This window comes from Choloepus didactylus, chromosome 2 (assembly GCF_015220235.1).
Source record: "Choloepus didactylus isolate mChoDid1 chromosome 2, mChoDid1.pri, whole genome shotgun sequence".
NCBI lineage: Eukaryota > Metazoa > Chordata > Mammalia > Pilosa > Megalonychidae > Choloepus > Choloepus didactylus.
In genome coordinates, this window is record NC_051308.1 from 234,078,575 (window position 1) to 234,200,470 (window position 121,896).

The 121,896-nt window shown below is 45.2% G+C and overlaps 5 protein-coding genes across 14 annotated transcripts; 2 read left to right on the forward strand and 3 right to left on the reverse strand.

Moving 5' to 3' along the window:
* The first annotated feature begins 18,396 nt into the window (after nucleotides 1-18,396).
* On the forward strand, nucleotides 18,397-26,556 carry AGMAT (agmatinase). The gene is made up of 7 exons (XM_037828456.1): nucleotides 18,397-18,692; nucleotides 19,614-19,816; nucleotides 21,267-21,315; nucleotides 22,327-22,522; nucleotides 23,233-23,412; nucleotides 24,563-24,647; nucleotides 25,364-26,556. The coding sequence occupies exons 1-7, from the start codon at nucleotides 18,397-18,399 to the stop codon at nucleotides 25,435-25,437; spliced, it is 1,083 nt and encodes a 360-aa protein (XP_037684384.1). The 3' UTR covers nucleotides 25,438-26,556.
* Nucleotides 26,203-64,181, reverse strand: DNAJC16 (DnaJ heat shock protein family (Hsp40) member C16). Of its 6 annotated transcripts, none has more exons than XM_037828447.1 (15): nucleotides 64,132-64,181; nucleotides 61,872-62,056; nucleotides 58,576-58,642; nucleotides 57,262-57,601; nucleotides 48,457-48,641; nucleotides 46,643-46,747; nucleotides 45,680-45,838; nucleotides 38,287-38,417; nucleotides 36,492-36,675; nucleotides 32,716-32,898; nucleotides 32,399-32,475; nucleotides 31,347-31,427; nucleotides 31,148-31,246; nucleotides 30,295-30,465; nucleotides 26,203-29,761 (listed from the first exon to the last, which is right to left on the reverse strand). In XM_037828447.1, exons 2-15 carry the CDS (start codon nucleotides 62,036-62,038, stop codon nucleotides 29,362-29,364), a joined length of 2,349 nt encoding a protein of 782 aa, XP_037684375.1. In that variant the 5' UTR covers nucleotides 62,039-62,056; nucleotides 64,132-64,181; the 3' UTR covers nucleotides 26,203-29,361. The 6 variants fall into 6 exon arrangements, with proteins under 6 accessions (XP_037684375.1, XP_037684372.1, XP_037684374.1 ...); XM_037828444.1 differs by lacking the exon at nucleotides 64,132-64,181 and adding an exon at nucleotides 63,907-64,108; XM_037828446.1 differs by lacking the exon at nucleotides 64,132-64,181 and adding an exon at nucleotides 63,907-64,108 and having other exon boundaries at nucleotides 61,872-62,107.
* CASP9 (caspase 9) lies at nucleotides 63,934-92,550 on the forward strand. 5 transcript variants are annotated; one of them, XM_037828451.1, is made up of 10 exons: nucleotides 63,934-63,950; nucleotides 65,862-66,061; nucleotides 69,324-69,714; nucleotides 76,188-76,222; nucleotides 77,085-77,261; nucleotides 77,689-77,778; nucleotides 79,625-79,772; nucleotides 86,037-86,216; nucleotides 86,812-86,921; nucleotides 90,166-90,536. In XM_037828451.1, exons 2-10 carry the CDS (start codon nucleotides 65,930-65,932, stop codon nucleotides 90,349-90,351), a joined length of 1,449 nt encoding a protein of 482 aa, XP_037684379.1. In that variant the 5' UTR covers nucleotides 63,934-63,950; nucleotides 65,862-65,929; the 3' UTR covers nucleotides 90,352-90,536. The 5 variants fall into 5 exon arrangements, with proteins under 5 accessions (XP_037684379.1, XP_037684382.1, XP_037684381.1 ...); XM_037828454.1 differs by lacking the exon at nucleotides 63,934-63,950 and adding an exon at nucleotides 91,877-92,550 and having other exon boundaries at nucleotides 65,825-66,061; nucleotides 90,166-90,280; XM_037828453.1 differs by lacking the exon at nucleotides 63,934-63,950 and having other exon boundaries at nucleotides 65,825-66,061; nucleotides 90,166-90,280; nucleotides 90,397-90,551.
* Nucleotides 92,551-92,954: 404 nt separating this feature from the next.
* Nucleotides 92,955-105,427, reverse strand: LOC119514617 (chymotrypsin-like elastase family member 2A). The gene is made up of 7 exons (XM_037810442.1): nucleotides 105,388-105,427; nucleotides 105,020-105,108; nucleotides 100,564-100,661; nucleotides 99,285-99,413; nucleotides 95,463-95,599; nucleotides 94,274-94,419; nucleotides 92,955-93,332 (listed from the first exon to the last, which is right to left on the reverse strand). Exons 1-7 carry the CDS (start codon nucleotides 105,425-105,427, stop codon nucleotides 92,955-92,957), a joined length of 1,017 nt encoding a protein of 338 aa, XP_037666370.1.
* Nucleotides 105,428-114,780: 9,353 nt separating this feature from the next.
* On the reverse strand, nucleotides 114,781-121,443 carry CTRC (chymotrypsin C). Its single transcript, XM_037810449.1, has 8 exons — nucleotides 121,403-121,443; nucleotides 120,125-120,216; nucleotides 119,921-120,018; nucleotides 118,136-118,261; nucleotides 117,195-117,331; nucleotides 116,212-116,357; nucleotides 115,092-115,288; nucleotides 114,781-114,793 (listed from the first exon to the last, which is right to left on the reverse strand). The coding sequence occupies exons 1-8, from the start codon at nucleotides 121,440-121,442 to the stop codon at nucleotides 114,781-114,783; spliced, it is 849 nt and encodes a 282-aa protein (XP_037666377.1). The 5' UTR covers nucleotide 121,443.
* Nucleotides 121,444-121,896: the final 453 nt, after the last annotated feature.

A 121,896-nucleotide genomic window follows, 5' to 3' on the forward strand; every position in this document is an offset into this window, starting at 1 on the left:
TCTGAGCAGGAGTTTTTTAATCTGTCCTTGACAAATACAGTTCAATACCCACCTTGGTAGTTAATTATTCTTTTCTATTCTTCTCTTAAGAAATTCTTTGGCACCTTTCTTCCTGAAAGACCCTATCACATGGCTAAAAGCAGAACTCTTACTAAGAATGTAAAGAGCCAGCTTTTAAGATAGAAAGTGGATATAAAACGTTCCAAAAGTGGGCACTGTTAATGCCAGAATCATTATAATATTGTGAATTTATTCAAAGTCCTATAGCCTCTCAAAACAACTTGTTCCATTCACTATAATCTGCAACAGAACTATGTTGGGTATAAGCACATTTATTAATTTCTTCAACAAACTGTTATTAACAGCTTATGCATGCTAGATATTGTTCTGGGAACAGGAGATACCAGCAGCAAACAAGACAAAGTGTCTACATGGAGGTTACATTATAGAAGAGGGGGATATACAAAGAATAAATAAATATAAAATGTGTCAGGTGGTAAGTGCCTCAGAGGAAAACAAACAGACAGGGTATAGGTAGAGCCAGGGGTGAGGGATTGGGGCATGGAGTGGTTGCTCCCTTACACAGCGTGGTCAGGGAAGGTGTCTCTGTTAGGTGACATTTGAGCGGAGACCTAAATGAAGTGCAGGAGTAAACCACCTGGGTGTCTGGGGAATGTGTTCGGCGCAGGGAACAAGGGCAAAGACCTAAATGCAGGAGCATGCTTGCCCTCTTGAAGAAACAGCATGAGGAGTAGCTCTGCTGGAGTCAGTGAAGGAGGAAAGTGGTAAGAGCCCAGGGAACCAGATTATATGGCAAGTGTTGGCCGTTACTGACGGAAACAGGAAGCCACTGGAGGACTTTGAGCAGAGGAGTGACATGATGTGACCTGCTGTTAAAAAGTTCTCTTTGGCCCCTCTGTGCACCGGCATGGCCCTGCTGAGCCGGCCTGGCCACCTCCTGGGCCCCAAGAGGCTGCCCTGGGGACGGGGGAGGGAGGGAAGATTGGGTGGGATGGTGGGTGAGCAACAATATGGAAATTCTGCGCTGGTCCCAGCTGCATATGCAAGAGCAGGCAGCCTGACTCCGCCTTCTTCAGGGCCCCTCGGGATAGGCCAGATGCCAGAAGTGGGTGGAGAACTGTAGGAGAGCAGACTTAGAAGACAAAACACCCGATCAACGGAATAAACATTATCAGTTATGTGCCAAACACTTTGAGACCTCTGTGATCTGTAGAACTAGTCCTTAAAGGACAGTTCTTCGAGATAATGCTATACCAGCAATATTTGATCTTTCCAGTCATTTGAACAATCCACATAGCAGACACAGAAAATGAATAAAACAATTGTGTGGAGATGAAATTGGGACACTGAAACAGAAAACAATTTATGAAACTTCTGAACAGGAACAAACACATAAAGAAACAAAAAACAGCAACATCCAGAACCCAAAGACTGAAGAAGGGGGGTGAGGGACAGGATGAAGATAGTTTACCTTTAACCGCTGAAGAGAAGGAAAACAAAGAATCCCTAAAATCTTAATTTGAAATTTTGATTCTTATGGGAAAACAAAACAAACCTCTACATGGACATGAGGCTGGGGAACTCCCCGGAGGTCTCTTTACTCCTGATAACTTTCAAGCACTGCAAGAGGGCCAAATAAATTCTGGTGAAGAGGTTCTGAGAAAGCACTTTGAGACACAAGCAGGTAACACATTGTTCTGTTCCAAAACACAGCAGAAACAGATGCTAGAGATACATGAGAGCTGCATTCGGGAGGAAACTTGCAGGGAAGTGAGAGACTCACACTTCTCTTCCATTATCCCTGATGACACTGGTGGACACAGCGGGGAAAGAGCACCAGCCTGTGTTGGTGAGGTTTGTGGATGAATCTCTTAACCTGCGAGAGGAATCTGTGGGCTGCCTGTCTTATGAAGCTTATGCAGGCATTTTGGCTATGAAATTTCACACTACAATAACTGAGAAGTGGGGACTAAACATGGTACCCTCTGTCATAGGACACCTTAAATTCAATATGTTGGAGGAACAACATGCTGACATGTACAAAAGGGACACCCAATCTTGACACACTCTCAGCTGAGCTTCATTGTTGGAGAATCAAGTAGAAACACAGACGGAGAGATATAGAGCTTATATCCACCATTTATGAAGTCCTCCATCTGCTTGACATCAAGTTTTTTCCTAATGTTTATGCATTGTTCAAGGTCTTATGTATTCTTCCTGTGATAAAGGTTGAGAATGAATGCCATGAAAACGGATGAAAGTGTCTCAAAACATACCTGAGGAACACTTGGGTAGAACAAAGGCCAAGTAATTTGGTTTTGTTTAACATAAATTTTGATATAAAACATGATTTGGATTTAATGTTGGACACATATATCAAACTCTATACAACTAAGTCAGAGCTTCCTACAGGCAATTCAGAAATTACTGAAAATACTAAGAGACTTTTAAAATAGATTTTCTCTTATATTTGGAGGAAAAGCTGTAAGGTGTATGTAGGCTGTTTAATCACCAAATATTTTTGTGTGGAGGTCTCCCATTGAATACATTAGTCATTAATAATCTATCTATTTAATGAGCCCCTGTTTGAATTCTCATGCTTTGAGCACCCATCTATTCTTCCAGAAGATAGCATTGAAAGTGCCATGTTTCATTTTTGTGTGATCTCTGTTGGTGGCACTCTGGAATTATTTTACAAAGTTAAGTTGTTTTAGACATAACAATAATCACTGCAGATCCAATTGTCAGGTTATCGGCTTAGTTATCAGTAATTTGAATAAATTTTGAGGAGATGTTGCAAGGAAGGAATACATTTTGTAAAATGTTACAACGAGGTTCACGACTGACTTTTAACTAGGAGTTAAAATTTGTTGTTAAAAATTTATATTGGAGAGTTTAAGAATTACCAGAGTGAGAGAAACTGAGCTTGCCTAGCAAGGATTCCAGTGTAGATTGTCTTTATTAAATGAACCTAAAGGAACAAGTTACAGTTAAAATTTGAATGCCTTTTTCCACATCTGGTTGTTGCTGTTTACATTCCTTTGTTGAGCCTACACCTTTGCAAGCTTTTTAGCAGGTATGTGAACACTGTTTCACAGTCAAGAGAGAATCAGAGGCCATGGGTACTGAAAACTGATTTGTCTGTTTTCTTCTATTTCCATTACTATTTCTACTGCTTTATCTCAGTTTATAAGCAGAATCTGGAGAGCCTACAAAAATAAGTGTTTTGTGGCTAATTTTGGAATAATACAGGAAATATTGCTATTTTTGGTGAGGAAAGTCAATTTTGTACAGTTTATTTCAATCTAAATAAAATGTGGATTTGGTTTTAAACAACAAAAAAAGTTCACTTTGGATGATTTGAGGATGGCAAGGGTGGACATTTTTGTTGCAATTAGGCTATTGCAACAACCCGGGTGAGATGATGGGGGACCTGAGCAGAACCGTAAGCTGCGGAGTCAGTGAGAAGTGGTCAGATTTTGGAAGTATTTTGAAGGTAGAACCTAAAGGATTTGCTGATGCATTAGATATGGGATGGATGGATATGGAATCAAGGATGATTGCAAGGTATGTGCCAGTACTCCGGAGTAGATATATTCTTTGAACTCTGCTTGTTAGAAGGAAATTAATTAGATCGGAGGGTGTCACCAACAACAGTTTTTATGAAGGTGCATTCAAGTCCTTTTCACATTCGAAGCTTCTTAGCCAGGCATCACAGGTCTGTGGCTGGGTCCCCAAAGGCCTGATCTGCATGTTAGGATCTGGATTTCATGAATTGACTTTCGGATAACTAGGCTCTGCAGCATCGTTCATGAGACGCTGCATTATAAACCAGAACCCGCTTCTCTAAATTCATATGGAAGCTCTACCTTCTCAACAACTGCTTCGACAGGCCGCTCCCCCCACCCCCCAAATCCAAAACTCCCCTCGTCCCAGATGCAGCCTCTCCTCCGGTCAGCGATGAATGAACATCGCCCAGCTCTAATTCCCAATATCCTTCATTTTCACCCCTTATTTGTCATGAAACTTCTTGTCATCCTAACATTTGCCGGTGTTGAGCCGGCGGGTCAGTCCTTTCTCCTTTCCCACAGGGGGCCGATTTCAGTATCTAAGCGTCTTATTCTGAGGAAATGCTTCCGCGCGACGAAACAAGCCTCCCGAGCTCAATTTCGCATCCGTTTTACTCCTTCACTATTGTCGGCGAGAAAGTCACGTTTAGTCTCTCTTTGGTCACTACAGCCAAACCAGGACTTCGTACGAAGCCGATGCGGAAACCCCAGGAAACCGTACCTAACGCCCCTCACTACAACCACCACTACAGAATCTTACGGAAATACGCCTGCGCACCACCACGTGCCGGCAGTGCACTCTCCCAGTGGCCAGAGGCGCCAACTCACGTGACGCGCACCGGCCAATGCTGGGCGTCCGCACAGAAGCTCCCGGTTGCTAGGCGACCCCAGCCCTGGCGGCACCTTGGTTCTCAGATTTCCCCGGCTACGTAACCGGCGCGCTCCAGGCCTGGTGCTTAGACTTCCTCGGCGCCTGCCGCCCTCTCTGTGGCGTGAGTCCCCTGCGGGGGACCCCACGTCCTCATGCCTTTCGAGGCTTGAACCCGGGGGTCCCGGCCTCCCTGGTCGGGCGGGTTTTGGCTTCTCCGGGGCTCACCCGAGGCCGCGCTGGAGAGGCCGGGTCCACCCACGGACTCCCTGCCTCGGTCATCTCAGCTCTAGTTTCGGCAGTGGTGTGGCTGAGGCAGTGGCGGGCAGGAAACGTGGGCCTGGTAATCCCGGGCGTGGCTTCCTGCGGTTTCCTTGTGGTTTTTTTGTCAAGGTTTGGACGTGTTGTTTTGGCCAGAGAAGGGAAATAGGCAATAGGGATTCTGTGTCTGTGTAGCTTGCATGAAACTAGGCTTCTTGAATTGTTGGCGGAAGGATAATCGATTTTAATTAATCATAAGGTATTCCCTGCAGTTAAAAGACTACAATACCTTTTTTTTTTTTTTAAATGTATTTGACATTTTTGAAAAAAACTTGTCTTTTGGACTTCTAACAACAGTGTCAGTCCTTTTTTGCTCTTCAGCATTTTCAATCTAGGAATGGTGTGGTGCATGGGACTTGTATGTAGCGCACTGTTTATTAGAAGATTTGATATTTCATGGCTACCAAATAATAACATATTTGGATTGAGTTTTACTTATTTCATGCTGATCCTCAATCTGAAATAAGGTGGGTAGAGTCACTACCCTTTGTTCTCAGGCATAAGGAAACCTGACCAGAGAAATTCTTGGCCTAAGGTAGTGCTTCTCAAATTGAATGTGCATAGCAACCACTGGGGATCTTGTTAAACTATATATTCTGATTCAATAGTTGGGAGCAGGGCCTGAGTGTGTCTGCATAGCAAACAAGCTTCACCTGTTACTGCTACAGCTGGTCTTAACAGATATTCCGAATAGCAGTAGCCCTGGGTGATAGTGGCACAACTGCCTCCCTTCAATATCTGATTTTTGGCCAAAACAACAATTACTTAGCATTTGTGAACTTAATGGTTTCAAATACAGGGAAAGTCTTAGAATGGAAATGAGCATAGCAGGTAGTCCAAATAGGATTTTTATTCAGGGTTCATTTTGGTTATGATGTTAGTTTTATAATCTGAGATTAGCAGTACTTGAAATATCGGACTTAAAAGTGTCAACCTTTTCATTGTTAGATAGGTTTAACTGAATAGAGAAGGTGACATTCTCCCTGACACTGAAGGACATATTTGTCTCAGACAATTCATAGATCCATAGTTGACTCCTGCTGACTTGCCAAATATCCCCAGTCCTTTGGGTCTTTAAAAATCTTGATCAGATAAGAACATACCTGCAGTTCTGAACAAGAGATGAGGCTGTGAAGAGTAGCCAATATCTGCTCTATTTACAGGAGAGGAAATTTTAAATGATATAAGAAAAATTAGGTATCTAACTTATAACAGTGAGTTATAGATTTGATGGGGTTTCACATATGTAACAAGTTCATGAAAATCATTATATTATCATTAGGAAATATTTGAATGTTCCAGGTAGGCTGTTTGACTCAGGTATGGTCCTGCAGTTTTCTTAAGGTTCCTTGTGTTTGGGGTTCATTGAGCTGCTTGGATCTGTGGGTTTTAATTTTCATTAAATTTGGAAAATTTTCAGCTATTATTTCTTCAAATGCTTTTCTGTCTACCCCTCCCCTTGCCTTCAGGGTCTCTAATTACACATGTATTAGGCTGCTTGAAGTTGTCTCACAGCTCTGTAGTGCTCTGTTTTTGTGTGTGTTTTTAATTATTTTTCTCTCAATTTTTAGATAGCTTCTATTGCTTTATCTTTGAGTTAACTAATCTTTTTTTCTGCAATGTTTAATCAGTCATCAATGCTATCCAATGTACTTTTTATCTTAGACATTATGGTTCTCATCTCCAGAAGTTCACTTATAGTCTTTTTTTATATCTTCCATGTCTCTACCTAACTTTTTGAAACCTACAGAATACAGTTACAACAACTGTTGCAATGTCCTTGCTGCTAATGCTAACATCTGAGTCACTTCTGGGTCAGTTTCAATTGACTGATTTGTTTTCTCATTATGGATCATATTTTTCTGTCTCTTTACTTGCCTGGCACTTTTTGATTGGCTGCCAGATACTGTGAATTTTACTTTGGTGCTGGATATTTTTGTTTTCCCATAAATCTTGAGCTTTTTTCTAGGGAGCAGTTTAGTTACTTGGAAACACTAGTTACTTGGAAACAGATTCCTTTTGGGTCTTGCTTTTATGATTTGTTAAGCAGGATCAGAGTAGTGCTAACTCCAGGGCTAATTGCGCCCATTATTGTGGCAAGACTCTCATGGGTACTCTTTACAACACCCCATAAATTATAAATTTTTCTAGTCTGACTGACAGGAACAGGCAGTATTCCTAGTCTTCTGTGAGCACCAGGCACTCTTCCCTCTAATCCTTTCAAATGGTTCTTTCCCCAGCCTCGGGTAGGTTTCTTATACACCTGTGCTCAATAGTACTCTGCTGAATACCAGAAGGGGACTCTTTACAGGTTTCTAGGTTCCTTCCCTCTCTCTCTCTCTATATATATATACACACACACATATACACATATATGTATATACATATACACATATATATACATATATAGTACTCTGTCCTATGAGCTTTAGCTGCTATGGTCTGCCTAGACTCATCTCTGTCTTCTCAATTCTGGAGTTCCACTGTGCTCTGCCTCAGTTCCCCTTCCCTGCAGTAAACGGGGGCAACCAGAGGATTCACCTTGTTCATTTTCCTTTTCTCAGGGATCACGGTCCTTTGTTGCCCGGTGTGGGAGCCCCAGGCCTTCCCCAAGTGCCTTGAAGACTGCACACAGCAGTTTGCTTGACCTAGGACAGTTCATGTTTGACCTATTTTCCTTGTAAAATCACATCTCCACTGCTAAATGTAATCTATACCTCCTCCCTGAAACTCCCTGAGATACTGTTATCTACAAGATAATCTATAATTATCTATAGATAATCTATAATAATCTATAATTATCTCCCCTCCCTGTTGATTACCATCAATCCCTCCCTATGTTGCAAGACCCCTGCTCCCGCCTTATGCTCTCATACCCATTGGAATGTTGAGCCCTTATAACCAGCTTATTCAGCACCCCCAAAGTGCAGCATATCTTCTTGTTGAGCTCTGAACCCACTGCCATTCAGAGCAGCTCCTGAATCCAGAGAAGCTCCTGAATTCAGGACAATGTGACTCAACTTCCCACCCTGTAGGTAAGCCCCATAATAAAAGCTCATGTCTCAGAACGTGTCTGGTGCTTTCTTCAGTCCTTTGGCTACAAAAGCCCTCTTGGGCTGTGACACCTGGTGTCCAATATCTTGAATATCATTGTTTCATACCTTTTGTTCACCTTTTGGTTGTTTTAGGTGGGAACGTAAATCCAGACCCTGTTACTGTCTTAGCTGGAAGCAAAAATCTAAATATCATACCCATTTGGAACACTTTTACCACCCCCAAGCATTGATTATTGAAACCTTTTTAAATTAGATTGTATACTATTGAACCCATGTCCAATTTCTTCCAGGAGAAGACAGCTATTATCTTGTCTGACAGGCTTAACTAGTGCCTGGCATTTCCTTGGCACTCAGTAAAAGCTGGAGTGGATGAATCAGCTATTTTGAGCAAACAGCTGTTTATCAGCTTATGGTGTTTTCTTCCAACATTTGTTGATAGGCATTTGCAGTTTTCTTCTTGTCTGCCAGCAACAAATGGAAGCCAGGCAGGATGGAAATTTCTGAGGCTGGTTATTCATGATTATGATTATTCACAAAAATTCACCCTTTCAAAAAGCTTATTTACAGGCATGAGAGAACTTTTTGGAGTGATGGAAATGTTCTGAAACTGGGTTATGGTGATGGATGCACAACTCTATAAATTAATCATTAAATTGTACACTTAAAAAACAGAATTTTGAGGTATATAAATCACACATCAATAAAATTGTTTTTTTTTCCTAAACAAAGCTTACGTGAAAGATGAAAAAGGAAGTTGTCTACCAGTATGTATATGATAAACCCAGTTTTGTTTTTTGTTTTTTTTTTCCCAAAAGCCTCCTATGTATTGAAATTTAACCTTGATGGAGTAGGGGCAGATTATGGTAGACTTTCATTTTGTACAATGCACATGCAGTACTATTGAAATCAGAAAAAATAATATAAAGATTTAAAAAGGAATAGTATAATTGTAAAATCAAAATGAGAGAGAATATCAAGGACTGGTGATACCGGGTGAAAACAAGTCAGCTTGACCTATCCATGGAGCAGTGGACAGTATCCTAGATTAGAAGTCAGAAAGCCTGGACTCGAGTTCTCATTCTGTTCTTTGAACTCTGAACTAAGACAAATTATTTAGCTGCTGGCTGTAGTCCCGGAAACCAGGTTGAAGTAAGGAAGTGAATATTTGGAGCCTAGACCGTCAACTTAGTATCAAAAGTGGAACCAAAACAATCTCTAATTCTGGGATCCTGGAAAGGTGTTGCCTTGCAATACCTGTATATAGTGATATCACTGGCTTGGCACTTCAGTTTCCCTGTCAGTAAATAATGCCATTTATTTTATAGGATAACTGGGAGAAGACATGAAATCAAATATATTGTGTTGAATTCAGAAGGAAATTAGGATTTAAAAGCAAGTCAGTAAAACAGAACAAATAATTTGTCATACCATTGCTTTTAACATACTATAGGAAACATATTAAACATGCTTTATTTGTGTGAGATCTGTACTTCAAACATTGATCCTTAACTTCCAAACATGTGCAATGATGTTATTCTGGTTTTAATTGCATGGCATGAGTTGACTCATGGATGGATTTGTCTAAACAGCATTTTCCCATGTGTCCCAGTTCTCTGCGCCACTTTAGAACCTGGATGTTAAGCTACAATAGACTTGAGGTAAGCTATAGTCACTTTATCAGTTATTGAGTATTCAGTCTTAGAACTTGAATAGAACTTGAGTTAAGTTGAATTTGAGTCAGATCTATTTACCCAGAGCATATGGTTTATAATTAATAACCAGCCCTTGCATTTGTCTCATGTCTTTCATTCTGAGGACTAGGCTGATGATGTACTTTCTACATCATCAACAGGAAAAGGAAAAGGGTAGCTATTACATTCTCCACTTTGCAAATGAAGAGCTGCTATTCAGAAGCAGCTGACTTCCTTAGAGAGGCAAAGAGGAAAGCTATCTAAAAGAAATGCATAGGAGCTTGAAAAAAATTTCAACATTTTATTTAAGAAAAAAATTAAATGGTGCAAAGAATATATTTAGATAGCCTGTTATATAATAAAATTGTTGAGGTTTCAGGATGAAATCTGAATGACTAAATTTTTCACTGGATGGTTTGGGAAGAGATAGAAATAGTGTCACCTGTGATGACTGAGAGGCGAGCTCTGTCCATTTTCTGAATTCTACTCTTTTCTTCTTTGTTAAATGATCAAGCCAAAGTTTTCTGTGCCCTTTCCTGGCTTGGCTCTGAAACTGCATAACAATGCTGTTCTTTAAACTTCAGATAAATTCATGCTTTCCCCTCTTTCTCCTGCCCTGGGAGGCCCATTTAGCACCAGAGAAAGTCAGAGAAGGCCAATTACTTAGCAGTCTGGATAAAGTGATGGTATTAATCAGGTTCCAGGTGTCCATTCAAACAGAGAGACAGAGCAGGCAGCCTCCTGTTCAAACAGTACATTTTATACTGTTTTCAAAAACAATAATATTACTGGAAGTAACTCCATGTGAGTGTGTGAACTTTCCCTGAGGCATTGTTGAGTGTGTGACTGTAAAATAAATAGAAGAGTGGGGATTTTGACAAGCTTTAATGAAATTATTCTGAGCACACAGACAAATATCTGATTTTTCTTTAGCCCAGGGGATGAGGAGGGTAAAAATTAGCGTTGTTGATGTAACAGGGTAAGTGGAGCATCACAGAAGCACCCAGCCAGTGTCTCAGGGAGGCTGAGGTGGTGTAGGGTCCCTTCTGAGGCTCCACAAGCACAGACAAGTTCAAGTGTGACACCTTCTGCAAAGCCCTTGCATCTTTCACTAAGTTGAAGGGAATCTGTGAAGACAGCTGAAACGCCACAATATTTTCTTCACACTCTTTGGCTGTCACAGTGTTTTGGCTGAAATAGTAATCACCCCAGAGTTGCAATCCATGGTTTCCAGAATATCTTTTCAACCATTCACTTGGTCACCAAACATTTATTAATTGTTTTTTCACAAGGCTTTGGAGGCTGGCCAAAAGAATGGTATTTAGTAGAACTTATAGTTTCATAGAACAGTGCTTTCCAAACTTTTTCCTGTCATGGCACACATAGAAAACGATACAATTTTTATGTCCCACTGAGGTAGATTTGGTGAAAAAATTACGTTTTCTCCATATTGCATAATTACAATTTGAAAGATAAAATCAAAGTATTAGGAAAGCATTACTGAGTTTATATAAAATTTCCAAATAGAATATTTTCAAAATTTTAGCTTTTGTCAGTGAATGTAACTTTTTAACACTAGGTTTTATGCTTGAAATGGCTATATGCAATAATGACCAGGAACTTTAAAGAGTGATCTCTTTAAGTTTTTGATAGTCATGAACAATTAGAAACTCAAGTAGGTGATAAAAATTTAAAAAGAAATGTTAACATTAAAAAATTTACAGAAGTTGAAATTACATTTCAAGAAATAAATCTTATTTTTCTTTCATGAACATATGTACAGTTGAAATTTCTTATGATAACATTGATGGATTTTGAATCCAATCAAATTCTTTCATATTAAGCATTTAAAATAATGGTGGATCTCTAATTTGAAGACGCATTTCTCCTGGGTTGATGTCCACTTGGTATGTACTGGCAATCACTGTTTACAACCAGCTGGCATCTTTTCTGATTGGTCAATGTCTCTGCCATCTCACATGTGAAATATTTTTAATATCACCCTGCCCATAATGTTACCAGACCAAGGTGGTGGATTCTTTTGCCCGATGTGCTCAAATGACCAATTCTTGAGACACCAGGGTTTCAAAGAGAGAAAGTGTTTTATTGCTAGATGTGAAGCAGAACAGATGGCCTGTGGGTCCAAAATCTGTCTCCCTGAACTGCAATAATTCTGATAGTTTTCCAGTATCAAAAGATGGGAAGGTTTTAGGATAATGAGTACAGTGGCCCCAGATGATATAATTAGAACTGATTCAGTTATTGAGCATGCACAGATTAATTACATGCTTAGTCAGAAAACATAAATGTAAGAAAATGGTGGCCTTAATATGGTGATGGGCGTGATTTTTTGTATTATAATGAGGTATAGGTGACCTGTAGGTTAAAGTCTAAACTACTGCACATGTCATTTTGGCCCATTTTGGTTAGATCCAGCTTCAGTTTTCAAAATAACTTGGGGTGGGTTAGTTCTGGACTGACCCAAGACCCTTCATTAATAAACATTAAGGGCCATCTTTAGTGATCATAAGACTTTAAAGTAGAAAATTGGATAAATGGGTGCAAGTGGAGGTTAATCACAAGATTTTTTACAATCACAAGGGCACAAGATAAAGGCTATACAATCATTATCAGAGATCAAGGCAGCTAGATTACAGTTCAGGTTTCAGATATTTCCCTCTGTCTACTCTAATATGCCAGAAAGTAAAAAACAATATCTATATAATGATTCAGGAATCATAATCAGTCTTCAAATCTATCATCTTGGTTATAGAAGCACTGTTAAAGCACTCACTCTGCAGTTAGCTTGGACACTGCTCAAGTGGTTCATCAGTCAGAAATGGACAGAGATAATGGATACTAGGTGAAGTCAGATTTGGGTCAGCTGCTGGGCTTCTCTGGCCAGAACCCCCTACCTGGTCCCCGTGCCCCTTCCACCCCCAGCCAGCTGCACCTTGGACTGCTGCTCATGCATCTTGGGGCCCTTGCAGTCCAGCTCCTCCAGCAGGGCCCTTAGCCCTTGACCATGATGGGCTGCAGCAAGCTCTGCAGCTGGTCTCTGAGGTGGAAGTCCACGTGGTAAGACACAACGAGATAGCAAATGCCAGTTGTCACTGATCCTGCTGCCTAGTTAGGGGGACCACAGGGCAGGATGACAGGCTCTGCCCTGCTCGGATCATCCTCTGGGGAGGCCCGCGGGCTGATTGTACCCAGAGATGACTGGCCTAGATGACCCCCAAGGGCCATGGGATTTTCTTTCCCCCTGACTTAAACTTATTTTTTATCTTAGAAGTTCTTTAGAGCAGTTATAGGTTTACAGAAAAATCATGCAGAAAGTACAGCATTCCCATATATGCCCTTCTCCCTATTAGGAACATTTTGCATTAGCATGGTCTATTTGCTACACTTGATGAGCCCATACTATTACGATTATATTATTAACTAAATTCCATAGTATACATTAGGGTCCACTCCTTGTGTCATAAAGTTCTACAGGATTTTTAAAAATGTTTATTATGGTAACATATATATGACATAAAATTTACAATTTTAATCACTTTAGATGGTATCAATTACATTCACAATGTACTACTACCGTTGCCACCATCCATTAGTGAAACTTTTCCATCACCCTAAACAGAAACTCTATACCATTAAGCAAAATTGTCCATTCCCCACCCCTCCCCATTCTCACCCCTGGTACCCTGGAATCTACTTTCTGTCTCTATGAATTTGCTTAGTCTAAGTATTTCAAATGAGAGAAATCATACACTATTTGTCCTTTGTGTCTGGCTTACTTCATTCAACATGATGTCTTCAAGGTTCATCCATGTTGTAGCATGTATTAGCTTCTACCTTTTGGCGATTGTGAACAATGCTGCTAAGAGCACTGGTGTACAAATATCTGAGTCTCTGCTTTCAATTCTTTGGATAGCTATCTAGAAATGGAATTTTTGGGTCATATGGTAATTCTACATTTAACCTTCTGAGGAACCATTAAACTGTTTTTCATTGATATTGTATCATTTTACATTCCCATGAACAATATATGAAATTTCCAATTTCTCTGCATCCTCTTCAACACTTATTTTTAACAATACAAAATTCTGGTAGGTGTGAAGGGGTATGTCACTGTAGTTTTGATTTGCATTTCTCTAATGGCTAATGATGTTGAGTATCTTTTCATATGCTTATTGGTGTGGGCCAACTGATTTTTGAGTAGATTTCATCTCAAGAAATCACTTCATTTGCTCCTCCATAAGAAGCAATTACTCATCCTTTCAAGTTTTATTGTGATGTGTACAGCAATTCAGTCCCATCTTCAGGTTCCACTTTTAATTCTAGTCCTCTTGTTATTTCCACCACTTCTGCAGTTTCTTCCTCCACTGAAGTTTTGAACCCCTCAAAGGCATCCATGAGGGACAGAATCAACTTCTTCCACACTCCTCTTACTATTGATATTTTGACTTCCTCCCATGAATCATGAATGTTTTTAATGTCATCTAGAATGGTGATCCATTCCAGAAGGTTTTCAATTGACTTTGCCCAGATCCATCAGAGGAATCCCTATCTATGGCAGCCATAGCCTTATGAAGTGTATTTCTTAAATAATAAGAACTGAAAGTCAAAATGGCTCCTTGATCCATGGGCTGCAGAATGGATGTTGTGTTAGCAGGCATGAAAACAATGTTAATCTTATTGGACATCTCCATCAGAGCTCTTGGGTGACCAGGTGCATTGTCAATGAACAGTGATATTTCGAAAGGAAACTTTTGGGTGGTAGGTCTCAATAGTGGGCTTAAAATATTCAGAAAACCATGTTGAACAGGAATGTGCTGTCATCCAGGCTTTGTTGTTCCATTTATAAAGCATGTGCAGAGTAGATTTAGCATCAGTCTTAAGGGCCCTAGGATTTTCTGAATGGTAAATGAGCACTGGCTTCAACTTGAAGTCACCATCTGCATTAGCCCCTAACAAAAGAGTCAGCCTGTCCTTTGAAGCTGTGAAGCCTGGCGTTGACTCCTCTCTACTTATGAAAGTCCTAGATGACATCTTCCAATAGGAGGCTGTTTCATCTACACTGATAATCTGTTGTTTAGTATAGCCACCTCCATCACTTAACTTAGCAGATCTTCTGGAAACCTTGCTGCAGCTTTGCATCAGTACTTGCTCTTTCACCTTGCACTTTTATGTTATGGAGACAGCTTCTTTCCTTAAACTTCATGAACCAACCTCCTCTTGCTTCAAACTTTCCTTCACCTTTTTCAGCCTTCATAGAACTGAAGAGAGTTAGGGCCTTACTCTGGAATGTTGTGTCTGGTTTAATCTTCTATCCAGACCACTGAAACTTTCTCCATATCAGCAATAAGGCTGTTTCACTTTCTTATCATTTGTGTGCTCACTGGAGTAGAACCTTTAATTTCCTTCAAGAAAATTTCCTTTGCATTCACTACTTTGCTGTTTGGCACAAGAGGCCTAGCTTTTGACCTGTCTCAGCTTTCAACATGCCTTCTTCACTAAGCTTAATCATTTCTAGCTTTTGATTTAAAGTGAGAGACGTGCGACTCTTCCTTTCACTTGAACACTTTGAGGTCAATGTAGGGTTATTGATTGGCCTAATTTCACTATTGTTGTGTCTCAGGGAATAGGGAGGCCAGAGGACAGGGAGAGAAACAGGGGAATAGCCGATTGATGGAGTGGTCAGAACATACAATGTTTATTAAGTTCTGTATCTTATATGAGTATGGTTCATGATGCCCCCAAACAATTACAGTAGTAATCACCAATCACAGTTGGCCATAATGGACATAACAATAATAAAAAGTTTGAAATATTGCAAAAACATAGGGACACAAAGTGAACACATGCTGTTAGAAAAATGGAGCCGATAAACTTGTTTGATGCAGGGTTCCCATAAACCTTCAATTTGTAAAAAAACTCAGTATCTGTGAAGTGCAATAACTGAAGCACAATAAAATGAGGTATACCTGTATGGCCTTGATCATGTTGAAGAAGTTTCCTTCTATTCCTAGTTTTCTGAGTGTTTTAATCAAGAAGTGGAGCTAGAGTTTGTCAAAGGCCTTTTCTGCATCAATTGAGATGATCATGTATTTTTTTTCCTTCATTCTGTTAACATGGTGTATTACATTAATTGATTCTGTTACGTTGAACCATCCGTGCATTCCTGGGGTAAATCTCAGCTGATCATGGTGTATAATCCTTTTAATGTTGGATTCAGTTTGCTAGTATTTCATTGAGGATTTTTATGTCTATATTTATAAGGGATATTGGTCTGTAATTTTCTTTTCTTGTGATCTTTATCTGGCTTTGGTATTGTGGTGATGCTAGCCTTGTAGAATGAGTTCGGAAGTGTTTCCTCTTCAATTTTTTGGAAAAATTTAAGCAGAATTGGTACTAATTCTTCTTTGAATGTTTGATAAAAGTCACCAGTGAAGTCATCTGGACCTGGGCTTTTTTTTTTTTCTTGGGAGGATTTTCATTATGGATTTAATCTCTTTACTTGTCGTCTTTTGGTGTCTACTATTTCTTCTTGATTCAGTTTAGGCAATTTGTCTGCTCTAGGGATTTGTCCATTTCATCTAGGTTATCTCATTTGTTAGTGTACAATTGTCCATAGAGCCTTTGGGATCTTTATATTGTGTCCCATATGTAACCAAATTGCAGCATACCAATGTGCTATGGTTACTAACTGGGAAACTCTGCAGTAGAGGGAGTAAGATATATGATGATATTGTCTATTATTTATCAATGTATGGTTTACAATGCTTTTCACAGTGGATCCCATTTAATCCTCACATGAACAACAGGTAAGGATTATGATCCCATTTTACAGAGAAGGAAACTCACAAAAGGTTGAGTTGCTTAAGTTGACATGTTAAGTCCACACTTCCCTGACTGGGGTTCCTGAGATGCACATGCTGGTGTGCCAGGTGAAACGATGCCAGTTATTGGAGGGAGTTTTTCTTGAAGTTTTTTGGGAAGAACTTAATTGGTAAATAATTTAAATATTTTATATTAAAATAAATACATGTTATGGAATTGAATGAATACTTAGCACAAGTGTGCAAGATCACACAAGAAACTTCAAAGAAACATTGTGCTTAAAGAAGGACTACTGTGCCCCTAGATCTAAGGGGATTGGGAGTGAGTTTGCTCTTTTACCATCCATGATTTACAAGATTTATACTTTTTCTGATTCCACATCCCAGGTAGAAAACTGTCAAATTTTTAAGAGTTATGGAGAGAGTAGTTTCAGCGGGGGCTTCATACGGAGGTGGTATCTAAGCTGAACATTGGACATATGGAGATGAGCAGGGAAAAGATTGCAGAGAGAGAAAGGGGCATGAGCAAGGCAAAGGAGGCAGGAAAGTGGGGCTGTGTAAGGTGAACAATGGCTGGAGGGACAAGTACAGGAAGATGCATTTTGGGAAATAAGGGTAGAAAGGCAGATTGGCTTCAGGGAGCTTCACCTGGGGAAAGTCTATGATGCTATCAGAAGTGTTAAGACCAGTAGAAAGCTAGTGGTTGGAAGGCCCCAAGCAGAGTAGCAGCAGAGGACCCAAGGGGAGGAAGTGGAGGGCTGGCTTGCAGGAAACCATCAGGAAGTGCCAAATGATTGGGCAGGGCGCAGTCTCAAAGAGCGGGAAGAGAAAAAGTCTCTGGCTTAACTGTCAGTCCACCTGCGGTGCTACTGAAACATCCAGGTGGGGAGGTAGAAAATGGGCGCCCAGAGCTAATGGCCAGGTTTTGGCATTGTGAGAACGATCTGCCTACAGGTGAAAACTGTCACCTCGATATTGAAAGAGATTGCCATCAGAGAGGTAGAAGGAGCAGCAGGGGAGCACGTAGTCTAAGAGGCCACCAGGGCTATGTTTCAAAGAGGGGAGCACTCAGCAGTGGAGAATGATGATTAGAGGTCCTTGTCTTCACATGGAGCCTGTCACAGCGTGGACACTCGATAAGCGTTTGTGGACAGAATGAAGGGAAAACCAGAAGGGAGAAAATGATGCATTCAGGACCAGCGATATGAAAGAGTGCTAGACTCTGAGGAGGAGCTGTTCGAGAATAACCAGAGATCGTGGCACGTGTTCCAGGAAAAGGCCAGGAGCAGCTTCACAGCATCTGCCAGCACTGGAAACTCCTTATTGACTGTTAGGAAACTTTGCCAGGTCCAGTGGGGTGAAATGCGTGACCTGTCTATACATATCACACGTCACAATTTAATGAAAACTCGGGCCTTTTCCATCCAATCTCAATTTCTGGAGATTAAAAAAAAATCCTACCACGAAATAGCTCATATAATTTCATTACAATTCATTTTTTTTTCTTTCCCCAGTGTGTCTTTTTTCCGCCTTAGAAATAAAAAAAGCAGGTTAGCTCCCTGGCTCTGCGACCTTCTGCACAGGTAACCTCTAAATCCTAGTTTACAAAGGTTATTTAAATTAAGACTACTCTGCTTCCTGAGAATCCCACCCAGACACATCTTAATACGTAATTTAAAAAAATGCATTTCCAATTTCTTTCACTTACAAAAAGGTCTTTTCCCTTCAAATCATTTGGACTTTGAAAATATTACCCCAAATGGGAGAAGAGGCTGCCGGGCGCCTGGTTTAGGGGTTGCAGGGCAGCCTGGAAAGAAGCAGAGACACCTGGGGGGTGCGGGTGGGAGCGATGGGGAGGCCCCCGCTGGCTCTGTCTCTGTTTGCCTAAGAAGCCAGAGGCTGAAGTCCACACGGGGGTGTGGGGCGAGGGCGGCCGGTCGCTACCCGCCCCCCCGTCCTGGAGCCCCAGGCGCCCCTGTCCTTTGCACACTCGCCTTGCGGGCTCCCGGGTGGAGCCGGGTCGCCGGCATGCTGCGGCTGCTGGTGTCCGGCTGCGGCCCGGGCCTGGGGCGCGGCGTGGGCGTGCGGGGGCTGCTCCCTGCCCGCTCCGGGCCCCGCACGCGTCCTGCCACGGGGATCTGCGCCCCGAGCCGCCAGGCCTCCGACGCGCCCCGGAACCAGCCCCCCAGCTCCGAGTTCGTGGCCCGGCCGGTGGGTGTCTGCTCCATGATGCGGTTGCCTGTGCAGAGCTCTCCCGAGGGGCTGGACGCCGCCTTCGTCGGGGTGCCCCTGGACACTGGGACTTCCAACCGGCCCGGGGCCAGGTAAGGCCGGAGGGCCAGGCTGGGGCACACGTGGCCGGGCAGCCCGTCAGTCACCAGGAGCGGAAGGCGCAGGGACAGGCGCCCCTCCCCACCCAGCGCCCTGGGTAAGCTTGAAAGCTGCCGCCGGCCCTAGCAAGCAACCCTGAGGGCCCCTTCCTCCAGTCACCTCGTGTCATCCTGGTAAAGAAGGAGGTTCTGGGACCCGAGCCTTCCCTACTCCTCCATTTGGGGCCTTGCTGGGCTGGCCGCTGTGGGTACCCCACTCCTCCCGCCCTCAGCTGGCTGCCCCTTCCCCAAACCTCTAGGAATCACCTGACTCAAGAAATGCTCAAATTAAGGCAATTTTCCTAAGAGAAAGCTTGAGGAAGTGAAGTGCATTGTCTCATTCTTTAGCATGAGCTCGTTTTTGATTCAGCTCAGCAACATTACCTCTGACCATAAGGTCTGAATTATAGAAGTCACCATATGTTAAGTGTCTACTTTGCATAGATTACTTTGTTTAATTCTTACACCATCAAAAAGTAAATACCATTACTATTATTTTACATTAGGAAGCCGAGGCTCAGAGAGATTAACGGTCTAAGGCCATTTGGTAAATTGGTGGTGGGTGGATTCCAAAGCCTCCGCCTGTATCTCTTCTGTTATAGCCTAGGTCTATGGTTTGCTACTGGGGGTGATTTTTGTCCCCAGGGGACATTCCTCAGTGTTCAGAGATATTTTGGGTTACCGCTGGGGGTGGGGTGGGCTGTCACTGGTATCTAGGGGGTAGAGGTCACAGATGCCACTAGACACCCTACAGTGCAGGAGCCACTGCCTGCCACAAAGAGTCATCTGGCTCCAATGTTGAGAGGCCACAGGTGACAAACCCTTGCGCCTCTACGCTTCTGTGGAAGGCTTACAGGGCAATTCTTCCTCTCCTAGATTTGGACCCCGTCGGATCAGGGAAGAATCAGTGATGCTGCGGACGGTCAATCCCAGCACAGGGGCTGCCCCCTTCCAGTCCCTCATGGTGGCAGACCTGGGCGACGTGAATGTCAACCTCTACAACCTGCAGGACAGCTGCCGGCTGATTCGAGAGGCCTATGAGAACATCGTAGCAGCTGGCTGTGTTCCTCTGACCTTGGGTGAGGACAGCCTGCGAGGGTGAATGTAGTTCTCCGTGGGCCGGGGCTTGGCTACTGGGGCCTTGAATGCAGCTTCTTCCCCAAGACTGGGAGTAAGGAGACAGCTAGAAAGAGAGAACTTTAATTCATTTATTTTAACCCTTGGGGAGAGGATATAGAAAATTTTGGACTAGCCTAACTGACTGGCCTGCATGAGGGTGAGGCACTAGTCTTGGGTGCCAAGAAACTCAATAACGATGATGAATAAAGCAGGGCCCGTATTACTGATTTTTTCCTTCTGGCTCCAGCTCCAGTCTGGCTTGAATGGCACTGTTGCTAGCCTTGTCTTCATTTAAAATTTTGTTTTGTTCATCTTGGAGGTTTTTGCAATGATTTTGATTTTTTTCAATGTTACATTAAAAAAGTATTTATCCTGATTACTAAGCTTTTTGGCACCCCTTTAATTTTGCCCTTGCCTCTTCCCCCTGATGAGTGATATTCAGGCCTGGAGAAGCCTGCCCATGAGGTACAGCTGCGACTTTCCAACTATTTCAAGGACATTGCTTCTCATGACTTAATTTGAGAGGAGAACCAGAAAGGGGTATTTACCTCCTGGTCAGGGTCCAGAATAATCTACAGGGGGCAGCTTTTCCCATCCTCCCTCACCCTGCCCCACTCCCACCAACTTTCTCCTCTGGTTCACAAATAGTTAAAATGACATAGCCTTTTTCTAAATATCCAGCTTCATTTTTTGCCAAACGAGAGGGTCTAGCCTGCATAGCATGGTGGCAAGGAGTGTGGTTTCTGGAGTTTCCTGGTATGGCTGGAGATCTCAGCTCCACTTCCCGCCTGCCTGTTTCTTACTGTGCTGCTTTATGCTTCCTTTTCCTCATCTGTAAAATGGGTATAATGGCACTTCCCTCATTGTATTGTGTGAAGGGCATATACTGCAAGTGCTTATCAAGAGCCTAGCATTGTGTCTGGTCCAGCTGAAGCTTTGATAAATGCTAGCATAGTGTTGTTATTCATACTTCTCAGTAGTAACAATTTTCTAGGTCTGTGCCATTCAGTAGGATAGCCACTAGCCATATAAGGCTATTAAAATTAAAATTAATTAAAGTTAAAATGGAAAAGGTCATTTCCTCATTTGTCCAAGCCACATTTCAGTAGCCATGTGAGGCTGGCTAGTGGCCACCATGTTGGCCAGAGCAGATAATAGGACAAGTCCATCATCAAGGAAAGTTCTATTGGACAGAGCTGTTTGAGACATTTAATTGATCTAATTTCCTCTTTTAAATAACAGTGAAATCTTAAACATCCGGTGGCCATTTTCCCATCACCGAACAAGATCTTGTTTCAGCTATGGTTATAGTTCTTTAGTCTAATTGGCTAAATTTATGTTTGTACTATGAAATACACAGTCCTTGAATCTTACCACATTCCAGATGTTTGTTTCTTTTTTTCTCTGCAGGTGGAGATCATACAATCACATATCCCATATTGCAAGCAGTGGCAAAAAAGTAAGTCCTAAGTTGGCTTTGTACAAGCAAGGTTTTAAAATTCAGGAGCTAGGGAATGAGTTGTTTGCCACTGGCTCAGGTCATTGGAGGTGAGATGAAATTCCCGACTGAGTTGCATCTGTGGATGAAAATTAATGGCAAGCTCCAGGTGTCCCTGTCAGTCACCAGCTGGAGGCCAAGACCATTTATTATGAACACTTCTGGCCCCTCTCTCTCACCCTAGATCTGCTCTGGGAGGCATGTACAGCATTTCCAACTTGCTTCTGTTTTTGGAAGATGAGCCCCTACTGAGATACACAACCCCAGTTAACTTGAGTTTCTGTTTTGCCACGAGGGCCAGATACAAACACTGAGAAGCACAATGGGAGAGCTTGCTGAGGAAAGGCTCTGTTTTCTCCCGAAAGGGTCCCGTTTCTCAGACAATAAACAGATTGCTTTTTGAGTAAAATCCACGCGGGACTGACTAACTTTGGCCAATGTAGTTTGAGAAAGAGCCAGAAGGACTGAGGGGGTTGGCAGCCCCAGAATTTGCATTAGGGAAGGACATACAGGGAACACTCCGATTGGGGTGGGAGGGTACCGGTCTCTTCATGAAGCTCTTTGTCTAGCACTGATTTGGGTGGCTTGTATCTTTGGGGTGGCTGGCAGGGGTTTGTGGAGATCACGGGGAGACAGCTGTGTTAACACTTCTTGGTGCCACAGTTGGAGAAAGGCCTTGAGCACTCCCGGCTTCAGCTGAGCCCAGCTCTGAGCCGCCACCATTCATTCTCGTCCTCCCTGCCCATCTCCCCATCTCTAAGTGAGGCAAGTTTTGCCTGAAACGTAGTGGGTGGCACCCATGATGCACGGCTATTTTCTGAGTTTGTTGTTTCTCTGAGATGCTAAGTGATTTGGTCTTGAAGACAGAACGAGGGTTGAGGTGGGTAATGGAAGGCAGATCTCCCTCTGTGGCTGGGAATTACCAGCAGGTTTTGGGGAGGCCTGGCCCCTGAGCTGCCCTGTCGTCATCAGGCATGGCCCTGTGGGGCTGCTGCACGTGGACGCTCACACGGACACGGCTGACAAGGCCCTAGGAGAGAAGCTCTGTCACGGGACGCCCTTCCGCCGGTGTGTGGACGAGGGGCTCCTGGACTGTAAGCGGGTGGTGCAGATCGGCATCCGGGGCTCTTCCACAACCTTGGATCCCTACAGATACAACCGGAGCCAGGTGACAGACTGAATGCCACCCTCTCTTGTCCGCAGAGTGCCTTTCTCTCCCCTGCTCACCCATGGCAGCTACAGATTCAGAAGGGGCTCTACTAATGTGGTTCAGAGAGGGACTAAGTGGGCATCAGGAGGGTCACGTGGGACCGAGGGTGGTGAGGATGTGAGTTTAGGAGGTGGAGGAGGCTCTGCCTGCCGGGGTGTGAGACAAGCGTAACAAACCGGCCCCTCGGATGGCACTGGCTTCTCTTGGGAAAAGAGTTGAGGGTGTCACTGTCCAAACCCAAGGCGAGTTGACACTTCTTTAGTTCTTATCTTCATAATCCCTTAGGAAATGGCTCTGGGGTTAAAACATACAAGATCCCGAAAGGAAGGAGCAAGCTCCTTTGCTTTTAGAGCATTCAAAGTCCAGGCTTCCAGACTCAGCCAGCCGGGAGATGCCATTGTGGGCTGCCCTGAGGTTTTTACCCTTGCTTTGGCAAGGCTGCTCTCTGATCCCGGCTCCATGGGCCAGCTTCTTTACCAGTCATCATCCCTGCCTGCCTCACGCTGTGTCCCTGTCTGTGAATTGGGGACAACTGTTCTTGCCTTGTGGGGACTGTGGGTCAGATGTGATGTGCACATGGTTTAGCACGGGGGCTGGCATGTGGGAAATGCCGTCAGTGCTGCCCGCGGAAGCCCTGAGCCCCGGCTGTCTCTTTCCTGCCTCCCCAGGGCTTCCGGGTAGTCCTGGCCGAGGACTGCTGGCTCAAGTCGCTGGTGCCGCTGATGGGGGAGGTGAGGCAGCAGCTGGGAGGCGGGCCCCTTTACATCAGCTTTGATATTGACGCCTTGGACCCTGCCTATGCGCCAGGGACAGGGACACCTGAAATTGCGGGTCTCACCCCCAGTCAGGTAAGGAGTCGCCACCGGGGGGTTTGGGGGGGGGTGAGACATTAACTCGCCACTTTCCTGGACTTGTGGTGAGTCTTCAGGACTCGGAATGGGATTTTATAAGTAGATCGTCTAACCTCTGCTGTTCCCAGGTTTTGAAGACGCACTTATTGAGTGACCTTGTCAAGGTTCCTCATTTCTCATCTGGGACATAGCTCCCCTGGTCTCCCTCCAGACCCTCTGTTCATGGGGATAATATTGTGGTCCCTCCTCTTAAGAACACTATGTTTACTTTTGTAGGGTTAAATTTTAAAAGTGCATGAGATTAACAACCTACCAAGGTAATTCAAGAGTTTTAGAAACATCTAAATAATTAACTCCCGTAAGTTCTGCTGAGTAGAATCCCAGGCAGAACTGGAGTGTGATTATGAATAGAAGGTAAACTCCAGGAGGGCAGGGCCTTGTTCCATTCACTACTGCATCACCGGCGCCTAGAACAGCGCCTGACGTGTGAATGGTAGGTACTGAAAGATATTTGTGGAGGAAATGAATGGAGACCGTTTATAGATATTCAATTATATCCTGTGAGAAAGAAAGCTGGGTCTTAACTACCTCTCTCAAAACCATTCTCAGTGTCTATCAGAGATTTCTGAAACACTATCCTCTTCCCTGTTTTCCATCTTTCTGTGGCTTTTCACCTGCAAGAAGGAAACCCTTTCAGACAGCAGTCTCCTACCGCTCCTCCCAGCCTGAACTCTAGTCTCATCTACCTGCTCCAACTTCTCCCATTTTGGTGCCTTTGACTGTGTCTCCCTCTTTCCCAGGATGCCCTTCTACTAGGCTGGTTGGCCGATTCCCTGAGCTAAATGTTTCCACTTTGCGGGAGCCTTCCCACATCTCTCCAGGCTGAGTTACATGCGGGAGACAATTCTGTGCTTGCTTCTCTCGAAGTCCTTAACACGCGACATTGAAACGATTGGTTTGCTCGTCTGTCTCTGTCATCAAACTATGCACCCCTCGGGGTAGGGACTGTGTGCTGGTCACTTGTGTGTCTGCAAATGTGTGGCTTTTGGTGTCAGGGGATGGGTATGTGTCGGGAGAAGCCTGTGGCTGGCTGCTTTTCACTGTAAATGGTTACCACTGCTAATAACTTGGGCTTGGTCTTGGACAGGCTCTGGAGATCATCCGGGGTTCTCAAGGCCTGAATGTGGTGGGTTGTGACCTGGTGGAAGTTGCACCGTTGTACGATCTTTCTGGTGAGAAAATTGAGACCCAAATGCCGCTGCTACTTTAAATTCTATTAATCTAGTTAATAAGTAGAAATGGATGGATACCTTTGTACAGCCTAAGGAACCTGCTGAGCATGTCCTACAGTGAAGAAAATAAACCTATTACTGCACACCTCACAAACATGAGCTAATTAACTCTAACAAAACCCCTGGGAAGTAGCTAAGTATTATTAGCTTTCCTACCAGTCAGCAGAAGAGAAAGAAACCAGCCTGCAATTTAGTGACCAAGGGGCACAGTTCCATTCTTTGATATTTCCTTGAAAACTGAATTCTCAAAGCATAAATAATAAAGTGGGGAGGTTAGTTGGTTTAGGAGAGATCTTCCTAGCAGATGCCACCCTGGTAACTTTCATTTATAAAAGCTTACAGGGTTAGCCTATTTGCCTCCCAGGGTAGATAATAAATATGATCCACATTATTATTATAGTTCATCCTTTGGGAAAATTGTGGTCTCAGAGTAAACATTAAGAAACTTCTGAATTTTAAAAACCTATTTCCAAACGGATGCCGGATGGAGCCAGAGTCCTAGGGAAAGCAGGCCACGGGGGTGTGCAGCCAGAGAGGAGGACAAAAAGCCAGAATACTGAAAAGGAAGTGCAAAGAAAAGAGCACGGAAGGAGTCTGGAAAGGCTCATTTCAGGAGGTGGCCTGTGCAGTATTCATGGTGTTTTACTTCCTTGCAGGAAACACGGCACTCCTGGCGGCTAACCTGCTGTTTGAAATGCTATGTGCTCTCCCCAGAGTGAAAATTGCCTGAGCCTTGTGCTGGTCAAGATGAAACAACAGGTTGTGTCACTGACAAATTCTCAATAATTTATGAGCAAGCAGAGTACTAAAGAGTTCATGTCAATAAAACTTTCTGCTAAAAGTGCCATTGGTGCCTGTAAAATCAGGGCATCTGGTAGAACTCTAATCCAAACAGCTAACATTTCAAAGGAGTTTGGATTAACTTTAAAAAAAAAAAGTAGCTGGACAGCTTTGAATTTTTTCCTTTGATGAAAGATGGTAGAGGATAAAGGGGAAAGGAATGGAGAACTTAGTTCAGGATTATCTAAACAATGGAGAAATAAAATTAGAAAAACATATGAAACAATACTGTATAAACCCTCCATATTTCTATGGTATCTTCCTTTAAATACAGCTCCTTCTACTGAGGAGCTGAGGGCTCCATGTTGGTTTTAGGACAATTCTGCCCATAAATAAAAAGTTTGAGAGAAAATAACATGCAGATCCTAATAAAGATGCTTCCTCTTCAAAAGCCCTGGTGGGTACACAAAATGTCTTCTGAGCCAGACACATCAGTCAGCCCCCAGGGCCCTAAATGAAACTTCCTCTAACCCACTCTCTCAGTTTTGCATTATCTCCTCATCAAGGGGAGGCACCCTCTGGGACAGCAATTCCCGAAATCTGCAGTTGCAATGCACTGACCTTAAGCATGTGTTGAGTTACATGCAGATTGAATTTTGTTGACATTGTATCCGTGATTAAATCATCATCTTGCCATACAAGAGCTACCCCATAATCATCACACATTAAAATAGTTTATTTCTGTTTCCAGTCTGTAAGATTCTCAAAACAAAATAACATCAGCTTCAGTGCCTGTTCACAATACAAACATAAAAAAGACAAGATTCGCCAAATAAATTATTTGTTCCTGTGAGTATCAAAAGTGCAAAATATTCACCTTCTTTTCAGATCTGTCTCCCAAGTATTATCATCCTCCTTGACAAACTGAACAGATAAGATTCAGCAGCTGCCACACTGTATTTACTGTAAAGACAAGGTCAGGTATTTTGGACTTGAACAACATTTCATCTTTAAAGATGCTTTGCATCAGCTTTTAAAGAGTTTTACTTAAAAAAAAAAAAAAAAAAAAGTTTGAGTCTTTGCTTCCAATCCCTGTTTCCAAACAAAGCTAATCACTTAAAACACATTCAGATCCCATTACTTTTTATGTCAGGAAAACATTTCTACTGATGGCAGTTGCAAATTGATTTGAATGATAATAAATAAAAGGGTACAAGTGTGAATAGGCTAGGAATGGTGAGGAAATCAACCTGTTTATTTGAAAACTGAAAACAAATCTTCATGGTCAATAAATGAGGGCAGCAAGACTTTGTAGCTTAATGGAAGTTGGGACAGTCTTGCTCAGTGAAACATTGCTTAGTTGGAGCTGATGACCTCTATGTTAGCCAGATTGTGCAACCAACACTCGAGCAATAAAAAAAATACCTTTGTAGTGGGAGTGCATTATATAAAGACTTGTTTGGGGCTAGTTGCCATTTTCATTCCCATCTGCTAAACACGATGTATAGTCTGTATCAACCAGAAAAGCCCATCTTTAAAAACATCGGCGCTGTTGGTTTCAAGATATTGTACTTGAAGACTAGGAAGTTAACGTAAACCAAAACTGGGTCTTGTATGAGGATTACACACATCAGAAAGAGAAATGGTGGCGTTGGCTGAGCACGACAATGGCTCACGCATTTGAGAGAAGTAAACAGATTTATGGAAATAACATTCAGGAAGAAAGTCTTCAATGGTCAAGAGTAAAGTTCAATTTAAAATAAAGTTCCCTGAGTCCATGAAGAATGAAAAAATATCCCCTCTTGGGGGACAAATCTACCAGTCCCCAAACAGATCATCTGTAGAAGAATTTTTAGACTGAAACATTTTCCTGGAATGTTCTCCATTCTATCACCACTTTCTTTTGCTGGTACAAATGGAAGGTGCAGATATCTGAAGGTGCTTTTTAACAAATTGGGGGAGTTTTTGGTTTTCAGAAATTAAGGTCAGGAATTCCATTAGTACCAGAAATTTAAAATAAAACCTACCACTGATTACCACAATTAAAAACACACACACAAACATACCACTGAACCAAAACATTACTCATAAGCAAGCTGGCTGCCAAAAGGCCCAGGGAATAATTTTGAGGACAAGTGCCAGATGATGCCAGGTGACTCCCTGACCATCTCTAGGTGGGCTGGCTGATGTGATATGTGGCATTCAGAGGATCATCTGGAAGAATGAAGCCTGGCAGTGATTTAGTTCTTAATAAAGCTAGAGATTCCATGAAAATCATAGGAATTCCTGGGTTCAAATAATATATTACTTACCATTGTAGCTCAATATTTAAATTATTCAGGATGTGAATGGTTTAGTTTAAAGCAATTATGAACAAAGAAATACTAACTTAGGAAATGTCCCATCAGTGATTTTCACCCTCCACTTTACAAAAGGGCAATCTGCTCTGACATTTGATAGACCACTCTTTGAAGTTGTTCAGGATCCCTTGGTGGTCCTGCCCTAAGGATAAAAGGTAAACCCTTTACCTGGCTGGTAAGATACAATCTGAGTCCATTATACACTGGAGCTCAGCAAGCTGGGGTGCAGATGATCAGTCTGACCCTGATACTGGTAAAGCAGTTGTAAGCTAAGAGTGAAAACAATTAAGATGAGACATCAAAATACAGGCCAGAAGCTGAGAGTAAGCCTTTTGCAAAATGGGAGTCTAGAGCAAGCCTTGGCTCACTCATCACAAAAGAGGACTCAACTGAAGATACAGCACTTTTGGGGTAACTGTTCAAAATACAATTGTTGATCAATTTTAAGTTCCTTGACACAAAGATATGTCTGTATTTTACTAAAGGGATACCACTGGAGTGAAGAGGTTCCTGGAGCCTGATTCACTGGCAGGTGGGAATAATCTGTCTTCAGTTTAGCATCTACTGGCTCATAGCAGCTTATCTCTATGTTCAGAGAACGAGATTACAAGTTATGGCTCCTAATATCCATATGCTAAAATTGACAGAGGCAGAAAGGCATCTGGAAACATACACAGAAATGGCTTGAAGTCGTTACAGTACTTCTTGCTGCACAGATCCCTCCCTGGCTACGTTTAGTGCTGGGGAGGCAGCTGATGGAACGCTCACAAAGGAATCCGAAAGCTGCGTCACTTCAGTCACTGCCCAGCCCTTCCCTTTCCTCCCTTTTTGGGAAGAATACCAAACTCACATGCAGAACTCCCACTGCTCTCTATCCTTTTAGAACCACAGTTGTCAAACTACTGTAGGGGGGATACTCCCCAAATATACTTTTAGCCACTTACTACCTGAAAAACCATTACTTATAAAAATGCTTGGAACTAGGGCTTCTTTCAAGATGCAAGGCCTAGGAAGCTGCTGTGGATTGTTCCAGTGTTAGAGCATGCACCAGGGCAGAAGCACAGCAGGGGCAAGGGTGGGGCATGGAGGAAGGGGCCGGGGGGTAAATGACCCCACCTGCACAATGGGCTCATGGGGTGCCGTCCAGGTGCTGCTGCGGGTTGAGCCCTGTGTTTCTCCAACATAAGAGACAGGACAGGGGCCTGTACTCCGAGCACATGATGGGGACAAAGGAAGAGAGAATGAGTAGTCTATTTTAAATAGTGTGGCATTCAAATTAAGGAAAAAAAAAATCAAAAAACAGAGACAGACATTTTGATCCAGGGAATTCAAACTTGCGGTGTTTTTCACTCCTAGGTTAGAACAGGAAAAAGGAAAGGTTCTTCTAGCCATTGTTCTAGAAAAGGAATCTAAAATCTATATTCTGTTCATTGTGATAGTTTGAATCCTGAAAATACCTGTTCACAGGGGCATATTAAAAAGTCTGAAGAGTTCAGCTCTCTTCTGAAATCCTTTCAGTCTAGCTCAGGCCATGATGGGATATAAAACCTCTGCAGGGAGCCTTCCAACAGGCGTTCCATCCATAAGGACAACTTGCTCAGTTTCCCTTTGATGGGCCTGGATCCAAGGCCACAGGAAGATTTCCCTCGAGATTCACCCAGGTGGAGGGAAGAGTCAAGATCACCACACGACCCCATGGCTTCCTCCTCTTCGATTGTTTTTTGGGGCTTGAAGAGGCAAAAGTATTTCTTGTGGCCATTCAGAGCCAGGACGTAACCAGTGTAGTCACGTTCCATGAAATGCTTGTCATACTGGTTTGGGATTGGGGCTGCATCTTGAGCGAATTCTAACAGGTATTCTAGCCACTCTCTGTGTTTATCCAGACTCAGGAAGGAGAAGTGTAGGCAGCTGCTCCTGCAGGAAGAACAAAATGGGGATCAAGGGTATTTCCCAACACATTTAATTGCAGGGAACATAAGCACCCGAGTCAGACTTCAAATAATAGGAAAAGGCTTTGAATTGGATGGGGCCTGGGTACAGAAAAAAGGAATAATTTTTGTGGAAGCCAGAGGGCCAGCTGCAACACTCCACTCATCCATTCCCCTCTCCCTTGCTGGGTGTAACTTATGTCACTCTCAGTGTCTGGCTTCTGGAAAATTCATGGCTAGAGAATAGTCAGTTTTCTGAAAGGGCTCGGGGAGTAAGACAGAGTTCAATCTTTTGTGTTCACAACCAAAAGAACATGGGAAAAAGGTCCCGTCATGATGGCTCAGACTTCTGGGTTGGAAAGCTGACAGCCTATGTCTCACTGCAATGGTAAAGCATCTCACGGTCAAAAAGGAAAGAACATTGTTTTCCTCCAGGCCCCTCCTAAACCTAATGTGCATCCTCTCTCCCTCCCTTTCTCTGTGACACACACACATGCACGCACGCATGCACACGCTTACCCAGTGAATGTGTAGACCTCCAGAGCAAATTTCTGCAGCAGGCTGGTCTTGGTGGCATTGGACAGGATGAGGACCACATTCATGTGGCCTGGCCTCAGGCGCACCAAGTTACTGGTATAGGTCACATCTGTGAGTTCGGTTACCTCCACAAAGCCTTTTTTGGGAATCTTGCTGTGGAGAAATATTGAGGAGTAAAGATGTTATCGGGATAGGGGAATGCCATTACTTTTAAAAGGAACAGGTGGAAGCAAAGGCTATGTTCTAACCAGACTAGATATGCTACTTCGTATTCTTGAGCCCGATATATTGGCAGGATGGGGATGACCCTGACTTTGTAACCGCTGGCCTACAAAGAGCCTGTCTGATCTGCTTCTCAGTTGCTGAAGAAGGAACTTTGGGCAGAAGGAAGAGGCTACTGTTACTCGGTCTGCCTTTTTTACCCTAGGGAGGTCCTGGCTCCTTGCCATTGCGTGTGTGCTCATCCATCATGTTCATCGCCACACTTATGGAGACACATCATTCTCTGCTTCCGGCTCACCTACCACCTCTCTGACAGGCTTCTTTGTTTTCTGCTTTCATTATTAAATCTGAGCTTGAGAAAGAGAAGTTACCCAATAGAAGATAAGTAGGTGCAGTATCTAAATGCCTACAGAGTCTTAGGAAAAACTCATCAGCCAGTGACTTTTCTCTATACCCACATCCAACACATAAGGTGGTGAACCAGAATTTACATATATATATGATAAACTCCAATACTGTTTTACTAGACTACACAGCCTGTGGGTCTGGTGCTGACGGGGAAGTGAGTTTGGTGTTTTGTTAGTTAGAGAAACATCCCCTCTGGCCACACCACCTGTTGTTTTCTTTGCTGAAGCTCGGCTCAGTCTTCCCAGCCTTCTCGTGGACTTCTTCTTTATCTGGAGGGTTTGACTCTCGCTCATCATTTGAGTCACTAAAGTAGACAAAAAAGGTTTATGAAAAAAGAAGGCAAAGAATCATGGGGTACTGGAACTTACTCTTCCAAAATCATGCTGAGAATCATTCTTTCATACCTGAAAGCCTGCACAATGACAGTGCCGAAGAGGATGAAGAGGGCAGAGAAGATCAGGGACAGAAGAGGCATCATCTCCCGCCTGGAACAAGTTAAGAGATTTTGGTCAGCTCTAGAAGGGTTGTTGTGATGGTCAATTAGTGATTTTAGGTTTCTTCTTTCTTGCTCAAAGAAAAAAAAAATCTCAAACTCAAAATTCATGCCAATAAAAATGTTCTAATTTCATACAAATAAGAGTTATTATTATTTTTTGGGGGTGGGTGGAGTACTGGTGGAGGGGAAAGTAGACATTGCTTCTCGGTGTTGTAATTCATAGGTTAGTCTACAAGTTGGACCTTTGTAGCTCAGTGACAATAGGCTGTGCTTAGTAAATTCTGCAGAAGGAAACAAGAAAACAGATAATAAAGGATTTAAGTTGTAAACATGGAAGAACATTTTAGTGTCAAGAGTAGCATAATGACTTAAAAAGGCTGTGAAATTATTTCCTCATTGTACTGTTTTGTTTCTGGCCAGAATAATTATAGATGTGGCCCAGAGGGGTGGGAATAGAGAGACAAAAAAGACCTTCCAAGATTTCCTCTAGGACTGGAGTTCTAAAATCTCATTCATCCACAAACATCCCTTGTAGGACTGGGCCAGGTGCCGAGTCACAGTCATGGTGTGTGAGACGTGGTTCTGTCCTCTGGGAACTCTCACTCTTATGGGGTGCGAGTGGGACATCCCTTCTGAGGAATTCATTTGTACATCAATGCTCGGAATTCTATGTGTGCCAGGCCCTGTGCTGAAGGGGACAGCCTGGGCTCTGGTGCCAGGAAGAGCAGCCAGTGGCGATCCTTCCCCAATCAGTGGGAAAGGACCAGCTGGCAGATATAAAAAAAGTGATGTTACTGAAAGGAAGAAGAAAGGGGAAAAGTTGAAAATGTCTAAACATTCTTCCAACTTGCCTATATCTAGTATATACTGAAGTCAAAGAAGGATGGACTATTTCCAAAAGACAAACAGTGTTAATAGCATTAACCCAGAAAAAGGCAGTCACCCCAGCAATAACCCTACCAGTTGTTGTGAAACACACTATCCCAGCAGTCTGAGACGTATTCAGAAGCAGAGTAGAGCCACCGAAGGAGAAAAACCTACACAGGGAGAAGATGGATGATGGTCAGGACTGAACCCCACAGGGATGACAGTGCTCTTGCTCCCAAGTAAGCCAGACACTTCCCTCTGCCCAGCCCGGTCACTGGGGAGACACAAGCCCCCCCCACCCCCAACACAGGGCTGCTGCTGCATCTCCACTCTTAGCAAAATTCCTGTCACTGCGCTGGGAGTCTGGAGGCCCGCGTGGCTGCCCATTCTTCCTGGGCCACAGTGCTTACGGGCGCGAGTTCATCAGTCAGGTCGGGAAGCACGGCTTCAGAGGACAGAAGAGCCGGATCTTTCCGCAGCTGGTCGAGGTAACCTAACAAGATGAATTTATCACTCTCGCTCCCAGTCCAGGGATCTTCCAGCGTTTTATAAACCACCCTTCCTGCTGTGTTACGCCTTTCTAAGATAGATACCTGCAACAAAAAGAGAGAAAAACCATTTACAAGTCTCAAAAAGATGATAACTTACCCCCCACTCCAGAAGATGGAAAAAAGGGTCTAGTTTAGTCAGCAATAAGCTCAAACACAAATATTGATGAATCTAAAATATCTGCAAAATATTTAAAATTTTCTGACACAGATATTATTTTTATGGTGATTTCCAAAGTCTCTGTTAAAAGTTAAAGCTTGGGGCCCCATCCCAATCAAGATGGTGGAATGAGACACTTCAAGGATCTACCCCCACTCCCCTCACCACAGAAACAACCAGTAAGAACTGGCAGAACATTTTTCTCAAAGCTCCAGAAAACAATGAAAAGGATTGCAGTAATAGAGTGAGCACTGGCTCAAAAAAAAGGCCACTTAGAAGCAGGAGGACCTCGTGGTGCCCGGCTGGCCCCTCCCCGACTCCTCTCAGGCACAGAGCTGGCTGGTGCTCCCAGTGCAGATCCCTGGTCCTGGTTCTGGAGGGAGACTAGCCCCTGTGCACATACCAGAGCATGCATATTTGGCCCAATCTGTCTGGTGATGGCCTGAGGGACCTGCCATTCCAGAACCTGCCCTGAGTGCAGAAGGTGGCTCACCGAGCACCCTTGCAGAACGCTGTGGGAAAGCAGTCAAGTCATGCTGCCTGGGGCGAGGGATTGCTGGCTGTAGGACATATCAGGCTGTAGGACATGCAGTGCAATGCCCCAGACTGTGGGGAATCTGTTTCCTAGGAAGAGGGGACGACATTCAGAACCATGTAAATGGGGGAATTCCCAGGGCCTCACATATATGCCTAAGACAGGACACATGCCCAGAAAGGATCAGGGAGGCCCCTATCCTTATGGCACAGATAAGCCCTGAATAAGAGCACTTGCACAGGTTAATCTGTAAAGATTTGGAAAAGTGTTTTCTTTCTCCTCCTTCTTCTTTTCTTTCTTTCTTTTTTTTTTTTTTTGGTTAGTTCCTGGCAATCAAGGAAAGCTCTGTCATAACACTAGATGGATACAATCTTAAGAAACAGATGCTTCAGAGTCTAAATTGCAGCGACAACATATCATTAAACTATTGAAAAGTCCAGGTTTTAACAAAAGATTACAAAACACAGAAAGAAACAGGATGTGATGGCCCAAGCAAAAGAGGAGACTATAGCATTAGAAACCACCGATGAGGAGGATGAAAGCTGGGACATAACAGACACAGACTTTAAAAAAAATGTTCCTAAGTATGCTCAAAGAACTAAAGAAACATATGGACAAAGATTAAAGGAATCAGGAAAGTGAAAGATGAACACAAAAGGAATATCAATAGAGAAATGGAAATTATGAAAAGGAACCAAACAGCTGAAGACCACAGTAACAAATTTAAAATTTCCTATAGGGGTTCAATAGCAGATTGGAGCTCGCAGAAGAAAAAATCAGCGAACCTGAAGATGAGACAACTGAAATCATCCAGCCTGAGGAGCATAAAGAAGGAAGAATGAAGAAAAGTGAACAGAACCTGGAGAACCTGTGGGACACCATCAAGCAGACCAATATATGCATTGTGAGAATTCCAGAAGGAGAGAAAAGAGAGAAAGTGGCAGAATATTCACAGAAATAATGACTAAAAACTTCCCAAATTTAACAAAAGACATGAATATACACATCAAAGAAACACAACCAACTCCAAACAAGATAAACCCAAATAGACACACACAGCACCATGTTATAATCAATCCATCAAATACTAAAGATAAAGAGGGAATTCTGAAAGCTGCCAAGAGAGAAGCAACAGGTCACAATGGAGCCTCAATTAGTTTAAGTGCCGATTTCTCATTGGAAAGCACGAAGGCAAGAATGCAGTGAGAAGACAAATTAAAGTGCTAAAAGAAAAAAATGCCAACCAAAATTCTATATCCAGCACAACAGACTTTCAAAAATGAGGGAGAGATTAAGACATTCCCATAAAACAAAAGCTGAGGGAGTTTGTCAGCACTAGACTGGCCCTACAAGAGATGCTAAAGAGAGTTCTACAGGTTGAAAGGATGGAACAATAAACAACAGCTTGAAGCTGCATGGAGAACTAAAGATTACCAGTGAGGGTAATGACAGGTAAATATAAATGCCAATACTACTGTGCTTTTAGCTTGTAACTCCACTTTTTACTTCCAATAGGATCTAAAAGGCAAATACATAAAATGTAGTGATAAATCAGGGGTTTTGGACTCCATGTATAAACATGTAATCTGTGACAAGAACTACATAAAGGGGTGGGGACAGGAGTATAGGAACACAGTTTGTGCATACTATTGAAGTTAAGTTCATACTATTGAAGTTGCAATTAAGCTTTGATTTAGGATATCAAATTGAAGCCCCATGGTAACGACCAAGAAAATATTGGAGAATATGTAAGCTCATAGAGACAGAAATGAGTACAGGTTGCCAGGGGCAGGGGGAATGGGGTTAATGCATAATGGGTGTAGGGTTTCTGTTTGGGGAGATGGGAAAATTTTAGTAATGAAGGTGATGAGGGTACTGAATGTGATTAATTCTATGGAATGCTGAGCTTGGGAGTAGTTGAGATGGGAAAGTTTATGTTCTATATATGTTCCCACAATTACAAAAAAAAAGAACAAGCAATAAAGATATAATGACTATTAAATGCAATACATGATCCTGGACAGGATCTAACAATGGAGGAGAAAAGGCCCAAAAGGACATTATTGGGAATATGAAAAAACTGAAATATATACTGTAAGCTTTATGTCAAAATTACATTTCTTGAACTTGATAACTGCACTTATGGTGACTGCATGGGTAAATATCCTTGTTCTGGGAAAATACGTGGCAGTATTAAGTGTTCAAGGAGCATGAGGTATACAACCTACACTCAAGTATTCAAAAAATTGATAATTAGACAGACAGATAGATGGATAGATAGATCAATGTACAGATAGGGGTATGTCCAAGTTGTCTGAATGAAATATGTATTATTTTTGTTAATTGTCCTATAAGTTTGAAAGTATTTCAAAATAAAAAAAATTTTTATAAAAAGATATGACAATAGCAACAAAAAAAGTTAAAGGACTTTCTTCTCAATAGACTTTGTTCCATAACCTCTGACTTATTATTATAATAAAAGAAACCTTTGTTTTTTTGGAGAGATTACCCAGGACTGCCAAAATGATGAAAAAGAGAATTTCATGTTTCTGTAGGGAGTGATGACAAAAGCAGGGAATGGGAGGGAGATCACAGAGTATGAAGTAAAAAGGGCAAAAGTATGTGAGGGGGAAATTGCCAAAGCATTCATGGTGGCCCAAGGAAGATTTTACAAACTAGGATGCTGCAAGAGTGGACCTGACATAGGGAAGAACTGGCAAAAAGGATCAATGTACTTTCCTTTCACCAATGCTTCTTCTTGAAGCCCAAAGCTGAGATCTAGCAAGTGGGATGACTAAGGCGAAAGACTGTTACGGAAGTAGGCTTTTAGGGATTTATGGATTTCTTGGAACCTGTACTCAAAACTTGTGAGGAAGGAGGAACTAGAAGCAAGTGTCACCTGCTTATGAAGAGCCTGGCATCAGGAGAGAATCTGGGACTCACCGCTGATTTTCCTTGAAACGTTTCACCATCTGGTAGCAAGGTGTTGGCAAACTCCTGCTGCCGACTGCTGTAGACATGCACGAATCTCACTGTGTCTTGTGTGTTTGCCAGGGCAAAGGTCAGGAAAGCCTCAAAAGGTTTACTGGACTTGGTGGCCTCAGCAGTCAGTAAAACCACACAGTACCTGTGAGGTAACGAAGAGAAAAGTTTAGAGCCAGTTCCTGAGGCCGTGGCTAAAGAAGAGGAGGTGCTCATCTTACATAAGTGAATACATTTTGCATAATGAAAGTTGTGATAGAAGATTTCCAACTAATGAACTGCTCCTTTCCTAGATTGGTAATGTTTTCCCCAAACCAACCTTCCACATGACATTTAGGAATTTTTTTAAGGCATTGATCACTGTATCCTCAAATCAGAAGGGCCCTCCAGAAGTCATCTGTTCTAGTTCCACCACAGGAAGGGCTGGCTAAGCGTCATTCTGAAGGGATTTCTTTTTAATGGTTCCAGTGGAAAATTCATTCACTCTCCCAAATATTTACTGAGCATTTACTATATGTCAAGCATGATGGCAGGCACTAAAGAGGCAGTATTGAACAAGATGAACATGTTCTTGCCCTCATGGAGCTTATATTTCAATGGGGAAGCCAGACAAGAAATAAATACATTGTAACAGGTAGTGACAAGTGCTATGAAACAAACAAACAAATGACAAAGATGAAGGGTAAGGGGATAGTGGGAGAGCAGGGAAGAGTAGGAGTTGTGCTTCACTGGACATTTTTGTCAGGAACATGTCACCTGAGTAGTTATTTGAGCAGGGATCTGAATGAAATGAGCCTTAAAAGGAAATGGGGCCTGGGACACTGACTTGATCCAATGCACATCTTTAGAAATTTTTAGAAAGATTACTGGCTGATGTGCAGAGAGGTGGCTGGAAAGTTTAAGAGTGGAAGCAGGGAGAGAGGTTAGCGTGGTGGTCACGATGGGAGATGATGGTGGTCTGTGTAGTAAAAGAAGTGAAACATGAGATATTTTTTGAAGGCTGAGTAGACAACAATCTTTACAGTCTAGGATTCTTCTTCTTTATACCTAATTAAAAGCTTTCTTAGACTATAAGGGAATCTGAAAAATCTGGAAATAAAGGGGAAAAATTTATTCAAATAAATATTTTAGTTATCTTTTCAAATATGATAAATATTTCCCTTCCATCTCCAGACACCTTTTACAGATTAAATAGTTCTAAATTTATAGCCATTGATTAATTAATCTGAGGTGTAATAAATATTTTTCCATCCTTTATGAAACTCTTCATATACTTTATGGAATAAGTAAGCCTCAGTCTTCCCATTTAATAGTTAGGGGAATCTAATTATTTTAGCATGTCCTCAGTACCCTCCTTCCCTACCGTTTCATCCTTTTCCTGGCTCATCTCTGTACCCTCTTCAAGTCTTTAAGTGCAACAAAGATGCAGCCTGGGTGGCATGTTCTAGTAAATATTAACTCTCTCATACTCTACCTGTCTCTCCCTGACACCTTACCTCTTCACCTGGTTAGAGGCTACTCATCCCTCAGGTCTTGGCAGGAGTGTTACATCTCAGGGAGAGCCTCTCTCACCCCTATGTCAGGCTGGCACACCCAGCTGCTTGGTTCTCTGGCACCTGGGCCAACACACGCCACTTCGATCTTAGTCAATACTTGTTCTGACTGTGACAGAGTAGGTGTATAATTGCCCGGCAGTAAAATGCAACATGGCCCCTCTAGTACAACGGCAAGTGGAGGCAAAGCCTGGAGTCCTTACTTCCTCTGTCGGTGAGACCGTTTCACAGGGCAGAGTTCATGGAACAGCTTCTGGCTGGTGAGCCTGGCTGCCAGGAGATACTTATTTTGGGTGATGAAGTCATCAATGACTTGCTTCTTCATACCTCGGACCTAGAGAGACACCAAGAAGCACTTGATTTTTATTCAGCTTTCTCATGGCAAATGGGCTTTACAAATGGGCCACAGATCTGTGTGAGCAAATAAACACATGGTGATCTATTCCTATATAGTGCTGAAAGGACAATGGCTCTCAGGTCAAAGGAGAAATCAAGTGCTCTTTCTACTTGAGAACTTTCATATATTGTTTTATGGTAAGAGGTTAAAAAAAGCGATCATTTCGAACTTTTAGGCAAACTTATTTCCATTCAGGATTCACAACAAACCGAACAATTAAAAATAACACCCAAAGTAACAATGTTACTAAGTATAAAAGGCAGACTGCAAAACTGACCATTTTGTTACTATTAACTTTCAGACATTTCAAAGGAATGAAATGATATATAGCAGTTCTCTGAGCACAATGTTATTAATATAGAAATCAACATAAAATATAAACAAGAAAATCCCATTATGTTTGGAAATAAAGAAAAACATTATGAATAATCCATTTATATAAGAAGAAAGCATATCAGATATTAGAAAATATTTTGAACTTGAATGATTAATGAAGGGAATAAATGAGGGAAGTCTAAAATGAATATATTAAAAAATAAATTAATGAACTAAACATTTGAGTCAAGAAATTAATATATATATAATAATTAATATATATGTAATAGAAAAGATTAACAAAGCCCAAATTGATTCTTTGATAGAGCTAGTAAAATCAACAAATCTTGGGTAAACTGGTCATGAAAACAAAAGAGAAGACACAAATAACCATGATGAAGGATGAAAAAGGGGGAAAAAATAAGAAAAAAAGTCATTTAAATATGAAAATTTAGATGAAATTGTAAACTTTCTAGAAAAAATAGTAAAATCTGAAAAAAGAAAACAAATTTTTCTATAATCACTAAAGAGATTGAATCAGTAGTCAAAAATCTTTCCTTAAAAAAAAATAAAAAACCCTAAAATTCAAGGTCCAGATGGTTTTATACATAGTCTCTACCAAACTTTCAAGGAAGATGATCCAATCTTACACAAAGTCTTCCAGAGACAGAAAAAGGAAGACCATTCTCCAATTCATTTCATAATGCCCACGTGGGCATCATGGGAAAGAAAAGTTAAAGGTCAATCTTATTTCTGAACGTAGATGCAAAAATCCTAAACAAAGTGTTAACAAACTAAAGCCAGCAACCCAATGAAAGGATAATGTGAATCATGATCATTTTGGATTTATCTCATGAAGGCAAGTTAGGTGTAACAGTAGAAGCTAAATTAATATAATTTAGTGGATTACAGAAGTTCATAGATTAAAGAAGAAAATTCATAGGATAATCTCAATGCATGTGGAAAAAGCATTTCATAAAAATCAATATCCATTCATGGTTAAAACGCTTAGTCAACAGGAAATAGAAAGCAATTTTCTTAATCCAGTAATGGGCATCTATAAAAAGCAATATGCAAACATCATACTGGGGAAATGCTGAAAGCCTCCCCACTGTGAGATCAAGAACAAGGATGTGCTACCCTCGGCGTTTCTATTCCACATCACACCTGAGGCCCTTGTCAGCAGCAAGGTAAGAAAAAGAAATAAAAGAATAAGGGCTGGGAAAAGAAGCAGCCAAAGTGTCATTAATCTTAGATTCTACGATTGTGTACAGCAAATCTAAAAGAAAATTCAGATTAAAATTATTTAAATCAATAAGAGAGTTTAGCAAAGTTGCTGGATACAAAGTCAATATTTAAAAATCAATTGTATTACTTAATATCAGCAAACAGAAAAGGCAATAAAAGAGATACTCTTCTTAATAGTATAGAAGTTTGAGGTACCTAGAAATAAGCTGAAAAAATATATATGATCTTTATGGAGAAAATTATAAAGTCATATTGAGATGCATTACAGAAAATCCAAACAAATAAAACAGATATATCTATCATATATATATGATGTTCTTAAGCTGGAAGACTCAATTTTGTTAAGATGTCTGTTCTCAAACTGATTTAAAAAACCAACACAAATCCAATAAAATCCCAACAAGTTTTTTGGAATGTTTTGGTTGAACTTTACAGACAATTTAAACTACAGACAAAAAGTGTAAAATACCAAGAACAGCCAAGATGCTTTAAGGGGAAAAACCCCCCAAATCCAAAAATCAAAGCAGGAGGATTTGCTCTACCAGTTATCAAGACTATTTTCAGGTAATTTAAAATTCCTAAATATGAAAGGTAAAATACAAAGCTTTCAGAAGCTCCTTGAGAAGAATATTTTCATTACCTTGGTGTAGGGAAGGATGTTTTAAACCGTAAACAAAAAAGAACCAATCACAGAAAATATTGCTGTAAAAAGGACTATATAAAAATTAAGAACTTACATCACAAGGATACCAAATACAAGAGTATCTTCAAAGAACCTTGGTCAAATAACCCAAAACTGGAAAAACCCAAATGCCCATCAACAACAGCATGGACAGCACACTGCGGAATGCTCATATCATGTAATTTTCAATAACAAGCATGAACAAACGAAAGCTCCACATAGCAACATGGATGAATCTCACAAACATAACGTTGGGAGAAGCCAGAAGCAAGAGATACACACTATATAATTCCATTAGTATAAGATTAAAAACTAGGCAAAACTAATGTATGGTGTTAGAAAACAGGATAGTGTGTACCTTCAGGTAGGAGGGGAAGTGGTTGGGAGGGAGGAAGAGGGGGCTTCCGGGGCACTGATATTATTTCTTGAGCCAAGTGATGCTAACATGGATGTACTCCTTTTGAGATAATTCATTAAGCATTACCCTTCTCATATGTATACTTTTCTACATGTGTTTTATCCTTCAATAAAAAGTTTAAAAACAAGGGGAAGAGGATTAACATAAAGAGTGACTAGACAGGCCAGAAAACAGGTGAAGATATTTGCCACACATATAAACAATAAAAAACTAGGAAAAAAGAAAAAAACAAGTCTAGAACATATAAATAACTCCTATAAATCATTAACAAAAAGGCGGACAATAGAATGAAAAGGCGTAAAAGACTTAATAGACAGGATGTCCCAAAAGAGGCATTCCAAAAGGCCTATACACAATTTCCTTGCAATTAAGGAAAATGCAAAGCAGAATCATGATGAGATAGTATCACATAGTTGTTCAAATTAGAAAAATTAAATCAGACCAGTGTTGGTGAGGATGTGGGACTGTCACACACAAATGGTGGGAATGTAAAATGGTACCACCGCTTTGGAAAACACATTATCTAGTAAAGCTGGAGATCTGCATATCCTAGGACCCAGTAATTTCATACCTAGATAAACCCAAGCACAAGTAAAAACAATGTTCCATGAAAGAGAAAAAAAAGTGGCTAGTTCAACTCAGGGATTAAACAATTGCACAAATGCTTGTTGACATGACAACCTTTGTACTTTGGTGTACAGTGGAAGTGCTTTATGTGCAATTCCCATTTCGCCCCACAGAATGTTAAAAATATCAAGAGGACGGGAACTCAAGGGTCAAAGTTTAATAAAATTAATTTTTACTGCTTCACTAGGGATATTAAGTGAAATTAGTGTTGTTCCTACTTGTTTTCCCTGAGAGGGCCCAGGGGAGAAGAAGACAGTGATTACTGGTATTTTGGTGCTCCTGCCTTGATTCATGCCAAGTCACCAGCTGTTTTATTCACCATTGCTTGTGTGTGTGTGCGCGTGTGTGTGTGCGCACTCCAAATAGTCCTTCCTCCTATATTTTCCATTTCAGCATATTATATACTTGTCAAGGAGTTCTTCTACTTCAAGTTGGGCCCACTCCATCCAAAGACCTACTTCTGCCAGTTCCCAAACTTTCTGGAAACATGCTCTGTCTAGGTCTGGACTTTCTTGTGTCAACTGTAACTGAGTTTGTTCCCACCCACAGCCTGTGTCTTTCAGCAATTTGGAAGATCAATACAGCTTTTCTAATTTCTGATCGAGTTATATCATATTTTTTATATTGTCATATCTATAGACATTTGTACCAATTGTACTTTTTTGGCCACTATACACCAATTGCACATTTCTTCTGTAAATTCTGAAATTCTACTTTATGACTTAGCACCAAATTTGAATGTGTCCAATTGTAAGTTTGCAGACTAAGCTGTGCTAACATCTGTGTTTTATTTTTACAACTAGCAATTTACTAACATTGACCCATTCTTAATTATGTGGTAATTTTCATAATCGTAAATGCTTGTGGATTTAAAGTTGGTTGGAATATGTCTGTCCTAGAAATTTTAAAGCTACGGACCTTTATTCCCATTCATTTATTCAATAACTCTTATTTTTATGATCCTCAGTTTACCCACCTCTAAAATGGTAGCAAAAATTACTAACAGTATACGTAAGGTATTTTCAGAATTTAGGAACTAAAAATTGAAAAGAATTAGGAACACACTAGGTACCATAATAATCTACAATTTAACCTGGAATTTAGTTTCGGACCTATTATATAAATGCTGACCTTTGCTGTTCCACTTGTTGCAGAATTCTGAGTTTTTCTAACAAGTTCAGGTCCCTGTGCCTGAAAAGATGTGGAAATCTCGAGCTTGCGTGCCACTCATCGCTGTTTTGTTATTTTTTTTAAATAAAATTTTCACACACTTAGCATATGCCACTTTTAATCAACCAAAAGAAAAAAAATGTCCCAAATGTACAAGTGAAAAAAATCCAAACTTGACACAGGCTTAACTAATACTAGCTACTTTTACGTACAGCTGTATAAGTTCAAAAAAACTATCCTATGTGTATATACAAAAGTTGTTTATACACAGGTCTGTACATAAGGGTCTACACACTTATTTCCTCAGAAGAACCCTTAGGTGCCACCTCATGGTGAAGACACCGACACTCCATTCACATATCTTACAGAAAAAGAAAGACTGTTTCCAGGGTTGATAATACTGTGCATCCTGCATTCAGACCGTGTAGATACCACTCGATTGGTTAAGAGATCCTTCCAGCATAACGCAGACCATCACCATTGCTTCTGGACTATCAGGGCAAACATCAACACACTAAAAACATGAAAACTGTCTTACTCTTATTATGAAGCTAGTTTCGATCACACAGACCCTCCTTACAGGGTCGCTGCTGCCCTACAGAAACTTGTGCCGGGTCAACTAGGATACCCGAGGATGTTCACAATGACACTCCCTTAAAGTTTGCTCGACCTCTCCTCTTGGATTTCCCATAGGCATCTCTAATTCAACCTGTCCCAAATTGGGAATTTACTACCTTCTTTCAAAATGTGCTCTTCTTTCCCCACACATCCTTCCCTTGTTCCCAGTCTCAGGTATCCTTCCTCTCTGTTCTCATTGCACCTGAACTTACCCTTCTTCTAAGTGCGGCACCTCTCACAGTGGATGGAAATTGCCTCTAAATTCTCTTTCCCCATTTCCACTGTGAGTTGCTTGAGAATGTCAGAGCTGGCTCTGTGTTCTATATAGTAGGCAGGTAGTAAAACACTGAATGAATGAATGAAATAATGAGTTTTATAGAACTCCTTATTCTAGCCTTCCTGTTCATTTTTTTAAAATAACATTAAAAAATGGAAAAATAATAAGTGTTCATTATAGGGATGTTTGAAAAAAAAATTAAAATAATATATAATTTTACTTTCAAGAGATAACTTCTACTAAGGTTTTAATGCATCTATTTTCAGGTTTTTCCTATGCATGTGCATGCCCAGACACATATGTATTTGCATTACAAAAAAGAGAGGGTGTTTGCTTGTTCTTTGACATTATTTTATGAAAACTACCGCCATCATTAAGTATTCTTGAAATGGCCATTTTAAATGGCTATGTAATAATTCCTGTTTGGGATGTACCAATAATTACCCTACTGTTGGACAGTTAATAGTTTTTCCAATTTTTGCTGTTAATAAAGGATACTCAACATCTTTGTATGTACATATTTGTCTGAGGTCCCGGTCCCTTAGGATAGATCCCTAAAAGGTAACCTGATCTCCCTCAGGTCTTTATCAAGAGTCGTCTTAACGAGGCCCTCCCTGGCTATTCGGTCTTAAAACTGCAACTCTTCTCCCCCAGTACTCCTCTTTTCGGCTGTTCTTTTTCTCCTGATCACTTCTCACTACATAATACCCTACAACAGCGAATGTTATGCGGATTTTCTGGCTTTTGCACTAGCATCTACGGCAGGGAATTCTGCTGATTTTGTTCACCACTGTATCCCCAGCACCTGATGGTGTTTAGCACCTAGCAGGTGCTCAGGAGTGCTCCTGCCAAATGAATCTCGGCTATTGCTACATTTTCATCAAATTGCTTTTCTGAAAGTGCTCTTCCCTCAGCAGGGCCAAGAGTGCCTGTTGCTCCACACCCTTGACATTACTGAGTACTTTAATGTTGACAATTTGATGGGTGATAAAAATGTTTAATTTGCATTTTTTGATTACGAGTCAGATTTAATTTTTAAAAATGCTTATTATCATTTGAATCTCATCTCAGAATTTTGTTCATATTCTTTATCCATTTTTTTTTCAGGAAAGTTTTTTTCAAAATACATTTTTAATTGAGGTGAAATTCATATAACATAAAAGAAAGTAACCATTCTAAAGTGTACCATTCAGTGGCATTCAGTATTTACAGTGTTGTGCAACCACCACCTCTCTCTGGTCCTAAACATTTTCATCACCCAAAGGAAACCCCCTATCCATTAAGGAGCCACTCACTTGGGAAGTTTTCATGTTGATCTTCTTGATTAGAAGGAGATCTTTGGAAATTAAAGCTATTGATCTTTTTTATATTTGTTGTTAACTATTTCACCAGTTTAACTTAAAATTTTTTAAATGGTAAATAAAAATTTAAGACTTATAATAATCAGATTATTAAGATTTTCCAGTAAGATTCTTCCCAATGCTTTTAAGCACTTCCCCACCTTAACGTAAGATAAATATTCACCTGGATGGTCTCTGATTTAGTTTATGGTTTCTTTTTATTTTAGCTTCACTTTAAACTCTTTCATTCAATTCTGTAAATTATTCTGGAATAAGAGTGCTGATTTTTCAACAGGAGCCCCTCAGAGGTAAAAGATTATTTTTTAAGCAAAATAGTACCAAGTAAGGTAAAAAACAAGCTCATTTTTAAGTTTTGGGCATCTAAAGGAAGAAATTAAAAACTGATTTCTCTCTCTTCTCACCTGCTCTGTTCAGTTTTGCTGTCCTTGCACACGGAGGCTCGAGATAGAAGGGGACGGGCAGTCACGAGAGGCTCTCACCCACCTGGATAGCGGCAGCCGGCTTGCTTATGTGCTCCCTGAAGATCAGGATGGTGGGGGCATGGACGTTGACGTTGTACTGCCTCGTCATCTCTTCCACCCCTCTCAAACTGGAATATACGTATCCAAATGACAAATAATCTTTGTATGCAAAAGCTGTCAGCTGTTGGGACATAACAGATGGGAAGAAAATTAAATTGACAGCACAGCATCTAAATTACAAATTCAAGTGTGACCTTTTCACATCAATGGGTAGAGATGAGTGCTAGCATGTATAGCCCTACTACATCTTCTATATCCTTATACACTCCCGGGGTGTTTGGTCCCCCATGCATGAAAATGATAGACCTAAGATAAACACAATTAATTCTTTTCATGGATAAAGCAAAATAATTGTCTTACTGAGAACTGTAGTGGATAGGAGGCATGGAATGTTTGTGGAACTACTGTACCCCAATCATGTAAGGTGGCCATGAGCATGCTCCCAGTGAAGCAGGAACACTTTCCTCTCCCATCTCTTATCACAGTGCTAATGAGAAGTGTGCTGGAGGTGTGGGGAAGGGCATCGCCAAGAGGGCAGTTTTGGAGCCAGGCAGGCTTCAACGGGGATTGTACTTCCCCACACTGCAGCGAGACCTTGGGTAAGTCATACAACCACCGTAGGCCTCAGCATCTTGGTCTATAAAATAAGGATAGTACCTGTCTCATCTAGGTTCTTCTGGGGATTAAACGTGTGTGTGAAGTCCTAGCACAGTAACTAGCATCAGGAGGTGCTCAAGGTATAGCAGTTCAAGTGAACTTCTGATCTTCAACCATTTCCCATGGGATAAGCAATTACTTACAAAAAGGACAACAAGTTTTCAAGTTTCAACCCAGAGATTAGATTACTGTTGCCACCAAAACAAACAAACAAAAAATACCAAAAACAAACAAAAAAAAGAGACTATTACCCAAGCATATAAAGTACCTTGTAGAGCAGTGGCACGACTGGCATTTGGTCAAACAGAAGGACATGAGGTTTATTCTCTTGCTGCCAGCCAGAGAGGAATCTGACATAATTCTTATTTGTAACCTTAAATTAAAAACAGGATATTAGTTTCGATATTTAATTCTTAACAATCTAGTTTGGAGATTACTAAACAAAATCAAGTATGTGTAAAAGACTGTTCTGTAAAAAATAAAAGATGCTTATATTAATATTCTTGTCTTCATTTGACTAAAGCTGTTTAAAAGAACAGAGACACTGATTTCATATTTTCATTTGTTCCAACTCTTATATATTGAAATCATAATCATAATCCTTACTGGCTGTATTACAAAAAACAAAACAAAACAAAAAACTTCGAAAGTTGGTTCTTGCCACACTTCTTCATCTATTGACCTGGAGGATGCAACACTTCCCCTTTTCAGACAGCTTAAGTAAAAATATCTAAATATTATGTAATTTCATTTATTGCCATCTGAATTGCTACTTTCGTGTGTCCCTATTTAGGCCCTAAAATAATCCTGCTGAGAGAATAAATTAAACACACAAACCAATTAAATTTCTAACCAGGAATTTTCTACAGTTCTCTTTCCACACTGCATCCTGAATGATCTACATAAAAGCCAAATCTGGGCCTTTCACTTTTCTGCTGAATCCCCTCAGAAGCCCCCATCACCTGCGGGCTGAGGCCCAGGCTCCTCAAGGGACATTGAGGCCTCTGAAGACCTCACGGTGAGAGTCTCATCCTCTCCCGCTCACCATGGACTGTTCCGTGCTGTTTCATGTCTCCAGACCTGTCTCCCTGAAACTCGTTCCTCACTTCTTTTTCCTAACTTAGCAAACTTCAGTTCAGGGATGATTTCTGCCAGGAAGCCCTTCCCAGCTCTCCAGGACGGGTTCTCAGTATATTGGACGGAAGTAATCACTCACTAGATGGGGCTCCTTGAAAAGCATCCTCAACACTTACCATGGAGTCTGGCACAGAACAGATATTTTACAAGCGTTTCAGGGCCTATCAGGACAACCTATGATCTTTTTAAGAACCTATAATGCTCTTGGATAATTTCTTTCAAGTTAACTCTAAAAAATATTTCTTCTGTGGAGAATGATCCTGGCAAGACAGAGTCTACTAATAGTACATGTAGAAATACAATGGAAATTTCTGAATTCTCTCTCCCTGGTATTGTTAAAAGAAGGAATTATTTAGAGCAAAATAGGAGCCCAATCCCAGTTCCTTTGATCCATAACCTAAGATGCTGAAGAAAACATTAAAGATTCTTCTTTAGCTCAACCTTTTGTTCATGAAATTTAGTCAGATTGCTGTGTCGCTATAAGTTTTCAAATATCCAAAAATAATATCTGATTTCATGGCATCTGTTTTTTTCTATAGATGTGATCATTAAATATATAACCAAATGTAATTTGAATTCTTTCATAAGAGAAATATCTTCACATGAACAAATTCATAAATTGCAAAGAAATCCTTTGTCCTACCAAGTGATCTGATTTTTTTGTTTAGAAAACAGTCACTGTAATTTTAGGCTCAGATTCCTACAACAGGGTAGTCAGCAAAGTGGTTATAAACAGGATGAATTCTTTCACTCTCTGTACTTAGTTTTTCAAGTTTCAGCCTCCTACAGGCTTCATTTAAATGATTTAGAGTAATTAATGAATATGTATCCTGACCTGCTCAAAATGAAACTCGGGTCTGAAATGGTCACAGATAAAGCCTGGGGCAATTAAGCAGTCCCAGGCACCTTGTAAACTACCTCTCGGCCAAAGGTCCGATAACTTACTTTCTCCACCAAGTTCCCAGGGAGGAGACTTTCTACAAATTGTCGTAGGTTCTCACGGACAACGGCATTATGGAAGAAGGAGATTTTCCCATTTATAATTCCGAGGATAGAGGGTGTGCTGTGTGCTCCCAGATGATGGGCCAAGCGCCTCTCGTACCCAGCGTGTACCACACCAATTCCTACACCTAAAAAAGCAGGAAGACCACCATGAAGCCTTTTTGTGCCCCGTGTCAGCTGGATGAAGGGCTGATAATTAATTTTTCACAGTGAAACTGAAAAACCCACCTAATAGGAGGGGACATCTTTCCTAATAGACTCCCTAGCATTAGTTCACTGCTGGAATTCTAAGTTGGTTCGGGTTTTCTGCAGAGCCATCTGGCAATAGTTAAGAAGAGCTACAAATCTTTATGTCTTCTAGCCTGTTATTTCTAATTTTGGGAGTAGATCATAAGGAAAAGTTCTAAAAGAAAAGAATGCAATTTGTACACAGTGCTGCTATTCATAAAGGAAAAAAAAAGTGTAAACAACCTAAGGGTCTAAAAACAGGACAGCAGTTGGATTTATTGACAGAAGAATGTCATTTTTCTCTCTCTTCGGAACATGTCTCCCTTTTATTTAAATTACTTTATATCGATATTAGAAAATACAGATGAGCAAAAAGAGAAAGAAATTAAGTTAAAATCACTCAATAACTCAGATTCCCAAATAGACAGTTAATCTGCTTGTACCATTCCCTATACAAATACATGTTTATGGTAAATAAAATGGGATCACCTGGTACTGCTTCTAGCTTTTTTTCACTTAACACTTGAATAACTTTTCATGTTCTTCCCTCAACCAGTATATTTAGAGGGTCAGTCACTTTGCCAAACACTGGAGATACATTAAGTATCAATAGCCAATAAGTACACCTCTTCTTCTGGATGTCTGATACACTTCTCAGACCCAACATTTCCAGAAATGGAGCTCCTGATCTCCTCCCATGCCTTCGCCATTTCAGTTGATGGTGGCTCCATCCTTTCAATTATCTAGGCCCCAAATCTGAAGAGTCACCTCCGTCTTCGCTTGTCTTTCATACCCATATCCAATCTCTCAGCAAGTCCTATTGGTTTTATCTTCAAAATATATCCAGAATTCAACTTTCTCACCATGTTCATCAAACTCCTGAGTCATCATCATCTCTGTTGTCTGAGTTGCTGCAACAGCCTCCTAAATGGTCTCTCCGTTCCTCCTTGTCCCCCTACTTTCTATTCTCAACATAGGGGCCGGACTGTTCCTTCTAAAACACAAAAGCAAATCACGTCACTCCTCTGCACGAACCCTGCGAAGCCTCCTTGTTTCACTTGGAACAAAATCCACCATCCTCACAAAGGCTGACAAGGCCCTTTGTGATATGGTCCCTGGTCCCTTCTCCCTCCTTCTTCTCCTACTCCCCACACTCACCTTGCTCCTGCCCCCAGCCTCCCTCGAACACACCGACACACTCCTGCCTCAGGGCCTTGGCCCAGGCTGTTCCTTCTGCCTGGCGTGTGCAACCCCAAGGTCGGCATAGCTGACTCCTTCACCTCTTTCAAGTCCTTCTCAAGGAGGTCCACCATGTGCCCCCCCCACTCAGAGGCCCTCGATTTGCTCATTTCTTCTTCAACAGCACGCACCTCTTCTAACACACCACACACTTTACTTATTCTAGTAATTGTGTATTGTCTGTCTTCCCCTGCTAAAAGACGGGAAACGCTGTTTAGTTCAGATGTACCCAAGCACCCAGAACAGAGCTTGGCACATGGCAGGAACTCACTGAAACCAGGCCATTAATCTATTTAACTGATTTTTTAATTGTACATTGAAATTGTTATTGGTCTTTACTATAATAAGGAATATTCTGATGTAAATCCTTGTATACAGTCTTTGTGCACTTTCATAATTATTTCCTAATTAATAAATTCCTAAAATGGAATTGCTGAGGTAATGGCAGGGCTTGAAAACTTAAAACTTTAACACTGCAGAACAGGTTAAACAAACTTATCTGCAGGCCACCTGACTGTGACTTTGGAGTGTCTCAAGGGCAGGAAAGGAGGAACCTCAGAGATTGCTTAGTCTACTCTCATTTTACAGGTAAAGAAAGGGATTCAGAAGGTTATATAAGTTGCCTCAGATTGCAGAGCTAATAAAATTGCAGAACAAGAATCCAAACTGATGTCCCAGAGTGAAGACTAGTACCCTATTAGATATCATGCTGCAGATGTTAAAAATAATGATGGAACAATGTCAATAAATGGAAGTGCTTGTAAGAATTACATGAGCAGAAGAAAAAGAATGTGGCAGGTGCACACATCGAGAGGTCTGGTCTCATCTAAAGATGAGAGACATCACCTAGGGAGGTCAGCTGGCCATGCAGCAAAGGCCCAAGGCAGGAGGTAGCTTTTCTGGAGCCCGTTCTGTGTTGGGCTCTCCGTACATTTGCACTTTTCACTCTTACCCCTGCTCTGAATGCTGGGTATGAGGACATGGATGCTCAGACAGGCTGGGGAAACTTAACTTGCTGCCCCAAGGCTAGTGTGCAGTAGAACCAAGATGTGAACCCAGTCCCAACTGACTCCAAAGCCAGGCTCCTTACAGCCTCCAATGACCCCTTCAGCCCTGGGTTCTGAACACCAGAAAGATTAATTTCTTTGAGACTGACTCATCCTAAATGACCTCCCCAGGGACTGCTACATTGACAGGATATTAATTTACTATGTGATCCTGGGACTATGTCTTTCTTACCAGAAACAATTTGACTGCTACGTTGACAGGATGTTCATTTACTATGTGATCCTGGGGAAAACACTTTTCTTACCAGAAACAACTTCCTTACTAGAAACAACTGCGAGGTTCAGGGTACCTTCTACCAGGCTGCGAGACTCGAGGGGGCCTGAATTACTCGTCAGAGAGGTGGCTGGAGGGCCTGGAATCAGGACAAAGGATGTGGGCAATCTCAGGAGCTCACCATTTCTCAGAGAAGCCTTCCCTGTCTGCCCCATTTAAGCCTGCAACCTCTTATTCTGGCCCTCCCTAAGACCCGTTTCTGCTTTATCACTAGTTATCACCATCTGACTGACTGTATATTTTATTTATTTATTCGTTGGTTGGTCTGTTTCCTGTCACTAGAATATAAGCTCCATGAGGGCAGAGATTTGGGGCTATTTTGTTTATTGCTGCATCCCTAACATACAGAACAGTTCTGAGCATTTAGCAGGCATTCAAACTTTATTTTTTTGAACAAATAAATGAATCAAATAAAGTATTCGAAGTCAGAAGTACAGTTTCAAATTCAGATTCGGCATAATCTGGCTAGATGGCAGATGGACATGCCCAGAATCCAAATGAAATTTAGTAGCAAACTTAAAAAAGAAAGGCTTCCTTCAGAAACATCATTTGATTTTTATAGGGAATGATGTTACTTGTAACTTGCATATCTGGGGGAATTAAAAATACTATGGTTTTCTCCTCTTTCTGAGGTTTTAAGAGGGTCCTCCTCCTGTACAATGGTAAATATCTGTGTCATGCCTCTACTTTGGTGCCAAATTATATTTGCTGTCATTTTGCAATTCTAATCACCAATCACATCTTTCAGAAAAATTCTTTTTTTTTTTTTTTCCCTCTGTAGCATAGACACATTCATTTTTTTCTCAACTTCTGAATGTGCCTTAAGAGATAGCACAGAGCCTACTAGAAGAACATGCCACCATGAAATCTGGCTAAAAACAAACCTGTTAATAAACAAAATTAAGAAGATGCAAAATGAACAACTGAAACATAATTAAGACCACAGAGCAAAAGCAGGAAAAAAAAATATGTTTCTACCAACATCTAGGCAGACTCTTCCTAGAGAGCAGGAAATTATTACTTACTTAGCAATTCCTTGAAAGAGGAGTTATTCCTTCCTTTTAACTAAAAAGTCACAGTGAGTCATCACTGCATGATCATCCAAATGGGGTTCCCCTAAACCGGACATGTGACTTCAAGATGCTCTTTGTCAGAGATAATTTTGAGCAACACAAGCCATGTCCCTGACACACTGTCTTTATCTTTGACACCCTAGTAACTCTAGCTGCTCCTCCCAGCAAGCAGTGAATGTGATGTGATGACTGCGTGTATCTTTTATTTCCGTTTCCTGGACCTGGGGACCAGGTTTTACTTATTTCTGAAGCAGTTCAGTGTGGTGTTGAAGAGAGTGAATTCTGGATTTAGACTCTCGGGTCCATACATCTCAACACTGCTGCTTACAAGATTACTTCCTTAACCTTCCCGTGCCTCAGTTTCTGCATCTGTAAAATAGGGATAATGACAGTCTCTTCCTTACTGGGTTGTTTTTGGGGTAAAGATAATCTGAACAGAGAACTCAACACCATGTATGCCAACTGAAATGCTCAATAATAATAATTTATTATTATATACACTCCAATAATATATAATAATTATTATTATATGCACTCCAATGTCTAATACAATACTTGGCACATAAAAATGGATCAAGAAAAAACTTTTAAATGAGAATATGGAACAAATTCTTTGTCATCTCTATTTACCTCTTTGGTACTATATTATTCTGCAATTGAAATGTGTGGTTGGTGCTAATTTTCTGTGCAAATATATTTTCTCTGCAACTAAATGGTAAGCGCATCAAGGTCAGGGACTGTGCTGACGTATTTCTGGGCACTTGTCCACAGCATGGACATCTGTCCACAAATGCTGGATGCTTCTGCATGCTGGTGATGGTAACCAGATCATGCATGACTACAGAGTCCACCTAAATTAGCTGCAACATCCCTCCTCGGGTAGAACTGCTCTATTTGGTTCATGTACTACAATTCAGGTATTTTACGTTATTTGAAGATTATGTCCAAGCTTCCCAAGACCACCCAGCTAATCTTCAAGATTGTTTACTCTTCCTGACAACCCAACAACCCAGAATGGAAACATTTTCAACAGTGACTTTCTCCAGGGGTGGTGCTGCCTCAACTAGCCAGGGCATGGCCACAGGGCCTCTCCCTCATCTCTAGCTCAGTGTCACCAAACTGTAAACAAGTGGAATCCAGTTGTCAGGAACCTTCAACTAATCTGAATGTTCCAAAAGGAACAAAGAGGAAATGGCCTATAAACTAAATTAATCTAATAAATTAAGTCAAAAACCTGTCTTCCAGGGGTGGGCTGTGAATGGGCTAAAATATTCAGTAAATATGAGTTCTATGGATCTAAATCTAGCTTTTTTCTTTCTTGTCACTTTGAGTCCTGACTTACTAGAATGATATAGCACAGCAACCTAAAAGACTGGCACGATCTTCAAACATCAAAGACTGAAGGACTCAGAAAGGCAGTATAGCAGTGTGGTTCAATGCATGGGCCGCAGAGCCAGATGATCTGGCTGCACATCCCAGCTCTGCCAAACACCAACTGGGTGACCTGGGTTGAGGGACCAAAAGTGAGTTAAGTATCTTATCTGGAAAGACAGATGATAATAATAACTACTGCACCTGGTGTGCCAGTTTGAATGTATTATGTCCTTCAAAATGCCATTATCTTTGATGCAATCTTGTGTGGGCAGAAGTATTAGTGTTGATTAGATCGCAATTCTTTGATTGAGTGCCTCCATGGAGATGCAATCCACCCAACTGTAGGTGATAACTCTGATTAGATAATTCCCATGGAGGCGTGGCCCTGCCTATTCAGTGTGGGCCTTGATTAGTTTACTACAGTACTATATAAGCTCAGACAGAAGGAGTGAGCTTGCTACAGCCACGAAGGACACTATGAAGAACGCACAGAGAGCTGAGAGCAACTAAGAGTGATATTTTGGAGGAGCTGCAGCAAAGAGAGGACAAAATGCCCCAAGAGCAACATTTTGGAGAATGCCATTTTGAAATGTAACCTGGGAGCAAGAGGATGCCAGTCACGAGCCTTCTGAGCTAACAGACGTTTTCCGGACACCGATGGCCATTGTCAGTGAAGGTCTCCCCTTACCTTGGACATTTTATGGCCTTAAGACTATAACTTTGTAACCAAATAAATCCCCTTTATAAAAGCCAATCCATTTCTGGTATTTTGCCTAATGGTAGCATTAGCAAACCGGAACACCTGGCTTGTTGTTTACCTATAATAGTGCTTGGAAAATGGTAAACTCTCAATAAATATAAACTATTATTATGTCTCAATCATGATTTTCACATCATTACACTCAGTAGTGTCCAAGCTGTAGTCGTTATTTCAAACCACTTCTCCCCAAATTGAACTCTTCCCTACTGTATTTTCTGCCTATCTAGTAGCTCAAGTCAGAAGGCGTAGTCAACCTTGACCCCCTCTCCTTTCTTCTCCTCATTTCTCACCTTCAAATGGTCTCCAGGACCCAGTCCCTCGAGGCCGCCATAATCCTCCCTAATGTCCGATCCCTGCCCACATCTCTAGTTATTGCCCTGGGTCGGGCCAGTGGCTGCCCTCTTGCCAGGCTGAGATCCTCCCTGTCTCTGTCCTCACCCTCTCCAATCCATCCTTCACATGGCTTTAACTTTCTGAAATGTAGATTTGATTAGCTCACTACTCCACGTAAAAACTTTTCTTGACTTTATTACATATGATAAAGTCCAGATCCCTGGAGCCTGGAGTTAAGGCTCTCTGCAGGCTCTGCCTGCTCCTTCTTGCCGCCCACAGCCACACCAGTCACCCGGAGCTGCGGCTGTTCTGGGGACACTCCTTGTTCCTTCTTTCTCTGCAAACTAATTAATTTAAGAAAGATTTTCAAAGTAGACACTTTAAAAAAAAAGACTTCTACAAACCAGAAAACCCAGTTAAGCAGAAATTCTCTAAGGTTAATTAAGTACTTAGCACATATCAGGCTCTTGACATACATTTTTCTCAGTTAATCTTCATAACGATCCTGTTAGTTTGGTGATATTATCCCCATTTTACAGACGAAGAAAGTTGGGTTAAGTAATTTGTCCAAGCACACAAAGGCAGTAATGACGGCCAAGATTTGAACACTAGTCTACGTGACTCCAAAGCTCATGTTCATCACTATTTCGCTATGCTAACTGACATAATTTATATTTGCCTGGCATGCTTAAAATGTAATTTTGGCCCTGACCTGACTTTAGTGTAAATGTATTGCCATCCTAAACCATGCAATGGTTTAATGTTTATGTGCTGCTACCAGGCCTTAATTTCAGCTCCTAGACTCAAGAGGTTAAACGGTTTTCAGTATACCAACTAGCATGGCATAAAATGCAATTAGGAACTTAACAGGGCTTTGTGACAAAGAAGCTATTCAATCCAGTGGCTTCTACCTGATCTCAACTTCTCATTTTTTCATTTATGTACCAACAGTAAGCATCTACTGACTGCCTACTACACATCAGGCATTCTGGGGAGCTTATTTACTCATCTTCCTCCGAGAGCTTCTTTATTCAAGCTCAGGAAAGCATTTTGGCAAATCTGAGCACCTCCTCATTACTTCTGGAAAACAGATTGACATTTTCTGCCTTAGAATAAATGAACTGATAGTGTTCAGTAGTATGCTCCCTCCACAGAAACCCAGGCCCCCTCAGCCCCTATGGTTGAGTTTGTCCCTTTTTAGTTACTCAAGGATAGGTCTGCTTACGCCTATAAAACACACACACACAACTTCTAGGAGTTATTAAAATAAATAACCACCCTGGATCACTAAAATGTTTCTGGCACTGTGCCAGTTTCAATGTACTGTGTCCCCCAAATGCCATTATCTTTGATGTAATCTTGTGTGGGCAGACCTATCAGTGTTAATTAGATTGTAATTCTTTGAGTGTTTCCATGGAGATGCGCCTCACTCAACTATGGGTGATGACTCTGATTGGATAATTTCCATGGAGGTGCTGGCCCGCCCATAGGGTGGGTCTGAATTAAATTACTGGTGCACTATGTAAGATCAGACAGAAGGAGTGAGCTTGCTACAGCCAAGAGGGACATTTTGAAGAAAGCACAGGAGCTGCAGATGAAAGACGTTTTGAAGATGGCCGTTGAAAGCAGACTCTAGCTCCGGAGAAGCTAAGAGAGGACAAATACCCCAAGAGCAACTAAGAGTGACATTTTTGAGGAACTGCAGCCTAGAGAGGAATGTCCTGGGAGAAAGCCATTTTGAAACCAGAACTTTGGAGCAGACGCCAGCCACGTGCTTTCCCAGCTAATAGAGGTTTTCTGGACGGACACCGTTGGCCATCCTCTGGTGAAGGTACCTGATTGCTGATGTGTTACCTTGGACACTTTATGGACTTAAGACTGTAATTGTGTAACCAAATAAAACCCCTTTTATAAAAGCCAATCCATCTCCGGTGTTTTGCATTCCAGCAGTATTAGCAAACTAGAATAGGCACTAAGTGGCAAATATGGAAGAAGGAAAGGCTCATCTGTGACTGAAAGTGGTAGCCCATGGCCATTACAGAGTGAAATCCTAAACAGCATCAGAATTATCTGCCAACCCACCACTGTTAAAATTGACGTCTAAGGTTCAACAAAGATTGATTTGTTCAACCAAGAATTTTTGATCTTCTCTTATGTTTTAGGCCTCCAACTAGATATTAGGGCACTATAAGGATAAATTTTAAGTTAGTAAAACAAAATGAAAATGGCTTATACATTTCCTCTCTTTGAAAATTTGTCTCTGGAAAACATCAGTCATCATGAACTTGGGAAGAAAAATTGCCTTAACTGCTCCTTCTTCCCAAACTCCCATAAAATTCAAGAGATATAAACATTACCTGCTCTTATATAAACATCTGCCAATGAATAAAATGATCTTACCTAATCCTTCAAGTTCTTGAACAACTTCTTTCCAAACAGGCTCAATATGAATACAACTAAAGCACCAATCCGAGGTGATCTTAATGAGGTAGGGTTTCTTGAAGCTATCTGGAACCACTTCATTCACATAATGGGAAAAGTGCAATAAATACTTTTCATCAATTGAGTCCCGCCGCTCAGAATTAAAAGGGAAATGAAAAAAAGATTCATCAAAATAAAAATTTTCATGGAAATGGCGGAAGCGATACTCTCGCTGCTGGTGCTGCTTCTGGTAGCCCTGGTTCTCTCCAGCATCTCCATAGTGGTCATAATTTGATCTCTTTTCTTCATTGGAAAGAATCTATAACAACAACAAAAAAATCAATAATAAATCTGAAAAAAAAAAAAAAAGGGTTTACCCAAAAGAATTTTCTATAAACAGCCTGGAAGGCATAGGGAGAAAATAAAGGTAAAGATTGTGACATGATTCAATATTCTGAACACATTCATTCAACATACCAAGAAATTCTTCTTTGAATAGAAAAGTCAAGAACAAAATGCTTCAGTCATTTAGATATTCATGTTCACAATGGCATTAAAGATTCTGAGCTATCATAACTCTAAACACATCAGCAAAACAAATACAACTTAACATGTTGATCTTCAAGGCTCAATCACAAGAAAATTAGCTCAGTCATACAGATGAGTTGGAATAACTGAAACCAAGAAAAGAAAAGCTGTGAACGCCAAAAAGTCCCCACAGAATTGAGTTCAGTGCCTTGTATGATAGTTGACTTTTTTTTAATTTAAAAATAACTCTGAAGTCTAAAACTGGAGAATCTGTTTTAGGATGATGTGTCATCCCATGAGCTAAGCACTGTCTGTTGGAGAACATTACTCTACACAGACTCAGAAAGTCACGGACTTATCTCCTCTGTATATTCCAGACCAATCTACTTAAAATGGCATGTTGGAAAACTGTTGAAATCTTGTGTTTCAATGAATTTGTAACATTGTGTTACTTTAAGGAATATAAGAGAACTGGCCTGTGATTCTTTATATGAGTTTCTAGAAAGGCAAAAGAGACAGATATTCAGAGTAATTCTACAATTCCAAGTAAAGTTTTAAAAATTGGCCAGTGTTTTCAAGAACTGAAGTGTTCGGGTACTTGTTTTGTCAGATTGGATGTGGCCAAATATGTCCCTTCTACCATCATCTGGAAACCGGGACAAGGGCATGTGGAAAATGCCCCTGCTGAGAAGCCTTTACAAAACTGATCACATAAGGCATATTTTATAAGAGCTAATGGATGCATCACTGAGTTTGACACAATACCTCATAAGCCTTGCTAATTTGAATGAACTTGTCTTCTGCTCCAGGATCTTTATTTTTGTCAGGATGCCTGAAACAAAAATTGGCAAGCAGTGAGAATGGATTTAATTTTTACACATGGTAAATTAACATTCTTGTACACACAGTTCACTACCTTAGAGGCAAATGGAAGGCCATTTTGTTAGGACAGTTTCTTAAAATAAATGGTAGAAGCCATCAATTGCTTCAGATATCTATGATAAATCAAACTGTGAAACAGGCAATTTCTACCCAAATCATTCCAGCTGAGCACATGTTCAAAGCACCAGTGAATCCTGCAGCATTTCATTAAGGAAAGGTGGGATATATGCATGTCTTTACACCGATTTGAACAATGCTAATGCTAGCTCAAAGCTAAAGCAACTTATCTAGGAAACAGTTTTTAGAATGCACTGTGAATTTGTTTAGTAACAACTACATTCCAAACAGCGGCTTGCTGCTGCCTTTCAAATGAGGACATTTTAGTTTTCAATATTACCCTGGTTATCCCATTCTGCTTATGATTCCTTTTTACCTGTAAATGGATAATGACTTCCAGGTCACATTCTCAAAATAAATGGTATAGTTTATTGCAAGGTTATTTCAAATATTAGACAGAACTAAATCTTTAACATCTGCTATTGAACACAGCTGGCAATTAATTGTATCCATCATGTTGTAATATAGTATTATGTTATCTTGTATTTATATCATTTCCGCTTTTGGGATTTTAGTATGGGAAAATAGCAGCTGATTTTCACTTCCTTCAGCTCTCTAAGACCTAAATCAGTGTTTTGCACCAGTTGATTTTTCCATGTTCACTTTTATTACGAGACTCTGTATTACGGAGCATGTTCTTTATGTAATCACTTCTGCTAACTTTTGGTAAATTTCCTGTAGCATAGGCTGTGGAAAGAGGAATAATCTACTGGGAAGCAAATGACTACTAAAAATAGCACTAAGTACATTGGAGTAAAACAAATCTACACCCTGACCAAGTTATCCTAGCAGGAATATGTCTGAATGAATTATAACACATATTCTGATTTCTCTAAAAATAAAGAAATTTCAAAATGTTGACTGTTGAATTTAAACATCATTCTTCCCTTAACTCTAATACTTGTTATGACTATTAATGGGGGAAAAAAATCTCAGCTAGGTATAATGAAAATAGTATGATGTAAGGAAACAAGATGATTAAAAGCATGTTTCTGGATGTCAAAAAGAAAAAGTGTTCCCAACATTCAAACTTGGGCTAAAGGTTGAGAAAACAAAAATTATGTAATCATACAAAAGAAGATTTAACATGTAGAACCCTGTAGGGGAAGTAGACTGGGAAGTGGCTTTTAGGGAGATGGAACCAAAGAGAGTCTCAGGAGCTGGTTTGAAACCACAGATCCTGAAACAGAGGAAGCCAAGGCTCAAGAACAGGGAGGAACCACAAGACAGTCTTGGCCTATAACGAAGATTTTCCTAATTGCAGGAAGACACAAAGTTGAACCATTTAGAAAATGATAAATTCAGCCCTAGGAAAGTACTGACCAATGCTATTTTCAGTGTATGTGAAATCATTTCATCAACTAAAGTACATATCCTACAAATTTCAAAGGGAAAAAATACTATACTTGGTATCTACTAACTGTTTAATTATCTCTAATGGAATCAAGAGATATGCCTTATGCCTAGAGGTATTTTGTAGATGGAATTAGCATCTACCATCAGTTGTTCTCAAATAAAGGAGATTACTCCCAATAACGTGGGTGGGCCTCATTCAATTAGAGGCCTATCAGGCAGAACTGAGGGTTCCAGAAATTAGAAGGAATTCTGCCTCAAGAATTCATTACTCTCACCAGAATTTCCAGTCTCTGGCCTGCTCTGCAAATTGGGACTTGCTTGCCCACACAACTACAGGAGCCAATTCCTTATAATAAATTCATATATATAAACTGTCAGTTCTGTTTCTCTGAAGAACCCTGACTGCTAAAATTGCCATACCCAAAACAGTAGGAAAAAATAGCACAGCGCAAGTACAAAGGTAAAGTAAAAATGGAGACATTCACTACATGACCTCTATATATTTCTATGGTGGGGAATTATTCCTAGAGAGAATCCAATTAAGGAAGAGAAGCATATGACTCATTTAATTAATAAAATAACACTCTTTTCAGCTCTGGAAGACAGAAAAGTCAAAGCGGTATATTTTAACAGTCCTGTATACTCAAGCTATCATTTCTGCTACTCTTAAAATGTTGCCAAAGGCTGTACCCTGTCCAAAAGAACAATGCTACCTTGTAATTAATTGCAGATTTATAAAAATTTGCTTTAAACATAAAGAGGCAAGAGTTGGAAATGATGTAGATAGCAACATTGGAATTCACAACCCTGAACCTCAATTATCTCATCTGTAAAACAGGAAAAACAATATCTTTTTTTATAGGGTAACTGTAAGGTTTAAATGAGGTAAAAAGCATAGAATGAGCCTAGCATGCAGTAAGAGCTCAGTGTTGGTTCTTTCATTCTCTTACGGTTGTTTCATCCATCCCGTGTCCTTTCTAATCCCTTCCTCTTGCTCTACTCCTCCAGCTACAGAATCCAACACTTCTGTTTCTTTGGCATGGGCAAAGCATTGGTGAAAGCAACTGATGACATTGGTCAAAATAAGTTTTATACTTAACGCTATTCTGCTAATTTATAAACATGTGTCTATCCTCTTGCATATACTCTACCTACAGATAAAGATGATTTTTTTCCATAAGATCATTTTTTAAAGTAATGTACTCAGTTCCTGAATATTCTTTTTCAACTGAGGGTGAAAATCAAGCTCTTGCTCTAAAAATTTTCTTAAAAAGCTTAAAAAGTAATAACTTAAGAGAACAGGATTGGAAGGTGTTTCATTTAGCAATTATACTCATAAAAATTACATCATGATTTACATATATTGGGATGGGTAGCTTATCCATTGATTACAGTGCTTTTTAAATTAAAGCTCCCATCCTACTTAAACATTAGATATGCCAACAGTATCTAAGGCAATTTCTCTAAGTCCAAGAATTCCTAAGAGGGGATTTCATAATAACATAGGTTTAATCTCATCACTCAAAATTACAGAATAATTGAACATTATTTCTCTCACTTAAAATATTTTAGACACACATACACACACACACATATATATAGAACACAGAGACTGAGACAGATAAAAGCTAATCATTATTTAGGTTTCATTCTCCTGCTAAAACTGCTTAGCTTATATTACACTGCTATTTCTTTGTTTCACCTACCATTCCCGGGCGAGCTTCTTATAAGCCTTTTTAATATCTGCCTGATTGGCTGTTCGGCTGACCCCTAGGACTCTGTACGGGTCAAAATCCAACGCAGACAGAATTTGCAGGATCAGAATCAGAACTATCAAGAACTGCCAGGAAATGCTCAACTTTTTCACTTCCATTTCTCTTCCTTTCCAGAGCTGAAATGATTGAAGAGGCAGTTAAGTCTCAGTGGCAGAAACCTGGACAGTCTTGCTTTTTAGGTAAAGGCATAAGATATAGGGATGAAAAACAAAGCAAACATGAGATATTTTGCAGGAAAAGTGTCAAGTTGTTTGATCATATCTTTTAAATCAATCTCGCTATGATTTTTGAGTATCACAAAATAAGAACTACCATAGATGAGAAAGATGACCAATAAGAATAGTACATCTCCAGAATCCTTAGCTTAGAAAAGTTTTAGAAATGACCAAAAATGAATGAGATGAAGAAATAGTAAGTGGATGTGGGAAAATACAACAGGAAAATGATGGTGACTACATCTCGAGTACACTATTTCATTTATTCTGACAATAACAGCTTAAATTTTCTTTAAGACTATTCACTGAGCACATGCTAAGTAAACTTATGAAATCATAAGATTTGCCCCTTGCTAAACTACAAAAGGAGATAGTTGTGGCCTTCCCGGGCATTGAAGAAGTACAAATATTAAAGTGAAACACTTAAAAAAACAAACAAACATAACTCTAAGATTTAGCAAGCCCCAAATCCATTTTTTTCTCACCACACCCATTCAAACAGGAAAACTGGAGAAGCTGCTCTTTAATTTAATCACCAGCAATATGGTCATTATAAATGGAGATCTCAGAAGAGAAATGAAAATCTCAGATGAGAAATAAAAAATGATGAGAAAAAAAGTGTTTTTTTTTTTCTCATATAAAGTGGGACTAATGGCAAAGACTGTAGAGCAGACATAGTCTTAACGTGTTTTATGTTCCATCTCTGGTGAGTGCAGTGATTGAATTCATTGCAGGATTTGGAAATAATCCTGGGTGGTTAACGAAGAAGGTACTGCTGGTATTGCACCAGCATTTACATTCCAGGATTATGATCTTTGTGATACTATACAATGATTTTTCAAAGGCCATATCTATCTTGACTTCTCATAAATTATTAAAGTTTTAAGATTCAAGTCTCTAACGAGACACTCTACTTAAGAGGGTCAAAGCTGTCATACTCGGGGATTTTGACAAGTGGAAGTCTAATGCTGCCTGGGAGTCCTCACAAAATTGGCTAATGTGAAGATGAATCAGTTTACGAGTGCATGCGTGGTGAATAACATCCTAAGACAAACCAGTTTCCTCCTAGTCAAGGCAACTTATCTTGACCTACAGTGTTTCTGGAGCCTTACAGAGGGTTAGAAAACAAAGCGATGTGGCGACTGGGCTCTGGATCAGACTAGGGTTGGAATCCATCCTCCACCACTTCCTGACCTTGAGCAAGCTACTTATAAGCTTCAGTGTCCTTATTCATAAAATAGGGATAAATAGTACTACCTCGAAGGACTGTCATGGGGATTAAATGTACGTAAAGGATTTATTGAGTACCGGGTCAAAGAGTCAAGTGGCACTTAGTCATTATCATTATTTCTACCAAGCAGTACAATCACTTTATCAGTCTCCTCTCCAATTAGAGGGCCCAAGGGGCGTGGGACTATGAAGCTCAGCTTACAATCTCGAGCCTGACTGTACCGGCCTCAGGGCAGGAAACAACCTGCCCAACAGGTAGGCTGCCTGCCCTCGGGAAGCATCCCCTGTACCAGGCAGCAGCTCCCAGAAACACGCTCGGTGCGCTGCCTCGAGCTCCCGCCGGAGGTCGCAACCCTCCAGGAGGCCGCCCCCTCCCCCGCCGCCCCGCGAGAGCGCTGGGCCGGGCCCCGTCGGCTCCGGGTTCCCCCCCTCCAGGAACGAGAAAGAACTGACGGGAGATCCCTGGGCTTGCCGGCCCCGCCGCGTCCGCGGCTCCTCGCGTCACGCAGGGAGGGAGTTACCGGGAAAGGGCACCGGCCTAACTGGTTGAGGCGTCCGTGCACCAGTAAGTCTGCCGGGCTGGGAGCCTCCAATCCAGACCAGAGCTCGCTCGGGCCCGGGGAGGGGAAATAGGAGGGGACGAGCCGGAGGGGAGTCACGTGACCTTTAAAGGCCCAGCGCACAGAAGCCGTAGACAGAAAGGATCGAGGGCTTCGCGTCTACGAATGTGTTTTGACCCTTGCCACCTGCCGTTCGCGTGTGCTCCTGGTGCGGTTGCCATAGGGACGATGTGCGCGCTTCGACAGGAGCTAAAGGTATGGCCGTGACCAGAGAGGCCAAAACGTGCCTCCTAGCGAGGCGAAGTCGCGATGCATGATGGGACGCCAGAAAGACCTCCCCGATCCAGGGAGGCGTTTCCGCTCGAACTGGGAGGTGTCTCTCTTCTAGCAACGGTTGCTAAGGTGGGGAAGCAATCGCTGGTCCCTATTCCCTTTAACTCTATTCATAGAATCCTAGAGCGTCAGAGTTGTGAGGAACCTTGGGAATCCTTTCTATCCAACTCTTCTTTGTACTGATGGGGAGTCTTGAGGTCCAGGAGACGACAGGAACGGGTTGAAGGTCACACAGCCATTCAATGGAGTGCATAGACCTCGATTCCAGGACTCCTAATCCCACTTATCAAACAATGAGCTCCGCTCTAGAATGTGCCAGGCCCTGTGCTAAGCATGGGAAAGGGAAGGGCACAGGTGAATGAGGCAAATTTCTGAGGCATTGAGATCGGTTTCTTGGGGATCTAAAAGAGATTTCATATCCACGTGACCTGGTTTAATTTTTTCCTCCTTTGCCTTTATCACTATCAAACATACCATATCTCCCCTCCCCACCCCCCATTGCAATGCAAGCCCCTAAGAGTAAGGGTGTTTGTCTGTTTTTTCCACTTCTATATTCTTTCATGCCAGCACAGATCTTGGCACATCCAGGCCCTCAACAAATATTTGTTGAATAAACGAACCAATGGGGCTGGCTGAGGTTTGGCTGCTCAAGAGATCACTTTCTAAGATGGGCTCCTGGGTTTGAATCCTAACTGCCTCTGTCACTTACTACCCTGAACTTCACTCCCTAGAGCCTTAGGGTCCACATCTGTAAAATGGGGGAAAAGAAAACTTCTTGGCAGGATTGTAGTGAGGGATAAACAAATGCATGTAAGGAGCCCTCGGCTAACACAGTCGGTGGAACATAGCAAATACTCAGTAAATAGGAGCAGATATTTTTGAAGCTTGCTAATGAGCCATTCAAACTATGGGAGTTCAGAGGACGAGATTTCTGCCAGTTTTTCTTTTTGAAAGGCGCTAGGGTGGGAGGGAGGGAAGAGGGGATGAAGAGTGTGTGTGCAGGAGGCTTTGTTGAATGAAAACACGCGTGTTTGGAACAGTACACACGAGCCAAAGCAGCGAAATCTGGGCACGGGAGTGGGGGCGAAGGGACTTACAGTTTTAGGGGGCACAGGGGAGGGATATAGAAGGAAGCCATACATTGGAGGGTCTCTTATTAGCAGTGTGACCCCCCCTCCGAGTGTCTGTAAAGGCGGGGTCTTTGTGAATTCTAGCGAGGGGCCTGCGGCAGACCAGGAATGAGTGTCACGATCGCGAAGCGGTAGCCGCGCTTGGGAGGCGGGCCGGAGCCGGGAGGTGCCGCGGGGCGGGTGGTGGAGCGGCCGCTCGTCCTGGGGCGGGGCGGTGGCGCGAAGGCGGGACCAGGGCGGGGGTTTGCCGCGGAGGCGGAGCCGACTGGGCCCGGAGGTGGGGCGGGGGCGCTGCCACCCGGCGCCAAGCCGGGAAGGGCGTGGAGGAGGGGTCTGGGGTCCCGGCGGTGGGCGCGGAGGCAGTGGCGGGGTGGGGACAGCACCCGGTGGTCCGAACGGTGGCGCGGGGTCGGGGCGGGGAAAGGGCGTAAATAGAGGGCGGATCCCGTCCAGGGGTGGACGCGGCGACCGAGGCCCGGAAGTGGACAGAGGCGACCCGGGGGCCCGACCGTCTGCCCGCCATGGACGACGCGGACCGGCAGCTCCTGCGGCGGTGCCGGCTGCGGCTGGTCCGCGAGCTGCAGGTGACCGAGCTCTGGGACGCGCTGGTGAACCGCGGGCTCTTCACGCCGGACATGATCGAGGACATGCAGGTGCGCCCCCGCCCCCGCCCAGCGGTGCGCCCCGCTTCCCGTGCTGCCTGCAGACTTCCATGTCACAGGTGGGGACAGCGAGGCCGCGCGGAGGGGGCTGCCGAAGCCACCACATGGCCTACAGGCCGAGCTGGCAGAGGACCCACCGTCCCGCCCGCCCTCTCCTAACATGCCATCCATTATTCATCCTCCTTGTGTGGGAACGTTCCCCGTTTTCCTTCACTTGGAATCGAGCCCCCTGATGTAACTAGCATAACCAATCTCAAACACCTCTTTGAGTGTTTTGCTAAAGCGATTGCACGCCTTGCGCCACCAGTTTACGCTGTTTACCTGCTGCAGCGCTTTGCACTTCTTGCAAGGAAGGAGGCTTGTGTGTTTGTTTTTCCTCCTCTAGGAATGGGGGTTTAGGGCACCCACGTTGGCATCAGACTGCCTGGCAGCGTGTCCTCCAGCAGGTGGGGTAACCTCTTTGAACTTCAGTGGCAGAGGCTGTGAAATGGGGACATCAGTAGTAGTGTCCTGAGGACTAAAGAAGATAAAGAAAATGAGGGAACAGGATGCAAGTATTGGAGAGAAAAACAAAGTCAACATCTGAAGTTTTCTCTAGAAGCGAGTTCATGTCTGTTGTGTCACGTGGCCCTCCCATAGGCCTGGGAGGTAAGGAGGGCCCCGAGGTATTTCCCAGCACCAGACACAGCGGGAGTGAGTGGCTTGCTGGAGGCCCCTGGCCCTCCCCTCCCTGGTCCAGCGCCCTGTGGGTTGCCTTGCAGGCCAAGCCTCTGGTTTCTGAATTATCCAGGAGCTTGGCCTGACCTAGAGAAGAAGTCTTTAGTGGGAGAAGATATTCAGGTGTCACATAGGTAATTATCAATTAATAATAATAAAAACAAAAGAAGTTTTATGAGCACCTGCCGTGTGGCCTGCACTGAGGAGTGACAATGGTCCGAGAACTTGGTCCTTGCCTTCAGGCACGTCCACAGAGGTGGCCCGGGAGGCCCTTTCGGTGGGCACTGCAGAGGGCAGCTCTGTCATCCCGGCTCCGGCTGAGTGTGATCATACCAGAATGCTGATATGGTCTTGCCAGAACTTTCTCCTTTTTAAACAGAAGCTGGAAATCTTGATTTTAATGTCAAAAAATTATTTGGCAACAAATTCAGAACTTTTTAGAACCCCGTGTGGACCACAGGTTGCCATTTCGCCCCACCTGGCCTGGCTGATAAACATGCAGGCTTTGGAGCCAGATGGATCTGGGACCTCATCCTGGCTTTGCTGCCTATTATTAGCAAGTTGCAAAACCTTTCTGCGACTCAGTTTCCATCATCTGTAAAGTAGGGATAATTGTCCTTTAACCCCTTAAGGTTGTTGAGGGACCAGTAGTTGTTGAGGGAAATCTACTTGCAGAGAAGTAGTTTTGTGAGTGAGAATTATCCTCCCAGTGACACTGTAGGTTTGTGCTGTTCCATATAGAAGCCATTATCCTCATGTGGTTATTTAAACATAAACTTGATGTAATTAAAATAAAATAAAATAAAATAAAATAAAATAAAATAAAATTCAGTTCCTTAGTTGTGGTACCCTAAAGCTCAGCAGCCACACGAATGGCTGGCTCATGGCTACTCCATTGGATAGCTCAGATAGAGAACATTTCCATCATGGGAAGTTCTCTTGGACAGTGCTGCTATAGGTTGTTGGAGGACAAGGTGCTGTCTTCTTCCTCTGGATCCTGAGGAACCTGCCCAGTGCTGGGTCTCAAATGACAGGCAACAGACAACCAGCCTCTTCCTCCTGCGCTCACCCTGTTCCCGGTCTCAGCAGCCAGCCCAACCACTCTAATACCTGTGTTCTGGTTTGCTAATGCTGCCGGAATGCAAAACACCAGAGATGGATTGGCTTTTATAAAAGGGGGTTTATTTGGTTACACAGTTATAGTCTTAAGGCCATAAAATGTCCAAAGTAACACATCAGCAATCAGGTACCTTAGCTGGAGGATGGCCAGAGGTATCCAGAAAACCTCTGGTGGCTGGGAAGGCACATGGCTGGCATCTGCTCTGGAGTTCTGGTTCCAAATGGCTTTCTCCCAGGACATTCCTCTCTAGGCTGCAGTTCCTCAAAAATGTCACTCTTAGTTGCTCTTGGGGCATTTGTCCTCTCTTAGCTCTTCTGGAGCAAAAGCCTGCTTTCAATGGCCATCTTCAAACTGTCTCTCACTTGCATCTCCTCTCTTTCTAGCTCCTGTGTGTTCTTCAAAGTGTCCCTTTTGGCTGTAGCAAGCTCACTCCTTCTGTCTGAGCTTGTATAGTGCTGTAGTAAATTAATCAAGGCCTGTGCTGAATGGGTGGGGCCACACCTCTATGGAAACTGTACAATCAGAGTCATCACCCACAGTTGGGTGGGTCACATCTCCATGGAAACACTCAAAGAATTACAATCTAATCAACACTAATACGTCTGCCCACACAAGATTACATCAAAGATAATGGTGTTTTGGGGTACAAACTGGCAGAACCTGCCAACCTCCACCATTCCTCCTTCTCAGTCCACCCAACCAATGCCCAATCCTGCTGGTTTTCCCTGCTTGTTTCACTGATCCGTCCTCTCACTTCTCACCATTCCACTGACACCAGCTTTGCCACCTTTTGTTTGGACTGTGGCTCATTCCCTTCCATTGTCTACTTTGCCCCCAGGATGATTTTTCTAGAAGGCAAACGCCCTTCTTAAAACTCTTCAGTAGCTCCCTACAGCTCTCAGGACAAATTTCTTGGCATGACCATGCAAGGGCCTTGTTCCTCCCCACTACCACTACCCCACCCCCCTTACATTCCTCTGAATTTTCTGTCCATTTCCAAATGGTACCAGGGGCCTCAGCTAAGTTTTCCCCTCCTGGAGTCACCCCTGACCCCCCAAGGCTGAATTGAGTACCCCTGTACCTTCCCAGCTCCATGTGCTTTCCCTCCTGGCCCTTCTGTCATTGCTGTGTAATTGTTGATTTGTCTGTTTGTACCCCTAACTAGGGATTTGCTCCCTGAGGGCCAAGACTGGGCACTACTGTATTTTTGGCACTTAACAGAGTGCTGGGCACAGAGTAGATGCCTCCAAAATATTGGTCAAATTAGCAGATAAAGGCTGGCCAGTGGCACAGATTCAGTGCACCCGTAGGCTCAGATTTTGCCTGTGTGCCTGACTATTGAGACTTATACCAGAGAGGAAATGGGGGACAAGGAGAGTGTCTGGGTACTCAGTGCATGTTTTTCTTTCCAAACAGCGGGCAGGCTCTGGGTCTCGGCGGGATCAGGCCAGGCAGCTGGTCATCGATCTGGAGACCCGAGGGAGTCAGGCCCTTCTTTTGTTCATCTCCTGCCTGGAGGATACAGGCCAGGATGCGCTGGCTTCCCTCCTGAGCACACACAGCCAAGCAGGGCGGCGGGAACCGAAGGCTGTCAGACCCCTGCAGCTCGTGCCTGTGGTGCTGGGACCAGTGGGCCTCAAACTGGAGGAGCCCAGAGCCATGGCATGGGATCCATCAAAGCCAACCGTGGGAAACCTCACTCCAGTGGTGCTGGGGCCTGAGGAGCTGTGGCCATCTAAGCTCAGACCAGAGGACCTCAGACCAGAGGTGCCCGGGCTGGCAGACACTGGGGGATTTGGTGATGCCTGTGAGTATCGGGAGAGTGGTTGGTGAGTGGGTGTGGTGAGCTGCCACTGGGGAATGACTGTTGTTACTGCTGGGTGGGCTGAGATACACAAGTTAATTTTGGTGTTATCTTTCTGAGTACTCAGAGAGGATGGGTGGAATATTCTAGTAAGTCTTTGGGAGATTAATTTTGGCAGCCCTTCCTCTGAGATGCATGTGCAGATGCTTTGGATGTCCTAGGTTTTGATCATTGTTTCAAAATCAGGTTGGTTGTTTGGAATTTTCCTCTGGGTCTGGGTGGGCAGGAGGGAGTCCCCACCCCTCCCCTGGTGTCAGGCGTACATTCTGTTACCTCTATCCCCTACAACAACCCTGCAAGGCAGGTGTCATTAGATCTATCTGTTCTGGTTTGCTAATGCTGTCATTATGCAAAATACCAGAAATGGATCGGCTTTTATAAAGGTGGCTTATTTGGTTACACAGTTACAGTCTTAAGTTCATGAAATGTCCAAGGTAAGGCATCAATATCGGCTACCTTCACTGAAGTACGGCCAATGGCGTCTGGAAAACCTCTGTTAGGTGGGAAGGCACGTGGCTGGCATCTGCTCTGGAGTTCTGGTTTCAAAATGGCTTTCTCCTAGGATGTTCCTCTCTAGGCTGCAGCTCCTCTTCAAAATGTCACTCTCAATTGCTCTGAGGTCCTTCTGTCTTGAACTCCTTTATACAACTCCAGTGATCCAGTTAACACCCACCCTGAGTGGGCAGGGTAACACCTCCATGGAAATTGTCCAGTCAAACTTTTCACTCACAGTTGATTGAGTCACATCTCCATGGAAACACTCGATCAGAGAGTTCCAATCTAATCAACACTAGTACATCTGCCACCACAAGATTGCATCAAAGAACATGGCGTTTTGGGGGACATAATACAGCCAAACCAGCACACCATCCTTGTTGATGAAGAAACTAAAGCACAGGGAGATTAAATAGTTTGCCTAAGTTGAAAAGGCTGGTAAGTGATAGCACTGGGGTTTGACCCCTGGTTCAGGTGATGCCAGAGCCCATTCTCTTTTCTGTCCTTCCATGCTGACTCTCCGGTGCTGCAGTTTATCTTATGGTGTAGCATGCCTGCTTGTCCGAGCTGCTTGTGGATAAATGGATGTTAATGGATAAATGAATGAATGTGGAATTGGGGCTCTGATTATTTGGCTCACAGGGACTGTTGAGATGAAGTGAGATCCCCTATGTGAAAATGCTTTGCATATTCATGAGTGCCCCTAAGTGTGTGGGGGCACTGTTACTACGTAGGCTGGTGTTTACAAGGACAGTCAGGGATGCACATGTCCGTGACACAACGGAGGTAAAAAATGCTGGGGAAGAGCTCACTGGCTAGTCCCATGGGGTCTGCTTCACCAAGGATGTGGGAGCTCAGGTTTAGAGCAGGGAACTCAGGATATCTTAGATTTGTGGTACTCATATTTTCTTTTGAGACTTTTAAGAGACTTTTTCTATGGATATGCAACATATATGTGTGTGTATTTAATAAAAGAACTATACAATGCACCCAGTTTTTGCAACTTGCATTTTTAAAAAAATTGTTGTGGTATGACGTACATGTGGTAAAATGCATCAATCCCCAGAGTATAGTTGGATGATCTTTACCTATGTGTACACACAGGTACTTAACACCCGGATCATCAAGATATAGAATATTCCGGCATGCTTTAAGACTCTCATGTTTCTTCCTGGTTTAGACCCACTCCTCCCCCCACCCCGCTTCTCTGACCTCTATCACCATAGATCCCTGCTTTTCCTTGAATTTCAACATAAATGAAATCCTACGGCATCTACTCTTTTAAGCCTGGCTTCTTTCACTCATCATTTTATCTGTGAGATTCGTTTTAATGTTGTGCTTATTGGTAGTTCATTCTGTTTCATTGCTGGATAGTATTCTCTATTTGGAACAATCCACAGTTTATTTAACCATCCTGCTGATGGACATTTTGATTTTTTCGAGGTAGGGCTTCATCTCCACGGCAGCACGTAGGGATCTAACACTTCCTGTTTCACGGTTGCCTTGCACGTTGCACGTTGCATGTATGTGAATAGTGATAATACCAAGGGTTAATGTTCGTGAGAACTTACCATTTGCCAGGCACTGTTCAAAGTGCTTGCGTGAATGGTCTAATTTATTTTTCCCAGCTCCCGGGTGAGGTAGGTGCTACAGTTCCCCCATTTTACTGTTGAGCAAAGGGAGTCACAGATTGCAAAACTCAAAACGTGGCACTGCAAATGACACACTAGTGAGAAGGCATCCCCCCTCATCTGCTCTGCTGTGGAGCCCCACAGGCTCCTTGCACTGTATTTCATTATCCTGTTAATGGACCTTTGTGTTGTTTCTGCAGTGGCCTTGGTTGTGCATCAATCTCTGACTGCAGGATACGTTTCTAGAAATGAAATTACTGGGTTAAAGGGTAGAAGTTCCTTCTGATAGGTGCTATCAACTCGTACTTCAAAACCAACCATGAGTAGAGGTGCCTCTTTGCCCACACTCTTGTCAACAATGAGTATGAAAAGTTTCTCACCTTTTCCTATGAGATGGGGAAAAAGAAGAATCTGTTTTGGACTGCCCATTAAAGCAGAGAAACCTTGCTTTAATGATGAGGATGTAACGTTGCATTTGTTTGAGGGATAAGGGAAAAAGGCTGCCCTGAAATTGCTGGTGCACTTCACTCTCCTACTGTGAAAGGAGGCTGGTAAAATACAAAGCCCAGCTCTGGTTATCTCTGCCTCTGGGAAGTACAAATTTGAGTCATTTAGGGCAAGGGGTCTGGAATGAAGCTTGCTGATTTTTTCTAAGGTGTTTTATTTCCTGTTTGATGCGAACGTTTATTCCCAGGAGGATCGTAAATCTGAGAGGTAAATAATTGGCAACGATAAGATCACCTTCAATGGGTATATCACTTCACAGTGTGCACAGTGCTTTCTCAGGTCCTAGAACCACCCTGCGTGGTGTTAGGTGGGGCCTGCCCTCGGTAATTATACCCCATCCACAGGTAAGGAAGCTGGGCCCTGAGAGCCACCCAGTCACAAGGGAGGTTCCAGGGCAGGGCTGGGACTCGGGCCCAGGTCCTCCAGCTTTAGAGAGTGACTGTCCCGTCTACCACTGATGCTGCTGAACGACACCCTTTTAGGCCGTGGCCTTAGGCTCCTGGGTCCTGCATAGGAATGTTTCCCAAGAGTTCTGTCATCAAGTAGGTGTGGGAAAAGCTGGAATGAGCTTTAAAGGACTTCTCTGAGCCTTTAATAAGCCAATATGGGAAAGGGTGGTCGTCTAGATCAGTGGTTCTCAACCAGGGGTGATTTTGTCTCCCGGGGGACATTTGACAATGTCTAGAGACATTTTTGGTTGTCACAACTGGGGGTAAATGGGTGCAACTGGCTGGGGAAGCTGATAAACACCCTTCAACCCATAATCAGCCTCTACAACAAAAGAATTATCCAGCTCAAAATGCCAATAGTGCCAAGATGGAGAAACCCTGCTTTGAAGGATGAATGTCAGTGAATAATAATAGCTAAGCTAATTTTCATTGAGTATTTGCATGCTCCAGGCTCTGTTTTAGGTGCCTCACATGCATTAATTAACTGAGACCTCATCACCACCCAATGAAAAGATTGCTCCTGGTATCCCCATGATATCCATGGTGAGAACGGAGGCTTAGAGGCTCTGAGCAACCTGCCCCATGGCACGCAGCTGGGGGAGCTGGGATTTGAACCTGGGCACTCTGGCTCCAAAGTCCTGCCTCCCAAAGAACTCTTTCATTCTTTTTTCGTGTCTGTATACTTGTGCCATTTTATTCATTATTTCACTCAACAAATATTTAGTAAGTACCTGCTGAGTTCTAGGCATTGTGCTGGGTTCTGGGGATACAGCATTGAACAGAGATGCTCCATCCTTGCCTTCCTTTGTGGAGAAGTGGCCACTAAACCGGGCCTGCACAATTAGGTCTAAAGAGTGTGGTTAGTGCTACGAAGATAGTGCTTTGGGGGTACACCACATGGGGCATACACAGAGAGGATGGCTTTGTCTTTGGATTTTCAGGGGGAAAATACCCTTTTCTCCAAAACAGAATTAACTTTCTCGGTTTCAGACATGATGCCTGGGTGAAACCATTTGTCCCAGCCAGGACCTCAGAGCCCCAGTGAGGAAAGGGCTGGGGAAGCTGTAAGTCGCTTTCTCTGTCCATGTCTTACCAGGATTGGAACTTTCTAGAAAGTAGAGTTTGGCTTTCCCACCCCACCTGGCTTCCAGATCTCTTTACTCTGGAACTGGTGGCCGTGCTCACGTCCCATGACTACTGAGATTCGTCAGCTGTACTTCCTTCTCAGTGACTTCTGGACTCTCCGAGGGCATCTACTTTCCTTCCCTTGGGCAGCAGAGAGGATGTGCTTTCCCTGTTTGTGTCGGAGGCTGAGCATACGCCCAGTGACTCTCAGGCTATAAGACTGTTTCTTTTGCACAAACACTTAACTGTGCCTGTGTGTTGTCCCCCAGGAGGCAGTCATTTTGGGAGAAACTGTTCTCATGCATGAGGTACTTGGATGTGCAGTTCCCAGCATGCCATGCCCTATTTCCCTGCTCTTGTCCCTGCTGTGCCTCTGCCTGGGATGCCCTCCCTACCTCTTTCTATGGATCACCTTCCTGCTCCTCCTTCAAGACTCAGGTGAGGTGTCACCAACAGCTCCTCCTCTCGGTCCCTGGCCACCCTGGCCTCTCTTTGGGCCTCAACACCGTGCCATGTTGATTTGCTCCCTCCATGCCCCCCCCAACAGCTGTGAGCCCCTTGGGAACAGACATTTTGCTTTGTGACTCTTTAGTGCTAATTTGGGGAATGAATGAATTCCTCAGCAATGGTTAATGGTTGTATTTTTGGGGTGCAGTGGAATTTTGGAGTTCTCAGAATTAAGTCTGTGGACCAATAGGAGTCTTCTTTCTATTAGTAAAGCCATTTCTAGTTTGTAAAAATGGAAGGCGATGCTTTTCTGCTGTGGCTTTAAATCAGTGAGATAGTAGTTCCCAACAAGTGGTCCAGGCCCGCCCTAAGCAATGGATGGCCCCCTCATTGGAACTCAAGTACAGGCTCCAAGGTGACTTGGAGTTAGTCACTGGGTCCTCTTTGTTTAAAAAAGAAAAAAAAAGTCCAACCACCTCATAGGCTGGTGGCCAGTTGAGTTTTTGCCAACTGAAATGAAAACTTTTGACATCAAAGCAAAAACAACCATCTTTACTCATTTATTCATTCTGCAAATATTTCAGAGGACCTTCTCTTTGCTGGTCCCGTGGGTTCCACATACAGGGGCCGACTGCTCTCCTGGAGCTTTTCTAACTCTTTCTCATCTTGAATTTCATATACTATAAATGGAATCACACTCTATATATTCTTCTGTGTCTGACTTTTTCATCCACACCCTTGCGTATATCAGTAGCTCATTCATTTTAGGTTGTACATGCTTTCTGTTATTCAACAGTGTTATAGTTTGTTTATCCATTGTTCTGGTTTGCTAATGCTGCTGTTATGCAAAATATCAGAAATGGATTGCTTTTATAAAGGGGGTTTATTTGGTTACAAATTTATAGTCTGAAGGCCATGAGGGTGTCCAAGCTAAGGTGTCAACAATGGGTACCTTCACAGAAGAATGGCCACTGGTGTCTGGAACGTCTCTGTTGTCTGGGAAGGCACGTGGCTGGTATCTTCTTCCTTTGCTCCCAGGTTGTGTTTCAAAATGGATTTCTCCCAGGACATTTCTCTTTAGGCATTTGGGAGTATTGTCTTATTTCTCCCAGGCAAACTCTGAAGTAGCAAAATTCTACTTTCAATGGCCATCTTCAAAATGTCTCTCTCAGCTGCTCTGAGCTCCTTCTGTCTGAGCTCTTTCATAAGACTCCAGTGATTAAATCAAGACCCACCCTGAATGGGCTGGGTCCATATCTCCATGGGAATAATCCAGTCAAATGTTTTGCCCCACAGTTGATTGAGTCACATCTCCCTGGAAACAATCAAAGGATTCCAACTCAATCAACACTGATGTCTGCCCCCTCAAGATTGCATCAAAGAACATGGTGTTTGGGGGACATAATACATCCAAACCAGCACATCCATGAACTTGATAGTTGTTTGGGTTGTTTACAGTTTTGGGCATTGCAGATAAGGCTTCATTCTTGGCCACACCTTTATGTGTCCATATGCACTAATTTCTCTTGACTATCTACCTGGGAGTGGAATTGCCAGTCAGAGGATAGGTATATGTTTCACTTCATCAGAAACTTCTAAACAGTTCTCCAAGGTGGCTCTACCGCTTGACTTTCCCACAGCAGTGCCTGAGGGTTCTGAGCTCCTGCTTCTCTCTATTTTTGTGGGGATTTTCCTAACAGAGTCCATCTCTCCGCTGCTGGGCTCTGGCATTCATGTTCTCCTTCTTTTTCTCTCTCTCCAGGTGCTCAGGAGAGGTTGAGGGGCAACTCCGATTTGGTGAGTCTTCGTGTGAGTTGGGGCCAGCTGCTCTGGCTTTGGGCCCTCGTGCTGTCCCTTCCCAGGGCATCCGGCCCACCAGCCCGGCTGTAAAGTCAGGGCCCAGTCCAGCCCCACCCCCCTGGCTCCTGACCTCGGGCACAGCACTTGCCAGAGCAGACCGCCCAGCCCTGCTCTTTCCTTGGCCAGAGTAGGCATCAGAATCGGCCAGGTCACTCCTTCCTTTGTTCACAAATGTTGATTTGGTGACTTTTGTGCGCCAGCCTTGGGCTGTGGACTGGGACGCCTAGTAAATAGACCACACATGCTTCTAGCCTTGTGGAGCTGTCATTCTGGTAGGGGAGAGGCAAGTTAAACAAATGGACAGTGGTAAGCACTGCAAACAAAAAGTGCAGGCAGCCACGTGAGAGAGCCCCCAAGGGGAGACCAATCGGTCCTGCTCTCTGCGGCTGGGCCTGGGTATACTACAGAGCTGACCTCATGATCCTCAGGCACCCCCCTGGTTAAGAACTACTGGACTGAATAATCTCTAAGGTCCTTTTGGGATGAATATTTATGGGCACTGGATTTCTAAGCTAGCAGCTCGCATCCCTGAATATTGAGGCGAGAGCTAAACGTCTCCCCAAAGTGTAGTGATTTGCAAGTTCCACCCATAGCGTTTACACCTGTCTGTTTTGCAGTCTGTTCTCTTCTGCCCTGTAGCACTAGGTGTAGACCCTGCTCCTCCTACAGTGGGAGGGCAGACCCCATTTGTGTCCCGGTTTTCCAGACTGTTCACCATGTGGGTAAAAGCCAGGTGGTTGCCTTCTCTTCAGGGGTGCAGTGCGATCCTGGGTTTATGTTGGTCCCTGTGCTTGGGCAGGCCTACAAGCTGAACTCGGACCCTTGTGGCCACTGCCTCATTATCAACAATGTGAACTTCAGCCGCGAGTCGAGGCTCCGCACCCGCACAGGCTCTAATATCGACTGTGAGAAGTTGCAGCGCCGCTTCCGCCTGCTGCATTTTGTGGTGGAAGTGAGGGTCGACCTGACTGCAAAGGTATGTCACTGGCCAGGTAGAGAGAACAGGGGCTGGGGGTGTGGTGTGCAGCGCTCTGTGAGAGACCCCGAAGGCAAGCTGAGTCCCCAAGCTGAGCCTGTCTGTCTGCAGACGGCCAAGGGTTTCCCAGTCCAAGCTTCAGACTCACGCAGACCTGGGTTTGAGGACTGGCCCTAGTGGCTAGTTGCTGGGTGCCTCAATTTCCCCATCTAGAAAGCAGATAGGACTGCTGTGAGCATTAAATGGACAGTGCCCAGGGCAGCACCTGCTCTCCGCAAACAGTAGCTGTTATGACCATTATGATGGCCGTTACTACAGCAGGTGTTTCCTGGGAGCAGCGAGCAGGGCCCCTTTTATCCCCAGAAGGGCCGGGGCGGGGGGCCTGGTCCATCAGCCCTTCTGGCTTGACTACAGCCTTCTCTTGTAGGAAATGGTCCAGGCTTTGATGGAGCTGGCGCGGCGGGACCATGGCTCTCTGGACTGCTGTGTGGTGGTCATCCTCTCTCACGGCTGTCAGGTAGGAGGCTGCCCCCGCTCGGCTTCAGCTCGTCGGGCAGGTTCAGGGTCAAAGAGCCGAGAGGCTGTGTGGGAACCCTGTCCTGTCTGAAATACCTCGGCTTGGCTGGGAAGAGCCGCGGCGCCCCGTCCGTCTCCTGCTGTTTGTTTGGGAGCCATCTGGTCCACTGAGGAGTTGGATGTGCCTTCCTGGGTGGGGCGGTATTCCTGGGAGAAGCCATCTGGTAGAGGGGAGGAGACGAGTGCTCCCGAAGCGCCTACCCCCGGATTTTGTTGAGAGTTGGGAAGCACACGGAGTTCTCAGCTCCTGCCCTCAGCCAGCTCGTCCTTGTGCCAGGCCCTTTGCAGCTGGGCAGGACTTAGGACACTGAGGTCCACTGTGGACTCGGCCTCTAAGGGTCATTGTAGCCAAGCTCTTGCCCCTTCTTGGGCCTCACTTTCCTCATTTTCAAGTTGAGGAATTAGACGGCACAGAAGTCACAGACTGGGGCCTGTATTCTCCCTGTGTCTGTGTAGTGTTTTCAAAACTGGCAAATTTCTCACCAAAATCAGAATTTCTGGCTTCTCTTGAAAAAGAGAACTAGGCCAACATCCTCACAGAATGAAATTCTGGCCTGCAGCTGAGCTGTGGCAGCTCCTTTGGTCCTTTCTCCCCCAGTGTGGCTCCTGGGCCTCAGCCCTGGGCAGCCATCCTGTCCTCCAGAAGCTTGTGAGAAATGCAGGCTCTCAGGCCCTACCCTGAACCTCCTCCTTCAGAACCTGCACTTCAACAAGATCCTCAGGAGATTAGCGCACACGTTCAAGTTTGAGAACTGACCTAGAGCCGTAGGTCTCAAAGTTTAGCAGCACCAGAGGCACCTGGGGAGCTTGGTAAAGCACAGATTGCTGGTCCCCACTACCAGTTGCTGATTCAGAAGTGCTGGGGTGGGGCCCAAGAATGTGCATTTCATCCAGGTTCTCCAGTGAGGCTGATGCTGGTCCAGGGACCACACTTTGAGAACTGCTCCCCTAGAGGAAGCTGGCTGGACTCTCCAGTTAGGCTCTCTGTCCCCTGCAGCACATGAGTTTGAGTCCCCGTTCCACTTTGCTAATGCTGCTGTTATGCAAAATACTAGAAATGATTGGCTTTTGTAAAGAGGATTTATTTGGTTACAAATTTACAATTATGAGGCCATAAAAATGTCCAAATCAACAAGAGGATACTTTCAATTGAAGAACAGCCGATAGTGTCCGGAACACCTCTGTCAGCTGAGAAGGCATGTGGCTGGCGTCTGCTTGTCCTTTGCTCCTGGGTTGTGTTTCAAAGTGGCTTTCTCCAAAATGTCTCTGGGCTTGTCTCCCTTAGCTTCTTTAGCTCCTGTGCATCTAAGTGTCTGGGTTCCTCTCCTAGCTTCTCCGGAGCAAACTCTGGGCTAGCATCTCCAAATGTCTCCAAGCATCTCTCAGCATCTCTCAGCAGCTCCAACCATCTCCAAGTGTCAGCAAGCATCCGGGCCTGTGTCAGCTCTTAGCTTCTCTCTTAAACACTCCAGTGAACTAATCAAGACCTACCTTGAATGGAAATATTTCAATCAGAGGTTCTACCCTAGTCAACAGACTAATCAGTCTGCCCCCACAGTATTGCATTAAAGAGCATGGCTTTTCTGGGGGACATAATATATCCAAACTGGCACAGTCCCCTCAGAAGATGCTGACTAGGGCCCTTCCAGAACCAACCTGCTCTACTAAGTCAGACCCGGGCTCCCCACTAGGACCTTCTGAATGGTTGGCCTCCACAAAGCCCCAGAAGGCTGTAGGTTTCCTGCCCCACCTTCTTGGTTTTGTAACCGGGGTTCTTGCTCTCCTAGGCCAGCCACCTGCAGTTCCCAGGGGCCGTCTATGGCACAGATGGACGTCCACTTCCCGTTGAGAGAATCGTGAATATCTTCACTGGGACCAGCTGCCCCAGCTTGGGCGGGAAGCCCAAGCTCTTCTTCATCCAGGCCTGTGGTGGGGGTAAGCAGCTCCTTCGCCTCCTTGGAGGCAAAGCTGGTGGGGAAGGAGCTGGCTTCCTCCTCCATCCAGCCCCTCATCGTGTTCATGGGGTCTCTCCGGGCAGAGGGGTCCTAGATACTGTTGTCTGTATGTCTTCACCTTGTCGTGGCTGAAGCAGGCCTCAGCCTTGGCTGCTCTTTGGAGGTCGATGGTCTTCCATTGATGGGGCAGAAGCAGCACAGGCTCGTTGCACGTTGGCAAATTCAACTCTAGAAACTTGGCAAAAACAAACAAACAAAGCAGAGGCGACAGAGAAAAAAGTCTTTTTATTTTCCTTATCATCGCATTCCCTTGACCTCCTGACTCCCCAACCCCCTATCACCTCTACTGCCCCAGAGAAAGAGAGGCCATGGCTGAACTACAATGAGAAACTGAAGAATTTAATTATGGGCATTTGAATTCCCCAGGGCCCAGGTCCTGGTGGTTTGAGGAATTTTTAAGGATTATTTGCAGTTCTGTCATATGCTCTGACTTTAAACCTACTCCCTACTTCATGTTACCTGATTTTCTTATTAAAAAAAGGGGAAGGGGGGCATCGAGAGTTTCCTGGATGGTGGGACATGATGGCAGAAGCAGAGATCACTTGGAATTCTGTCCCTGGGAGTTTTCCTGGCCCTGGACTCTCCAGGAGCCAGGGTGTCTGAATGGTGTATCAGGGCAGTGTTTCTTGCCCCTTGGCCTAATCTGCCAGAGGGGTGGGCAATGTTGTATCCCAGAGCTGCCCAAGGGGAGGGCCGTACACACCCATCAGCCTCTTCCCAGCGGAAGGTCTAAGCCCTCCCCATCGCCCCCCAACAGCCTGGCACATGCAGCATACTTCTACGTGTGTTCTGCTGTCCCATACTATTCCATCTTTGTAGGGGGTGGGGCTGCCTAGGAGAATGAGCTCTAGCCATGGGATTCATCCAGTAACTGTTTATTGAGCACTTGCTTATATACCAGGCTGTGTGCCAGGTGCTGGGCTACGGTGGTGGACAGACCTCTCCTGGAGTTTATAGTTTGGTTGGAGCTGTATTATGTCACTGTCATGACCCATGCGCAAGACTTAGCCATGAGACAGAACACTGGATCCACTTACTTTGCACACAACCTTGGGCAAGAAGTCTCGGTAAATGGGGGCAATAAGAGAACCCACCTGATAAGTGCTGTGATGACTAAAATCTATGCATGAATTAGTGCATGTAAAGCACTTAGCACAGTGCCAGGTTCATCTTAATAACTGAAAACCCAGTCTCACCCCCCTCTACCCCCATCTTCCTGAGGCAAAGGACTGCCACTGTGGGGCACAGCACCTGGGACTGTGAGGAAACACTCTTTCCTAGGGAAAATTTGGGTCTGTGTAAATGGGGGAGTTCCTAGGGCCTCATGAATAGGACAGAACATGTGGAGAAAAGGCTGGGGAGAACTCTATGCTTTTTGCCTTGGGCTGTTCTCTAAACTCATTGTTAGGATGGCTAAGATCTGAAGGAGAGCGCTTGTACAGGCCAATCTGCAAAGACTGGGAGCAGTGTCTCCTTCCTTCCTTCCTTCCCTCCCTCCCTCCCTCCCTTCCTTCCTTTCCTCTTCCTTTTCTTTTCTTTTTCTGTTAGCTCCTGGCATTCAAGGAAATCTGTGTCATAACAATAGCTCGATACAAGCTTAAGTTACAGATGCCTCAGTGTCTAAACTCCAGTAGTAACACATTATTAAAATATCAAAATTTCCTGGTTGCAACAAAAGATTACAAAACATACAAAGAAACATGAAATGATGGCTCATAAAAAGGAGCAGAATCAAGCATTAGAAACCATCAATGAGGAAAAACAGACCTTGGACATATCAGACAGACTTTAAAAAATGGTCCTAAATATGCTTAAAGAGCTTAAGGAAAATGTGGACAAAAGAAATCAGGAACACAATAGATGAAAACAAAGAGAATATCAATACAGAGATAGAAATCATGAAAAGTAGCCAAACAGAGCTAAAGGCACAGGAACAGAAATAAACCCTTTGGACTCCTTGGCGGGGCCTACACGACCCTTGGCAATTTGGGCCCTGCCACTTTGCCTTCCTAGCCAGCATGCTGTGCCTCATCCCAGCACTGCACACCCTTCCCAGGATGTCAAGGCCCTGGCTTGCCCCTCAGCCTTTCTTCATGCCATTCCTCTCCCTTGTACCCCCCGCTAACTCTCAATTCTCCATCCTTCTGGTCACAACTTACTGTCACCTCCTCCAGGAAGTCTTCCCTAAATGCAAGGTTGGGGCTAGCTGAGCCTTGCAGTCGTTGCAGTCCCTGCTTTTCCCCTCCCATAGCACTTTCTCCTTGAACTGAGGTGGCCTCATCACAGTCAGCTCTCTGAGTTGGGGCCGAGCCTGTCTGCCCCACAGCCGGGTCCCCAGCTCAGAGCTTGGCACGGAACTCACAGTGTGCTGGCATGTTATGTGGATTCTAATAATTTGAAATTGAAATCTAACCATAGATAAACATATAAACTATGAGAAAAACTTGAAATAATGTAGACTCCCCTGATCTCAGTCTGACAGACGGAGGCTCTGGGCCTCGTGTTTTACGCCATTGCCACATGGTGGCGCCACTGCAGCTGGAGCACAAACAGACGGAAATGTCCGTATTCTCCGACCACGTCCAGTGGCGCTTCCTCTCCTTTACAAGCATCGGAATTGCTGCCCTGGGTTTTGAAGACTCTTGTGTTGCTCTTTTAAAATTCACTGTTGTTATAATTTAAAACAATTAAAAAAAAACACAACCCTTTAACATGTCATCCACCCCTCCATTAAAAGATCACATGAGCACCAGGGCTGAAAAACGTGCCTCAGTCTGTATCTTTGGTGTAGAGAAATGTCAGCATGATTCCACGCCACAGCCAAAGCTGAGTGGCCACCACGATTAGGGCAAGCTGTCAGTTTGGGGGCACCCATCTTCAGAAAACTGGAGATCGTGCTGAGAAGGCAGAAACCTTCAGTGGCTGCAGGAGTTGTGGATTTTATGCATTGAGGGAACGTATCTTCCTTCTGCTTGATATTTATTCTTATGGGAAAATGAGACTTGCCGTAAGAGAGCTTTGAATTGATGAGACTCTTTAGGAATGAAACTCTGCATCAGATGCACAGGTCAGTAGCCTAAGCCTTTGCATCCTATTGTAGAATGAGGACTGGAACATGAATGGGGACACAGCTAGTGTCCCGTGGGTCCTGGTTCCCCAGGGCTGGCAGAGCAAATTACCACAAATTGGGTGGCCAGAAACAACCGAAATTTGTTGTCTCACAGTTTCAGGAGTCTGGGAGTCTGAAGTAAAGGTGCTGGCAGAGCTGTGCTCCCTCAGAAACCCAGAGGGGAGCACCCTTCCTTGTCTGTTCTAACTTCTAGTGTTTGCTGGCAAAATCCTTGTCATTCCTTGATTTGTAGATGCATCCCTCCTTCCTCCACCACCATCTTTACATGGCCCTCTCTCGTGTCTGCCTGTCCCTTCACAGTCATATTGGATTAGCCCCCTCCCCCCCACATTCCAGTACGGCCTCATTTTAACTAGTTCCATTCACAGTGACCCTGTTTCCAAATAAAGTCACAGTGTAAGACACTGGGAGTTAGGACTTCAACATATCTTTTTTGTGGGGCACAATTCAACCCATAATTCCCCGTCTGACCCACTGTTTCTCTTTGATCCCTCTCTGATCCCGCAACTCCTTCTTTTTTCACAGGCATCTCTGTCCACCCCGGTGTCCTTAGGCCACTCTTGTGGCATCTCCCATTTAGAGTCCTTCCCCCTGCTGCTCCAGGTGGACACTGCGTAACCTCACACTCACATCTCAGGACTCTCTTCCCTGTTCCACTTCAAGTTGTTTCCCAGAACTTAGGGCAGATTCCAGAATTTCTACCAAGAAAACACAGAAGGGGTAAACTGAGACAGCTGTAGAGCAGTAAAGCTTCCACTGATCTAAGAGGGGCCCAATTACAGGTTGGGGGCTTCCACGGGAGGCAACAGAAAAATATGGGGCAGAATCCTGGTCCCCTGCACGTTAGCTGCGAGAAAGCAAACACTACCAACAGTTTCAGAGCTTCCTATGGGTGAGAGGTCAATAGATGTTGGCTACTTTTACTTTTGTGGGTTTCCAGAACTCTCTCTGTTCCCTTGCAGATGGGCCCTGAGCATCCCTGGGTGAACTGTGACTTCCCTCTGTCTGGCTTTTTCCCTCTATAGATCCAGCCACGAAACCTGCCCACCCTCTGTCCGGCCACTTTCCAGAGTGGCCGCTGGTCCCCCACAGTGAGCTCTCCCATGGAGGGACACACCCTGGCAGAGCTCCCTGCAGCGTCACCAGCCTGATGGCCTTGTGGCTGGGCTCTGTGCCCCATGTCCTGCCCTGACCTGTTTTCCAGGCTTGCCTCTGCTTTTGGGGAATCTGGATTTTAAAACCAAGAGACAAAAAAAAATATGACGACTTAGAAAAACTCATCCAGAATCCTGTGAGCCTTCTTGCCTCTTACCTTTGGATTCCAGCCCATGGGCACAGTCTACTTTTCTCATCTAACAATTTTCCTTTGGCACTTTCCCACATCTCTGCAATCTTCATAATCATTAGCTCAAGTGGCTTTATAACCTTGCATCTTAGTGATATGCAATAACTTACTAAACCATTTTTCTAATGCTGGCCATTTAGCAATATTCAATTATTGGCTAACACGACCACAGATGTCTTTTATACATAGAGCTTTTGGCTCCAATTGAATTATTTCTTTAGGGTAAGTTACCAGGAGTGGAATTACTGGGTCAGAAGCTATGAACAACTCCAAGAATGCTCTTGTGACTTCCTGGATTCCATAAAAGGATTTGATACAGCCTAAGAAATACAAATAATATAGTGGGACAAAATGAAGAGGGAGGAAACCTGAGGAAAGAAGAAAATAAAGTTGTTTGGTAGCCAGAAATGCATCCTGTGACTGTGTTTTTGCAGAGGTGGCCGGCCAACTTGGTTTTGAGCTTCCCAGTATCGGTGGCAAAATAAGATCATACATGAGATCCATAATGTCCATAAGACAGAAGTCAGGTGTTTCAGGAGAAATAGACTTTCCTGGTACCACATCCTAAAAGACATTTCTCTCCTCAGTTGTCATTGAGAGGATATACTGTGTGAGATGGTGGACAATTTCCTCAACTATATTCCTACAAAAAAAAAGAGAGAGGCATTTTATATGGCTGTTTTTTATGCAAGTCCCAATGTAAATGGAGGGCACAAGTTTTGTCAGTTTGGGCTTTTAGCTCCTAAGGCAGAAAGATCCCATCTTCTCCTTATCTCATGTCTTCCCTCAGTGCCTGTGTTGGTCTGTGTGTGTGCGCGTATCTAAGTGTGTGTCCACCATTTGTGTCATAAACCATGACTGGAGAGAAGGCTTTGTTTAAACCTGTGTAAAATCCTCGTTATGCCACAATAGGGGAATAGAGCACACTTAGTTGAACCTTCCATGTGTTAATAATGAGATCAAAACAAATACGAAAAAGACTGGAGGGAGATGCATCAAATTCTTTGCCATGGTTGTCTTTGGGGATCGTGAAGGTGGCTGGGCTTTGTTTTGGATCATTCTGTTGAGATTTAATGTGTAGTGGGAAAGGAACTATAAATGAGGGTAGAAAAGGAAGCAACTGCAAAATGACCAGTGTAGATATTATGGATAAACTCTTAAGACCCAAAGTAGTTCACGCTTATTAAACACAAACTAATCAAAGACTTCAGAGGTATTTAAGGGTGAAAAGTAAAAGTCCTCTGTCCACCACCACCCCCTGTCCTGGTCCTTAGAGGTAGCCACTGTAACAGTGGTTTCCTTCCAGACTTCTCTTTCTTTCTTTCCTCCCCATTGCCTTCTTCTCTCCCTCCCATCCATCCATTCATCCATCGTTCCATCCATCCATCTCTGTCTGTGTATCACTATCATCTCTCAATCTAAATATATGTCAAATGGATCATACTTTATATACTGTTCTGTAATTTGTTTTTAAAGCCATTTAAAAATTTCTGCATTGTTCTTTTTCTCCCCCTAATTTTATTTAATGAACATGAAATACTTTCATCATAGAAATAAGTAAAGCTTCTGTCAAACACTGAAACTCTGGTTCCAGAGGGAATCAGGCCGTCTCAGGCTGGGGGCAGGATGGCTGGCGCCAGGAGGCAAGGAAAGGAGCTCAGGTGTGTGTGCTCCGGTGACAAGCTGGTGTTTGTTTCTGCTTCCTGCAGAGCAGAAAGACCATGGGTTTGAGGTGGCCTCCACTACCTCCAAGGACAGGGCTTCTGGGGGTAACCCCGAGCCAGATGCCAGCCCGTTCCAGGAAGTCCGGGGGAGCTTTGACCAGCCAGACGCCGTGTCCAGTTTGCCCACACCCAGTGACATCTTGGTGTCCTACTCCACCTTCCCAGGTGAGCAACGGGGTGAGCCTGGTCCTCCCCTCCATGCCCCAGAGACAGCTGTGTTGTGTGAAAGAAAAGACCTGGGGTCTAGCCCTGGTCTGCCTCTTGCCACTGTGTGACCCGGAGAGGCCCTCTCCAAACCCCAGCCAAGGGCGAGGCAGGTAAAGCACCTGGGTTGCAAAATTTGAGGAGGTACTTGCTCTTGGGGTTGTGTGTCCCTCTGGCCTCACCCTTGTCCTGGCCTTGCCGCAGCCCTCTCGGCTTAAAAATGGGATTGTAAGAGTACCTCAGGGGCTGTTGTGGGGATTAGACAAGGTAACGGGCCCATCACTGAGCACGACACCTGGCACCTGGTTGGCACCACGGAAGTTAGCTTCCTTCCTTCTTATCCCTTGGGTGAGACACTCCACTTCTCCGGGACTTGTTGGGAAAATGGGAACCATAACCAAAGTCACCAGGTAGCTGTGGGGATGAAGTCAGACCTCACGGGGACAGAGGCAGATGTGGGCTGCTACTGCTAGCTGTGTAAATGTGCCAACATCCCAGCATTCCAGCACTGGAGGTAGCCCTGGCCCACCAAGGCTTAGCCTCTCTCCTTCCAAAGGTTTTGTCTCCTGGAGGGACACGCAGAGCGGCTCCTGGTACATCGAGACCCTGGACAGCGTCTTGGAGCAGTGGGCTCGCTCGGAAGACCTGCAGAACCTCCTGCTCCGGGTGAGCCTTGCCTTCCTGCAGGAAGGAGAGGGGATGCTGGGGTGGGGGCGGCGAGCAGCATGTCCTCCTTAAGGCAGGCTGGTGGGGGCGGGCAGGACCTGCCGAGGATGGAGCAGGGGCCAGCCCAGGCCAAACCAAAGGTAAAAGACTTTGGGTTCAAGTCCCCTGTCTGCTTCTGGGCCCTGAATTGCAGGAGAGTCAGTGTTTTTTCTTAATGCGAGATGTAACTGCCTGAGGTGACATTGCCCTTTGGGGATCCAAAGGGGCTGCCATTCCTGCTTCTCCTCTGAGGCCCCAGGCTGAACCCTCCCGCACCCCTACTGATGGGGCTAAGCCTCGGTGCAGGGCTCAGTGGCCAGGACACTGCTCTGGAGAAGACAGGTCGTGGGGCCCGTCCTTGTCTGCTGCATTCCACTGTGTAGTTTTCTGTCCTTGACCCCAAGAATCACGAGTCCCTCTTTAGTTTATCCCCTTCTTAGGAGGCCCCCACGAGTGACCTCGGAAGGATGGCTTGATGGGGCCCCAGCCCCACTGTGTGAAAACCCTACTCAAAGCACCTGCTTCCACCAGGGGTCCCAGAGCATCTTCACTGCCTTTGGGACGTAGCACTGTGGGCCCCTCCTGCCCTGCCTGGTTATTTCGTTCCGTGGGAAGGGGCCCCGGAGGCTGGGACCACTCCTCTCTCCCGAGGGAGGGGCTGGTGCAGTGCTTTGTTGAGCAGGAGGGAGAAGGTGAGCAAGTGCAGGGCTGCCACCTAGCACAATTTAAGAGGACGCTGGCAAGGGGACCACACGCAGCCTGGGGCCCTGTGGGACGGAGAGGGGATGGTCGGGGCTTCACAGGGCATTTGGCTCTTGGTCCTGAGGTCTTTTCCTGACTTTTCTTCAAACCTTTCAATCTGATTTGAACTTTGGAAATTTTTGAATTTTTGAATTTTTTGAACTTTCAATTTAGGTGATTGCTCTGTAAACTTTTCCCTGGCAGAGGAGACTGCAGGCATAGCAATGTTTAAAGTGCTGATTTAGTGGCCATTCCTTTAGATCCTCTTTTTTTTTTCCTCATTTTTTAAAATTAAATTCAGTTTTGTTTTTTTTTTGGGTTCTCTCACGTTTAATTTTTTTTTTAATTCAGTTTTATTGAAATATATTCACATACTATACAATCATCCATGATGTACAATCGGCTGTTCACAGTACCATCATATAGTTGTGCATTCATCACCCCAATCTATTTTTGAACATTTTCCTTACATCAGAAAGAATCAGAATAAGAATAAAAAATAAAAGTAAACAAGAACACCCAAATCACCCCCCCATCCCACCCTATTTTTCATTTAGTTTTTATCCCCATTTTTCTACTCATCCGTCCATACACTAGATAAAGGGAGTGTGATCCACAAGGTTTTTAGTCACACTGTTACCCCTTGTAAGCTACATTGTTATGCAATCATCTTCAGCAGTCCAGACTACTGGGTTGGAGTTTGATAGTTTCAGGTATTTACTTCTAGCTATTACAATACATTAAAATCTAAGAGATGTTATCTATATAGTGCATAAGAATGTCCACCCGAGTGACCTCTCAACTCCGTTTGAAATCTCTCAGTCACTGAAACTTTATTTTGTTTCATTTTGCATCCCCCTTTTGGTCAAGAAGATATTCTCAATCCCATGATGCCGGGTCCAGATTCATCCTCGGGAGTCATATCCTGCGTTGCCAGGGAGATTTACACCCCTGGGAGTCAGGTCCCACTAGGGGGAGGGCAGTGAGTTCACCTGCCAAGGTGGCTCAGTTAGAGAGAGAGAGGGCCACATCTGAGCAACAAAGAGGTACTCAGGGGGAGACTCTTAGGCACAATTATATGCAAGTTTAGCCTCTCCTTGCAGTAATGAGCCTCATAAGGGCAAGTCCCGTGATAGAGGGCTCGGCACATCAAACCGCCAGTCCTCAGTGTTTGTGACAACATCACCATCTGTCCAGGTGAGGATGTCCAACACTTCCACATTTCCCCCAGCTCCTCAGGGGGGCCCTATAAATATATTTTTATTCTCTGCCCAAATTACTTTGGGATGTGTCTAGACCCTCTTTTGAATTTCTGCTTCAATAAAGAGAACTCCCAAGCCTTTTTCTGGTTGTGTTTTCACAGGTTGCTAATGCTGTTTCAGAAAAAGGGATTTACAAACAGATTCCTGGCTGTTTTAATTTCCTCCGGAAACAACTTTTCTTCAAAGCTTCCTGAGGCCAGGGCCCCTCACCTTGCCCCACCTTCCACTCCAAACCTTCCTGCTCCAGGCCTGGACGGCTGTCTCGCTTTGAAGGATTTTGTAGCCTGCGGAGGGGCTATATCTCCATGGCAGACAGGCTCCCAGCCGCTTCCCAACTGGAGACAAATGCTGAGCAGTGAGGGAGAGGAGCAGAACACCGTGGCCACCACGTGGCTGCTTCTGGGCTGGCCACTGTGGCCCGTGACCCCTGTTTTCTCAAGGGCGGTTTCTCAACCACGGCACTACTGGCACTCGGGGCCGGATAATTCTCTGTGGTGGGGGCTGTCCTGTGCCTTGTAGGAGGTTTAGCGGCCTCCCTGGCCTCTACCGACTAAATGCCAGTAGCCCCACCCAGTTGCAACAACCAAAAAGGTCCCAGACATCACCAAATGTCCCCTGGGAGGCAAAACTACTTTTGCTTGAGAACCACTGACCTATGGGAATTTTTGGCTACAAACAACCCAACATCTCTCTTAGAGCAGCAAGCTTAGCACTGTTAAGAGTCTGCACGGCTGGAATCTGTGAATTCTAAATGAGGTTTAAAAATTGTTCACTTTTCCTCTAATGCAGTGTTGTTAAAAACCAAATCTTAGGCAAATATAGATTCTCTTGTGCCTATGCCCCCCCCCCCAACTCATTTTGTTCAAACTCCTCTTTTGTCTTTTCTTGCAAGGGAGGTTTTTGCCTTTTTCAAAATGTTTCCATCCCTTATTTCATCTGATTCTCATGCCCTCCCAGGAGGGTGGCTGGGGTGGGAACCCTGTGTCCCTGTAGGTTAAGTCCTTTTGCAAGGAACAGAGTTAACTGGTGGAGAAACCTGGTCAGAGCCCGGGTTTCTGGGTCCCAGTGTGTGCCTCTGTGTGCCTGCCTCGGGCTGCAGGGGAGACTGTGCTGTGCAGCAGTGAAACGCTGGGCTTCCCCAGGAGACGTCCCATCCTCACGGCCATTTAAGCCACCCTCACCCTCCTCCCTTTTGCTTTTAGGGCCCCTGGACAGTAGGATGGTTTGCTAATAAGATGCACAAAGATGTGATTCATGGAGTTGTCACTTTATTTTACTTTTTTCTTTTGCTACCTTCCCAAGTCTGGAACAGTTCCGGTGAGTTCTTTTGGTTAGTTATTTGCAATCACCTGCAGGATACAGACAAGAAAATAATCAGGGGAGCCTAACAGAGCAGAGCTGCACCTGGCAGTTTCCTGTCTTTCTCCGTCTAGGCTGTGCATGGCCCGTGTGAAGCAGCTCCTGCTTGGGGAACTCTAATGAAAAATAGCCTGCCATGGCTTTTCATTGACCTGCTGGGGGCTTCCTGGAAAGCAAGAGTCTTCACCTGGAGTCCTGTTTGGGTTTCAGGGGGCCTGTGAACCCCTACAAGTTATATGCAAGATGTGTGGATGGGCATGTTTCTAGACTTCATTTCTCAAAGGGGGTAGGGCCTTGGAAGTGTGAACAACCACTGCTGTCAGCAAGGCCCTGTTATGTGCTGTGGGTGGGGCTGCCACCTGTTTTCCAAGGCTGTTTAGCAGTATCTATTCACATTTTTAATATGCTGACCCTGTGACCCTGTAATGCTGCTTTAGGATTCCCTATAGCACTCAGAGCAGTGTGCAAGAATGTCTGGGCAAGGAGCTTCATTGCAGCAATGTAAGAGTGAAAAACAGACAACAGATTAGAGCTTCGGTCATTGCATTCAAACAATGGAAAACTATGCAGCCATTCAAAAGAATGACATGGATGTATGTACTGACATGTAAAAGGTGATAGAGTTTTAAGTGAAAGATTATGTTGCAGAACATTATGGAGAATGAGATCCTATTTTTGTCAGCAGATACTGTGTACATATATACCTATATAGATATTTCCTCTCTGCACATATATAAAGTCCAGAAGACCACACACCAAGCTGATAATGATGATTCCCTTTAGAATTGGAGGTGTGGACCAAGCAGGACTTCTACTTCTTATTTGATACACTCCTATATTCCTTTAATATTTTTATAAAAGAGTGTGTTATACTTTCTAGAAAAACACATAAGGCTAGTAAACTCTGAAGACTCATGTATGGCTGTCATTCAATAAATGTTTGAATTGGCTCATCACCTGTCTGGGTGTGTGGGGGCAGGTGCTCCTAAGCATCACCAGGGCTGCAGCTGTGCCTGACTTCACCGCATGTCCCCGGGCAGGGACCACTGCGGGCTGCTTGCAGCCCCTCTGCAGCTGCCGGGGGCCTCCACCAGAGAACAGCTGGTGGCTCTGCTCTCCGCTCCTGGAAGCCATTCCTGGGCATCTGCGCCTGCTCTGGCTGAATGTGGGGCCTCTGCCCAGCTGCCCCACAAGGCTTGCTTTCCCCATTGATCTCTTGTTGCTTTCAGCTCCTGCCTGCTTGTGTCTGGTGAGGAACAGCTGATACTGGGGACAACAAGTCAGGGCAACTGTCCCCGGGCTCTGCTCTGGGCCCCCAAGGTGCTGGCAGGACCAGCTGCCCAGTGACTCACCCGGCAGCTGAGGCTGGAAAAGGCCCCTAAACATCCTTCCATCCAACAAGTATTAGGCCAGGCTCCTTTGAAATGCCAGTGGCACCTCAAAAGCTGGAACTGGGCTTTCCTCTCCTAAAACCCAACCAGCTTTCCCCCAATTTACCAGAGAGATGCAAATGAATGGCTGCTCTCTTCTTGATTTTATGCCTTTCTCCAACAGGTTCTTTTTGAATCTCTGGTGCCTCTGACCACTTGTTGGCAGAGAAACGCCAGCAGGCAGGCAAATGAACAAGGAGCTGGCGAGTATTAATGACAGAACTTGAAAGCAGCCCACCTGCTTCTATTGGCAGTGTATTTTTCCTAATGTGACCACATGCTCAGGGCTGTGGTTTCCTGTTTGATTTTATAATGGAGTGTCAGTTTAATTCAATTTAGCCGTTCTCTACAAATTAAACTTAAAATAGTGAAATCAGATGCCAACTTTCCCTTCTTCTGGGTCTCTGCCACGGACACAACTCCTGCTTGCTCTGCCTTCTAAAATTGTCGAGCAGCCCTGGCCTAGTTCAAGTCCCATTTTCCAGAAAAGTAAATGGAGGCAGTGGCAATGCTAGGAGGAGGTGGTTTGAAAAGTCCTCCCAGTCGGCAGGGAGTGTCCTCCCTGGCCCCCAACCCATCACCCGGCAGCAAAGTCTCCCCTCTCCCCCTGGGTTACCCCTTTTTGTGACTTTTCCTGCAGTGGCTGCCTCCATCTACTGCTCCTTGTATCCATGACACTCCCAAAATCAGTGTATTTTTTTTGTTTGTTTTTTGTTTTTAAATAATGTTTATGGCAATTATTTTAAACCAATGTGTGTTCATTGTTAAAAAAAAAAAAAAAAAGAAATCAAACGGTGTGGAAACTCAGGAGGGACCAGTTTTGAGCTCACAGGAGATAGCTCCCTGGGGACATGCTCAGAATAGTAGGGGAGCCAACCCCGTCTGGTTTGCCTGGGAGTATCCTTGTATTAAAACGGAAAGTCCCACATTCCGGGAAGCCTCTCAGTCCCAGGCCAAGTAGGACAGTGGTCACCTACAGAACAGCTGGAGGTACCCTTCAGGGAGGCTAATTTCCAATAATCAAGGCTGTGGGGGTCTAGAGCTATCAAATTTTGGTCTTTGCAGATAAATGTGACTTACAGCATGGGAGAGTGGTATCTGGGCCTATACACAGATACGCAAAAATAAAACAGTACCCCACACATCCTAAGAAACCAGTTCTTAATGCCTCGAGTAATATCCTTTGTTTTCAACCCCTTTGTTCAAGACCAACCTCTACGTTCCTTTTCACTTGATTCCTCACACACAGAGATTTGGGGGCTGAGGGGGCCCTGCAGGAGTTGGTCAGGTTCTGCAGCCTCCTCAGGGGGGCTCCTGCCATCTCTCAGGAGGAGGGTGGGGGTCTTCAGACCCCCAGTGGGCACTGCCCTCTTGGGCCAGGCAAGCGGGGCTGGGCCCACAGAGCCCAGGGCTCGCCCGGTTCTTACCGAGCTGATCCAGTTGATGTAGTTGGAGACCCGCGTGAAGACGGACGGCTTGTGGTAGTAGTTGCAGCCCAGGGAGGACCCGAAGCTGACCACACCGTGCACCTCCCACTGGCCGTCAGCTGCCTGGCAGTTCAGCGGCCCACCCGAGTCCCCCTGCGGAAGGCCAGAGTTCTGTCAGGAAGGACCTGGGGGCTCGCGCGGGGTGCTGGGAGGGGAGGGGCTGCCCATCAGAACCCATGTTCTCAATGCGCTCGTATTGCTCTACCGTGGGTTGCGCATCCTCTGAGGCCTCAGGTCAAGATGGCACCACGAGACCAACAAGAGCTAACTCTTACTGAGTCTGGGTGCCTGGAACCGAGATAAGCACTTTATATGCCTTATCTCATTTAATCCTCACAGAACCCTATGAGATAGGTGTTGTTAGGATCCCCACTTCACCAAAGAGGAAACACTGACACCCTCAGAGGTTAAGTGACTCGCCCGAGGTTGTGCAGGCAGGTAGTGAAGGAGTGAGACCGAATCGCCATCGGACAGTTCCTCTCAGATGGGTGAGGTTCCCTGGGGCTGGGCTATGTGGGCAGAGGCTGTGGAGCACAGCGTGACCCAGAGGGTGTGCAGAGGACCCCACTGTTGCTGAGAGAGCTCCTTCCCCCTCCATTCACCACTTTGCTGCAAAGTCTACCACAGAGCAATTCCATCTGGTTAGGACACGCTCCAGGACAGCGTCTGTGACAGGTGGCTTTAGGGAACCCATTGGGTCATTAGTAAGATTCATTCCAGAGACAAGCTAGGAGTCATCTCAGCAAGGGAATACTTCCCCTTGGCTCCCTTCCTAGAAGGAGGCAAGAATAAGAGGGATGGCAGGAAGGACAGAACTCCATGCGGCCCAAGGAAGGATCTCCTGGACACTCCAAGGACAGTCTCAAAACGTCTTATCCGGAGAGCACAAGGACAAAGGCCAGTTTCTCAAACGTCCGCAGCAGTTTCTGGCTACTTCTGCTGGGAGGTGGGAGGATGGATGTCACGACCCCTCGAGCCTCCCCCACCCTGGCCACAGTTCACTGCGGGGAGGGCACCGGGCCTCCTGCACTCACGTTGCAGCTGGAGGTGACGCCATCGCCGCCAGCACAGACCATGTTGGTCTTCACGGAGCTGCCCCACCAGCTGGAGCTGGAGCACGTGGCATAGTCCACGACGGGCAGAAGGCCCTGCTGCAGGATGTCAGGGAGCGCCCCGTTGGCTGCACAAGACCAGAGAGAAGTGTTAACCGGGGCAAAGGGTCTCCTGAGAAAAAAGGAGGCAGAGGATGCCTGTGGGACTTTCTGCCCAGCCCCACTCTTTCTGGACTACAGAAATACGTCCTGCCCCAGTGTTCTCTGCCTAAACAGGGTGGTTGAACCTGTATCTTGATAAGCATACGATGCCTCTCATGCCTCATTTCTGCTGAGTTTTCATGTGTCCTCCTTCTTGAAGATAAGCCAGTCAAGAGGGTTATTACTTTATTTATTAATTTACTTGCATGTATGCATGTTGATGTATCTCTGGACAAATATGTCATTTACAGTTTTATGTTATTATGAAAAAAAATTATCTGCACGAATTTCCCTAGAATCTGCCAACTCTCTGGGGATTTTGCAAGGGAAGGGCAGGTCTTCTCTTGCTCCTTGTCAATGGATTTCTGACCCTGGGGTTCACGGCAAAGGAGACTCCATGCAGCCAGGACAGGCGCCACTCAGCCAGTAGCGAGACCAGGTGCCACATGGGACAGAGAAGTTTTGAAGTGGGTATTGGAGGGTCTGCCTCCTTTGTGGAGCCCCAGAGGCCCAAGGTCAAGGGCTGAACACTGTTCTGGCCTCTGTCTTGGCCAGATGGAAGGACTCCTTTTCCTGATGTTACCTGATGTCACGTGGTCTCTCTAACACTCACTCCGTTAGAGCAAAAGGGATGACCAGTCCATGCCAGACCCCGGTCTAGGTGCTTGTCATGGACTCTCTCCTTCAATCCTCCCTGACCCCCCGTGATGCAGCTGCTATTATGATCCCTATTTACTGGAGGGGAAACTGTGGCATGGAGAGGCTGAGTAATGTGCCCAAGGCCCCATGGCTACTAGGGGCAGAGCTGGAATCTGAACCCGGGCAATCTGACCTCTTCTCTTGCCCCTCCAAGGCAGCCGCCATTACTTCCAAATACCTGGGATGATGAGTGGGGAGAGGGCCCCTGGCCGGGCATGGGGACATGGCCTCCCCTCCCACCCAAGCCTTGGGGCTCCCAGTCCCCACTCACTCTGCAGCCTTCCCCAGCCGGTGACGTAACAGGGGTAGTTGTTGGCAAGGATGGTGCCAGCAGCCGGGAGGCAGGCCAGCTGAATCTTGTCTGTCAGGGGGACGGACTGGGCCAGCTTGAGCAGGGCGATGTCATTCCTGGGTCGGGAAAGAGGCAGAGCAGAGAGAGGGTTGGCTCTTCCCATCCTTGTTTTATTTCTGAACCACTGAACCCCTTCCTTAGCCAGCCTGGCTGTGAGTCTTCCTTGTTTCGGGGCAATGAGGGATGGGGAAGGAGCTGTGGTTAAAACCATAAGAGTGCATTTTGTCCTGGAGTTTGGAGCCCTTAATTCTTCCAAGCCTCTTTAGGGGAACATTTCCAACAGGGATGGTGAGTAGGTTTTGTCTCACAATGTCCACTCTGATGGCTTTGTCATGGCTGCCTGGAGTGCTGTGTTGAGAAGGATTCTGAGGCTCTGTCCAGATCCAGCAGGAACCAAGCAAGAATACATGATTATGATGATGTCCATCCTGGCCATACACTTTGGTTTGGAAAATGGTAGGAGGTGCTCAAATCAAAAGGTCTTTTTACCTTCAGTCATTCTGCTCTCCCTTTCTCCTTGTACTTTGCTGCCAGATTCATCCTGTCTCACTCTTTTGCTCAGAAAACCTACAATGATTGTGGCAGATTGTATTTTCCAAGATGGCACAATGAGATCTCCCGTCCCATACACTCTTCTTACAATTTCATGTTGACACTCTGTCCCTTGAGGGGTGGGGTCTAGATTCCTTCCCCTGGAATCTGGGAGGGCCCATGATGACAGCAGAGGTGATGCTTTATGACTTCTGAGACTAGTTCCTAAGAGGAGAGATGGCTTATGTCTTCTCTTCCCAGGGCTCTTGCTCCTGGAACCCAGCCTTCAGGCAGCGAAGATGCCCAGGCCACACGGAAAGACCCCACATGTGGTGGTCTGAAAATGGGCCCAGCTGACAGCCAGCATCGACCCCAAATGTATGCATGAGGAAGCTTCAAGATAATGGAGCCTGAACATAACCTCATGAGAGACCCTGAGTGAGACCCACCCAGCTGAGCCCAGTCAGAACTGGAGAGATGATGACAGTAAATGATTGTGGCTGTTTTAAGCCCTAGCACTTCGGGGTGATTTGTGATGCAGCAATCAATCACTGGAACAGTGACAGCCATCAGTAGCACAGAGAGTTCAAGTCCTCAGGGCCAACAGCCTTCCCAGTCCCGACGCACCATCCTTGCCATCCGGCCCATCGTGTCTCTGCTCACATCCTCTGTTCCAGCTGGACTGCTCTGGTCCCTGCCCCCGCCTGCACCTGCCCATTCTGCAACCGGTCCCTGGTCCTGGAGGTTCTCCTGACTTGAAAAGCCCCTTCTCCAGCTCTTTGCCCACCCACATCCTCCCCATCTCTCAAGGCCCTCCTTCACACAGCCTGTGCCCGTTTTACAGCTTCCCAGGGTCTCGTGTGTGTGTCTCCTCTGGTCGACAGGCCCTTCGAAGGCAGGGACGACTTGGGACTCACAGCCGCTCAGCATCCCTTGTGAGCCATCGTCAGCAGTGGGCAGCAGGCCCCGACGCTTGTTTGCCGACCGAACGCAAGGACGCCAAGTGTTGCGGCCACATGGCATCCTCCTGTTCTCCATCGGGCTGGGATGAGGCGTCTTCTGGCAGATCTGGCAGCGTGGGCTCCTGGGCGGCCATTCAAGAGTGGCATATGCATGGGTAAATTATGCAAATCTGAAGTGATGCGGGGTTGCTTCTTTCTAGAGGCCCTTCTGGAACCGCAGACCTGCTCTTTTGGATTGGAGAGGAGAGGACAATGGGCATCTCTGGGCTCTGGGGTGGGGAGGGGGAAGAAGGGAAAGGGAAGGTGGCTTCTTATCCGGTGGAGAGATGACAACAGTGACGATGATGGCAATTATGATAATGTATATTGAAGGCCTGTGATGACCAGGCTTTCTGCTAACTGCGTCATTCCCCATTTAAGGCTACTTTTTCGCTCTAGAAACTTAGGAAAGTTCCTAACTTCTCTACGTCATGGTTTCCTTATCTGTGAAATGAGGATGATAGGGCCTCCCTCCTAGGGCTGTCATGAGGAGAAAATATGATAATACACAGGAAACATGTAGCACAGTGCCTGGCACAAGGAAAGCACAAAGCGTTGGTGTGATTATGAAAGCAGAGTCCTGTGGTTGGCAGAAAGCCGACTGAGAAGGCATCTGGCATTGCAGACCTTCTGGAAGGTTGCAGATCCCCAACATACCAGCCTGTCCTCAGTGCCAACACCATTGGTCACTGGAGGCCTGTGCTTGTGGGATGAGAAAGGGGAGCTGCGGCAGCTGCTTAAGTGTAGGGGTTCGTCTAAACTTCACAGGGGCAACGGCTTTGCGTGTCTTGTTCATTGCTGTTTCCCCATTGCCTAGAACAGAGCCTGGCACATAGTAGGTGCTCAGCAAATATTTGCTGATTGAAGGTGTGAATGAACCTGTGGCTCCTGAGTATCATTTTGTGCCACTGGGATCTGAGGATCAGTGATCATGAAAGAGCCAGAAGGTTCAGCAAAACTTCCCTGATCCTGGCTAGGTGCTCACATCCAGGGGCAGAGGCCGGAGGTTCAGCGGGGATCAGGCACAGCCCAGCTCTTGCAATTCTGTCTAGAAGGGGAGTCAGACGTGAGAGCCACAATTTCTAATGCATGTGCCATGTGCCATGAGCGGGCCTGTACCTTGGGAGTGGGAGCCGGCAGGAGCAAGTGGCTCTTCTGCAAGAATTCTGGCAAGCAGAGGACCTGACCTCTCATTTCCTCCCTGCCCCTGTCCAAGGAGACTAGACCACACTCCAGGATCACTCTCTCCCTTACTCCAGGATCACTCTCTCCCTTGTTCAGATATGTATCCTGGCATTTACAACTCTATTGCACTGGTGATGATAATGATGGTGATGGTGATAACTCACACATAGGGCTCTTACTACATGCTAGGCCCTTTTCTAAGTATTATCTTCAACATTCTTTTTGTTATCTCATTTAATCCTCGCAACAACTCTAGAGGTAGGCAGGCCCTGTTATAATCCTCACTTTACAGAAGAGGAAACTGCGGCACAGAGAGGTTAAGTAACTCGCACAAGGTCACACAGTCATTATTCAGATCTAGGCAATCAGGCTCCAGAGACTCCACCCTAACCACAACCCCACGGTGACCTGTGCCTGTCTGTGTGTCCAGAGCCCGGAGTCCAGTCAGTGCCCAGCACGACACATGGTACGGGGTAGGGGGGAGGACAGGGGCTCAGGAAAGGCTTCGAGGGTGGGGACAGGAGGGTACACGATCATCTAAGAGGAGAGGTGGGTAGGGGCTGAGGCCATTTCCCTGGAGGCTGGGGAGTAATTACCGTGGGGCTTCAGAAAGTTCTGGGCCCCTTTTCATCTTCCTGAGAATATTTTCCCAGGCTATCCCCCAGGCAGGATGTCAGGACATCTTTGAAATGTAAAATGCCTTGTTGGGAGGCCTCACAGGGCTTGGCACAGAGCAGAAACCTGGTCAGCGAGTGCCCGGGGTGGACCCTGGACCTGCAGCCTTCACTGGCAGGAGACCCAGGTGGCTTGACTATCTTTGTCTCTCCCTCCCCCAGTTTGCACCCCCACCCCAGGCACGCAGGTGGGCTGGCTCCCCCTCTGAGGGGTCAGAGCGCCTTCTCCTTGCCCTTCCCCGTGGAAGGAGCAAAGGAGGTGTGGGGTGGAGCTCACTGCCTTCTGACAGACCCCCTGTGCTCCTGCTAAGCCCACCCCTGAGCACACCCAGACGCTCCACAGAAGGTACCCTTTGGAGAGCTGGTTGGAGTTCCAGTCCGGGTGGATCACAGACTTGGAGACCGCGACCTCCAGGGAGCCGGGCTCGTCCGTGGAGAGGCTGTGTCGGCCCAGCACCACGCGGTACGTCCTGGAGGAGCTGCGAGGAAGCAGGATGGAATGGAGGGTCAGCTCCCGGCCAGCCTTTCCCCTCCTCACCCCCCACGGGCAGGGCCACCCCAAGGCATCATCTCCAGAGGCTTTAGTGGCCTCCTTTGGGTGACTCGGGGGTGGGCCCAAGCAAGCAACTGCTGTGGCAGCCACCAGTCGCGACATGGGATCCCCCCCCACCCCGAGGGTAATCAGCTAAAATATTATATAAAATATTTAAGGTAATAACTATAACTATATAATAATTATAACCATAATACAATAGCAATAAGCTATAGTAGAATATAAAAGCTGTAATAATATAAGCTATATTATTATGGGGAGACTGAGATGGACAGAGAAAATAGCAATCATTTGCCTCAAGGAATCCTAGTTCATTTTCTAGTTTAATTTCCCATCCCTTATTTTCAGGGGGAAACTGAGGCTGTGGAGGGCTAACTAGTCCAGAGTCCCACAGCCAGTGAGAATCCAGAACTAGAAGCCAGGACTCTTTGCCTCCCGGATCTCTATTATTTCCCCATCACCTCATAGATATAATAAATTAGGTGGGGAGAAGGCGCCACTCTCAACGATGGGAGAGTAACCCCGACCCAACCAAACCTCCAGTAAGCTCCAGCTAATGTGATATAATCAGAGGCCATAGGGAGGGAAGAGAACAAGTCAACAATGTTCTAGAGCTTTCTCTTTCCCTGTGGCCTTTATAATGGTGATGGTTAATTTTTATTGAGCACTTACTAAGTGCCAGTCCCTTTACATGCATCATCTCATTAAATCCACATTAAATTCTGTGACCCCCTTTTTTTACAGGTGACAATATTGAGGCTTGCTAAGTCATTGAAGCTGCTCAAGGGAATCTGATTTCAGATCCAGAGGCCACATCCAGTACCCCCAAGAGGGCGGGAACGGGGTCTTCCCCTCCTCCATGTCCCATCTTGGTGCCCGGCACAGGACACTCAATCCATGTCATGTTGACCAATGACTGAACTATAGATGGACTGAAACTTGGTTCTTGGCCAGGCAAGTGGCTATTTGCAAGGCTCTTTTAGATAAAGCAGTTCAGGCCATTTGGGCTCCAATTCTTCGAGACGAGCCACGGCCGGCAGGGTGAGCGGGCAGAGTGACTGGGGCAAGGCAGTTACCTGATGCAGTGGGCGGCTGTCACAACCCAGTTTTGGTCTATCAGGGACCCTCCACAGGTGTGGTGCCACTGGCCACTGGAGCTGTACTGCAGGGAGACCTGCAAAGAAGCATGGACGCTCCGGTAGCTGAGAGGGCTGGGCCTCCCTCTCACTCTTCAGCATCCCTGAGAGCAGGGCTGGGCTAGGGTAAGGCGAGTGAGGCAATCGCCTCGGGTGCAAAATTCAAGGGGGCATCAAAAATCTTGGTACTCAAAATAAATAACATTTTAATGCAATATTAAAAAAAGTCAAAAGTCACCTAAAATTTATGATGAACCAAATGCCAAAATTTTATATAAAAACAATGAAAAATAACTGTTCTGAACATCTCTCTGCAGTTCTGTTTGTTGAGCTTTTCCCCTTCTTGGGAGCTATTTCCTTAGGTTGTAGCCCTCAAATTTAATATATCTAAAACTGAACACTTGATTTCTGCCCCCAAACCTGCTCTTTCCCCACCTTTCCCCGCTTTACCCCATATCCCCGTTTTCCCCACTTTACCAGCTGCTCAGGTCAAAAACCTTGGAGTCCCACTAAATAATGACTGTGTGACCTTGTGCGAGTTACTTAACCTCTCTGTGCCGCAGTTTCCTCTTCTGTAAAATGAGGATTATAACAGGGCCTACCTCTAGAGTTGTTGTGAGGATTAAATGAGATAACAAAAAGAATGTTAAAGATAATACTCATTCAAATCCATTAGCAAATCCCATCAGCTCCACTTTCAGACTAAGTAGAGAAGGCTTCCCCTTCTCACTCCACGGCTGCTAGTCCGAAGTAGCTTCATCTCTCACCCAGGTATTACTTTAGCCTCCGATCTGATCTTCCCACTCCCACCCTGGTCCTGTCCCACCCCATATTTTCTCAACACAGAAGCCTTTTTCTCTTCTTGGATTAGACTCTCCGGTGGCTCCCCACCTCTCACTGGATAACACCCACCATCTGGCTGAGGGTCTATAAGGCCCTAAACAACCCCTCTGAGATCACTGCCTTCCACACCCCTCTGCTCTAGCCACACTGGCCTCCATGCAGCTCTGCAACGACACCAGGCTCACTTCTACTGCAGGGCCTTTGCATGTGCCGTTCCTGCTGCCTGGAATATTCTTTTCCCAGGTATCAGCAGAGCTCTCTCCTCCAATTCCCACAGGGCTCTGCTTAAGGTTATACCTTCTCAAGGCCTTCTCTGACCACACGATCTAAAATAGGGTGTGCACACATGCAGTACAAACACACATACACACATATGCACATGCACACTCACACACACACCTGCATACACACAGATACACAGGTCTCTCTAGTCTTGCCCCGTCCTGCTTTATTCTTCATCGTACTATCCTTCACCCCCTGAAGTGTTACGTGCTTAGCCATTCAATTGTTTATTGTCTCACTCCCCCACTTTAAAATAAACTCTGCAAATTTTTCTTTTCACTGCTGTGTTTCAGGTGCCTGCAAAACGCCTGGCACAGTAATAAAGACTCTCTGATTGAACAAGTGAGTGAATAAATGAATGAATGAATGAATGAATGGAAGTGGAATCACCAGGGCCAGGGCCTGGACTCTCCTACAGATTTTATCAGCTGTTCCTCTGGTTTTTCCTTGAGGAGTAAACCCATTTGTAGGAAAATGAGAATGCACAAGTGTACTGGATCTCTCATGGCACTTTAAAAAAAAATTTTAAATTAAAAAAAAATTTTTTTTATTTTAAATAATATTAAAAAAAATAAAAACGTTTCTGTTTAGGTTTGATGGTTCAGTGGGTGTGGGATGGAATTTTCAGGCAGCTGTATTTGGTACCGTCTCAGTCCCTAATGACGCTGTCTCACCCCCTTCCCCTTCCTTTTTCCTCCTGCCGCTCCGTGCCCACAGAGAGGAGACAGCTGCCCGTGGGGCGCGGATGGCTCTGCGGTCCCGGTAACTGTGGGGGATGACTATCTCTGTCGGCAGATGCCTGCTTTTCTCTGAGCCCCCTCATCTCTGATTGGCCACTTGGCATTTTCTGGTTTGCTTGACGCTAATGGGGCCTTCATGAACTGGCTTCCAAAAAGTGCTTAAAATTAGACAAAATGAAAAAAAGATGTCTCTCTGAAATTCTAAAACCAGGTTGAAAGCATCCTACCAATGTGAGGTTTTGTCAGTTTAGTACATTTTATTTGCAGGCAGCAAACTGTGGCCAGAATAGTCTGGATGAACCAATTTGAATGTCCACTTTCCTTCTGGCTAAACGGATGACTTTGGGCAATTACCTAACTTTTCTGAGCCCCAGTTACCTCATCTGTAAATTGGGATAAAAATACCTACTGTGCAGGGCTCTTGGGAGGCTTAATAATCACAATAGGTAACACCATAAAGGTCTAATAACTTGAGCATTTACCACGTGCCCGGTAAGCTCGGGATATGAATTGGTTTATTTCATAATCATAGAATCCCATGAGGTGGATACTCTTATTCCCAATTTACAGATGAGATAACAGAGGCAGCAGATTGGCATCTGTACAATGGAGTCCATGCCATAGGACTGTTAGATATTCTAAATATTACCCATGGAGAAGGGAAAATTGAATTGCTGCAGGTCTAGTATGTGGTTGAGCTGGAGTTTGAATCCAAGTGTGTAAACTTTACACATCCTATGGTAGTTATAAAGCACTCGGCACTTTACTTTTGAGGGTCTGTTGGATTGGTTTAGGGGTGTCAACTAAGGGTCACAATCTTGGACAGTGGCCAGGCTACAAGAGTCCTCTCCGGGAGTTTGGGGCTGGGTCATATTGGAGCCTGAGGCTAATCCTATCTTCACTCAAAATTTTGATATTTTGCTCATCAAGGAATTTATTATTATTTTTTTGCATTAAGTTTGATTAAAAAAAATAGTGCGTTAAGTATTATCCATTTTAGTTACTGAGTTTTGTGGTCCCCCTTTAAATTCTGCACCCAAGGTGAGTGCCTCACTTGCTGCCCCTAGTGCCAGCCCTGCTAGACCTCCCCACCCACCCCAATAAAAAATCACGCCAAGGAAACAGAAGCAAGAAGTGTAGAGGCTCCTGTAAGACTGACATTAATTGGTTCTCAAAGCAAGGGCACATTTGTGTAAGTGCTGTTGATTAGTCCAGAGGATGAGAAATATTTCTGTAGGCAGCACTGACTGATTCTCAGCACAAGTGAGCCCTCTGATAAGGAGGGCATATGGCCTCTCTTCCAACTTCCCAGAGAAAAAAAATATTGGGGGACTGTGAGAAAAGCAAAAGAACTAGCAAAAGTACACGAAGAAAACATATAAATCATGAAATATCAGTTGCCATGCTGTGATCAGAGCTCTTTTAATTGAAGGGCCAGATTAACGGCTGTTCCCCATTAACTCCTGCGAGACATTCTGACGGCTGCATGGGACGCCCCAAACACTCAGAGTTAATGGGTGCTAGGTGCTCCCACCACTTAAGTTGTATACTCTCCCCGATTCAGTTGGGTTTCTTCCCAAACTTGTTTATGCCATGTGCTTGTGTTGAAATTATGTTATTTGATTAAACATGTAGCCAGTGAAATTGGAGTTCAGAAAAGAGAGTTGTGATTTATGTGGAAGCTAAGTTAAATGCTTGGAAGGGACTGGATAAACGTGACTTTAAAAATTGCTATTGAATTAGGCTTCTGTGAAAAAACTGAAAGATTGGAGGAAAAAGTTATAAAATCTGGTTGAGCTCATCATTCAGAATGCTTCACGAGTGCTTGGAAGTACTGTTCAACTTTAAAGATTGATGAACAAATGTATATTTACATGTTATAAATTAAAATGAAATGCTTAAAGTATATATGTAAGATTTTGAAGTAATTTCTCTCTAATCAGCTTTTCAATTACTCATTCCAAATCATGTCAGATAAGAGAGATTTTCTTGTATTTATTTCTGTCAGTGTAACCCCACACATATTTCCTTCGAGAGCCCTAGCACTAAAAGGTCTTAGTAATTTGTGCCTATGCTCCACCCAGCATTTCAATCTTGTTCTCACTATGATCACCTCAAGGTATAGGAGACATTTATTTTCATTGGTAACATTGATTTACTTGTAGATAAGGATTAATTTGCATAAAGAGCACTGATGCCTTCCTTAAAGCAAGGAACATTTGCATGGATGGTCTTGAAAACTTCACAGGTAGTACATTCTCAAGAAAATATCTGATTGGTTAACAGAGTAAAATATATTTATGAGTCTGGGTATATGGGTGAGGCAGCTTGAGCTGGAGGAGTGGGTAGAGCAGCTGGAGAAGGAGCCTCTCCCTGAAATGTATTTTATTGGTGAAGTTTCCCATCCTGCCCTCTGAGTCCCCACCAATTCTCATCTTGGCGAGTGCCACAGACCCCTTGGTTGAAGGGCCAAGGGATGATGGGAGGTAGGTGAGGGCAGGGAGGAAAGAAGTTGGGGGTGGTTGACTCACCTGCCAGGGCCAGCTGTTGGGTTTTGCATCTTCACCTCCAACCACCCTGGGCAGCTGGGGCACATAAGTGGGGAGCCCACAGCTGAGAGCTGTAAAAAGAGAAAGAGCTGTGGGTCCAGGAAGCAGTGACCTAAACAATGCAACCTACACTTGCCACATTCCCAACCCCAAATAGAAAATCCATATTCTGGAAGGATCTTAAAAGTCATAGAGTCCTGTCCTTTGCTCTACTTTTTTGAAACCCTTCTTTGGAACTCCACTTCAACTTCCTTATAGCCATGGGACTGAGTCTGGGGTGGGGGGTGTCCCATCCCCAGCCCCACCAGGGGAGTGAAATAAAAGCAGTGCCTCTGGGTGACAGGGCTTACCTCCAGCCACCAAAGTGGACAGCAGTAGGGTCCTGATCATGGTGTGACCTTGGGAGTCCTGCAAGCGTGGTTCTTTGCTAAGGCCCTGGTTTTTATGCACAGGCTTATCGGCCAGAGATATACGAGAAACGTGCAAGATGGAGATTTTCTCAAAGCACAGTGGAAAAAATGTTTGCGTCCAAATATTTTTTTTCCATTTTCTGCCATCCATCATCCTGGAAATATTTTCAAAAAGACACCAAAAGTGCATTTTGAAATAGGGGTTTTATATGCTTTCAAAAGATTAGGTTGTATGTTCAGGGAGGAAGAAAAATATTGGCTGTTGGTCCTTGGAGTTGTGTTTTCAAAGAAAAAATTAAGTTGGTGTACTGAAGAAGCAGTATTCTGGGCCAGTCGTTCTCATCTGGGCTGATTTTGTCCACCAGGGGACACTGGCAATGTCTGGAGACATTTTGGGTTGTCTTGGTGGGGTGTGTGTGGTTCCTTTGGCATCTAATGGGTGGAGGCCAGGCATGCTGCTAAACATCCTACAGTGTTTAGCCCCCCATGACAAAGAATTATCTGGCCCCACATTATCAGTAGTAGTAAGAAACCTGTTATAGGTCGTGCAGAGGCTTGCTGTGTGACTGGGATGAGTCGATTCGATGTAAGTCTCTAAGCCTGGAGCTCCTCATCTGTGAAACAGGGACAAACATGTGCCCAGTCTGGGTCATAATATTACGGAGAGGAATTGAAAAGTGTGGTTGGAGCAGAGAATGTGTTTACATAGGAGATGCACACGACAGAGCCACATGATTAGGTTTTGGCAGCCCCAACAATGGGGTGAAAGAGAGTGCTGGCAGGGGAGTTGGGATGGACTAAGAAGTATATTACTCTCTGCTTCCATGATAATAGTTTGCACCTCTCCAATAGATTCATGTTCCAAATGGGATCAAAGCAGGAGCTTCTTAGAAAGTGGGGAAAACAGGAAGGGAGCAGATACTCGCCGAGCACCACGTATAGGCCAGATGCATTTACATCTCTCTGATCTAATCCTTGTAGAAGCCATGCAAGACGGTCTCATTTTTCAGAAGAGGAAGTTGAGGTTCAGAGAGGCAAAGCGACTTGCCTAAGATCACACAGCTCCTAAGAAGCAGAGTGAGGATTTGAACTTAGGTTTGCCTCATCCCTGAATTCCTTAATCTTGATGCCACTGGAGATGACGTTCTAAATTAACTCCTAGCACTGTAAAAAGCCTTAGAGTCCTAGATAAGGATCCAGCCTGGACTGCAGCACTATTGTACAGGTGAGAGAATGGGCGGGAGGGAACTTGGTAATCTCCCAAGGATCATGGGAAGGGGAGGGTGGTTGGGGTGCAGGAGAATCCCACTGGATGAGATGTCAGAAGACCTGGGTTCTAGTCCCACCTCTACCCCTACCCCCCTGTTAACAGCTGGGACTTTTATTATAATCCCTAGCAGTGACTACAGCAGCCAACTATTTCTGGTCTCCTATTTTATCTCGAAAGTTAATGTGAGTTTGGCATTCCGTTCCATGATGTATCTGTGTTTGTTTTAATATAAAAATAAGGTTTTTCCTGTATCAGGCCAGTGAACAAACAACAGTTTGGTGCACCACGTCCTTGCTCTGTGACCTTGGGCAAGTCACACAGGCTCTCTGGCCAGTGACTGCCTATCTGTGACACAGCAAAAGGACCGTGTGCCCAGTCTGTTTCACCGTACTGCCGTGAAGATCTGAAAGTGATAGAAAACTTCACCCAAACTGGCTTAAGCCAAAAGATCGTTCCTTGGGTCACAAAATGGAAATATCAGTTGCAGACCTCGCTTCAGGAACAGTGGGATACAGGGCTCTGATGAAGTCACCAGAACTCCGTTTCCTTCCATCCTTGGACGCTGCCTTCTGCGGAGGCGGCCCCACAGTCAGGCTCCACTGAGAGTCCCGTGGCAGCACCAGGTTCTCCCTTCCTTGGGGACAATTTGGCTGCAGAAGCTCTGGCCCAAATGCACTATTGGCATTTGGGGCCAGGCAGGGCTGACCCGTGCATTGTGGGATGTTTAGCAGCAGCTCCCGCATCCACCCACCAGACGCCAAAGGCACCCACCCCGTCTTGTGACAACCAAAAATGTCTCCAGACATCACCAGACGCCTTCTGGGGCAAAATCCCTCCTCTTTCCACATTTTGCTGACAGAGCCTTACACTCCCTCATCAAATCTAGCCTGGAGTGGCTGAGCGCTTTCTGGTAGCTTCCAATCAAGTTCTGCAACCACCCTCTGATTGGACCTGCCTCAGGTCACATGCCCATGCCTGAACCATTTGCTGGGGTGGGGGAGGGGATGCAATGTGTTCATTGGCCAGCCTGGCACCCAAGTCCCACCCCCTAGACCTGGGCGTGGCCGCCGCCCAAACCCAGCTGAGCCGGATGGGGGCGGCTGGTTCTGAAACCAGAATGGGTCTTGGTGCTGGAAGGGGAGGGGCTGGAGGCTGGGGAGACGGGCAGCAAGGAGCCAGCGCGGCCCCCTCGCCCTCGGGGGCTCAGTTCCCCGTCTATATACTGGGAGTTGAACAAGGCCATCTGTAAAGTTCTAAGCTGGGCTAGGATCCTTCAGGTCCCAGCGGGGCAGGAAATGCAGCTGTGAGATTCTCATGGGGTTCACGGCTCATTCAAAACATCCCTTTGACCTGAGAAGCCCCGTAAGCGCAGTGGTAATGGACTTGGGTGCCGGGGCGGGACTACCTGACTTGAGACCCCGGTGCTTCTGTCGGTGGCTCTGGTTTGGATCCCGGCTTCTCAGTGCGGTCTGGGCCAGCCCCAGCCTAACTTGGGAGCTGGTTAGAAATGCCGAAAAGCCGCACCCAGACCTTCTGACTCGGCACCTGCAGGTAAACTAGCTCCAGGTGACTCCCTGCATATTAAAATTTGAGAAGTAGTGGGCTAGGGCAAGTGTCATCTCTCTTTTCCTCGTTTTCTTTTCAGTTTCTTTACTTATATAACAATAACAATATCGTTGGTCTAGAGTTGTTGGTAGAATTAAATAATAATTAAATTATTATGGTAAATGTGTGATCAGTGTTCGTTCTTAAATCCTTAGCCCTGCAGTCCTCAGATGGCAGAAAACACAGGATGCCTCAAACTTTTCTATCAGAGAATCCCAGTATTCAGTAGTTGGCAAACGTTTTTGTATAAAAGGTCGGATAGTAAATATTTTAGGACTGCGGGCCACATGGTCTCCGTCACAACTACTCAACTCTGCTGTTGTGGTGCAAAAGCAGCCATAGACAGAGTCAATGAATGGCCATAGCTGTGTTCCAATGAAATGTTATTTACGAAAACATGTGGCAGGCTAGATTTGGCCCTTGGGCTCTAGTTTGCCAACCCCTGCTGTCGAGTGATGTTCTAGGATCTCGCAAACAGCAGGCGCCTCAATAGCCAAATGTCTTGGAAGTCTCCATTTTTCAGCTGGAAAATTTAATGTGAATTTTCCAGCTTAATGTCATAATACAGCTGGGTTGATTTTAACAATTTTTTTTTTCTTCCCACCCAATCTTGATATAAAATCAATGCTCTGGGAAGATGCTCTGTTTCTTCCCTGCCTTCACATGTCCCCCTGGCCCACTGCCGTGAGAACAGTTGAGGGTAAGAGTGAACTTTGGGGAACTGGACCCTCAGGAAATGCTGGAGGCCTGATGCTTGCTGGGAACTAAGCTGCCTTCCCTACTGTGCTGGTATGAAACTGTTTTGTACCCCATATAAGCCATGTGCTTTTAATCCACTCTTGTGGGGGCAGACCTATTGTGGGTGGGACCTCTTGATTACATTGTTTCCATGGAGATGTGACCCTGCCATTCAAGGTGGGTCTTAAGTGCTTTACTGGAGTCCTTAAGAGAGCTCAGAAGCTGAGAGAGAGCACAGAGCCAACACAGACCCAGACACATGGAGATGGAGACTGAAAGACATTTGGAGAAAGACATTTGGAGAGAAGCTAAGAGATGAAATCCAGAGTTTGCCCCAGAGAAGCTAGGAGAGGACCCCCAGACGCTTAAGAGAGAAATGCTCTGGGAGAACCAAGCAAGGACACACAGGAGCTGAGAGAGAGAAGCTAAGACAGAAGCCCAGAGATATTTTGGAGAAAGCAATGGAAACCGGAAGCCAGCCACAGGAGAGGCCCAGCAGATTTGGCCGTGTGTCTTCCGATGGGACAGAGGAACCCCAGATGCCATCGGCCTTTCTTCAGAGAAGGTATCATACTATTGATGCCTTAATTGGGACATTTTCATGGCTTTAGAACTGTAAATTTGCAAACTAATGAATCCTCATTGTAAAAGTCAATGCATTTCTGGCATTTTGCCTTCTGGGAGCTCTAGCAAACGGGAACACCTGAGGAACAAAAGGGAAAAGGAAGATTTTATATTAGGAGCCTGGATGTGAGGTCAGCCATAGCAAAGCCTCCTCCTAGCCACAAGCCTCTGGGCAGGTGTCCATTTTACAGATGAGGAAACCAAGGCTCAGAGAGGTGCAGTGCCTCAGCCACTGACACTACCTGTCAGGGGTGGAGCTGAGGGCCCTGGCTCACTGGGGGTCCTTCCCTCTGCCCTGCCTGGCCATTGTTTATGCTGCTGATTTGTGTCAGGGATAATGTGGCGTGGGAGATTGCCAAGCTGACACTGAGTCTTCCCCCTCCCTGACTCGGCACCCCTTGCCATGCCTTCCCTGGAAGAGAATGAGAGGCACGTGGAACTGAGCCCCCAGCCAGAGCCATACTGAACCAACTACCCCCTAGCTGACCTCCACATGTGAGTGAGCCAACTCAAGGTCAGCAAGGCTACCTAACTGACCCCTAACTTACCCCAGTTGCATGGGCAATACACGCTTATTGTTGGAGGCCACTGAGGGATTGAAGTTGTTTGTTTCGCAGCATTATCCTGTGCATAGTAGCTGATACAGGGGTGGAAACCCTTTGTAACATCTGTGACCAACCATTCCCCTCTCAGGTTTCTGTCGGTCTCGGCTCATCATCAGCTTTCCTGAGCCTTGTGTGCACCCACAGCCCACTCCCCTCTCTAGCAGGGTTGCCAGAGGGACTTTGGTGTGTGAGGGGGTCCTTAAGGTTTTAGGATTAAGAGGCAGAATAAAATAACCTGGTTGTTAGTCACACAGGCTCTGGGGTCAACATTCTGTGTCCCATTGCTAGCCATGTGATCGTGAGTATATTTTTTAAACTCCTCTGAGCCTCAGTTCCCTCGGTAAAGAGGGGAGCAGTCAGGACCGTCACAGGGTTTCTGTGAGGCTTGAACAAGATGGTGCCTGTGAAGCTCTTGGGTGGCCCTTAGTACATGGTTTACCAGGTGCTCTCTACATGCCAGCCGAGGCAATCACTAGTAGACACCCACTGGCACTCTAGTGGACCACTGGCAGGTGGGGTCTCTAAGGTCCCGAGGGCAGGTGCCCCCTCCAGGTAGAAGGTGGAGGTGGGAGGGTCAGTGCCTGAGTTCCCTCTTTCCCTCCCTTCCAACAACCAGTTCGTGACCTCTTGGACAAAATCCACAAATCCCTACTGTCAACCCAGGAAGAACCTGGGAAATCCTTCCAGACCCCTCCCTCTCCCTTACCCCTAACCCCGCTGCAGCATATACTACGGATTTTGCCTCCTAGTGGGAGGAGGGAAGGTGTATGAGTTTCCTAGGGCCGCTGTAACAAATTACCACAAACACAGCGGCTTGAAACAACACGAATTTATTATCCTACAGTCCAGAGGTCAAAAGGACCAAACCAGTCATCCTGGGCTAAAAACAAGGTGTCTGCAGGGCTGGTTCCTTCTGGAGGCTCTAGGGGAGAAGCCATTCCCCGACTTTTTCCAGCTTCTAGAGGCCACCTGCGTCCCTTGGCTTGTAGCCCCTTTCTCCATCTTCAGAGTCAGCAATCTGGTATCTTCAGATCTCTTTGACTCTGACCCCCTGCTTCCTCCATCACATCTCCTCTGACCCTAACCCTCCTGCCTCCTTCTTTTAAAGACCACTGTGATTAAATTGGATACAACCAGACTATCCAGGATACTCTCCCTATCTCAAGGTCTTTAACTTAATCAAGTCTGAAAAGTCCCATTTGCCATGTAAGGTCACATACTCACAGGTTTCAGAGATCAGGACCTGGATATCTTCTTGGGGGAGGGAAGCACTATTCTGTCGACTATAGGTCAGTATTGATTCTTGGACACGACAGTGGATCTTGTCCCCAAATCTGAGAATTTCCCACTCTTTTGGACAAACGCACCTGTGGCTTATGCTTCACCATTTTTTGGCTAATGAAAAGTAGTTTTGATAATTCTATCACATTCCCAAATGTGTATACAGATTTGGGGCTGTGGGGCTGATGTTCAACACTGCACTCTTACACCACCTGAATAATTACTGAATCTCCCTCTGCTCTCTTTTCCGTTACCACCTTGGTCCTGGCCTTGACGTTGCAGCAGCCTCCCTGTCTCTACTCGTCTGCTCCGAACCACCCTCCGCACAGATGCCAGATGAATGCTTTCCTGTGTACATTTGATCTTGGAGATCACTCCTCTATCTAAAACTCTTCTGTAGCTCCCCACTGCCCTCAGAATAAGGCCCCAACAGCTGCTACTGTGGTTACGAGGCCTTCCACAAAGGCCAGCCACATCTCTTGCCCCTCCCTGCTGGGGTGACCAGCTGTCCCAGTTTGCCCTGGACTGTCCCCGTTTTAGCACTGAAGGTCCCGTGTCCCAGAAAACGCCTCTGTCTTGGGCCAACTGAGATAACTGGTCACTCTATCCCTGCCCCACGCCTTACGCTCCAGCAACACTAGCTGCTTGGAGTTTTCTTCTAAGCGGTTGCAGGGACTTGGCTCATGCTCTCCCCTGAGCTGGGAAAGCAATTCCTTCTATTGTTTCCCCGGGGTGTCAGTTAAAAGTGTGTTGAGCTGCAAGTAACTGAAAACCTGGCTACAGTGGCTAAAACAAATGCACATTAGTTTTTTTCACATAGCAAAAAATTCAGAGGATGGTTGTTGTATCAGATGTGCACCTGGATGATGTCAGAACCTATGACAATGCAATTCTCTTGATTACAAGGTGGCTGCCTCAGCTCCAGGCATTATGTTCACATCCAAGGCAGGAAGAAGAGGAAGGGGTGGCATTAGCTGTGTTAGTCTCTGCTTATCAGGAAACATACACTTCCCCAGGAGACTTCTTACATCAAAGGGCAGTAGAGCCTGCTGGTCAAGGCCAAGCTGGGGATCACCTCAGCCTGGATCCCAGCTCTACCACCTCCTTCTTGAATCAACTTGGGAAGTTGCTAACCTTCTCTGGCCTCAGTTTTCTCATATGTAAAATGGGCATGATGTCAATAACAACCTACCTTGTAAGGGTTGTTTCCAGGATTAAATGAGGTAATACATGTAAAACTTGTAGAACAGTGCTGGCACATAGTAAGTGCTCAATAAATGTTGTGGCTATTCCATTATTATACTTTATAGGCCAGAACTGAGTCCCATAGCTCCAAGGACAGCAAGTGTTTACTGTTTATAAACTCCAGTGTAGAGACAGAAACAAAAGAAGGTGGTTGGGAATGGAGTTGGGTCAAACAGCAGTACCTTCTGTACTTGGGTACCATCTATTCACATTTTAAGAAACACAGCTTAAAATTTCCAGGAAGCCCCCTTGGACTTCTCCCTTCAATTGACACTGGTTGAAGTATACCTTTAAGGTCTGTATTCTTTCTTTGCCCTTACACCAGGGAGCTCAAATAGCCTGTTTATGGGTCTGCCTTCTCTAGAACAAGGATCTTGTCTGACCCAGCCCTGTATTCCCAGGCCTGAACTGGTGCTGGGTTCCTTGCAGGCCCTATCACTTGTGGAGTAAATGATGTCTTTCCTGAGAACTGGCTTGGCCTCATGGGGTGTGGGAGATAGCCCATGTCCCAACCCTCCAGGAGACAAAGTCTGATGGGGAAATGAGACAACCCATGGATCAGTTGTGGCCAAGGGCTCTCCTGTGAGGAGTTCAGAGGCTGAGAGGTGGGGTTGGTGGAGTGGGGGGGTGGGGTGCAGATGGGAGTTGGGTGGGTGGTGGGGTGGGGCACCCACTGGAGACCTACTGGAGAAGGCTCTGTCAATCGGCACAGTCTCAGAAGCACCCAGACTGGGGACCCTTAGGGTCAGAGGTCCCCACTCGGAATGCCCCTCACTGGACACTGGCTCACTCTCTCTTTTTCAGCCCCACTTGCCCTCCAGGCAGCTTCAGGTGAGATCTCCCTTCTCTGAGCCCTTGCTGCTCATGCATGCTGGCTGGTTGTTCCTGGGATTGTGTCAGCTCTTCCAACTCTCTGGGCCTCAGTCTCCCCACCTGTCTAATTTAGTGAGGGCTTTTCCAGCTCTGAGGGCTGGGCTGGGGTCTCCTCTTCCTCCTGTAGCCTTGATGTGGTCAGCAAAGGCTGGCTTGAAGTTTGAGTCCATCAAATACTTCTCCAACCAGAGGCCCCAGGGTGACAGTGGCCATGGGGGCTGCCCTGGGGGGATAGGGGGAATCTGCCAGGGAGCCCCTTCCTCAGGAAGCCAGTGGTTGTTCTGAGCTCTGGGCATCCTCCAATGGCTGGCCTCTCTAGGTTGGGAGTGGCTGCCCTTGGGGAGAACCCAGCTTAAGGCCCTTGAGGACCCACTAGGTGCCCCTGTTCACAGCCTGGGAGACAGAGCGAGACAAATGTCTGATGGGTCCTTACCTCGTATTTCCTCGTCTACCCACATGGCTTCCTGGGATGCTCTATCCATTGCCCCCTCCCAGCCAGCACCCCCAGCAGCTCCCGCCAAGTCCTGGCTGAGGGGGCCTCTCTTTGGAAAGGGGCAGCCCCTAATACCCATGTAGGAAGTGCAAAGAAAGATCCAGGTGACTTGAGGGGGAACGAGGTTTATTTTTGTTGCAGGGATTTGCTGCCACAGATGCCAAGGATGAATCACAGCTGTATTTTCTGGAGGAGCAGAGAACAGTGTGAGAGACTCTGGGGTGTGTGCCCCCTTCTGGGGCAGTGCAAAGCTCTGACGGGGGGTGGGGGGGTCCTGGAGGTGGCCCAGACAAGCCAGCTTTGCCTCTGCTCAAGGGGCCTGAACCCGCCCTTAGCATTGCAGCCCACTGCTGCTGTGCAGATGGGGTTCAGAACACAGCCTGCCTCCGGTGTGAACCCCCAGCCCAGGGTGTCCCTCTGTGTCTCCCACCCTCAAGATGATAAATGGCCATTCATGTCATCCCCTCTCCTCTGCTGGGCCCTGCTCCTATGGGGCCACATTCCACTTTTGGGGGGACAGGTGTGTTGCCTAGGATCGGGACATAAGTATTTGCTGAAGCCAATGGATGACTGGACGGAGGAGTTAAGGACTGTGTCCTTCACTGCACCCAGCTGAAGGCCAGTATACAGAAAGTGCTCAATCAATACTTCTTGAATGAGTAACAGACTGAATAAATGTGAATGAAGGAATGCGTGCAAGAATAAGTGCATGACCAAATGTGTGCATGAAGGAGCAATGAGAGAGTAAATGCTTGAGTGACTGAGTGAAGGAATGAATGAGTTGAATGAGTGAGTGAATAAGCAAATGACTAAGTAGGTACACGAATGAGCAGATGACTGACCGAGCAAACAGGGAATAAGTGCATGGGGGAGTGAGTGAATGAATGAGTGAGGGAGTGAGTAAAGGAACGGGGGAGGGAGGGTGCAGGGTGAGGGTGTGGAGGGGGCACCCACCTCGTTGATCCAGTCGATGTAGGCGGACACACGGGTGAAGACTGCGGGCTTCTTGCGGGTGTTGCAGCCCAGCGATGAGCCGAAGCTGACGATGCCGTGCACCTCCCAGGAGCCGTTCTCAGCCTGGCAGTTCAGCGGGCCACCCGAGTCCCCCTGTGCCACACCGGGTGGGCATCAGCCACCAGGCCTCCCCCAGGGGCAGACTTGGGAAGCAGGGGTGGAGCAGGGCAGACACTGGGACGTAGCCTCTTATCTCTGTACTCCCTGATTTGGCCTCAGCCTGTCCATGGTGAGGGAGGCAGAGAAGATGTAGGTTGGGGCTGCCTCGGCTCAACTCTGGGAGGCCCTGGGTGTCAGGCTGCCTCTTGGTTTACAGTGTGATCTTGGGACAGTGCTAACCCTCTCTGTGCCTCGGTTTCCCTAGCGGTCCAGAGTTGCCATGTCTAAGACTCCATGAGCTTCCCAGAGAGATGAGAATGCTGGGTGATGCTGGAGACCTGGGAGAGTGGGGAAGGTGGGAAGTGGGGAGAGGGGGCCTGTGTTTGAAAACAAGACAGACCCTGATTCTCTTAAACGTTACTTTATTTTGTGTCAGATCTCCCTAAATCCCCCACCTCCCCCTACTGGGGGAGCTGATGGCATGAAAGAACACATGTAGAGGCTTCAAGGAAGCCTCTTCTCTATCCACCAGACACATTTAGTTCTCGTGGAAGCCCTGTAACTGGTTACTATATCCTCATTTTATAGATAGGATAAAGGTTCAAAGAAGTTAACCAGCCTACCCAAAGTCACACAGCAATAAAGAGGCGAGACTAGGACTCGAACTCCAATTCTCCGACTCAACTCTGTTGCAACAAGGCTGTGTGTGTGTGTGTGGGGGGGGGGGTGAGGATGAGGGGAAGGAGTGGGGTGTGGGTGACAGGTCTTCGCCTAAATCCCCGAAATCCAACCGGGGAAGGGGTTCGCTCGCGTGGGTCTCCCCTCTCCCCGCCCCTCCACCCTCCTTGCAGCCTCACTGCCCCCTTCCTTCCATTTGGCCGCCGGGATGCACCCGGGGCGCAGGGGTGGACACTCACGTTGCAGGCCGAGATGACGCCGTCGCCCCCGGCGCACACCATCGTGTCCCTCACCGTGGTGCCCCACCAGTCGCTCTGGGAGCACGTGGCGTAGTCTACCACGGGCTGCAGGCCCTGCTGCAGCACGTCCGCGATGGGGCCATTGGCTGGGGAGAGAGCCGGCCGTGAGCCCCGCCCCGGCCCCGCCCCGGCCCCGCCCCGGTCCAGGCTCCGCCCCGGCCCTGCCCCGCCCCTCCCCAACCCGCCCTGCCCCCGGCTGGGCCTTCAGCGAACAGAGGGCTGGGGTGGCTCCGAGGCCTGGCTGAGGATTCTGGGGAAGCACACACATGCCCTAAATCGAAAGATACTCCCGGCCAGTGGTCCCGAACCGTTTAGATCAGAGACCCCTCTCAGGGTGGGGAGGGGTGGCAGGTTGAAGGCAGAACTAATCCACAGAAACCCTCATGGGTAACTGTTGAGTTGGACTTGTCTTAAATTTCGATTCCGGGGTTTTAATTGCCAATCATTTCCTTATAGGCCTGTGCCTTTGCTGTCACCCATTAAAACGTCTTTCTTATCCCAAGATTTTCTAAGTGTTGATCTGCGTTCTCCTCTAGGTCTTCTCGAGTTTCATTTATATTTGCATTTAACTCTAATCCAGCTGGAGTTGATTTGGGCACCTGGTGTGCCATAAAGATCTATCCCCCCAATGGTTTACTGATTTGATTTTACAGTCTTTTATATGGCACTTACTATGTGCCAGACCCTGTTCTAAGTGCTTGACAAATTGTAATCCTTTTAACCCTTACAATACCCCTTATACACGTGTTAGACTGTCACATGGCAAGTGCTTAATAAATATCAGTTGTCATTACAAAGCTAAAGATGATGTGAAAATGTATAGGCGAAAAGGGGAAGTGACAGGTAAAATGCTGGTGGTGTGCTTTCTGTGAGAGCTGCTTCCTCCAGGAAGGCCCTCGTGACTTGTGAGGGGCTGTACTCACTCCACAGGCGGCCCCAGCCAGTGACATAGCAGGGGTAGTCCTGTGCCAGCACGGTGCCCTCCTGAGGCAGGCAAGGCACCTGGATGGTGTCACTCAGCAACACGGGCTCTGCCAGCTTGATGAGGGCAATGTCGTTGCTGGAATACAAAGCGGAGAGGGTGAGTAGGCAGGAGGGCGCTGGCCCCACAAGCCAATGCCTAGAGGCCTGGGCTGTGAGTTGGAAGACAGACCAAGGGGGCCAGGGCCCCCCATAAACATCCTGGACAGCCAGCTTCTTATGAGTCGACATATGGGCCTTCTAACACTCTCACCTGCCCCTTCAAGTGAAGCTGCTTCTCCCAGGTACCCTCACATGGAAGCTAAAGTGGAAGCATTTTGAACCACCACTGAGTATGTATCAGTCAGAAATTAAGCTAAAGGAAATTAGAAATTAAAATGATGAAAAAGGGACCCTTGGAGTTATGATTTTTGTATTTCCATTTTGCCAGAATGAAAGCTGGCAGCCCTAGACAGACTGGGTTTGATTCCTCGTTCTACCTTGTACTGAGCTGTGTGACATGAGACACATTCCTTAACCTCTCTGGGCTTTGGTTCCTTTAATCCTGTTGTGAGGATTAAATCAGAAGTGACATGGAAAGTGCCTATTGCAGGGCGGCTGTGCAGCTGGTGCCCAATAACGGTGTGTCCCGGCTTAGTCTCTGACTAAGCTACTTCAGGCCTATAGACATACTTGGGGCCTCAGTGTCTTTATTCACCTGTTTCCTTGGCCGGTGACGGGAGGGAGGGGTGTCCATCTCCACTTAGTATTTGGCCATTGTGCATAAAGAAGTCATTTGCTGTCCATCCAGGGTGGGGAAGGGGTGCCAGGGAAGGGGTGGGGTTTGGGGGTCTCTGCAGCTTGGTGCTCCCCAGGGGCTGTGGGACAGTGGCTGGGCACTCACCGCACCAGGAAGGAGTTCCACTTCTCGTGGACAAAGATGGTGTCCACAGCCATGTACACGGAGCCTTCCTCGTCTTCCACCTCCAGGTTGTTCTTCCCCAGGCCCACACGATAGGTCCGGGAGTTGCTGTGGGGAGGAAGGGGACCGGGTAAGGGTGGCTCTGGTGGTCCAGCCCCGGGGCTGCCAGAGGAAGGCAGGGTCCGTCCCCAGTGATGCTACCCAGGGGTGTGAGTAAAGGGACTTGGGTTTGTGCCGTGGCTTGGCCACTCCGGGCCAGGTAGCTTCAGGCCTCGGTTCTGGAAGATGGGATAATGTTAGAACTTACCTCCCAGGCTGCGGGAAGAAGAAACCAGTCCGAGCCACCATCGTTTCTGCCTACCTTTTTGCAACAGCTGCCTCATTGCTTCCTTGCTTCTACCCTGGCCTCCCTGCTGCTTACTCTTTTTTTTTTTTCCCAGAGAAGTTGATTTATTGGCCAATAAGAGGCTCTACATTGGTACATTTTTTTTTTAAATTGAAATTGTTCACATACTGTACAATTATCCAAAGACCCAAAGTGTATAATGAGTTGCCCCCAGTACCCTCATTCAGCTGTGCATCCATCACCACACTTAATTTTTGTTCGATTTTTAGAACATTTTCATTACTCCAGACAAGAAATAAAATGAAAGAAGAAAAAAAAAATAAGGAAAGGAAACTTGAATCCTCCTATATCCCTAACCAACCCCCCTCCATTGTTGACTCGTAGTATTAATATAGTACTTTGGTTACTGTTTATGAAAGAACGTTGAAATACTGTTAACTGTAGTATATAGTTTGCAATAGGTATATATTTTTTCCCTGTATGCCCCTCTATTATTAACTTCTAGTTGTATTGTCATACATTTGTTCTGGTTCATGAAAGAGATTTCTAATATTTGTACAGTTAATCACAGACATTGCCCACCATAGGATTCAGTTTTATACATTCCCATCTTTTGACCCCCAACTTTCCTTCTGGTGACATATATGACTCTGAGCTTCCCCTTTCCACCTCGTTCATGCACAATTCCCTGCTGCTCACTCTTAACCCAGCAGCCAGGGTGTCTTCTAAAACACACGCCAGCCCTCAGCCTCCTCTGCTCAAAACCCTCCCCCAAAAAGCTCCATTTCACTCAGGGTCAAAGCCAAAGGTTTTACACCGACCTGCATAATTAGGCTGCTTGTTTTCTCTCTGACTCCTCTCCCCTTCTCCCTATTTGCACACTCTGTTCCTGCCATGCCGCTTCTTTTTTTATTTCTCAAATGTAGCAAGTGGGCTCGCCACTCGGGGCTTTCTTTGCATTGGCTGTTCCCTCTGCCCAGAACACCCTTCCTCCAGATTTCCCCTGAACTCTTCTCTTCCTTCCTTCCAGGTCTTTGTCTAAATACCCCCTTATCAGAGAGGTCCTGCCCCAGTCACTCCATTTAAAGTAGAGCCCCCTCTTTCTGCTTTCTTTTTTTTCATTACCAGCTACATTGCATATTTACGTAAATTTGTTTATTTTTCTGTTGTTCTGTCTTCGCTAGCATATATGCTCTCCGAGAGTAGACAGAGTTTGTCTTCACTGCTTCCCTGGCACATTGCAGGTGTGTAATGCGTGATAGATGTGTTAAATGAATAAATGAACAACTGAGTTACTGCTTGTAAATGGCTTATTTAGCGCTGGGGCCTGAGTGGTAGGTGATTGATACAAGCAGCTTCTCAGGCTCCCACCCCAGCATGACAGTTGGGTCTTGGGTGGGGTGGGGGTCCTCCCCACTCACCTGATGCAGTGGGCGGCTGTGAGGACGTGCGTGCTGGAGATCAAGAAGCCGCCGCATGTGTGGCTCCATGTGCTACCACTGAGGTACTGGAGGGAGATCTGGAAGAGGGTGCAGAAGGGCCACACGTCAGCCCACAGTTCCCAGGGACCCTGGCCCCATCCCCAGCCCCAGCCCCTCTTCCCACCCTCACAGCAGGATGCTTACCTGCCAGGGCCAGCTGTGTGGCCTGGCATCCTCTCCTCCCACCACCCGGGCTGACAGGTTGGGCGGGAAGCTGGGGACCCCACAGCTGGAGGCTGGGCAAGATGGGAGAGGAGCACAGGTGAGAGGGGTTGGCATCCCCACTGGGGAAGGGGCAGGTGGGGTGGGCAAGTGGAAAGAGCACAGGCTCTGGGGCTGGGCAGATGCAGCTTGATATTTTGCTGCATGGCTGGGTGGAAGGTCACCTAATTCTCTGAGCCTCAGTTTCCCTTTCTGTGAAATGGAGGGCTAGCACTAACCTGGTGGGTTTGTCCTGAGAACTAAATTAGACAACACACCTAAAGGTCTTAGCGTTTTGTCCTGGTACAGAGTGGATGCTTAATACATTGAAGGACATAAAGAGGTGCTGGCATGTGTGTGCCTGGACACACCTGTGTCCCTCACTCTGCCCCTCCTGTCCCTTTCAGGTTATAACATAATGGGGGTGTATGAGAGCCTTAAAGCCACAAGGTTGGGGACTGTTGCAGCTGGGAAACTGTGTGGAGCAGTTGAAAGCATGAGTTCTGCAGCAAGACACACCTAGACTCAAATTCTGGCTCTACCACTAACCAGCCAAGTGATCTTCGGCAGGATACTGAATGCTGAGCCTCAGTGCCCTTGTCTGTAAAATGAACATATTAATAGAACCTACCTCTTGGGGTTGTTTCAAGGATCAGATTAGTGCCTGCCTGTAAAGGGCTCAGCACAGTGCCTGGCACATAGTAAACAGCCAATAAACAGGAGCTGCTATTATTACTGTTGCTGTTGTTGTTGTTAGCTGGAAGGACTCTTAATCAAGTGCTCTCATGTCTCAAAAGTGTCAGTGAGTTTCAGAGAGGTGAAGTGACTTATCTAAGTCCACAGGGAGTGAACAACATTCAAGCCAAGTTCCTTAATCCTTAATCTGGTGAGATGCCACCAAAATGGGGGAGCAAAGAATCCTCAAGGATGAGATGCTGCCAGGGAGGACAGGCCCCCCTGGTCCCTGGAGTGAACCCAGGATGTGGCATCTACTGTGTCCCTGGCCCTGCGCCTCATCTCTAATCCTCACCTGGCCTTGTGGGGCCGGATCATCATCCCTGTTTTACAGAGTCACAGGGTGGGGAGGTGACTCATGTGATGCAGTCGGATCTGAACCCACATTGGAACCCACAGCTCCTTTCCTGCCCCGGTCCTTCTCCCCAGGAGGCCAGCCCCAGCTCACTGCCTACCGACTGCAGCTGGTTGGCACCCCCGGCTTACCGCAGGCCAGGAGCGCGGCGACAACAGTGATGCCCAACATGTCGTGAGTGCTCAGGATGTGGCTGGGGGGGGCGGGCAGGGATGCACTTATAGGCCGAGGGGGAGGCAGGGCCCACCTGGTCAAGGCTGAGCCACCCCTCCGAGAGAAACCTGTTCCGACAAGGCCTTTTCCCTGACCTTGGGTGGTTACTGTTTAATCCGCGTAAGAGATGGGACTGGCAATGGTTCTTGCAGGCTTTGGGGGCCTCACCACTGTGCCCAGAGTATGTTCTCACTGCCTCTCCCCATCCCTGTCTTTTTAGTTATCATTTATTGGGCCCCTACTGGGCGCCAGGCGCTGGGCCCAATACTTCTTTTTTTTTTAATTGTTTTAATTTTTTTATTTTAATTTTAATTTTTTATTTTTATTAAATTCAGTTTTATTGAAATACATTCACGCACCATACAATCATCCATGATATACAATCCACTGTCCACAGTATGATAACATGGTT

Coding starts and splice junctions, on each gene's coding strand:
- AGMAT (XM_037828456.1), top strand. CDS start 18,397: ATGCTGCGGCTGCTGGTGTCCGGCTGCGGCCCGGGCCTGGGGCGCGGC. Junction 22,523..23,232: donor ACAGATACAACCGGAGCCAG/GTGACAGACTGA, acceptor CTGCCTCCCCAG/GGCTTCCGGGTAGTCCTGGC. Junction 24,648..25,363: donor ACCGTTGTACGATCTTTCTG/GTGAGAAAATTG, acceptor ACTTCCTTGCAG/GAAACACGGCACTCCTGGCG.
- DNAJC16 (XM_037828447.1), bottom strand. CDS start 62,038: ATGGAAGTGAAAAAGTTGAGCATTTCCTGGCAGTTCTTGATAGTTCTG. Junction 58,643..61,871: donor AAGAAGCTCGCCCGGGAATG/GTAGGTGAAACA, acceptor TTTTTGTTTCAG/GCATCCTGACAAAAATAAAG. Junction 45,839..46,642: donor TCGTGCCACTGCTCTACAAG/GTACTTTATATG, acceptor ATGTCCCAACAG/CTGACAGCTTTTGCATACAA.
- CASP9 (XM_037828451.1), top strand. CDS start 65,930: ATGGACGACGCGGACCGGCAGCTCCTGCGGCGGTGCCGGCTGCGGCTG. Junction 66,062..69,323: donor ACATGATCGAGGACATGCAG/GTGCGCCCCCGC, acceptor CTTTCCAAACAG/CGGGCAGGCTCTGGGTCTCG. Junction 77,262..77,688: donor GGGTCGACCTGACTGCAAAG/GTATGTCACTGG, acceptor CTTCTCTTGTAG/GAAATGGTCCAGGCTTTGAT.
- LOC119514617 (XM_037810442.1), bottom strand. CDS start 105,427: ATGATCAGGACCCTACTGCTGTCCACTTTGGTGGCTGGAG. Junction 94,420..95,462: donor CGGCTGGGGAAGGCTGCAGA/GTGAGTGGGGAC, acceptor GGTCTTGTGCAG/CCAACGGGGCGCTCCCTGAC. Junction 93,333..94,273: donor GCGTCACCTCCAGCTGCAAC/GTGAGTGCAGGA, acceptor GGCCTTCCGCAG/GGGGACTCGGGTGGGCCGCT.
- CTRC (XM_037810449.1), bottom strand. CDS start 121,442: ATGTTGGGCATCACTGTTGTCGCCGCGCTCCTGGCCTGCG. Junction 120,019..120,124: donor CACACAGCTGGCCCTGGCAG/GTAAGCATCCTG, acceptor ACCCTCTTCCAG/ATCTCCCTCCAGTACCTCAG. Junction 118,262..119,920: donor ACAGCCGCCCACTGCATCAG/GTGAGTGGGGAG, acceptor TCCTCCCCACAG/CAACTCCCGGACCTATCGTG.